We start from the raw sequence: 144,179 nt of genomic DNA, 5'->3' as shown, positions 1-144,179 counted from the left end.
GGTTTCCTACCACATTCCAAAGACATGCATGGTAGGTTAATAGAACACTCACTAAAATTGTGCCTTGGTATGATTGTGTGTGAATGGGTGTTTGTCTATGTGTGCTCTGCGATTGGCTGGCAACCAGTTAAGGGTGTAGCCCACCAACTGCCTGAAGACAGCTGGGTTAGGCTCCAGCATGCCTGCGACCCTCGTGAGGATAAGCGTTTTGGAGAATAGTGAAAAGGAGAAAAGTGCTGACAGCGGGGAGATCGAATCTGCAAAGTTGTTTTGAGTAACAGTATTGACTTTAATTTAATCCCACTTGAAACATGAATCATAAAGTGGACATTTATGGTGATAGTAGTAACTCAGCCACGGTTCAGATCGATTCAGTTTGACAGTTTTTTACATTTTTCACGGTTATTAACGTGACGTCGTCGTTACTAACGTCTCCATGAAATGAGATAGGAAAGCCTCGCCTCATAATTTCCCCCAAATACTGTATTTATTTCTACCTCCCACCAAATCTCTTCACTGTTTGTAAATAATAATAATAAATGCCCCGAAACGCTGGACCACATTTGTTCTGCCCACAGTAAATGTTTAAAGTGTGTTTCATAGAGGTTACAAAATTAAAAAAGCCATAGCCATAGTTATTTTATGCTAAAAAGGTCATTGTGTTTAAAATAATTTCTATCCAGTCAACATTAGTTTTAATTGTTTACTTGTATTTCATGAGAACGAAGTCAGTAGCCGCAATGTATTATGGGTAGAAGTTGCCATATTCAGTCAGAGAGACGTGCCGCAGAAAGCCTGCCCTAATCATCCTCGCAGCTCCTCCCGAGTTATATTTCTTTTTAATACACCTTCGAAAGCAATGGCTGTAAGTTTGATTGTGGTTAGAAGTGTTTAGAGATCTGTTTTGGAGATCGATTTTGCTAAATGCTCTCCCTGAAACTCGTTAGCTCAGTGCACTTTGCATTGGCATAGCAATGCTGTTAAGTTAGTGCTAATAATCTAATTAGCATATGAAAGGATCCCGAAAACAGCTCGTTTACCTCTGTAACAGCTCAGGCTTGCATTTATGGCTGTTTTTTGGCACTAGTCAATTTGTGGTGCATTTATTTGTTTAGCAAAGCTAACACATATTTTATTTGTATTCATTTTTGGTTTCACTCAACATTTTCATTGGGCTGATCTCACAGTTAGCCCAACAGTAAGCTGTCAAGACGATCATAATAAAAAGAGCAAGACGCTCAGTTTCCTGGCTCATGAATATTGAGTTTGGCTTGCTGGTGACCTGCGTTAACATACAGAGTGTATCCAACAGTAGTGATAACAGTATAACATTTACTCCTGTAACAATACGTCATGAGTGACGTCATATCTTCTTCAGCGCATGCGGGTCACTTTGGAGACACGTGTTCATACAGCAGACAAGGCAGAGGTCACATTTATAATGTAATATGAAAGCTTACACAAAAAAAATCTGATTTTTTTTTTTTTTCCAAAAATCTGAATTGAGCATTAAGACCTGCAGTGTAGCCTTAGATTCAATCACAAAAATGGAACTCGCAAGCTAGGATTTACTGTGGCAGAAAATGACGTGTGGCAAGCCAGACACTTCAAGTTGCAGACGGTGCCGAGTTGATCCGAGTGCAGGACTAGAAATTCAGCCCGGCTTCTGGCTGTGTTTGTTTTGTATTTTAATGTGCACAAAGAAAAAGTCACAATGTATCATTTGTTTTGTTTTTGTCCAAAACTTACTTTACGCTGCTGTAATTAGAAACTCCATAAGAGCTATCAGTGAAGTCCAGGGTAAGGTATTTGCAATGCTGACCAAGCTGCAGACAGCAGAGTAAAACGAGGCAAAATAAAAGCAAATACTCATATACAAACAACATTTTATACTCGCAAGATACATATTATGTACATATTAATTTCCATGACAGGCTACAAATAGGTTCAGCTATTATGTGTTTTAGGGGAAAAAAAACGTTTCATAAAAAATATTTATAAATCACTGCCTCAAAGATTGTTTGTAGCCTGTTTTCAACAACCTTATCGAGATAAAGGGTAAATAAAAAGATACGCAGAGCTGGGAATCGCCTAACCGTCACTGAGTTCCCGTCTGGATATTTAGCCGACCTACGTGGTCCCAGTACGTCCCTCGTTGGCGACAACCAATCGGCGTCGAGAACGTAAGCTTCACGTCACACGCAGGTGCCGCACGAGCAGACAGGCCGCCAAACAGAAAAAAATATCAAACAAAAACAACAGACAGACACACACGCACAGTGTGTTGATTGGCGAAATAAAAACAATTTGGAGCAAACGTCATTGCGACTGTGGGACCAAAAGGTACACAACACTGTTTTATTTTATTTTTTATGGCTGCATGTCAGGAGTGCGGCACCTGCGTGTGACGTCGTACAGGTTAAGTCCATTCTCCATGCCGTTTGGTTGACTCGGACCGACTGGGATCACTTGGGCCGGCTAAATATGCAGATGGGAACTCTGTGACAGTTAGGTGAAGCCCAGCTCTGGAGATAAGAATACAAAAGCATAAAGCAACAACACTTTCACTCTGATTTTCATGTTGACACCTTTGAATATTGATTGTATATTTTAAAGTTATCCAATAAGTCTTAAACTTTGAGCCACTCCTCGAGCTGCTCTCTGCAGCCAGGACAACTCGCAATTTACAATCATGTATGTATGGGGGGGTGGGGTTTACGTACTGTATGGGGGTCCTAGGTTAAGTGTCATGTGCGTATATTAATAGCATATTGTGGTTTAAAGAAAAAAAATCCTTTACTGCCCATTGAAAAACGCAGCTCCTTCCGTTCTTTTCATGAAAGGTCATGCTGTCTCATTCATCCCTTTTTCTTCTTCTAGCTGACATCTATGACAAAATCTTCTATGTTGTGTGCATTGTAGGTTGTTTTTTGGTTGTTTTTTTTTAAACTGCAGCCACTTAGTGTTGTGTTAAAGTGAATGTTTTTCTACCGTTGTGTTTTTTTTGTTTAACCCTAAACTGTAATTTTGTGTCAATTGGCACACTGTTATATTGTATGTCAGGTTTGACCTGCAACATATTTTTATTACATGAATTCAGATGATGAAAATGTTATTTGTTTGTCTGAGAAGTGCTGTTGGGTCCCGAAACCAGACCAGTTGAGAAACCAGAGCATTTATTTTTTGTAACTTTTTGTGCATAATAATTTTTAAGACAGAAGTTTAAGTCATTTTAAAGAAAACAAATTAAAATAAAAAATACTATTGTCATCAAAAGCTAATATTGTTGTTGTTGATTAAAAATGGCATGAATGGCAATCAACAAAAACAGATGCCTAATCATTAGGTTAACAGGTGGTGTTGAGCTACATTGTGGGTGATGGTGGCACTTGAGTGGGAGAAGATTAATCCGCACTGGAATCATGCTGACCCTTTGCATGTGGAACCACAAGTCGATTATGGGTGTTGTTTATTTCTGAGTGGCGCTAACAAACATAACAACCTGAGATTTTGAGCTGACCTGAACAAAAGCTGCCATGTCGGGATCCTCCATAGCACACACTGCTTTCTCCAAAAGTTTCCTGTTGGCCTCCACCCTGTCTCTATAGCACCGCGTCAGCAGCTGGGCACAACATGTCTTCTCCTCCGCCTCGTTGTTAATTCGCTCCGACATCGCCTTCATCATGAAAACACACACGCGCACACACACGCACACAAGCAAAGCTCACGTTATAGTTCTTGTTTGCTTGCCGGGAAGGGAGGAAACACTGGCGTGAAACTCACAACAAGTCTTTCATCCAGAATTGAGAACATTCGTCTGAACTTGTCGCATACATTTTGTTTGTGAGTCTTGCAGCTCTCCTGTGCAAAAAATAAACATTTGATTTATTTTGTAAACGAATAGAGCTCGTGCTCTGTCATCGAATAGCGTGTTCAGTCATCAAATACCAATGGAAGGTTTGGGAATTACTGTACTCATGATGCACTTATCTATGTATATATATATATATATATATATATATATATATATATATATATATATATATATATATATATATATATATATATACATATATATATATATATATATATATATATATATATATATATATATATATATATACACATATATATATATATATATATATATACACATATATATATATATATATATATATATATATATATATATATATATATATATATATATACACATATATACATATATACACATATACACATCAGTTTTATTTACTTCCTGGAGCAGCTGACCTCTGTTCACTTTGCAGCCAAATTTAGAGGAGCGTCACTGTCGCAAAAACAGAGTTTTACGTAGTTTTACTTTAAAAAGTTGCTTGATGGCTCATTGGAGGGATCCCAAATAATTTGCACACTTTCCAACAGCCAAATTCAAATACCATATTAGTTGTACGTCTTTGGTGTATCGTTCAACTGTTGTATTTTACAGGAAAAGAATCTTATTTAAGGATCAAAGAAAGCTATTAGAACAGTTTTTGAATTGAACTATACTTTTATTTTTTTCCCCCACATTAATTCCAAGATTTTACTCACGTAAATATTGGTTTCAAGCTGGGTAAAAAGTTGTAGTTGAAAAATGCGATTAATCACGATCAATTATGGAAAATTTTGCGATTAATTAGTTTTAAAATTTTAATTGTTTGTGACAGCACTAATATATATATATATATATATATACTGTATGTATATATATATATATATATATATATATATATATATATATATATATATATATATATATATATATATGTGTATATATTTTTTTAAAGCTTTTTTTATATTATATTTATTTATTTATTTGCAACTCGATGGTCCAGTGGTTAAGACCACTGACACGGGGGACTGGTAGAATCCAGCTGGGTCCTTAGGCAAGACCCTTCATGCTATGCGCCGATACCTCAGATGAGTGACACAAATAATGAAAGAATAATACCGGCTCAGATGCCGCCCGGGTAAACAAGGTCTGCGCCAGCTGTTGGGGAACCAGGACACGCTGGTGAGAAATGGGCTACTGGAACAAGAATGAGGCATTCATGGAACAAGGCGGAAAACGAGGTACTGATGGAGTGCTACTATGCTAGTAACTCCAGTGAGAGAGGATAGATGCAGAAAATGTGGGAGGCTTGGATTCTTCGGTACACCACATCTACAATGAGCAAGAAACAACTACGGGCTCAATGTTCAAACATCAGCAATAGGAAGCTGCCTTCACAGCTGGAGATGGATGAGGTACAATGTGCTTCATCTGCAGAACAAAGATAATATGAGCCAGGACAGAAGGTCATTAGAGGGGTGGTTTCACCGTCACCCCCAAACATCGAGAGTGGGTTCCTATCCCCACAAGCAGAACAGCTTAACACAAGAGCAACTGACCTGAGAAAGAAGATCATTAAGTCCTGGGGGAATTCAACTACCTCCTGCTTGCCAAAAGTACCATCAAAATCACTACTGAATGATGTCAACAGCACTGATAAGTATCCCCACTAAGAACATTATTGAGACCAATCGGCTGATCTATGCAGCAGTATCAGTTATCCCAGAGATACTTGGCTATGAGACAAACTGACCTGAGGGAGCATGGGACACCTCCATTGAAGAGAAAGTTGGAGGCTAAATTAAGGGCGACCCAGGGAGAAGTTAGCCTCCTAACAGGGCAAAACAAAGGTGTGAAGTTTAAGAAAGAACTGCCCAAGAAATACAGCAAGATGTCCACAGATGAGGCACTTGGGACTGCCAAGCAAAGACTCACAACCTTGGCTACTCCCCTGAAGAGGTACACGAGAGAGGTAGAGGCCAGGAGAATAATCACAATGTTCTCCAAAAACTCAGCTAAGTTCTATTCTCAGTGGCAAGGTAGCAAGACCGTAAAAGACCCACCCAAGGCTGAGACAGAGCAACACTGGAAGAGTATCTGGGGGAAGGATGCATCACACAATACCAATGCCCAAGAGCTGGCATACTACAAACAGAGCAGAGCAGCATCATAGAACAAGAACCAGTCATCATAACATTGGTAGATATCCAAGCAACAGTGTCAAAGATGAGGAGCTGGACAGCACCGGGACCCGACATGATTCATGCCTACTAGCTAAAGAAGCTAACTGTTCTCCATGAACATCTGGCAGCAGACTGACAAACTGGTGATAGCCAACCAGCCTGACGTAGTAGTGGTGGGTGAACATCAGAAGACAGCAGTCGTGATAGATGTCGCAATCCCAAATGATAGCAACATCCGGAAAATGGAACATTAAAAGCTGGAGAAATACCAAGAGCTGAAGGAAGAAAGAGAGAAAATGTGAAGGGTAAAGGTAACAGTGGTGCCACTAGTGATCGGGACACTTCCGGCAAAATAATCGCAACTAACGATTTTGATAATCAATTAACTTGTCAATTATTTTGTCGCTTAATCAATGAATTTGATCAATTTTTTTTTAAATTTCACATCTTTATTCAAAAACATGACATTATTTCAATTATTGACTTCGGAGGATCAACAAAATTACCCAAAACAAATCACGGAGTGCCCTTTGGACAATGAAGTTGGATGGATTCAAAACTTGATGCTATACTTGGTGAGTGCATTGTATGAGAGTTGTAAACGGCCCACAATGATTTCTGATACTATGTAGTGTACACTATCTCTCAAAGTGGCTCATTTTATCCAGTTCCCCTGTAGCATGTATTGCTTATTGCTCTAAAGTTAAATTCAGAACGGTATAGAAAACCCTTCATGTCTAGTTAATTGTGAGTGGTTTACCGAAAAATAACATTTGAGTAATGTTTTATTTCACGTGTTTTTTCTCACCCACAGCACATACTCAGGTGAAGTTCCCTGATCCACAATCCAAGATGTGAGGGAGATAATTAGAGAAAAAATGTAATATTAGTTATGTTAAACAAATAAATGGGGAAAATGGAAACAATTGAAATCCTGAACTACCTTTCTCAGTAAAGAAATATTTGATATCGTGACTTTTTTCTTTTCATTTTACTTTTATTTTATATTTGGGAATGCACAGTAAGCTATCTTAAAATGTGCTGTACAAGTAAAATGGTGCATCAATGAGTGTCCTTTTGTTATACTTAAAGTATAAACCCGCAAACTAAAGTGTTAACTAGAAGTATACAATTTGTATATAAATGAATGCACTTGCAGTACACTTCAAGTATAAACCTGTAAACTAAACTGTGGACTAGAAGTATATGACTTGTATACTAGTAGTATATAAATGAGTGTACTTGTAGTACACTTCATGAGCGTTTTGAAAACGCCGGATATAAGCCTGCGGTTAGCCCTATCATCCACATGTCCCTGGAGTTTTTTCAGTGAAACCGCGAAACTCCGGCCGCAGTGGAGATTTGCGGATATATCCCGATATTTCCTGATCCGCGTTTTCGTATGGACGGGTATAGATTTACATCGTCACTGTGCGACAACAATGCTTTGACGTCACTTGCGCGACTTGTGTTTTCATTAAAGTCAACATGGACTCTCGCGGTGCTGCGTTGGTTATAGCCATTCTTGATGCGCTTTTTGCTTACTTTGTCCGCAACCAACCACTGCTTCTCGGTGAAAGGTTTAAAAGCAATCTTGACCTTTTGTCGGTTCTCCCGAACGAGTTTGGTGCTGTGTTTTTGGTTTCGTAGAAGTGACGTCAAAGGACGGAAGTTCTTCCGAATGGACAGTATTTGGCTAACTACTGCCACCTAGAGGCTTGGCGTGCGTTTGAAAACGCACTTCTGCAGTTACGTGTGGATGCGTTTTTTTAATGTGTATTCCAACGCAGGCAGGGGGGGATATACGGTTGTTAAAAAACCCCGGCTACGTGTAGACAAGGCCTAAAAGGGTCAACTCATATTTGGGCCAATTCGTATCGGAAATTAAATAATTATCTTCTCTCGAATAACTGCTTCGGTAGCCCTTTGCCATTCCACCTGGCAGTTTTACCTGAACGAAAGGTGCATTAAAGTAAATTTGATGCTGTACTTGAACCATTTGGAGTATATACTGGCACTGAATTATGGAAGTTTGAATACATAGAAGGCCGTGGGTCGTCCGTGGGTCGGCCTTCTTTTATGTATTCAAACTTCCATAATTCAGTGCCAGTAGCACTTAAAAAGATTCTGACAGTTGAGGAGAAAAACTCAAAGTGTTATCTTCAAAAAGAGACTCAAACTATGCCAATACTCCAAATGGTTCAGGTACAGCATCAAATTTACTTTGGTGCACCTTTCGTTCAGGCAAAACTGCCAGGTGGAATGGCAAAGGGTTAATGACAAATTTAAAAATATGTAGAAGCTGGAGAAAGGCATGTGCTAAAAATGTATATGGAAGTAACTGGGAATTCTTGAAATTTGAAAATGTACAAATATCTTGCCGAATAGAACAGCAGTGTCTTAGTTTTTATATAACACGTTACTTTTTTTTGTAGCGACGTAGTTAGTGTGACACACACACACACCCACACAGACCCGTCTACTCTACTGCGCATAGCTCTCCTGCAGGCAGAGACAGAGTGGTGAGGGAGAGGCAAGCCGAAAGATGATCCTAGCCTGCCTTGCCTGATAAAATAGCTAAACGGCATCGTCAGAAAGTTGAGAAACCTTGAGAGCGATACGTACAGATTAACATTTGTGACACGTTCAAATGACATAACTTCAAATAGAAGTTTATTGAGTGTAAATTATTTGGTGACAAGTAAGCTTGTTCCCTACTGGTTGCATTTAATGAGGTCATAAATCAACAGAGCTGGTCATTTACAAAAAATGTGCGGTTCTTTTATCGCCTTCCGCCTACAGCCGGGGGTTCCCCTCCGCCGTCCATTTATCCACCATTTAGTCCGGCCGGAAAAAATTGTACCCGTTTACGGTCCGGTCCGCGTATAATTTTAAACATGTTTCCGTTAGCGTTTCCGACTACAAACTGCAACCAACTACCGCTAAATTTTGATCAGTCTATCCGTCTAATCCCCGCCCCCCTCCAAAAAACACATCATATTGAACAGATAGTGCATTTTCTATTTATTATTTTTTTATTTATCTATTTTATAAGGTGACTTGATTGTATTTTTCTTTTCTCTGAATCACAATTTTTTATAACTTTAATTATTTGGATATTTGGTGTATTGGTGTTTGTGTATTTACTCTAAGTCACGTTAATAAGGTGGTTTTCTAAATTGATAAATGGAGCAAATTTATTTTAAAAACAAATCGGATAAAATGAACCAGGGCCCCTTCTTTATGTTGCATTGGGATCAGATGGTCTACATATATGTAAGGTTGCATGCATTTTTTTCCAGAAATGCCATGTGATGTGATTGCTTCCAATGTGCACGGCACGACAAGTCGACAAGGTGGACCACTGGACCCACCTCGATTTTCCTGCACTCCTCCTCAAGCTCGGCCATCAATGCTCCAACTTTCTGGTTGATCTCCACCACGGAAGCTAAGCCTTCCCTCAGCTCCTCCTGCAAAATAGATTGTGAGTGATTTAAGTCAAGTCACATTTTCTTGTGTGAGTGATGAAAAATATTGACTGTCAAAACATGTCTGAAAGCATTATACCCAGTGGGGATTTTATTGAGAGGCAAGTCATGCAGTGGCCCGCCAGATCCAGTAGAAGAAGAAGTGGTTGAGCTCTATGAAGTCTATTTAGCAACAAGTGACCTTTTTAAATTGTTCTTTGCACACAAAACTAGGTTTTGATGGGCTTGCCCCTCCACATCAAACTCATCCAAGCATCCCTTAAGGCAGGGGTCCCCAACCACCGGGCCGCGGAACGGTACTGGGCCGCTTCGGACCGGGCTGCGGCGGGCCGCACAGATGAAAAAAAGAAAGAAAAAAAAAGTACAGTACTACCAGTTTATTTATTATCCGAGGCTGAAAAACATTTTATTTTGAAGTGACCGGATTCTCTCCGTTACATCCATCTATGACTGACTCTTAACGCATGTCAAGTTGTCACCGGCGCGTAACGCTAATATCAAATGCAAGCAAATGAGTAAAATAAACGGACGTATTTGGAAAGTTTTTCTCTACCCCCCGGACGGGGAATAGTTACAGAGCCACGAAGTGTATAGACTTGTATGAACCAGTCCGTGGCAGAAAAAAGGTTGGCGACCAGTTGGCGAGCTTGATTTGCATATTAGAAACATAAAAAGGAAGCTCCACCAAGTGTGAATGAACAGATGGACAAAAACTGATGAATGGTTAAGTGGATGAATGAAGGAAAAAATGAATGACTGGGTGAATAGATAATTGCATGAATGAATGAAATTATGAATGGATAAACAAATCAAAATATGTCCGAATTATGGATGAACTGATGAATCAATGAATGACGCAATGGGTGACCAAATTATCTGATGAATGAATGAATGTAGAAGTGAATGAACTAAGAGACCTTTTTGTGCTGCAGGGCGTCTGTCAGAGGTTGCACCTGGCAGGACTGATGTTTTCCAAAGACTTTGCAAAGGGAGCAAGTGGTCAGCTGGCAGGTGATGCAGTAGATGTTGACCTTCTCATCTGAGTGCTGGGAGCACGTCTCCTGAGCAGGAAGTGAAGGTGGGAGCGGGAGGGGCCTGGAGAGGAAAGTCAGGCCTCAAACAAAAACTCAGTTGTCATCTTCCGCATACGTGTTGTTTTTTTCCACCTGTCGTCGTTACTGCAGACTTCGTGTTTGTAGATGTCGATGATGTTCTCTACCAGAAGATTGCGCTGTAGGCTGAAGACGCCGTGCCTGTCCAGGATCACCTTATGTTGACATGATGGACAGCGGAAGTGTCCGCCGCTAATTGTCATGGTGATCTGAGCCTGAAACAAGGAGGGTAGGACACAATGTTGTCAGTGGAATGACGAATTATTAGCATCCATAGAATGTTCTAGAGTGGGCTAGTATGGCACGAAGGTGTACATGAGCACATTGCTGGGGGGAAGTGGAAACATTTCTCAAACCCGTGGCACAGCCGAGCCAAAATCACAACAGCCAGCAAAGGCAATGGGAGGAGTTCAGTGTTCAGACCATGGAGAAAGATTCCCCATTGGAGGAGATGTTGTGGGGCTGTCCTGGTTGACACGCCTGTGCAACTACGCGCGGACATTGGGGACAGTGCCTCTGGATTGGCAGACTGGGGTGCTTCAGAAAATTAGCGGATGTATAGTTTTAGCTATTTTATTAGTTTTCATTAACCACCTTGATACGCATACACATATCGTTGCACCCCCTGTGATCATATATTGAGGCACAGAAACAGCCGACTCCCTACGTAATAAGTTTCAATTTGTCACCAATACTACGGTTAGTGCACTTCCTTTTCTCACCTCTGTTACGTTTTGATGCCATAGCAGGGTTTTTCCTGGCTCAAATTGAGGCAGAGGTGGTACCATCCTGACCATGCGCCATGACATGCATGTATTCAGTCAATTCAACTGACTCGCTTTCTTTTAGAGGAAACTAATTCCAATAAGAATGACTATTATCACGTCAAAGCATTCATTTATTAAAACTAGAGCCACAATTGTTAAAATGTTCCTGCAAAGAGCCGCATTATACATGTGGGCGCACATAAACTGCCCCATCCCGTCCCCTCACTCCCAAGTTCTCTTGCATATTTTGACAAACTCCCCTTTTTTGTATGGCTTTTTAGCTTATGCAGTGTTCAAACTTCCAAGCAAGTTGAAACAAGTGTTTCATCAATGTTGGGAACAACTGTTGTCTACTTTTCTGCCTGACCTTTCAAAGAGAGCAACTTGCGTTTGTGAAGTTCAGTCCCTTTTGGAAAATTCCTAGTTGATGTTTGCAAGTAGGGAACTGAAGAACCGCTGAAGATGCGAAGCCTTGCTCAAAAGATGCCGAACATATGAGGCAGAATGACTCTGCAGATAACCTCCCAGCATAGACCAGCATATGAGCTCCCAAGATATGCTCGCTTTTCTGTGTATTTGTGCTGGTGTAGCTGTTTTGATTTTGTTGTTTGTTTTTATAGTGGGACTGCCATGACATTCAACCAAAAACTGTGTTAAAACGTCCTGTGTTGAACTTCATATTTTTGTTATGCTCTGATTTTTTTCCCCTCCAATTTTGAAAGTGAACTTGGTTGGCAACACTACTCAACGTTTTTTCCCACCATCTCATTTGCATCAAAGTGCATGCGTGAGATGCACGTAGCTGGCACCTCGCTTTCTGAATGTCATCTGTTCAATCGCTGCATTCAGACAAGGCCAGATGCGCACAGCATGCCCATATTTGGAAGTGCTGACGTAGCAGCTGACCAGGAAGTAAAAAGTGAGTCTTTTCCTACCGATTTACAAAATGTATCTTTCATTGTTACAAAAGAAAGCCAAGTCTTTGCTCGTTTTAAAAAGCCAAATCAAGAGGTGACAAGATGTATCTTTCAGTGATAATACAGTAAATGCACTTTATTTATCGAGGCTTCCTCCATTGTCCTCATGCTGTGACTTGTAAAAATCCTCCAAAATAGCAGTAAATCACTTGCCAGCCCGTCTCCTATTGGAAACGTTTTCTGACATCACGACGGCGCCGCCGTAAAGTAAGAGTATGTTTCGATCCGAGGGGATTTGCCGTCGTAGTACGGTGTTAGATCAGCGTAATTTGAAATTCCGCGTACAAAAATGTGTTTCATGTGTATGTAATGTGAAATACCACGTACAAACGTTTTTTGCGGGCATGTAATGTTAAATACTGCATACAAAAGCATGTTCTGTGAAAAGGCGTGTTCCACATGTACAAAACCGTCCACATGCACGCACAAGATTGTTTTTACGCTTGCGTCTTCGCTACGCGTACAATACGCATGCAATACAGGTGTGATAATTGTGCCACGATTCCTAACCAATCAGGAGTCAGACGGTAGGGCTCATTCTGATTGGCTTTTTACGGTCCAATCGAAACTAAGAGGTGAGAAGAAACCGGGAAAAAAAGTCAACTGCTGGTGTCTCAAGAGAAAATAACGTTAAACCAAATAAAGATACTTTGAAAAAATGGGGGCTGGGGGTGTGAGTGAAAGTTTAGCCAGACTCGTCCACGGATACAGCAGTTTAAAAGTAGAGGCGGTCCAGCATAGGGATGGGTACTATCTTTTTCTCCCTAGAAAGAAAGGCGAATGACGGACGACTACCCCACACTGCAGACGGATGACGGATAGCAGACGCTCACTTTTTTGTAAAATGCGCAACTCTGTTGATATTGAATTAGCGCCCAGTCCTAGTAGGGTATTAATAATTATTAGGGCCCCCCCCATGCATTTCATGTTGCCCCCCTTAAGGCTGGGCTCTGGTGACGGTTCCGCTTTCAGCAAATGCTCTTGCAGTTAGTTTTACAAGACGTTTTTCTTTGTCCATTTGGGTGTTCGATCAGGCCTTGTCCACATCCATAGAGTCACGAGTATACAGAATTCCTTTCTGTCCTTTAAAAAAAAAAAAAAAGTATATAGTTTTGAAATTAACGCTTGAACAACGCAAGAATCAGCATAAAGACGCCGGACCTCCTGTGTCTTACCACATCTCTGGTGGGTGTAGCAGGGAGATCAAACTCAAAGCTGACGCGACCAAGAGGTGCCGACTCCAGCCGGAATACACATGCATAGAACATATTCTTGAAATAAAAATTGGGTTGACTTCCTCTTTAAGGTATGGTATGTTGATTTGTCTTTTATTTGTGTGTGTGCGCGCGTGTGTGTGTGCGGGGAGGGGGGGTGCGTGTGTGTGTGTGTGGGGGGGGTGCGTGTGTGTACGTGTTGTTGCTAGTGTGATTTTACATGTTTTAAGACTGATAAGGGAATTTTTTTGTATGTCAATCATATTAATTACATTCGGTACAAACACACAACCTTACTCACTGTTACAGTCATTTTAATGCTCTTCTCAACTTCTCAACACTTTTGTGGTAGGATGAAAGTCATATGGATATGTAAGGATGGAAGCGCTTTAATAGGATGAGGACAGACGGGGTCTGTGGACGATTATTTTTATGAATAAGGACGGAAGGGTGCCCAGGTCGGTAAAGTGCCCATCTCTGCACTCAAGTCTTGCCTGTGGTAACACTTACTGGCATAGTTTTTTCCATATTTTTTTTTCTGTGACTACAGTAGTTCCAACACTTCGTAAATTCATGAATTCTTACTACAATTTTCTATTTTCTGTGCTCTATTTAGTCCATCCATCCATCCATCCATTATCTGTACCCGGAGAAAACCCACGCAGGCACGGGGAGAACATGCAAACTCCACACAGCGAGGCCGGAGCCGGGATCGAACCCACGACCTCTGAACTGTGAGGCGGATGTGCTAACCAGTCGACCACCGTGCCGCCCCTCTATTTAGTCCTCACTATGTATTTTGACAACTTGTGGAGTGTTTGTTCCTTCTCGGCTTTTAAATGATCTTTTCTATGCATGTTTTGTGTGCAGCATTCTCTAACTTTGAAATGAACTCAAAATGATTGACAACATCATTATCCTGTATCCTGTTCAGCAAGCATTCTGATGATATGCACCTTTTGAAAATAGGATAAAGCTGAAGAAAGTTATGAACGTTTTGGGGCCATCTCTTGTGTTTTATAAAGCTCCAGCATTGGCTGAGATGCCGCCAAACGGATGCCCATTTATGGGGAAATGGAGTTGGGGCTTCTGCAAACTCGAGCTGTCACTTAGAATGAATTCATTCATCAACATACGGTGTGAAGGAAATGGTCTGGTACGCATGTGCATGATCTCATGAATCTGACGGTGATCTTGCATATACACTCAACCTGTGTGCAGACTAGAGTGAGAACATTTGTACGAATTTATTAGTGAATGAGGCCCAATATATTCCCTCTTTTGTTCCCACCCACGTCCTCTCTCTGTCGAAAACTGCTTCCCTATATGACTTTTACACTATCTTTTTATGTTTTAATAAAAGTACAATATACTCTATATGCACGCTCAAAAGCTTATACAGGTTCACTGTTTAACTTCTCAAGGTGTCCAAAGATCAAATCGTTCAATGCGTGGGTGTGAGTCGCCAACTGTCAATTTTTTTATCATGGTCCAGTACAAGTCGGGTTAGGTCACGTCGCACGGTATGCGGCGGGCTTTCCTCTGCTGTCTGCAGTCTGGTCAGCGTTATGAAGTCAGAATCTGTTTTTAATTGCCTTAAATGGATAGATAAATGTTTGAAAAAATTTTAGGGCATTACACACCACAGGAGTAGTTTCCACCTTGCTCACATTTTATAAATGGGTACTGGTCCTCACTTTGGATGAAAATTGGTATGCGTGTACCCACTTAAGCAGGCAGTAGGTCACACTGACCCATTCATTTTCAGCGCACCAAAGAACTAAACATAGAATGAGGGTTAAACTGCAATCAAACTAACCCACAGTATAGAAGGGACATGTTTGTAAGTTTTAAGCTACCAGGAGGGTTTGAATAGTTTTTGCAAATAATAGGAAATGCCTGAAATAGCATCCATGTGTTTATGAAATATTGTAATTGAAAAAATATTTCTATAATAAAGAGAAGAAAACAACAAGGCCGTCCTAGTTTTAAACATTAAAATGAGTCAATCTACTGCTGCCGTCAGGTCTAGTGCCGGTGGTAGTCGGTATCAGTTGTGCACACCAGAGTAAAAACTGTCACTCTGGAAAAGGCGTGGTGTGAAAGGAATGACAAAAAAGTCCAAAGGGAACATTGACAGCCCTGAAATAGTTTGATGGGAGCCTCAGCTGCTGCTGGGTCTCCTGGATTTACAGCATGGATTAAAATCTTTTGACGGGAATGTTGTTGTCATGCTTGGTTGCTGGGCCAGCTGAAGGCCACCGCCATGCAATGTTCCCCCTAATTTTCCATGTCTCTGAGCATTCACACAAAACTCCCTGAGCAAACGAGACGTTGGGTGGAAACTTCACATTAATATTCCGTAGGCGCCATAATTGAGTTATGTAACGTGGTGTTTTGGTTGCTATGGTAACGGGTTGTTGGTTGGGTCACGTGGTGAATGCCGGGTAATTTTAAATAGGCGTGCTTACCAGCTGTACGGAAGAGAGAGTTGGGCTGGGTAGCCGTATTTTTTGTTGATCGCTAAACGCTGCGCTAAATGCTTCGCTTTGCTTTGCTACAAGCATATGCTTTGCTACGCTACGCCACTGTTATATTAAAACCATTCAAAGCGCAATCAAGGCTCAAGTGTTTCAACTGTCAAGCCACCGTAATAGCAGCGCGTCAGACAAGTACCCAACCCACCCACTATCTCTCAGAAGCGACAAGGCTGCTTGGAGTCGCTACATATTTCCTTCTGGTATGATAAAGTAGGGGTTCCCTTTGCAGACTGTGTTTTTGTTGTATGTTGGACACAAAACCATCGAGCCTCTTTGGAATGGATGAAAGGACGGCATTTTCAACCAACATAACATTCTGGTGCACTTCAAACCTGGTAACACCCTGCGACAAAGGCTGATACATCCCAAAGACCGGACACCCCATACTCAGAAAAGTAATCTAGTGTATGCAATCAAGTGCAGTGAGGAATGCACAGCCACAAGATTGGGGAAAACAAACACAGTGAGCAGTCGCATTCAAAACACAAACGGACTAAGTCTTCAGGTCAACAATCAGCTGTCTACCTGCACCTCAAAGACAAGTAACACTCTTTGGAAGACAAAAACATTTATATTCTTGACAGAGAAGACAGATGGTTTGAAAGAGGGGTGAGAGAAGCTTCTCGGATGAGAGGCGAAAACGCCTTCTAAGACAAACAGAGCAGTCCGGGTGTGATCCAATCAATGCCCTAAGAAAGAAATATCCACGCAGGCGGCACAGTGGACGACTGGTTAGCTAGTCCGCCTCACAGTTCAGAGGTCGTGGGTTCTCCCCGTGCCTGCGTGGGTTTACTCCGGGTACTCCGTTTTCCTCCCACATTCCAAAAACATGCTTGGTAGGTTGATTGGACCACTCTAAATTGCCTCTAGGTGTGATTGTGAGTGCGGTTTTTGTTTGTCTCTGTGTGCCCTGCGATTGGCTGGCAACCAATTCAGGGTGTCCCCCGCCTACTGCCCGAAGACAGCTGGAATAGGCTCCAGCACGCCCCGCGACCCTTGTGAGGATAAGCGGTATAGAGAATGGGTGGATGGATGGACATATAACACGCGTCAGTTTGACAATGCCACACAAAGAGGATTAATCAAAGATTTCACTTATTCACTTCATTGACTTTATATGTATATTTAATATTTTCAGCTCCATATAAGTCCATTGAAATACATGACGGCAATGTTCCCTCTATGCTGCGCATGTGAGCAATTGGGTGCTGCTCTCAGGCTCTCAATGCACACCAAATGCATACTGTGCATAAAAAAATTCCAACCTGAGCTGTGTTTGCATTTTGTATTTTCATATACTCCTCATAAACAAATTGAAAAGTTTATTTGGCATATGTGGTTGACAAAGCGGGGGAAAAAAAGCGGGTAGAAAAAATATGACCATTTCGTGTGTAATCATTGTCACACGAACGTCCGCCATAGCCACTCCTACGTTAATTTGAACTGGTCTCTGGTGCACAACTTTTTTACAAGGCTTCTGTTTCCTGTTCACCACGGCTGAGGTTTTTTGATAGCTGCGATTGGAAATTGGTCAAAGTTGGTAGACGGAAACGCGAACAAAAGCCTGTTTAAAATGATAGTTGGACCGGCCTAAAGGCGACTACTATTTGGTTCAGCCAGACAAAAAGGTGGATAGACTGATAGTGGAAGGGTGCCCATGCTGCAGGCAGAAATTGATAAATGGACCGCAATTTTTTTGTAAAATGCCCAGCTCTGGTGATATCAATGTACATTATCAACATAACGCTACCCTTGCATAGGGCTGGGTCTCTGACAGTGTAAGCTCTGCCTATGGAGCGCACTTCAAAGCGTGGCTCAACGTGGGTGCCCATCTAAATGTTTAACTCTGCCCAAACGGATTCTTGACCCCTAAGCGGCTTCTTTTTTCTTTTTTTTTTTTAACTACAGCATTTCCATCCATCCATCCATCCATTATCTGTACCGCTTATCCTCACAAGGGTCACGGGGCGTGCTGGAGCCTATCCCAGCTGTCTTTGGGCAGTAGGTGGGGGACACCCTGAATTGGTTGCCAGCCAATCGCAGGGCACACAGAGACAAACATCCGCACTCACAATCACACCTAGGGGCAATTTAGAGTATCCAATCAACTTACCATGCATGTTTTTGGAATGTGGGAGGAAACCGGAGTACCCGGAGGAAACCCACGCAGGCACGGGGAGAACATGCAAACTCCACACAGGGAGGCCGGAGCCGGGATCGAACCCACGACCTCTGAACTGTAAGGCGGACGTGCTAACCAGTCGACCACCGTGCCGCCCTACAGCATTTCCTTGGTGGGTTTAATGATGCAGCGTGTTATGATGTTACCCTTCTTTCTTGGTTTTTTAAAACTATATTGAACATTGATGATTACAAACCCTCAACCCAAAATGCCTTTCATCGTCACATCATAACCATGAGTAGAAAATGAATCGATCTGAACCATGGCTGAATTACTACTATCACCATAAATGTCCACTTTAAGCTTCATGTTTCAAGTGTGATTAAATTGAAATAAAATATAAAGTCAATACAGTGGTACCCCTACGTACAAAATTAATTGGTTCTGGAAGATATTTCTTAACTACAAAATTTGTAAGTAGAGACGTGTTTTCCATCTAAATTCCCTAATCCGTTCCAAGCACCCCAAAATTCAGACATAAATGTTTTATAAAGCATAAAAATGCATCAAAACGAATACATGTTACAATTAGATTATTGCATAATAAATGAGAGTTGAGCATGTAAAAAAAATAAGAATAGAGTAAAGAGTGTGAGTTATAGACACAACAAGGGCACCTGTCACTTGATAGCGCAGCTGGAGGTGATATTCTGTGAGGGCGGTCACGGAGGAGGAGTGGTCTCGTCAGAGCTTGGAGGTGTGGATGGTAACGATTGCACTTCTGCACTTTTTCCTTCGAGTCTTCCTCACCTGCGCATTGCGTTTTTACTTTTTTGGAGACTATTTTTATCATATTTTTAAATTTTTTTGGGGGGGGGAATCAGTTAATCGCTTGATCTCACGGACTAGCATACAGCTAGCTTACGACGGCTAGCTTGGGGCTATCTTGGTGCTCGTGTATTAAAATGCCTTCAGACGACAGCGCCGAACACAATAGCCTGCTGGAGAAGGCAAATAAAACAATCTTTGACCTAAGAAGGGATATTCGTGGTCTCTCAGAGGTCCATGAGAAAGTATCGGTCATCTCTTGCTTTGCGACCCGTTTCCCCGAACTCTCCGCGGTGGTCATGAGGAAGCACGCTCGTGAGATCCTGTCGGCAACAATGACGGCTGAGGCGGCTGGCTGGCCTCTCGGACACGGCGAGGTGGGATCCGATTGCCTGCCATCCTGCTCGAAACTGCTGCAAAGTGACACCTGGGTTGAGGTGGTGTCCCGGGCCGGGGAGCCACCCCACCACCCCCAACTGGTCCTGGGGAATCGGTTCGCTGCCCTGGCAAGTGAGTCTCCTGTTCCCATCACTGCACTACGGCAGTCGGAGACACCGACTGCTACGTCCGACGCTGGGGCTGTGCTCCCAGGGGCTCCCTCGGATTCCCCGCCACCTACGGCGACGACCTCGGCCGGGAACCCCATGTTGGGCGGGTCCGCCGGTGGCCCGGCCGTCCACTCACGCGCCGGGCTGCTCCGGGACGCGGTGTCCCGGTACACGAGTGGCCGACATCACCGGCATCATCAGCGACACTCACCGGTGTCATCCACCGTCATCACTCGGCCTCGGCGGAGCCATCCTGGACAGTGGGGTCGTGAATCTCCCGCCGGCGGTGAGTCCCTTGGCGTTCCCTCCTCACGTCACCCACCAACCACCGTTATAATTGGCGACAGCACCATTAGACGTACTCACTATCCCGGCTGCGTCACCCGCTGTTTTCCCGCAGCAAAAGTCATGGACATAGTTAACATCCTGCCGGGTGTTCTTGACTCTCTGCCATCATCCATAACCCGGCGCATCGTTCACGTGGGGACGAACGAGATCATTCCCTGACAGTCTGAGCAGACGAAGAGAGACTTTCACACCCTCTTTGCCTTGCTAAGGACCTGTGGTCTGTCGGTCTGGGTGAATGGCATTTTGCCGGCATTGTCTCGCGGAGTCGAGAGCTTCAGCCGCCTTTTAAGCTTGAACACGTGGCTCCTACGCACTTGTGGCCACCTTGACTTTGCTTTTATTGACAATTTTAACCTATTCTGGAATCGCCCGTCTTGTTACCAGCCGGATGGTGTTCATCCGAACTCTCTTGGTAGCAAGATTTTAGCCGCTAACATCCACCATGTCGTTACCAATTCCACTCCCAGCTGACTCTTGTTTACCAATCATATTTCTTATTCTACTCATAAACACTGCAATGACAATGTCACTACCATCACCTATAAGCCAATACAAGCTGCTCACAGTACCACCACCCTCACAAGCTCCCCCTGCAGGCCCCCATTATCATTACCACCATCGGACAGCTTTCCCATTGAAACCATCACCGGCAGACGCTTCCCTCGCACACACAAACAATGTGGTTTTAACAGTGGTAATCTAGTATATGTTAATACTGCTCATCCATACCACCATGAGCGCATGTCCAGCACAATAATTAATCTGGCCGTGCTGAACGTGCGCTCCCTTTTAAACAAAACTTTTATCATAAACGACCGGATTTTAGACAATAATTGACATGGTATACTTTTATCTGAGACATGGCTTGGTACAGATGCTCCAGTTGCTCTCACCGAGGCTTGCCCACCGAATTTTAACTTTTTATTTTCTACAAGGGATGGGAAAAGAGGAGGCGGGACTGCATCAATTTTTATTAATACTCTTTTATCAAAGGAGATCATTTTTAGTATCATTTGAACACCATGCCTTTGTTTTTAGCAGTCCCCCTATTCTCTGCATTACCTCCCCATCATTCCACTTCTTTTATGACAGAATTTTCATCTATTTTATATTCCAGTTATAACAGGATTTTAATAACTGGCGATTTTAATATACACATGGACAACATCTCGGACCCACTATCCAGAGATTTTTTAAACCTTTTATATTGCTTGGATTTTAAACAGCACGTCTTGCAGCCAACTCACAACGGAGGACACACCCTGGATTTGGTTATAACCTATGGCTTGTCTGCTGGTGTGTCCTCTGTTGTTGACTTGGCAGTGTCAGACCACTACTGTGTCTATTATAACATCGCCAGTTTTAACCATCTAGCAGTGAGAACAGTGAAGAAACGCTACCTATCTTCTGAGGTGGCTGCAAATTTTATCAAGATCTTAAAAAGCACTCCTGCTGACATTTTACCTGCACCCTGTGATCTTATTGTTGACAATTTTAACGTAAATCATAAATCATCATTAGATTCAGTAGCTCCACTTTTAATTAAAACAACAAAAACAAAGACTGTACCCCCGTGGAGAAACAATGCAATCAAAACATCAAAGAGAAAATGCAGGAGTGCAGAGAGGAGGTGGAGAAAAAGTAAACTTACAGTACACTATGAAATATTATGCGAACAACTGAAATCCTACGATAAAACAGTCAAACTGGCAAGATCTTCGTATTTCTAAAACCTCATTACATTCAATAAAAACAACCCCAGAGTTCTCTTCTCCACCTTTGAACTTTTAACTAGTTCTGATTTAAATAAGTCCCTCCGCCTGTCTAATCCGGGCTGGGGTCTCTATGGTGGTGGCGCCCCTGTGGCCGTGGGCTGTTATTCCCCTCGGCGCGGAGAGCTCCCCTTGGGTACCCTTTCCTCATATGGTTTCTCTGTGCCTTGTCATGTCGTTTTAACACATTTTATCAGGTTGTGCACTTTGTGTGGGTGTGTGTGAATGAGTGCTGATGTACTAATGGATATCTGTCTTGGGTTTGTTGGGAGGGAGGGCGTGAACGGATTTTTAATTTATTCATTTATTCTCTTATGTTTTGCTTTGGATGTTTTACAGCACTTTGAGCTGCATCTGTATGTATGAAAAGTGCTATATAAATAAAATGTGATTGACTGATTGTGATTGAAAGAATAAAAGTGATGGTCATTTACCTTTTAATTGCTGTCCTCATCGCTTTTTGCTCTCTTTGGTTCATGTTCTCTCTCAGAAGTGGTTTTTAAGAATAAGAATGCCTTTATTGATCCCACAGTGGGGAAATTTTCATTGTTACAGCAGCAAAGATATAGGTCACACAGGGACGGCGGGATAATGTGGCCATTAATGTATAACATTGACGGCAAACATTTAGGATCAAACCTATGTAAATATACGCAGTAACATGTGTATATACAAATGTATATACACACCAACCTACATCTACATAAAAAGTATGAGGAACACTCATTTCGGCCTGTACATAGTACAGAGGAAAAAATACTCTAAGTAAGTGACAGTGCTGCAGTGCTGTAGTGAAATGTAAGGGACAGCATTGGATAAAAATAAAACTAGACTAACAGTAGTGGGGAATGTTGAGTATTGCACGGTATTACAGTAGTGGGGAATATTGGGTATTGCACGATATGAGCTCAGGTGCAGGACTGCACAATTGCACTAATGTCCGCCAGTTTGTAGAGACGACACAATGTTCTTGTTAAAGAGTCTGACAGCAGCAGGCAAGAAGGAACGGCGGAATCTCTCCTTTGCACAGCGAGGGCTACCCTAATGAAGACTAGCGCTACAGAAAATCGACTAAATGAATTTCTTTTGCATTGTGCAGCAGCGATTTCTAAAGTGACGCCACCCACTAGTGGGTTGGCATGCTTGTTTTTTCTATCTTGCTGTTTGACAATAGTGTGGTGGTGTATGCGAGGAAAACATTTATGTGTTTCTGAGGTGGTTGGTTGTCATGGGAATGTACACAAGCTAAGGCTCCGCTAGTTGTCTTGCATTAGGAAGCATCAAGCAAACATTTTGGCTGCATCTACAGTACGAAAGCACTGACCTGGTACAGTTCATTAGCACAACTCCTGCACAGGTTGTGCTGGCACGGCAGGATGACGATGGGCTTGTGGAGGAGCTCCAGGCAGATGGGACACATCAGCTGCTTCTCCAGAGTGGCGAGGCCCAGCTCCCGCTCAGCACCGCCACAGCTTCCACCGCTGCCCCGCTGTAGCTGGCTCAGAGACATAACGTCTGCGCCGCACTTCCTGTTGATTGATGACCAATTGTATGATTTCATGTTGCTTTAAAACAGTTCACTTTTAATAATGGTGACAATTCCCACATAGCAAAACGCATTTGGGCCAGATCTGGCATGAAGGTGGCACAGGGGGTAGTCAGTCGGCACTGGCATACGGCATGTGAACCGAACATGGCCCAGGACCGGCAAAGGAGGCACTGTCTTGACTCTGGCAAACAAGATGTGGGCCAGTTCTTGAGTGAAGTATCTGGCCCAGAAATCAATTTAGGATTCTGGGCCATGTATGTATAGCCAGTCTTCTTCCACCCTTAAATGCAGTTTCATTGTTTCTTTCTACACAAAGTATTATTTTACATCACAGACGTAAGAATTGTATTACAGCGTCACACTCCCACACACGTGCACGCACACCATTACGACGCGCGCGTCGACTGACGTCTGCAGAAGAAGCCCAGCTAGCAAAATAAATAGCAAAACCCACCTGCACTTGGCCCACATACCTCAATGAATGACAGCCACATCTGGTTACCAAAAGTCAGCCATATAATGCCCATATCTCAGCCAAATCATATAACCATAGCTGGTCACACTCGGTTACCTAGCTAACTGTACAAGTATTTATTTTAAAAAAGGTATTTATTTATTTTATTTATCTAAAATGCTTTATTCAAGAGTCCGCTGATAGTGTAGTGGTACACACGCCTGAGTTGTGTGCGGGCAGCGTGGGATCGATTCCCGCTCAGTGACAGTGTCTATGTGTGCCCTGCGACTGGCTGGCGACCAGTTCGGGGTGTAGTCTGCCTTCGCCCATTGACGGCTGGGATAGGCTCCAGCAACTCCCCGCGACCCTGTATAGGATAAGCGCTTTGGAAGATGACATGACATGGCTTTATTCAAGAACACAGTTCAACACATCAAAATAACAGCCAAGCGGAGACAAACAAACAGGAAAATAAATATATTCTACAAAAATATAACGCTCTCATAAATACAGAATCTTGAGTGCATTCCTATTTGTGGAGTGTACAGTTGTTTTCATATATTGTCTGACTTCATTTTCAAACATGAAACAAATGCGGTCTTCTATGGCTCTGGTTGAGGTAGTGGTGCAGTCACCTGACTTCGGTGTGGTTTCACTTCCCACTTGATAGAGCACAAATGTGAGTGTAAATGATTGTGTTTGTGCCCAAAAATAAATAAAAGAAACGGAACAAGTATAGAAAACTTTATAAACGAATGAAAGACGAGTGTTGTGGTAGTGTTTAGTCTTAAAAATGTGCTGGGGACAGAATCGATTAAGTTTAAAGCTGAAGTCAACCCAACACATTTTTTTTTCTTCAAAATATGTTCCCAGCAGGCCCACTAGTTAAAACAAGGCATTCTGATAAATATTAGGTTTGTGGAATAAGAGTTAATGAACCCGTTTTTAGCCATCTCTGGGGGCAGCCATTTTGTCACTTCTGTCGACAGAAAATGACATCACAACTGCTCAGGGCTCAGGTAACGACCAATCATGGCTCAGTTTCAGAAGACAGGTCAATACTTCTAATTTCTGCACTTGTTGCATGAATGAAAACTCTAAAATCTTTTTTTAAGTAAAGAAGAGAAATAACATTAAATTCTTACAGTCAAAGTCCATCAAAATTGTTAGCTTCACACCATAGCAAGTAAACAACATGGCCAAGAAATAATTATCATAAAGAATGACAGATGCACGCACAGCCATTTTTCTGGCTATGCCCCTGCTCTACCCTAAACATGACTACAGGAGGAAAATTGATGACAAATTGTAAAAATAGATATATGAATCGCATCATCTGTCGTTGTTCCAGCCAAAGTGGACATCACTGGAGACGACCAAGCAGGACACCGCTGTAGAAAAGAAATCAAATAGAAATAAAAAGTAAAAAGAATCCACACTGTGTTTTGACAAGCCATACTGTATTGGTTGCGGGAGAATGTTCTATGGACAGATGAGGCATAAGTGGAATTTTTTGGCAAGGCACATCAGGTCTATGCTCACAGACGCAAAAAAATATGTTTCCAAGTAAAGAACACTGTCCCTACTGTGAAACATGGAGCAGGCTAGGCTATGTCCTGGTGCTGCTTTGCTACACCTAGCAAAGGGTGTCTTGAATCTGTGCAGGGTGCAATGAAAATCAAGACTATCAAGATGTTACAAGGAGAAATTAGCTGCCCAGTGTCATTAAGCTTGGTCTCAGTTGCAGTTCATCGGTCTTGCAATAGGATAATTACCCGACACACAGCTAAACACACCCAACAATGGCTAAGAGCAAAACATTGGACTATTCTAAAGCGCCTTCTTGATTTAAATGCTATTGAACATCCGTGGAGGTCACTGATAGTGTAGTGGTACACACGCCTGAGTTCTGTGCGGGCAGCGTGGGATCGATTCCCGCTCAGTGACAGTGTCTATGTGTGCCCTGCGACTGGCTGGCGACCAGTTCGGGGTGTAGTCTGCCTTCGCCCATTGACGGCTGGGATAGGCTCCAGCAACTACCCGCGACCCTGTATAGGATGAGCGGTTTGGAAGATGACATGACATGAACATCCGTGGTAGGAGCAGAAACTTGCTCTATGGAGGGTGCTTTACCATTCAAACCTGGCACAAGTGAAGCAGTTTACTCACGAAGAGTGCGGTCCACTCAAACACCAGCTGAGAGGGGCAGAAGTCTCATTGAAAGTAACAAAAATTGCAGTAATGACCTCAAAACAAATTATTAAGGGTACCATCATTTTTAGTCCGGCATGTTTCATGAGTTTGTATTTTAAAATAATTCTGGTGAGCCACAATTCAAAAGCAATGTCTGATTCTCATTGGTTAATTTTCATTAAAACAAGTGCACCTAAACCAACAATTTTGTCCAAGTTTGTAGGTCTCCCTCTACCTCCCTTGCTTGGAAGCCGTATCCATCCTCATCATCCTTCTGCCAATATATTATAATAAAAAGACCGGTCCAAGGTTCACACGCAACCCTGATGTGGACAAGCACTACCGAAAATGGATGAATAATAAAATAAACAAAAACAAGGCCATTGTTTTCAGAGTTATTGTAGGCTATGTTACATTTCCTTCCGGATTTTTACATCAATTTTGTTTAAGTCAATTTGACTCGCAACATAACAGAGGGGTTAAATATTGAAATATGTTTACACACAAGGAAAAACATGAACATGAAGTGTTGACGTACCTTTTCTTCTTTTGTGTTTCACAAGCTGATCCTTTTTTCTATTCCTGCCGTGTGTGTTTGTTTGCATTAAAGGGTTTCCAATTATGAGTGAAAAAAGTAATCAGCGGTCCGTCTCTTCGGAGCGACATTAGGATCTGCAGCTCCTGTGACAGAGAGCTAAATCTGACACACAGTCACACGTGCAAAAACCATATGAGGCAACGACAGATTAAGACCAAGCCGCACTCTGCAGTTGCACACACTCAATGGGCACAAACAGACACACTTGTGAACTCTCCATTTGGGTCACATCACCCTCATGCGCACACACACAAACATGCATTGCTACACACTGTTGTCATGACCAGGAGTGGACTTGCCATTAGGCACGCAGGACAAAGCCCAGTGGGGTTCTCTGGGGCAGATTTCGATGTTGTTGGTTTCCTCCCCCTAAGACCCCCCCCCCCCTTTTTTTTTTCTAAGAGAACAGGGGCCTCATGCACACAAAAACATTCCACTCTCACGTTCAGATGTATCAACTGTGGTGATATTATAATAATATACTGTTATGCTAAAACCAAAGGCGTTAGCAAAACAACATTCCTTACTGTCCATCCAGCCTGCGTCGATCTTCATGTCGCGGGGTTGCCTCCCAAGCAGTCGTGTGCGTTCGTTGTCCCGACACCACTTGCAGCCGCCAGCTTCGGCGAAGACCTCATCGAACATTGCACATTGAACGTGCGCATCCGACTCCACAGCCGAGTGTGGCCGCATTGGAATGCACCATTTCAGCTGTTACGTTCCAAATTGGACACCGTGTTGTAGGTTGAAAAAACTGGGGCCATTCCTCATCCAAATAAATGTGCACGTCTCCTCATTCCCACTTCAGTCTCTGTAAATATCCTGACTGGTGTTTAATGTGTAGTCGGGGGGTTTTGGGACTAAGGGGAACTCTCCAAGCGACGGGTAGCCCCCCCCCCCTCTTGCTCCACCTGGTAATTAGTGATTGGCCTCAGGTGTGCAAATACGCTGGCTATATATACAGCCAAACATGTTTTACAATTGCATCCACCTCGGGAACGGTAATTACTCCTTTTTACTATATGTACTGCTGAGCAAAGTCAATTTCTATTCATCACATCAACAATCTGGGTTTTTATTTTTAGCTCCAGGCATCTGCTAATCCTTCGAGGGCGAGGCACAAAATGCGAGTTAGTGATGGGTTGATGATACCTGATGGAGTGTATTGACACAGTACGTGAACTTTGTTGACACTATATTGATACTGTGTTGGTCAGTCAACACTGACCTCTGCTGTACATCAAAAATCATTGCAGGTCACATTATGTAAAAAAGGATAAACTTGCATGCTGACCCAACATTAGCTTGTGAAATAATATGAAATCTTTATTCAATTGCTAGTTTTGTACTTAAAATGTGATCTTTGTGTATTGTATTTGCTCCATTTGTTTGCTGAGTGAAGTTGTTGATGAGAAGACTCTCAGAAGAGTTCAAATTCTGCTTGTTTGTGTAAAGGCTCAAATGAGTAAGTAATATTATCAAATAAAATTTAGAGATAACGTGTAACTTATGTATGGGATTTTGTTAACCAAGGTGTTTAATCTCCATCCAACAAACCCACAACATGTCGATACAGTTTGTTTCCTTATAAACACAATTTGACACAGCACAGCCAAACGACACACCTCCTGCATTGGTCACATGATTTTTTGTTAAAGCGATACACGCACCAATACGGGGTTTCACACTTGAGATCTCGACACAGTGCTGATGGACCAGTGTTGCTCGTCCCATTACTACAAAATGCTAAATCATCATTAGCCTTATGAAGCAATGAAGCTTTGCAGCCAATTGGTTTGCACATGTAGCAAAGCTTCATGGTGCTTCATTTACTCTATGGCGCCATCAAGTGGTCTAGAAGCCCAAGAGGTCAACAGTGGTAAGAATTCAATGGCTATTTAAACGGTTTCTTTTTTGGGACAATATTTCAGCAGCTTTAGAAAATATTCTTTCACAAGGCGCAGATGATTAAAAGTGTGCGCCACACAAACTGTGCGTCGCATATCAAGCTCCCTCACACAGGTACCCAAATTTGCTGCACCATCTGTTACAAGGCAGGTAACTTTGTCAGTGATGCTCCAGTCAGACATGAGTGCAGTTTTTGCTCGGGCAAGATTTTCAGTCTCGGGGAAATGTTCTACTCCCAATACTGTGCAATGATGTTTGTTCGTCACTAAAATGTCAGGTCACAGCTAGATATGAGTCTGTGTTCATGGATGTCCACATATCTGCTGTAAGGCTAACTGCAGAAGCCTTTGACACCATTTCTTTGGCTTTTTCTTTGGCCAGTCGTCCACCATAGCTTTCAAAGCCTGAAAAGGAACAATATAAAACTATTGGAATTGCCACTATGGGGAAATGAGAAGAAATACTTCATGTGTTCACATGCATGCCTTCCTTGTGGGAAGAACATAGGTAGGGTTCAAAGCTGAACAAACTTTCTGAACCCTTCGTCCTCCACAATAGTGAAGGGCTGACGGTCCTCAATGATCTACATCTTTGCTCTCTTGCAATTAGAAATCAATTATAGGTTATGTTAGTAATGGAGTCTTTAAAGTGTATCTTACCATTGTCTATACACTGTTTAATTTTGCTGACCTAAGCTTGGCCTAGTTTCATGGCTCTCCTTGCTCTCATGCAAGGCTCTATAGTGCCTCAACATAGACGAGGTGTTATTGTTGTATACAGGTTCCCTTGCACACAACAGACACTTTACCTGTGATATAACAAAGGTTAGACACGAGAACAAACGAAAAGCTGCATTGTCACTGTATCGATATGCTGTGTATATGTGATATGCAATACAGTCACTGTGGTCACATTTATATTAATGTAGTTTTTCTCCCTTACCTTATTGGAAGCAATCAAATCAAAATGTTCCCATACAGGGGAGGATCGCCTTTTTCGCGCAGGTTACATCACAAGCAACAGACAAGGCTCGAAAAAAGATTGCACTAGTTTCACTGTAGCGCACAAGTGTAACAAGTACAGGAGCCCGAAATCCACAAAATGTGAGATAACAGGCGATCGCCATTGCGTTTTGCAACCAATTTATACCGTAGTCTGTACTGTGTTTGCAATGCGCCCCAAACGTCGGACCACTCTCGATCTGTATGGGGTTCCATTTGTGCCAAAAATATGTTATGTGTCATGAAACGTGTCTATGTTATATGTTATGTGTCGATGTATGTGTCTATGTAGACGTCTATGATAGTGTCTATGTTATGTCGATGATACGTGTCTATGTTATGTCCCGATGTACATGTCTATGTAGACGTCTATGTTGGTGGGGATGATAAGTGTTTGTTAGACGTCCATGTTAAGTGTTTGTTAGATGTCCATGTTAAGTGTTTGTTAGACGTCCATGTTAATTGTTTGTTAGACGTCCATGTTTAATGTTTGTTAGACGTCCATGTTAATTGTTTGTTAGACGTCCATGTTAAGTGTTTGTTAGACGTCCATGTTAATTGTTTGTTATGACGTCCATGTTAAGTGTTTGTTAAATGTCCATGTTAAATGTTTGTTAGACATCCATGATGTGTCTATGTAATGCGTCGATGATAAGTGTGTTAGACGTCCATTTTTTTAATTTCACGTTAGACAGCGCAATCTGTCTGCACCCTCACTGCACAATACACTAATAACAACGAACCTATATTTTCTTCTAAATGTGCAGTATTTGATGTAATGAATCTTAATGTCAGGGGTGTGCGTGATAGAACAAAGCGAAAAGCTGTTTTTCTTTTTTGTAGACGATGTAATGCAGATATAATTTTCCTACAAGGAATATGATAATGTAGCTGTAAGAATAATAATGTATTTTATTATTCATGTATTGGATTTTTCATAATTAAGCTTGTTAGCTTTGTAGGTTTAGCTTTATATTATATAAAAACAGGGGGGAATGTAAGAATAATAATGTATTTTATTATTCATTTGTTAGATTCTTGTGGACAAGGCCTGTTTGCTTTATTAACTTGTGGGTTTAGCTTTAGCCTTTTCCAAATCCATGCCCAACTTGCTTGATGTGCTTTGCTTCCACATATGTATGCTAATGGCTCACAAACACACAAACACACATAGACAAAACAAGTTCATAGTGTTCCAGCTGCTTTCGCTCCCCTTTCCCTTAGAGCTGTAACACCTTTGTAATCAGGGACTCCGAAGAAAATAAAAAGAGAGGAGGCGCGGGAGCCGGACAGAGGGTTTGAGGAACTGTAATCGTACACTTCCCTGCGCTCTCCTTGCAAGTAAAAAGACTATTGTTGTAGAGTGTCTTCTCTCCTCATTGTGTACATTGTTTACTAATGTCTCACTTGGTGTGAACCTGACAGTAGCGATGATGATGATGACACAATGATGATATGTGATTTCTGGAAATCACAAATTATTTTTTTCTCACGGCTCAAACCACTCAGCTGGAGTTGCGGTTTTATTGAACAAGTTTAATGGTGACGTGTTGGAATGTTGTGTCGCTGGGGAAGGAAGATGGATCATTTTAGTTGTGAAAGTGGATAATATGACATTTATTATTTGCAATGTTTATGGACCAAATAGAACTGGACAGGCAAAAGAGCTTTCTTTTAAGCTGGCTGACCTAAAGGAAAAATACAAGAAGTTCATTTTAGTCATCGGTGGAGACTACAATGATGCTCCAGATGAAGAAATGGGCCGAATGCCTCCAAGAACAATTTCAAACTCTCGATTTAAACCCCCTTTATTTTTATGTGACAGTCATACGCTTTCAGATGCTTGGAGATTTATGAAGCATGATGTCAAAGACTACACATGGACCAATTCTAGTCGATCCTTACAGTCAAGAATGGATCTTTGGTTGTTATCTTCGAATGGGTTACAATATATATATGATGTTTTTCATGCTCATGCTCTGCTGTCTGACCACAAAGTAATACATTTAAGATTGAAAGGTTCTAAAGAAAAAAACAAATATTTGATGGTATTGAAGTTAAACAATAATGTTTTGAAAGACAAACAATTTAAGGAAATTGTAGAATTGCTTGCCAAATATATTTTCAATGCGAAAGAAATGGAATATGTATATTAATTTAGCTAAAGGTACTTTTACCAGGTCCAGAGCTAAGTGGTTAGAAGAGCGTGAAAGAAATTCTAGTTGCTTCTTTGGTCTGGACCAAACGCAAGTGAGCGTTTGGTTAATAAATCGGGCAAATATAGATCTGTAGTGTAGTGTGTGCCCCGTATTTACAATACAACCCGTGAGCAAGTAACTCAACGTCTGAAAGTCATCCCTTTTTTTTTTTCCTCTACAACGGACCTCTGGTCCAGTCGGACTATGCATCCGTACTTAAGCTTGACAGTGCATTGTATTATAGAGTGACAGTTTTGCACAAATCATTGATTTATGTTTAAGTAAGACCAGGGAGAAAGGTGAAAGGCTAGTCACTAGCTGGTTGGCAAAATGACTTGCTGACAGACTGTTTGGTTTACAGACTTGACTGTCTACCTTCTCTCATGTTGATGACTTCGTTTCAGATGATATATGCACTTTCTTCTTTCATTATTGGTTAAATTAAGAACAGATCTGAAATCTATTGTGTAAGTAAAATGCTGTTAATCCCAATGGATTGTTCTGTGTGTATTAAGTTAAATTGAGTGGCATTTTGAGATCAAAGAAAGAAAAATTAAGTTTAAATAAAAGACATTCAAAATACTTCATTTTTCATTATTTTTTATTTTGCAAAGAAATCGTAATCGTAAAATCGGGTTTGAGAGAAAATAATCGTGATTTTCTTGTTAGGCAAAATCTAACAGCCCTACTCTATAGTTATGAGAACTTTATGAAAACCAAAATGTTTCCAATCCCGTTTAAAGAATTTTCTTCTGTTACAAAAGCACTGCCCACCGGCATAATAGTATTAATGAAATCTTGCTTAAGCTATCAGAAAGTTGTCACTTTAATGCCTGACCTTAAAATTGGCGGAATTGCCTTAACAGACAAGAAATGTACCAACAAACATATACGAGGTGTGCTTCAAAGTAAAAGTAGGATCTTACCTAGAGGAAAATTTTGGGGGGATTCACAATTTGAAGATATCAACTGGAGTAGAGCATGGTTATGCCCCTTTAAATTCTGTATCTCGAATAAGTGTAAAGAAATTCATTTCAAAATTTTAGACAATATTTATCAAAGTAATGTCATTATTTCCAATTTTGTTGATATGGACGACAATTGAGGCGGCACGGTGGACGACTGGTTAGCACGTCCGCCTCACAGTTCAGAGGTCGTGGGTTCGATCCCGGCTCCGGCCTCCCTGTGTGGAGTTTGCATGTTCTCCCCGTGCCTGCGTGGGTTTTCTCCGGGCACTCCGGTTTCCTCCCACATTCCAAAAACATGCATGATAAGTTGATTGGATACTCTAAAATTGCCCCTAGGTGTGATTGTGAGTGCGGTTGTTTGTCTCTGTGTGCCCTGCGATTGGCTGGCAACCAGTTCAGGGTGTCCCCCGCCTACTGCCCAAAGACAGCTGGGATAGGCTCCAGCACGCCCCGCGACCCTTGTGAGGAGAAGCGGTACAGATAATGGATGGATGGATGGATGGACGACAATTGGACATGACAATAATTGGACGTGATATGTTTTTTTTTTTTCAAATTGGATCCTGAAACCACAATTCATTTATTTTGTCGCTGTCCAGTTACATCTAAATTATGGAGTAACGTAAGACTTTATGTACAGTGAAATTGGCAAATGTATAGAGATTAAACCCAAGGATATTATATCTGGTTTTGAATATGAAAATGTGTCAATTAGTTATGTGATAGATATTTTACTTTTAGGGAAATTCCACATTCATAAGGCAAAATGTAATAATTCTTCTCCACTTCTTACTGTTTTTCTGTTCGAGCTAATTCATATGTTCATCTACTGTCCCTCGATCGTGATGAACAAGAAAAGTCTACATACGTTGTCACACTTTTCTGAAACCTTTGCTTACCCCTGAACAAATTGAGAACGTGTTTAAGAGTTGACTCTTTTGTGAAGTTAAAGAAAAAAAAACTTTTATGGAACCGCCATAGTTTGCTTTGAACTGCATTGACAGTGTTCTAGTTGAAAGTTGTATTTAACTATGTCTGTATGTTATGTACATTATGTATATTATGTATTTGTATAATATACAAAAAAAAACAGAGCCTCAAAGAAAAGGGGTTGTGGTAGAGTGACCAGATCCAAACTCAGCAGATGTGGGACAGGGAGTATGCCTGTGGGGGACAATGTGGGACACAGCTGACGCTCGTGACGGACATCAAAAATGCATATTACACATCTTGTCACCTGTTCACTAACATATAATATAATAAACTGAAACAAAATAACAATTATAGATATACAAATAAAAACACAGAACACAGAATTGCAGTTGAAATTATCTGCAGTTACAAAAATACAACACAAACTGCTAGTAAAAAGGTATATCTCTGAGACATTAATATCAATAGGACAGGGGCGGAGCCAGAACATGGCTAATGGGTGGGCCTGGAAAAATCAGCGTGTGCCTGAATATTTCTCTCACTGAGCACAATCCTCCTATCCCGACACATCGTATATTCAAATAAAATGACAAATAATATGAAGTTCAGATCCTCCTTAGACTACCACAATTATTTCATTCTTAATATTCAATACAATAATAAAAAAAAACACAATGAAACACAAATTCAAAAATAATTTCATAATACTTTACAAAAAAATTTAAAATTTATATATATATATTTTTTCATGAATCTCACAGGGTGGCAGTCTGTCAATCTGGATGGGCCTGTGCACACCCAGGCCCACCCATAGCTCCGCCCTTAAAGTAGTAAATATTTACTACAGTAACAAAGACAATCCAAACAAAGACAGGATACTACAACTACTGCAATTCAAATTATTTTCAAATTAAACAGCCACAGCATAAAACGAAAATAAAACAAGAAGTATGCCAAAAATAGTCAGGAGATAATAATACTGTAACTACAATAAATTCAGTTGTAAACAAACATGTCCACCATAGCAGCACTATGCACTTCTAGAAGTAAGGAAAGCACTGATGAAACACTTTTGGTTATGTCCATCTTTCAGTTTTCTCCATAACAGCAACAGCGGCCACAAAGTTCACAGAAAGCTTTATCTGACTCGTCTTTCACTGGCTTCACCCACGGACAATGGGTTCCCAGACCTTGTAACTTATGGAGTCAGATGGCTGTCAAAAAGGCATATCCGTGATTAAAGATTTGTATCCGTAATAGTAAAGATTTGTGAGTGCAAATCAAAATTGTGAGGGTTTCACTTCTTTTCTTGTGAGTATGAATAAAAACTGTGAGTGCCATTGTTTTGTGAATACAACTCTTACTTCTACGACCACGAATCTTCACTACGCACAAATTGCCAATTTACGACGAATCACTTTTTTGAGGATGAATCTGCACATGCAAATTGGATGACGTCACGAAGAACACAGGCAGGTCCGAAGGGGAGCTAATCGATCCGCGAATCCTTTCCCCGCGCATGAAGAAAACAAAGATGGCGAACGCGAGCGGATCAGACGGCGCTTGCAGTGGCTCAAGGAGACGCATCTTCACAGCAGGTAAAGTCAGCAACGTGTATATCCAATCTATTAATATGTATTTCATCTGAATCAAGTGACTGCTGATGGAGGCTTTTAGTACCATGATGCTTGCCGTTGGAATGTCTGGCTTGATTGCGATGGCTATGCTGAGTGGAATTCCTCAGGGCAGACATTCATGATACCTTCTTTTGCTAGGGGGAAAAAAACAGCTGAAGTAAACACGACAAAAGAGAAGTCAAAGGTTTTATTGTTCTCATGAAACATTAAAAGAGTCAATGTTACGCACTAACATGTGGGTCTGACCTGAAACCAAACTTAAAACTTCTATGACGACACAGAGTCGACACGTGAAAAATTTAAGAAATGTATTAAATATAACAATATAATCTGCTCACTATCATCACATTCAAAACAGAACATAAGGTCTAAACATTTTGATTTGTCTTTCACTCTTGACAGTTTGAAGGGGGAGGAAATGAAGGAAAGTGGAGGACCCAGCTGAATGTTAAATTGTTATCATTCCCACATTCTGTGTTGCCTTGCAGGAAGTCACGTGACCATACAGCATGATTCTTTAATGAAAGGACCTGTGTTGTGTGTGTGTATAAGTACGGAGAAATTACAAGGTTTCAGTAGTTTGGATCAACAATCTTGTTTACTCAATTTCCTCAAATAGACACCTTCACTATTAATCTTTTCCCTCTGCCTCCTCTCAAATAGACTCCCGACAGTCCCTTTAGTGGAGTCGACAATTGAACGTCGATATTTCTCACAAAGCTCTCGACAACAAAAACAAAACTATACACAAAACAAAAGATGTCTGCAAATGTAAAGTAGGTGATTAGTGATGACACTGTGGATGCTTCAAATCATTTCGCAACATAATTGTCATGGATGATCCATGGAGGAAGGACATGTGAAAGTTTAGTCAGACTCACGATGGACGCCCATTTAAAAATAGAGCCGGACCGGCCAATAGATGGGTACTATTTTTCCGCCTGAAAAAAAAAAAGGCGGATGACGGATGACGGAAGGGTACGCACGCTGCAGACGGCTGACGAATAACGGATACTCAATTTTTAATAAAATGTCCATGCTTTCTGTGTGTATGTGTATATGCGAATATATATATATACACACACACACATATATACACACATATATATACACACACATACATATATACACACACACATATATATATATATACACACACATATATATATATATATATACACACATATATATATATATATATATATATATATATATATATACACACACATATATATATATATATATATATATATATACACACATATATATATATACACACACATATATATATATACACACACATATATATATATACACACACACACATATATATATACACACACATATATATATATATACACATATATATACATACACATATATATACATACACATATATATACATACATATATATATACATACACATATATATACATACACATATATATACATACACATATATATACATACACATATATATACATACACATTTATATACATACATATATATATACATATATATATATATATATATATATATATATAAACACACACACACATTAGTGGCAGCTCGCAATATCACATTATAAAATAATAATGTGCAAAGAATGCTACAAAACTGTGTGGAATTAAAGGAGACAGAGGCATTTCACATATTTGAGGATGAATACCATTATTACTAAAGCAAAGTTGTAACAGCAAGTTACCTTTAGCTTCCAATACAACACCTCTACAACTCCAAATTACCTCTACACGACAATAAACCAGTTCACAATCAATATTGATAGTTTAGAATATAAATATAAAGATAGATAGCTAATATTTATCTTTAATATAAAACTTGAAATAAATCACATCATACTCAGAAGAGATACAGATGCAGCAGACCTTGTTCACTTGCTACTGCCTATGTAAGCTAGCTGTCCCACACCTAGTGCCCAAAAAAAAAAAAAGAAAAGAAATCCAGTTTGAAACAAGCCAGTCGGCAATAGTATTGGTTGACCTGCATCATAAAGTCCCGTTTGTCTTGGCAAGTGAGCATTGAGAATTAATTTTGAACGCTCCGACATTGTCCTCCGCCATAAATCAATACATGGTTTAGAAACTGAATTTTTTCGATATTTTGATCACAAATGCAGTTGCAAATTTATGTCTCCCTCGATTACCGGTAATTGATTGTTTGGAGATTAAAGTCATCTTGGTGTGGTGGGGCTGGTTGGTAGGTACTTAGTATTTTTTAGAAAGCTATTATTTTCATTACAGTATGTTTTCAAACACGTCTTAGATGCTGCCCCCGGAACAATAAATGGCAACTTGATGCTCAACTTGAACCTCACCCAACTTCCCGTTCACCCCCACTAAAAACAACATGACATGATTAGTAACGTTTCCCCTCCTCCCAACATGTCTTCTTAATATACCACCACATTGTCTCCAACTTCTTGAAGTGCAAACATTATCGACAGATGATGAGTGAGGAGAAAAGAGATACAGAACGGCTAAAAAGGAATGAGCGAGAAAGTCAAGAAATGCAGAGCAGCAAAGGAGAACACAGAGCATGACGAAAACACGAACAGCAGCCACCAACCAAGAACAGAGAAAAAATAGGCTGCCCAAAAATGCAGTCAGAGAAAGAAGGAACATACAACAAAAGAGAAAATACAACTTAAGAAACTGTTCAACTTTTGAGTCAACCAAACAATCAGCATTTCCAGGAGATAAAAGAATGCAGCAAACATGTTGAATCTCAAAGTTGGAGAAATGCCAGAACAACTGCACAAAGAAAAGTTGTCCAAAGAGCCACCTCAACTCATCTCTACAGATGTTCGTGCGCCAACTGACAGTGACGCTGATGACAGTAACCATGGTGATGATCCTGACACCACAAGTGAATTCAATGCACCAGCCAATTCTGCTGCCATAGTTAGCTATGATAACAACAATACTCATGTCATTATTGATAAAGATATTTTACACAGGGCATACCTTCAGCACTCTTAACATATTATAACGTCATAATCAAAGGTACAGTAAAATACTAAATCAGACAAAATTTAAGCCAAAGAAAAACAAATACAAAAGTATTTACAGAGAAAGTCAACCCTAACATATTTTTTTTCAAGAATATGTTCTTTGCAGGGCCACTAGTTCAAACTAGGCATTCTGATAAATATTGTGTTTGTGGAATAAGAGTTAATCCACCCGATTTAAGCCATCTCCGGGGGCGGCCATTTTGTCACTTCTGCCGACTGAAAATTACATCACAGTTGCTCAGGGCTCAGGTAACGACCAGTCACAGCTGACCTGTTTTCTGAAGCTAAGCCGTGATTGGTCGTTACCTGAGCCCTGAGCAGTTATGATGTTATTTTGAGTCGACAGAAGTGACAGAATGGGCGCCCCCTGAGATAGCTAAAAAGGGGTGAATTTTGCTGCTTAACTCATATTCCACAAACGCAATATTAATCAGAATGCCGTGTTTTAACTAGTGGGCCTGCATAGAACATATTCTTGAAAGAAATATGTTTGGGTTGACTTCCGCTTCAAGCATGCAATTTTGTCTAAAATTGTTGCTGCATTTAATTCCAAATATAATGAATAAATGATGATAAATGATCTTAAATTAGAGCTCAGTAATCTGTATACTGCAGGGGTCCCCAACCAGTACCGGTCCGCGCCACAGGCCACTTTGGACCGGGCTGCACTGATGAACTAAAGGAGAAAAAAAAAAAGTACAAAATGACCCTTTATGATGAGAAAAATTAACGGACCACGTTTTCCCTCGCCCGGACGCGGGTCACCGGGGCCCCCATCTGGAGCCAGGCCTGGAGGTGGGGCTCGACGGCGAGCGCCTGGTGACCGGGCCTGCACCCATGGGGCCCGGCCGGGCTCAGCCCGAAAAGGATACGTGGGTCCCCCTTCCCATGGGCTCACCACTGGTGGGAGGGGCCAAAGGGGTCGGGTGCCGTGTGAGCTGGGCGGCGGCGGAAGACGGGGACCTTGGCGGTCCGATCCCCGGCAGCAAAAACTAGCTCTTGGGACATGGAATGTCACCTCTCTGGCAGGGAAGGAGCCTGAGCTGGTGTGTGAGGCTGAGAGGTTCCGATTAGATATAGTCGGGCTCACCTCCACGCACAGCTTGGGTTCTGGTCCCAGTCCTCTCGAGAGGGGTTGGACACTCTTCCACTCTGGAGTTGCCCAGGGTGAGAGGCGCCGAGCAGGTGTGGGCATACTTATTGCCCCCCGGCTTGGCGCCTGTACATTGGGGTTTACCCCGGTGGACGAGAGGGTAGCCTCCCTCCGCCTGAGGGTGGGGGGACGGGTCCTGACTGTTGTTTGTGCTTATGCACCAAACGGCAGCGCAGAGTACCCACCCTTTTTGGAGTCCTTGGAGGGTGTGCTGGAGGGCGCTCCACCTGGGGACTCCATCGTTCTGCTGGGGGACTTCAATGCTCACGTGGGCAATGACAGTGAGACCTGGAGAGGTGTGATTGGGAGGAACGGCCCCCCCGATCTGAACCCGAGCGGTGTTCGGTTACTGGACTTCTGTGTTCATCACGGATTGTCCATAACAAACACCATGTTCAAGCATAAGGGTGTCCATATGTGCACTTGGCACCAGGATACCCTAGGCCGCAGTTCGATGATCGACTTTGTAGTCGTATCATCGGACTTGCGGCCGCATGTTTTGGACACTCGGGTGAAGAGAGGGGCGGAGCTGTCAACTGATCACCATCTGGTGGTGAGTTGGCTCCGATGGTGGGGGAAGATGCCGGTCCGACCTGGCAGACCCAAACGTATTGTGAGGGTTTGCTGGGAACGTCTGGCAGAATCCCCTGTCAGAAGGAGTTTCAACTCCCACCTCCGGCAGAACTTTTCCCAGGTCCCGGGGGAGGCGGGGGACATCGAGTCCGAGTGGACCATGTTTCGTGCCTCCATTGTTGAGGCGGCCGATCGGAGCTGTGGCCGCAAGGTGGTCGGTGCCTGTCGTGGCGGCAATCCCCGAACCCGCTGGTGGACACCAGCGGTAAGGGATGCTGTCCAGCTGAAGAAGGAGTCCTATCGGGCCTTTTTGGCCTGCGGGACCCCGGAGGCAGCTGACGGGTACCGGCTGGCCAAGCGGAATGCAGCCCTGGCGGTTGCTGAGGCAAAAACCCGGGTGTGGGAGGAGTTTGGGGAGGCCATGGAAAATGACTTCCGGACGGCTTCGAGGAAATTCTGGTCCACCATCCGGCGTCTCAGGAGGGGGAAGCAGTGCACCATTAACACTGTTTATAGTGGAGATGGGGTGCTGCTGACCTCAACTCGGGACGTTGTGGATCGGTGGGGAGAGTACTTCGAAGACCTCCTCAATTCCACCGACACGCCTTCCGCTGAGGAAGCAGAGCCTGGAGACTCTGAGGTGGGCTCTCCTATCTCTGGGGTTGAAGTCACCGAGGTAGTCAAAAAGCTCCTCGGTGGCAAAGCCCCGGGGGTGGATGAGATCCGCCCGGAGTTCATAAAGGCTCTGGATGTTGAGGGGCTGTCATGGTTGACACGTCTCTTCAGCATCGCGTGGACATCGGGGACAGTGCCTCTGGATTGGCAGACCGGGGTGGTGGTCCCCCTTTTCAAGAAGGGGGACCGGAGGGTGTGCTCCAATTACAGAGGGATCACACTCCTCAGCCTCCCCGGCAAGGTCTATTCAGGGGTGCTGGAGAGGAGGGTCCGTCGGAAGGTCGAATCCCGGATTCAGGAGGAGCAATGTGGTTTTCGTCCTGGCCGTGGAACAGTGGACCAGCTCTACACCCTCAGCAGGGTCCTCGAGGGTGCATGGGAGTTTGCCCAACCGGTCTACATGTGTTTTGTGGACTTGGAGAAGGCGTTCGACCGTGTCCCTCAGGGAGTTCTGTGGGGGGTGCTTCGGGAGTACGGGGTACCGAGCCCCCTGATAAGGGCTGTCCGGTCCCTGTACCACCGATGCCAGAGTTTGGTCCGAATTGCCGGCAGTAAGTCGGATTCGTTTCCTGTGGGGGTTGGACTCCGCCAAGGCTGCCCTTTGTCACCGATTCTGTTCATAACCTTTATGGACAGAATTTCTAGGCGCAGCCGAGGTGTCGAGGGGGTCCGGTTTGGTGGCCTCAGTATTGCATCTCTGCTTTTTGCAGATGATGTGGTACTGTTGGCTTCTTCAAGCCGCGATCTCCAACTCTCGCTGGAGCGGTTCGCAGCCGAGTGTGAAACGGTCGGAATGAAGATCAGCACCTCCAAATCTGAGACCATGGTCCTCAGTCGGAAAAGGGTGGCGTGCCCTCTCCGGGTCGGGGATGAGATTCTGCCCCAAGTGGAGGAGTTCAAGTATCTTGGGGTCTTGTTCACGAGTGAGGGTAAGATGGAACGGGAGATCGACAGGCGGATCGGTGCAGCGTCTGCTGTGATGCGGACCCTGTATCGGTCTGTCGTGGTGAAGAAGGAGCTTAGCCGAAAGGCGAAGCTCTCAATTTACCGGTCGATCTACGTTCCTACTCTCACCTATGGTCATGAGCTGTGGGTCATGACCGAAAGAACAAGATCTCGGATACAAGCGGCCGAAATGGGTTTCCTTCGCAGGGTGTCCGGGCTCTCCCTTAGAGATAGGGTGAGAAGTTCGGCCATCCGGGAGGGACTCAGAGTCGAGCCGCTGCTCCTCCGCATCGAGAGGAGCCAGTTGAGGTGGCTCGGGCATCTGATTAGGATGCCTCCTGGACGCCTCCCTGGTGAGGTGTTCCGGGCATGTCCCACCGGCAGGAGACCCCGAGGACGACCCAGAACACGCTGGAGAGACTATGTCTCCCGGCTTGCCTGGGAACGCCTTGGGATCCTTCCGGAAGAGCTGGAGGATGTTGCTGGGGAGAGGGAAGTCTGGGCTTCCCTGCTGAAGCTGCTGCCTCCGCGACCCGACTTCGGATAAGCGGGAGATAATGGATGGATGGAAAAAAAAGTACAGTAATTCCGGTTTACTTATTATCCGAGGCTGAAAAACATTTTATTTTGAAAAGTGACCGGATTCTCTCCGTTGCCTCCATCTATGACTGACTATTAATGCATGTCAAGTTGTCTCCATCACGTAATGGTAATATTAAATGCACAAGATAGCAAATGAGTAAAATAAACAGACGTATTTGGAAAGTTTCAGAGACGCGAAGGGTATACAGACTTGTATGAACCGGTCCGTGGCAGAAAAAAGGTTGGCAACCACTAGTATACTGTACTATTAAAGTAATTTTTATGTTCACAATTTGTTAATTATCAGAGCTGGGCATTTAACAAAATGTTTGCAGTCCGTTTATCGCCTTCCGCCTACAGCCGTGGTACCCTTCTGCTGGCCGTCTATCTGCCATTTTGTCCGGCCTGACAAAATAGTAATCGCCTAACAGCCGGTCCTACTGTCATTTTAAACGGGCTTCCGTTAGCGTTTCCGACTAAAAATTTCAACAAACTAAAATAAATTGACTCGCTAAAAAAAAGAAAAAAGGTAAAAAAGCCAACAGATGTGGAAGAACATTTTTCGGCCAGATGAAACCATTTAATGTCTGCATCAGGCTCACAAATAAACTTAGATGCAATGATCACATTTGATTAATGAAACTGTCAAATATAAAGCGACATGCAACATCTACATTGAATTACCCGGGGGGTATTATTATTATTTTCTGGGACAGCAGGAAGGAGGTCTGTGCACAGCAACTCCGTGTATGTACAGAGAGGGTGAGAAACGACTGTGCATTCATGCTCAGTATGACTCATGAACTTTTCAGATGAAGCTCAAATAATCAAACAAATAAAAGACATGCCTCTGTCAGAAAGAACTGTTCACGATTGTACCATCACGATGGCAAATCAAGTGGAGAGGAGTTATTCAAGTCGTTCATTGAGTTCGTTAAAGGAAAAAAAATCTACAGATGAAAAACTCATTTCAGTGAGTACTTATGGTGCTTCGTGTATGGTGGGGAAAAACTGAGGATTTGTAGCGCTTCTTTGTGCACAAGAAAATAGACCAATCCTAAATTTTCATTGAAGTCTTCTTCAAATGTATTCCTGCCTCAGCTCTAAATCATCGCCAGTTGTAAACACCGCTGGATGAAGTTGCAAATAATTATCCAAGGCTGCTTTTGCACACAAATGTGCGTTGGTTGTTAAGAGGGAATGTGATCAGCCGTTTTGCGGCTTGCCTGAGCAAAATCCGGACTGTTCCTGAAATGAAAAACCTCGAGCATCCAGAACTGGTTAACATAGAATGGCTACTGATGTTTTACCATCTCATTGACATGGCTGAGCATCTGAACAAGCTCAATTTGAAAATGCAAGGCACTGGAATCCCAGTCTTCTTATCCCATCAACAAGCCTCGTTTGCATTTGAAAACACACTGTGACTCCATCACAGATATTGAAATAGGTAATTTTCTAGACTTTGCAAAGCTGAGAGAATTTAAAGATGCGTGCACAGCAAGTAACCCTGTTCAACATTTTGGTCTCCAAGTGCCATCTATCTTAATCTAATCTAATCTCCTTCAGTCATTCAAAGCACGCTTTGCAAAATTTCGTGAGGCCACATCCTTTTAAGTTCATCACTCATCCACGAGTCTACTGTGGCCAAAGCTGACCTGAGTTACATCCCTGGTGTCTCCAGAGATTTTGACATAGACGTTTTGCTGACCTGAAGGCCTCAGACGTGAGTAAGCAAATTCAAGTCACAGAATGAAGATTTGGAAATACGTACTTGCATGACATCAAGCAGAGCTGGTGAGTAAACACAGCAGACAGAAATAAAAATAAAAAAACTCAACCAGCCTCAACCTCGACCAGCTGATTGTCAAAACTTGTGCGTTGCTGCATTGAGCATGTTTTTAACTTTAAGTAAGCATCCCATCTAAAAAACATCATGACCAACCTACGACCATGTTAAAGCCGGGTTTACACGGAGCCATCTATTCTGATTAGAAAGGATCCGAAAGACCAATCAGAATGAAAATGCTCCATATAAACATCCCAATCGGAATAAAAAGGCAGAATCCAAATGGGGTTTCATTTGGATACACAGGGGTGGTATATTCCTTTTGCCAATCCAAACGAGCATCATGTAAACGGTTCAATCGGAATAGCCAGGCTGTGTCCGCTCTGCGCATGTTCTGTCTTGATGTAATTGTGTAGTGACGTCGTTGTACACACACTTTAAAATGGCAGCGTCTTACAAGAGCTCATCTGCGACGCGAGAACTTGTTTTAGAGTACTGGTAACTTGTTTTTATCAAGATGCTGCTTTAATAAAAGTGTTAAAACCATCATGAATACTGTGCTAAATAGATGGATGAAATCCATCTTGATAGATCGCGTGATGTGGTAAGACACTGCCATTTTAAACTGCATATACAACGACATCACTACGCAGTTACATCAAGACACAGCATGCGCAGACCGAACGCCTGGCCATTCCGATTGAACTGTTTACAAGACGCTTGTTCGGATTGGTACAAGGAATATACCACCCTGCGAATCTGAATTAAATTCCATTCGGATTCTGCCTTTTTAGTCGGATTGGGGTGTTTATATGGAGCATTTTCATTCCGATTGGTCATTCGGATCTTTTCTAATTGGAATACATGGCTCCATGTAAACGTGGCAAAAACCCCCCCCAAAAAAACGGTTGACAGATGGAAACCTCACCGCCTGCATGAAGCTTAACCCTCACAATTTATCAACCAGACTACAAAAACAACAGCAAAGCCATGTAGCAATACAAGTAATGTAAAAGGTAAGGAGTATTTGATTTATTATTGATTAGCTTCAGTATAACAACGTTATTAACAAGAATACTTTCAGAGACTTATTATACTCCAAATGTTTTGGTCTTGCTTAAAAATGCATGTGTTACTTGTATACAGTGTTAAAAAACATGATACGGCTCTCACAGCAATACATTTTTAAGTGTGTCTATTATGGCCCTCTTTGCCCTAAAAGCTTCCTGACCTCTGATCAAAAAAGAAAAGAATATGGAGAAGGCCTGTTAAATCTCATAATCCAAAGCCTCGAAAACATGGCGGAGGCAGTGTGATGGCTGCCTGTGGCACTGGGCCACTTGTGTTCATTGATCATGTGACACACAGCAAAAGCAGCTGGATCAACTCTGAGTTGTTCAAAGACACAGTAGTGTTGGCTCTAATCCATCCAATCATTCATCTCCTTCGGTATGACCCAGGTCCCAAACTTCCTTTCCCCAGTCCAGTACCCAATAGGTACCCAAGGCCACTGGGAGACATTCTCTCCAGTGTGTCCACGTTCTTCCCTGTGGACTCCCCCCCATGGGACGTGCCTGGAAAGCCACAACAGGGAGGCGTCCAGGAGGCCCCCTAAACAGAGCCTGAGCTACTTCATCGCTCCTCTCCATGCGGAGGACGAGTGGCTCTACTCTTATCCCCTCTTGGGTGGTCATAATCCTCATCCTATCCCTAAGGCCAGGTACACTCAAAGACAATGAGGCTGTTTCCGTCCCTATTTTGCCTCTTCCCAACAAAGACCGCCAAATACTCAACCATATTATGTCTTCTAAAGATTGTACTATAAGATTAACCCTTCAAGCGTGGATGTGTCCTGATAATTCGATCCAAAACAGGTCAGGGTCAACAATCTTAAATACTAAATGTGTTCAATATTTATGACCAAAAATCTTCAGGTGTGTGGGGAAAGCAAACTACTCTCGAGTCATTTCAGTTGACAGCAGGAATTATTTTCCATAGCAAGAATTTCTTGCCGACATCGCCATCTTAACGCTCCCGCCTCCAGTTTTCTTCGGAGACACTCGGCAACCATCGTACGTGCGTACCCGGAAGCGTCTGCTCGTCTTTGTTAGTGAGCTCAAGTGTGATCATGCAGGAGCCCTGCCTCAAAAGACCGCAGAACAAAACCTTGGAAGTGTGTGGTGTTCTGTGCTGAGATTATTGGAGCGGACCACACACAATACAACCCAAGCAGTTCAATCCCTGATTTTCTATCTTTATGTGAGCGGTCTGAAAAAAACATCTTTAAAGATTTTGAAAACCCTTGCGTGTGTACCAAGCCTATGGGGGAGGCCGGACAGACTGCGTGTAGGAAGGCCATTTTGGCTCATGTCTCACAGTTCATGACCATCACATGACCTAAATAATCATAACCAAGGGCCACACCCCCCAATTGACAGACTATAAACACAGTTCCTTCGGGTCACTGTGCAATGGTTGAAAGAAGAATTAAAATATCAGTGTAGTGATTTGTTGATTACTTCCTCCTGCCCTGTCTATTGCCACCATACCGGGGCCAAAACCAAGACATACAGTTTGCAGTTCCTGGCGTATCATTGCACAAAGGTGGAAAGAAGAATACAAATGACGGTGTACAAGTAATTTGCACAAATTCCACTGGTCCATATGTGGTGTTCCATTTGGACGTGAACAAATTGAAAACAATGCTATCAGACAGAAAAACTTGCTCCTATTTTGTTCTTCAGAACAATATGTAATTAAATAATGGCTGATGGATCCTGTAATGGATCATGGTCATGGTCTGGATTAATTGCGGCAGATTACAAAATAACGTATCTTCATTGATGCTTATTACCAAACTTTTGGGTTTCAGAAACCCAACCAATTAAATACTCTATTAAAATCAGTCTGCCCTATGGCAATTTTTCATTTGTCTCTTAGACTAAAAATCAAATAAAATTGTTTAATAAAATTTGCAACTGAAAATGGAACAAATGAATGACAAACCGATTATGGAACATGAAGAACCCATGGAGGTAGAAGTGCGCGCGTGTGTGTGTGTGGGTGTGCATATGCGTGTGTATGTCTTTCTAATATGTGTCAGTCCGGTAGCTTTGGTGGGTCTCAGCGGTGAGCTGCGTGGTTTCTGAGGCAGAGGACGGCTGCATCATGATGGGCTCGTTGCTTCCATCTGCAGGAGACAGTGCACACACTGTGTTATGATGCAGAGCGAAGGTCCTCTCTTCTTCATCCAAGCGTTGTAGGCATTGCTCACCTCTCTCGTCGGCCGTCATCTGGGCCTCCAGGTCCTCAGGGGACACATAGAAATCGGGCTCCTGGTCCATGGGTGGCCGAGGTTTGCATTTTCCGCAGCAGCAGTTGCAGCAGCAGCAAAGGCAGCAGCAGAAGTAACAACCGGTGGACAAGCAGCAGAAGACAAACAATGCCTGTGGGGGACACACGATACAAGACACTGAAGACCAATGTACATCTCTCAAACGGATGCCTCAACAGCAGTCCTTCTCAATTAGTGGGTGGGGCGAGTGTGACCTTGGAGAATATGCTTTTTTTTTTCTGTCGTCCTAGGTAAGTGTAATTGTACTACTAGACAGTAGACGGCAGCGGAACTCTCACTGGCAGCATGTGTGCAGGGAGCTCCGCACGTCATCTGACTGATTGCTGCACCGATTTGCTTACACAACCATGGTGGCAGGTGAAGGATTTACAATGCAGAGCAGTGAGAAAATTATTATTCATCAGACGACATTCCGTCCAGGTGAATTCAAGTGTGTTTTTGATGAAAAGGACATGTATCAAATAATGAGATACATGTGCAAGCTGGACAGGTTGGACATCACAGATCCGATCAAGTGTCAGGAGTGCTTTTTACAACTATCGCAACGACTACCTCATTTTGAATAGCTGTGCACGGCAAAACGTGCTCATTGTTGCCATTAATCCAGACTTCCTCATTTTGATTAAAAAAAAAAAAAAAAAAAAGTAAACATATTGTTTTATTCGTTTTTGTTTTGGAGGTTAAAGTGTTTTAAATATTGTATTCCTGATTTAATGTTGCTGATAATGTATTTATTGGAGGGATGTCACAAACAAATCTTTTTGGACTCAATTCTCCTCTCGATTATTCCATTGATTATTTGGGGAATCCCACTTTAGCCTTCCCAGTGAAGTGGTGGCCGGACTGACCTATTCGTAGTCACGCGTGTACATTCCCGTGTTCCCGTGAGCCCCGTCTCCGAGCGACACCAGCTTTGCTTTGCAGTAATGACAAAACTTTGACTTTGAATATTGAAAGAATAAAATTAATTTGGTATAATTCCTGGATTTATAATTTGTTGCTAGAAGTCATCAGCCGCAACAAATGTCCATGCGGAAACACAGAACATTGGTTTGGAGTTCGCAAAACAAAAAATAAAAAATAAAAAGTTCAGAGTTGCAGATTCACACGGCAGGCTGACCTGCTATGCACAGAAGTACTTTGCCACACCTGCAACATTCATTCCCTCTGAAAGATTATTTTCTCTTGCTGGTCATATTCTGCACAAGAGGAGAGCTTCTTTATCACCTGAAAATGTTCATAATCTTGTATGTCTGAGCAACTGGCTTAGTAAAAAGGAATAAAATGTATGGTTGCAGGACCAACTGGTTATGTTGCATGTTGAAAAAAAAAAAAGTTTCTGCTGTTATGAGCAGCATATGTTCTTCATACGAATACAATCAAAACATGTGATGTTTGCAGAGACCAATCTCATATGTTGACAGTTGACCAGAGATCTTCAATTGAAATGATTTAAATCACAATGACAAAAAAAAGGCTGAAAGTAAACCCGGCCACTAAAAAAATCTGGACCAAGCATTTTTTTTTTAACCAACGCATTACTGTGCGCATGTCCGAATTTGAATTCATAACTTGAATGTTTATAAGTAAGATAGCGTCTGTAATTTAAAGTGGATCGCGACAGTATGCCTGTGACATTGTTGCACTAGCCACAAAAAGTCACATCCAGCAAGGCTTTACCTTGGCCCACCAGCTGGACAGAACAAAGTAGGTGTTGACGTTCTCCTCTCCAAACTGCTCGGCCACATAGAGGCCCAGGGAGCCATATTTGTCATAGATGTTCTTCTTGGTGCTATCGCTCAAGATGGAATGAGCGTTGTTTATCTCTTTGAATTTCTCGGCTGCGTCTGGATTGTCGGGATTCTTATCTGGATGAAATTTTAATGCCAGTTTCCTGCAAACAAAAATGAAAGACAATTCAAATAATAAAAGCCAACACAATACTTTGCTTTCTTTGACCCCATAGTGGTTCACATAGCAGACCTTCTTGCAACTGCCAATGAATGAATTCCTCCTCAAACCCAAATCACGACCATTCTGTGATGGACAGGCGAGCAACCAGGGTTTAACCCTTTCCCCATAAAAGAAGGCCGACCCACGGACGACCCACGGCCTATGTATTCAAGCTTCCATAATTCAGTGCCAGTAGCACTTCTGTTCAGTTGAGGAGAAAAATTTAAAGTGTTATCTTCAAAAAGAGACCAAAACCTTGCCGATACTCCAAATGGTTCAAGTACAGCATCAAATTTAGTTTGGTGCACCTTTCGTTCAGGTAAAACTGCCAGGTGGAATTTCAAAGGGCTACGACAGTGGCGCTATAGGTTCTGGACAAAGCTATGCGGTTGTATGTAGTGATTTGAATTAGGGCCTACAATACATCTACCAGTTGTGGTTTCAAGTCCGTCAAATATTAAAGTCAAGGAGCCCTTGCAGCCCTGGCCACGTTGGGGAACTGGAATGAGGGGAACGGACACATTGGAAATTGATTTCGTTTTTTAAACACCACAATAAACCTCAAACATAGGGACTTTTTCCAGGCCTGATGTGTGTGCACATATTAATAAAGTAGCACAAGCGTTTATACCAGGGGTGCCCATTACATCTCTTTTGGATGAGATCACCGAGTATCAAAGCAATGCGGAAGCTCGTGAACAGAGCAGATCTTTGGAAATTTGACCGTTACAAGCAGCTTACAATTGATCAAAGTGTTGGCATGTTAAATTTACTGCAAAGAGTGTCACAAAAGAGAGAAAATACAAAATGTAGAAGTTTGTGAACTGTAAAATTGTTAACACTGGTGTTTACTTGTTAAATACATTAGTTTGCCATCAAAAGCACGTTTTCATTGTTTGTGTATTTTATAAGGGAATATTGTTCAGAGGTTTGAGGCATCACTAAAGCAAAAATTACTAGCATCAAAGTCACCGTGGTGCACAAAATATATTTTATCACAAAAGATTGTTATTTGTGGTTTTTTTGGTCCAAAATAGGTGATTTGGGTAAAAACAAACCATGTTCTGTAACAGGTAGAAACAAACTTTTTTTTGTGAAAAAAGAAGAGAATCTTTCATTTGGTAATTTCTGTGTGACATCGTCATAAAAAAAAACAATATTCTGCGAGTCTTGAAAGATCAGTCAGAATTGGCTGGCAATCTATAGTTTCTTCTTTTTTTTAAAACGGCTGGCATTGAAAGAGTTTAAAAACAAGATAGAACTGGGGCCTGAATGTCAATGACAACACAGAATCAATAGCTCTCTCTTGTATTGGAAACAGACAGATCACCTGTAACATTTCTTGATTTCCTCTGTAGTAGCATTCTTATCCACTCCCAGCACAGCGTACAGTGATTCTCCTGATGTGGATAGAGCTCTCTGTCGCTGCTGCTCCATCGCCTTCACCTAGCAACCAAAAATAAGTTCAATGAAACTTCAAGATAACACCCCTAGCCTGTGGATGTCAACAAATCACATTTATTTTCACAGATCCCCTGCTATATGATGGCATTTACAAAGCCCACAGCATTTCCTGGTCAAAATATGATATACAACTTCTTTTCAAGGAATACAGTGAGGTGCAAAAAATTAAATTGAATACAGCATTGCTTCAAGTAACATTTAGGAATACCTAACTTTTAACCAAAGTTTTGGCAACAAGTTTGTCATCCTTGCTCTTTAGTTACCGTTTAATTCAACTGTGGTATCGCAATCAGAACACTGGGTGGCACTCATGTAATGACGTATATGACTTAGAGGGAAGTCAACCCAAACATATTTTTTTCAAGAACATGTTCTACGCAGGCTCACTAGTTGAAACAAGGCATTCTGGTTTTGTGAAATATGAGTTAAGCAGCAAAATCCACCTGTTCTTAGCCATCTCAGGGGGCAGCCATGTTGTCACTTCTGTCGAATGAAAATGACATCGCAGTTGCTCAGGGCTCAGACAACAACCAATCATGGCTCAGCTTCAGAAAACAGGTGAGCTGTGATTGTTCGTTACCTGAGCCCTGAGCAACTGGGATATCATTTAGTTGCTCCTGATGCTGCGCCATCAGTAGGTGAACGTGAACTCAGTGCGAAGGCTTTGAGTGCCTTTATAGGTGGAAAAGCGCTATGCAAGTGAAAGACCATTTCAGTCGACAGAAGTGACAAAATGTCCGCCCCCATCAATGGCTAAAACGGGTGGATTAACTCTTATTCCACAAACACAATATTTATCAGAATGTTTCAACTATTGGGTCCGTCAAGAAGATATTCTTCAAAAAAATATGTTTGGGTTGACTTTCTCTTTAAAAGGAAGAAGAAGAAAACTCACAAAGAACAAATCATGACATCATGTCGAATACCACAGTTGAATATTGTAGCGCTGAGTGCTAAGCCGTAAGTCATTAAAAAAAGAAATACAAGACTGACTGTTGATAACACCGACCAAAACCGAATGTCCGGTACAGGCCCAGACAGCGACCGTTGGCCACTCGTCATGGCAATCGATTGCTTTTACTTGCGCTGACCGACAGCACAACAAAGCTAAATGCTAATGCTAATGTGAACGCTAGTGAACCACTTTGTCTCACTTCAGTGATCAGCAAGCAATTATCTTGATACAAAAGGAACAAGTGCTGCAACTGTAGTGATAAGTAGGAGCCCAGCTCACAGGCATGGTGCTGGCCATCAAAGGCAATGCGTGTGCATTGAAAATAAGTCATAACTTGTTTATTTCACAACCGATTTTCGTGAAGCTTACTTTTTTGTCATCGCCTAAGCGAGTGCTATCAATACAGAAAATGCATCCTGGATTTTTTTTTTTTTTTTTTTGTGACAGCCACAAACATGAAAAACACTTTGCCCATAGAAGCGTAATGTCGTCGTAGGCAAGGGCTAGTCATTATCTTTGCATACCGTATCTATGGCTCCAATAACAGCTACATTAGAAGGGCACAAGGCTGCAAGTGCGGGTATTGGGATTGGGCCAAACAGTGGCTTTACTATATCGGAAGTCGCACACCTATTTCACGTAGCGAGAAAAAGTTGGCTTGACGTTTGACATTCATGAGTTAGAGACCGTCCACAAATTTCATTTTCGAGGGTGTCATAATTTGACAAAAATGTTTACCAAAAGTCAGTTAATTAACATTTTGTCATTTTGATTGCTGTAGTAGGTGGCAAAGGGAGGCATCTAACTACTACACCTCAAATTTCCGTTATATAGGTTACTTTCGAGAAGTTGGAAACCAATTCAAGGACCAATATCAACCTGTATTGGCAAAAATATTCACAAAAAACCAAGTAAAACACTTATCCTCAATCTGATGCCTGTCGTAGATGGCAAAGGAAGACCTCTAACTAGTACGCCTCAAGTTTTCGTCATATAGGTAATTTTAAAGAAGTTAAAAGAAGAGCCAATTCAAGGACCAATATCAAAATGTATTGGCAAAAATATTCACCAAAAATCAAGTCAAACACTTTTTTCTCATTCTGATTACTGTAGTAGATGGCAAAGTGAGGCCTCAAACAACTTCTCCAAAATGAACTGTATGACGAAAATTTGAGGTGTAGTAGTTAGAGGCCCCCCTTTGCCATCTACTACAGCAATCAGAATGAGAAAAGGTGTTTTACTTGAATTTGAATTTAGAACTGATATTGGTCCTTGAATTGGCTCCAACTTCTCTAAAACGACCTATAAAACAAAGCATTTGCGGTATAGTAGTTAGATGCCTCCCTTTGCCATCTACTGCAGGAATCAGAATGACAAAATGTTAATTAACTGATTATTGATTTTTTTTTTGGTCAATTTATGACACCCAAATTTTTTATGACAAATTTGTGGACGGTCCCTAACTCGTGAATAGTGAACGTCATGGATAAGAATAATCGTAATAATAATAATGTCCAACTGTGAACAAAATTAAGGTGGATACCCTGTCCACCCTTCCTAAAACTATTGTACACACTAAGAAAACATAGCATTTGGTTACTCAAATTAATAATTGATGCAGGGATGAAACATTAATAATAGAATATAACACACTTTGCAAACAAACGTTGACAACAGCTGATTGGTGACATCACTTGCAACACTTCTTGGTCTACAGAGTTTCAGATAGATTAAGAGTGCAACTAAGAATAGAAGCAGGTATGTGTGATCCACTTGGAAGGCTTATCATTAAATGCTAGCATTGCACACACACAAACCCAGATATCACAGTTCAAATAGACCCGTCACAGCAGACACAAGCGCAACGAGTTTCAATTCTAGTTTCTCCATCGAACAAAATCGAATAAATGTACCGAGCTGAGAAGCACTTTACTGACATTTGAAGCATCTGAATGTCTCTCACACAGGCGCTTGGTGAGAGGCAAGACAGTGTACTCTACTCTTTAGACCGGATAATCTCCAGCGACTTTATCCGCGTTCTGGTTAGCAGCTAGCATGAGCTAGCTCCCTAATCCCAAAACAGAAAACACCAGCAGTGTTAGCTAACACGCTAACGTAGAGTATAACTGCTCACTCACCGATTTATCACGCGCAACCGTACAACGCCGTGTTCCTTCCTCCTTATTCCCCGCGTCCGAATCCTAGCGGATGTTCAAATATCTCTCCTCATCACAAATGACATTTTCCCAAACCCGAGCAGCTAACGTTTACACCGGCGTCGTGGCCGCGAGCAGCTTTCAATTACTCCCACCCAGCTGGTGCGAGTACGAACCGACCTGTTCTTTTTTCCCTACAATAGTCGGGTTGCACCCATGCAATGTCAGACCCTCATGCACTACTAGCTCCACATGCAGTCAAGCAGGAAGTGCTGGGTTGCATTTCAAAATAAAATCAAATGCTCTCTCAGACTCAGAAATACGTGGGATCAATTTAAAAATAAAAGTGAACGCACTCTTGTAATGTTTCACCGACATCTGGACACAGGGGCGTAGATGGGATTTTGGAACATGTGGGGGGGGGGGGGGGGTTAATTTAATGTTTGCACATAGACTAATGCCTAAATAATTCTGGGGCTGGGTGGCACGGTCGTCTACTGGTTAGCACGTCTGCCTCACAGTTCAGAGGGCGTGGGTTCGATCGGCCTCCCTGTGTGGAGTTTGCATTTTCTCCCCGCGCCTGCGTGGGTTTTCTCCGGGTACTCCCATATTCCAAAAACATGCATGGTAAGTTGATTTGACTCTCTAAATTGCCCCTAGGTGTGATTATGAGTGCGGATGTTTGTCTTTGTGTGCCCTGCGATAGGCTGGCAACCAACTCAGGGTGTCCCCCGCCTACTGCCCGAAGACAGCTGGGATAGGCTCCAGCACGCCCGCGACCCTTGTGAGGATAAGCGGTATCGATAATGGATGGATGAATTTTAGGGCTGCATCATCCTGCCTCTCTTCCCATGTCCTTGGCCAATCACAACACTTATTAGAATCGGAAACCCCTATCTACCTAAGTCATCTCTAGGACTGAGGCAGTTTTGATGATACAAACCAAATGGCAGAAAGCTTGAGAAAGAGGCTTTGGCTGTCCATAAGTGAAGCATTTGCATTTTGGCTGGATTCGTTTGGATAATGGATGGATGGATGGAAGAGTTCTTGTTTCTTACATTTTCCAGACACTAAATAAAATTTCAATCAATTAAATGGATTTAAACTTTAAACCATATTTTTTGCTAGCAGTAGCAAATACTAGCAAACACTGTTGATGTTTCATTAAGAGATCATTCGGCTGGGATGGCCCATTTTTCATTCAAAACCCCTCTTTATGTATTTTTTGATCAGGAAAATGATATTAGCTTGCATTTTAAATTTTATCAAATTGTTTTGGAGAAGGCGACACGGTGGTCGACTGGTTAGCACGTCCGCCTCACAGTTCAGAAGTCGTGGGTTCGATCCCGGCTCCGGCCTCCCTGTGTGGAGTTTGCATGTTCTCCCCGTGCCTGCGTGGGTTTTCTCCGGGCACTCCGGTTTCCTCCCACATTCCAAAAACATGCATGGTAAGTTGATTGGATACTCTAAATTGCCCCTAGGTGTGATTGTGAGTGCGGATGTTTGTCTCTGTGTGCCCTGCGATTGGCTGGCAACCAGTTCAGGGTGTCCCCCGCCTACTGCCCAAAGACAGCTGGGATAGGCTCCAGCACACCCCGCGACCCTTGTGAGGAGAAGCGGTACAGATAATGGATGGATGGATGGATGTTTTGGAGAAAATAGTAAATACCTAACTACTCTCAAAACGCACCTTTCTAGTCAGCTATATAGCCATGCCCCCCTCCCTCTTCCCAGGTCTTGGTGGGAGTCACCAGAGGACCCGGACACTATTTGTCCATTCAATATCATTGTCCAAAAACGGCGATCAATCAGCACCAAAATATATGTGGACATCTCTACTTATGCCCGCTTGCACCTCTGAAAATATCACGATTAGCCTCTCCATGGATCACTTATGAGAGAATGAGGAAATTAGCAGCTTACATGCAGTTTCTCTCATGCCATATTTGCAGTTTTGATCAGTCTCCAGCATGCAATGTGCTACGCCGGGACTAGCCCCGTCAGAAATCTGTCAAGATCCCGTTCAGCTCTTTTAGCACATTAATTAATTTGTTTATTTGTGCATTCATTCATTCACCCGTCTATAAACGTTTTATAACAAAAATGTGCCTTTCTGTTCTAATAGAAAACAGTCATTTTGACTGTGGTTGGCTGACAAGTGTTGCAGGGTTCTCCTTAACGTGTAATTTATTGTGCAAACCTTCCAAAGTGCAACACAGTGAATATTTACAAAAAAAGGGGGAAAAAAATACTGAAAAATGTCAAAAATAGTGTGACTGAGCGCAGCAAGGCCCACCCTCTTTTTTAGGTGATACAGGTAGGTCTGCATTTTATGCAAGCAAATATAACAATGTTGAAAATAAGTAGAAGCAAGCAACTTTACACTGGTGAGACGGGTGACTCAATACAAGCCATCGTAGGGTCGATTTTTTTGCTTTGCCGTGCAGCTGTTTGGCAAATAGTGAACAATTGTTCAAAAAGAGGCTCAAAAAGAGTCTTTTTTGAACAATTGCCACTCCCAGTTGAAGTTTATTGTCAAACTAAATATTAAAACAACCACATTGAAAACAACCACGCAAAAAAGCATCTGTGTAGCTAGCAGCACTATAACCATTTAATTAGAACGCCCAGGATTTTTTACAACTTTTTTTACAAAAACTATTGAACAACAAATCTGGGTGATATTTGACAAACAACTCTGCTGGCTACAAGTAGATTACTTTAATTTGTAAATAAGCCATTACCTGCCAAAGCAGCAGGGGGTATGGCGGGGTGACATAGTCAAATGCAAAGCAGAAATAGTCAAATGACAGGCTTCTGGGCGTTCTAGTGTTGGATGAACAATGGCTTGAACTCAAAACAGTGTAGCAAAACACAGGGAGATAATATAAAAGTACACCTAGTCATATATTCTTTATTCTCTTCAAAGAAGCATTAATGTTATTACCGTACTGATGAACTGAGAGGAGTTGAGACAAACAAAAAGTATATTGGTGAGTCTGACTTACACTAGGACAAGGCAGGTACACCACAAAGTGCAACACAGTGGCACATTTAATTGACTCATTGTGACAAAAACTGTTTACTTGAATAAATGTGTTGTTTTGGGGAGCAAGCTGTAATCAATTAGTGGCATTTCCCTTTATTTCAATGGAAAAAGATGATTTGAGATAATGTTTGAAGTTATGAGCATGTTCACTGAACAAATTAAACTTGTATCTCAAGGAACACTGTTTTACAATAAATAGCAAACACATTCAACAAATCTTAACAACAACCTAACAACTGGACTTATGGAGTTTTAATTGTGGGTAAGGTGAAGGTGACCGGTGAGCTCCAGATACTCCACTGGCCCAGACCCAGCAGGTCCATAGCGCACACTTGAAACACGTACTTCCTTCCTGGGTTTAGACCCTTCAGCTCCAAGCTGGTGCTCTCCAACGGACCCAGCTGCAGGAACCAGAAGGTCACAATCAGCAAGGGTACAAAAACAGTGGCGGTTTATTATTGGGCTTGCAATAGTTTTTTAAAAAATTAAACCATAGTCATTAAAGACATATTGGTATCCCATTATAGGCTAACTTAAAATTCTATCCATCTATCTATCTATCCATCCATCCATTATCTGTACCGCTTCTCCTCACAAGGGTCGCGGGGCGTGCTGGAGCCTATCCCAGCTGTCTTTGGGCAGTAGGCGGGGGACACCCTGAACTGGTTGCCAGCCAATCGCAGGGCACACAGAGACAAACATCCGCACTCACAATCACACCTATGGGCAATTTAGAGTATCCAATCAACTTACCATGCATGTTTTTGGAATGTGGGAGGAAACCAGAGTGCCCGGAGAAAACCCACGCAGGCACGGGGAGAACATGCAAACTCCACACAGGGAGGCCGGAGCTGGGATCGAACCCACGACCTCTGAACTGTGAGGCAGACGTGCTAACCAGTCGACCACCGTGCCGCCGCTCTATCTATCTATCTATCTATCTATCTATCTATACTGTATGGATCAAGAAAATATATCTACAGTATTATCTATCTACAGTACAGTATAGATACAAATTATTAATATTTATATATTATGTATTACAATAATTAATACAAATAAAAATGATCTGAATGGAACTGTGGGCTTAGAACATACACTGACAGACTTGGCTTGGCCTTTGTGGTCCCACTGGTACATGATCTGGTACTTGAGGGGTGCCATGTCCAGGTGAGTCCATGTCAGAGGGGCAGACCACTCTATGAACACGTTGCTGGTGTGGCGGGGCGACACCTTGACATCCACTGGGGGGTCGGGTTTCACTGCAAATAAAAGACACCGTTGCAAAATATCAGTGGTGAGCAGGTGACCTACATTTACAACAGTAGTGCCCATTTAAAATGAATGAAAATGCCATTAATCTGTTCCAGCTCCCAAGAAACACATCCATCCATTATCTGTACCGCTTCTCCTCACAAGGGTCGCGGGGCGTGCTGGAGCCTATCCCAGCTGTCTTTGGGCAGTAGGCGGGGGACACCCTGAACTGGTTGCCAGCCAATCGCAGGGCACACAGAGACAAACATCCGCACTCACAATCACACCTAGGGGCAATTTAGAGTATCCAATCAACTTACCATGCATGTTTTTGGAATGTGGGAGGAAACCGGAGTGCCCGGAGAAAACCCACGCAGGCACGGGGAGAACATGCAAACTCCACACAGGGAGGCCGGAGCCGGGATCGAACCCACGACCTCTGAACTGTGAGGCGGACGTGCTAACCAGTCGACCACCGTGCCGCCCCCCCCCCCCCCCCAAGAAACACAAATAACAAAATTGTAGTGTTTTTTAATAGAGTTTAAAAAACACTCAACACTCTTTTACTTTATGAAAATATACAGTGATTCAAACTGACCGCAAAAAATAGCCAGTAAATAAACATAAATATAAACATGAATCATGCATTAATTCAGTGGGCATTCTGTGTCTGGTGTGCATGCCTTGGCCACCAGGGGGCATTACCATACATACAGACAGTATGTACCGGTAAGTACATGCACTATATACTGTATGTAGATTTGATGATGAAACACAGAAGACCATTTCAACTAATGTAAGCGGTAATGTTAGTCGTTCTTCACAAAGGATAAATAGAATATGCCTGTGAGTATTATATTGTCTGTTTGCATGTGTTGCACTTGTTTTCAAATGTAAATTGTTTAAAGCGGAAGTCAACCCAAACATATTTTATGTTCCCAGCAGGCCCACTAGTTGAATTTTGCGTTTGTGGAATATAAGTTAAGCAGCAAAATTCACTTGTTTTTAGCCATTTCTAGGAGGGCGGCCATTTTGTCTTCTGTTGATTGAAAGTGACATCACAACTGCTTACAACGACCAATCACGGCTGACCTGTTTTCTGAATCTGAGCCGTGATTGGTCGTTGTGAGCAGCTGTGATGTCATTTTCAGTCGACAGAAGACAAAATGGCCGCCCCCAGAGATGGCTAAAGTACCTGCATCAATGCTAGTTTAATTAGCCAATCTATGACATATTTCAATGTGCAGGTATGTTAGCATTAAACTACAAGTAAACTTCAATTTTGCCAAGCAGATTTCATGACTCAGACTCGTAACTTCAACTATATTAGCCACGACTGTTGCTTTAACCAATCAGATTTCAAATTCATCCTCACAGGGCCAGAGTGCTGGCCCCTGTTGAAGTCAGCATCTGATTGTTTGGTCAGAGCAGAACGTGTTACAACTCATGTTTAATCTAAATAAAGCACAAATTAAGATTTCTTTAATATTTTCTCTAATTTCTGCATGTCTTGACCGATTCAAACCATTGCAACTTCAAGCTTTTCATTTTAATCCTGTTTCAATTGTCCCCCCCCCCCAACCCCCCCCCCCCCCACCCAAAGAAATAAATAAATAAATCCCCCAAATTAAAATTTTAGGGGGATTGGCCTCTAATTTCCACATTTCTTGACCAATTCAAACCTTAAACTTTCAATTGTTTACCTCCTGTTCCAAAACTTCACATTTTCTAAATAAAAGCAAAGTGTTCCAATTTTTCAACACATTCTATACTTTTTTCAATCCATTGAAAATATTCACAATAAATGTTCGAATAATTCTATAGGGAAAGTCCACCTCGCCACAAAGCCTTTGCAATTGTGGCTTTTGGACTTGCGAGTGTCAGCAGTCCCGTTTAAATGATCCGCAAAAATTTCCTAGTGGTATAATGTGATCATTATGGTTATCTTACCAACGTCCTCCAGCATGAAGCTGCTGAGATGAAAATTGCTGCTTCCAGTAGAAGACAGTGTGGTCACGTTGATGACGTAATTGGTCAGCAGCTTCAAGTCGGGCAGGTGGCAGTGCCACAGCTGCAAAAAATGGGAGAAAAAATATTTCAATACGTAACTTTATTCCTTCATCCAGCTTCGCTTTCATATAAACGGAAGTTCATTTACTTCATTGCGTCAATGGGGTTTTTTATTTTACATCTTATTATTTCTTTTTTTTTCTGTTTCTCTCAAAATATATCTATTAAGTAATATTAAAAAGAACTGCTACATTTGTAGATTGTCATGCTAAATGATTGAGTAAGGGATTTTAAAAATAAGAATTTTTGCAATTTTTCATTGCTCTTCTGTTTAACAATGTTTTAAAAATGATTTTATAATTACTCATGTATATTAAACCTTAATGTTTCCATTTTCCAAATTATATGTGTCTTTATCTATACATATGTTTATATATACAATTCGATACATATCTCGATACATGGGATCCAATACGATTTTGATTTGATTTTGATTTTAAAGTGGAATGATTCGATTTTGTTTGATTAAGTGGCATTTCCATTCAGTGGTGTTACCAGGATGCCAGGTGTGGTTGGGCATTAGTCTTACCGGGGGTGCTCAAGTAGGTCGAAATCCAGTGTAGGGCACCTTAAAACGTGTTATGTTTTCTCCTTAATTGAGATAACTGTTGTTGTGATTTGGGCTAAACAAATAAAAGTTGATTTGATTTTGATTTTGATTTTTCTGGTAACGCCCCTGTTTCCATTCGATTATATATCATACGCCCTTTTTTCCCTTCTTCCCGAAAAAGGCGAATGACAGACGACGGAAGGGAACCCACGCAGCAGACGGATGACGAATAACGGATGATCAATTTGTAGTCAAATGCCCAGCTCTGTATAATGGTGCTATACAAAGTTAGTTGAAATATTGTGAAAGTCCAATCAAATGAGGCGCTGCAGGAAGAAATCTTCGGACAGACATACATATCGCGCTATATTTTAGAATGGAAAAATTCGATCCATTTTGATTCCTTGCGGATAGAGTATCTGCAGAACACAAACCAATGCCCCGTTCAAAGGAGGTAACCTGATTGCGTTTATATGACCAAATATTCAGGTTAGAAAAGGGGAAACCCAGGAGTCTTATTCAGGTTTTAAAAAATCCAAATAAGAGCATATTTGGATTTTTGAGCTTGTTTACGTGTCCTTTCAAATCGCCAATACTGCCAATATTCTAACTGCCAATACAGTACTTTCTGTTTGGAGGCAGACGCTTCTGCTTCTGCTCGTCTCATGCATCGTCTCGTCTTAACTATTAGCCCAGCCTCCTGCTGCATTTCTTCAGAAAATCTAACCATGGATTTGATCAGATGATCCCTGAACGGGGCGGTGGCTGACAATGTTTATGAATATGGCCGGGGGGTCGCGGCCGGAAGGGTACCCAGGTCAAGGGTGGAGGGTCGCGGCCGGACGGGCAAAAAAGTGCCCAGCTCTGGAGATGATATATTTTAAGGTGGTGGCAGGGACATCGACACATACTTTACGCTTAAACAACTCACTACTACTACTCCGCACAACACATGCACATCACTGACACTTCACTGCCTTCGTTGGCTTTCCCACACACCTCCCCGTGATGGCCCCGGGTGCACTACCAATGCTCCAGCCTGAAGCGGCTTGGCTGCTAGACAGGCCACCTGGGGGGTCACGCTTTTTTACCCTTCTTCCACATGTGCATGTCTTGGAGTTCTGTTGTAAGGTCTTATTACATGTATGCGCTGAGGTTTTTTTTTCTTCCAGGCTGAAGCCATGCTCCCCTTCAAGGAGAATGGTTAGAGTCTGTCTTTTTTTCCACTCCCCTCCTCTATCGTTTCCTTCCAAGATTTCATGGCGCTAAACAGTGAACCGCCAGCCTTCCCGTTCTGTCTCCCTCTGTTGGTCACTATTTGTTTCTTTGGACATGTCGTAACTAGAAAGACAAATTCTTTGTGTTTTTTTACGTACTTTTACATTTACTTACCAATAAATGTGATTCTGATTTTCATTTCGGGGGGATTGATAGATTTTTTGCGTGATTGAGGAAAGTGAATGAAAGTTGGTACCCGCTCGGAAGAATAAGATGATGACGATGATGATGGTGGTGATGATGATGAAGATGATGAAGAAAAGGAGGAGGCGGGAGGAGTCAAATGACAGGGCTTGCTGATTGATGGCTGGCGTCCCTCACTGAAATGCGCACACACAAAAAAACTTGAACGCATGAAGACTGACTCACTGGACACTTGTTTCGGTACACTGCAAACCACAAAATTGAACTGTTGTTGTTGCAGTATTGACACAATTGTACCTGTAGGAGGCGATGTAGCGCAGGGGCTCGGAGTGTGGGGGCTCCGCCCAAGAGCAGAAGGTGACGTTGGGATAATTTGCACACCAGCAATGCACGCTGAGTTGGAAGGGAGGATCTGACAAAAGAAATGTAATATATCTGCAGCCAAATATAGTATCTTTTACATTAGAATGATTTTTTTTGAGGGCGGCACGGTGGGCGACTGGTTAGCACGTCCGCCTCACAGTTCAGAGGTCGTGGGTTCAATCCTGGCTCAAGCCTCCCTTGTGAGTGTGGATGTTTGTTTGTCTCTGTGTGCCCTGTGATTGGCTAGCAACCAATTCAGGGTGTCCCCCGCCTACTGCCCAAAGACAGCTGGGATAAGGTCCAGCATGCCTGCGACCGTTGTGTGGAGAAGCGGTATAGATAATGGATGGATGAATTTTTTGAGCAACGTGGTATGCAAATGGTTGGCACATCTACCTCACAGCTCTGAAGTTCAATGTTTAAATCTAATCCAGTCTAAAGCTCTTTTCAAGTCAGATATAATGATTGTTTTTACTTTGACCCTATTACAATTACTATATCGACTAGATGAGTGAAAATTTGACATGTATTTGGGGACTTGAAAAATTGGTCAAAGTTTTCTGACATTAAGCCTTCAAGTTCCCCCGTGAACTTGAAGAGACTGGCGATCAACCCCACGTACCCATTCCAGGTCCCGATAGCTATTGACAGAGAGAACAGTGTGGCGAGGCGAGTCTGTATCTTTCGACTACAAGATCTGTGGTGCATTGTGATCTTGCCATGGAGAGATTGCGCATAAATAATCTTTTGTGACTAAATTGGGACACTCAGTGTTTTTCAAACTGTGTGCCACACCAGTGTGCCGCGAGATATTGTCAGGTGTGCCGTGGGAAATTATCTAATTTGTACGCCTGTGCGGTCTAGCACCTGGCAGCGTAATCATGTCTTTGCTACATTGTAGTACTCTTCCATACCAGCAGGTAGCAGCAGCAGCAGAAGCTGGTAGCTACTTGTCTTTGTTTAGAGACAAGCAAATTAGTGACGCATGTTTATCCAAACAGGCCCATGTTTCACACCAAGTATCAATATGAAACATTCATTCATTCATTCATTATCCATACCGCTTATCCTCATAAGGGTCGCGGGCGTGCTGGAGCCTATCCCAGCTGTCTTTGGGCAGTAGGCGGGGGACACCCTGAATTGGTTGCCAGCCAATCGCAGGGCACACAATATGAAACATTATAAAATATTTTTCTTTGTGTTTATTTAATTCCTATTCAAGACGTTATAATATAACGTCATTCTTCAATGTTAAAAAATGCTTATATAAACATTATAACACTTAAATTGTTAAAATAAGCTTTTTTTAAGCACAATTTCAGCTGGTGGTGTGCCGCGGGATTTTTTCACGAAAGAAATGTGCCTTGACTCAAAAAAGTTTGAAATGCACTGACTTAGAATACTTAGTGTGTAAAATCTGGGCTTGTCTAATTGAAAACAAAACTGATCTAATACGTATTTGCCGGGAGCAATGACTTCTTCTAAGATGATTGTACCTTTTGCTACGGAAGAGCATTCGATTTTTCTGCCTGTCACGATACAGTGCTAACATATATAAAAATAGATATATTTCTGATTAACATTTGTCATGTGTCATCTTCCAAACCGCTTATCCTATACAGGGGATTAACATTTGTTTTAAAAATAATAATACACAGTCAACAGCAATAATAATGACAATAATAACACTGTGAACACATTTCCTGTGATCATTCTTCTACTTTGAACCTATAGTAACTGTAGACTCTTAAAAAAAAGCAATCCCCAAACAGCCATTCCAGCCTTGTGCAACAAGGTGAAAAAGAACATTGTGAAGGAGATAAAAGGCATCTCATTTTACTCTGGCACTGCACGGATCTGTTTCACAAAGCAGGTTCAACAAACTCTGAGTTAAATCCTGAACTCTGAGTTGATCTACTCTGAGACCGGAAACTGAGTTTCTGGTTCCAGAACAGCTGATTTGAATCAGTTTACTCAGTTCACATGGAGTTAAGCGCGTGCGCCACAACAATGAAAAGACAGCATCAATGGAGCCCTGATTCTACGAGTCACCATGGCAACAGAGAAGAGGAGGGCTGCGTTTTTCACCCCACTCACAATAATATAACAGATGAAAACTGTTCAAGCTGTTGTTCAAAAAGTTAAGACCTCTGCATAATCTCATCGGGGTAACTCATTTTGATCACGCTTAACATTGTAATGTAAAAATGAAGTGGCTGTTTAGCAGTGCAATTTTTATTATCTCCAACATAATGCTGTTTTCACACACATACTGTAAATGAGTTCCCACCTATATCATCCATCCATCCATTATCTGTACTGCTTCTCCTCACAAGGGTCGCGGGGCGTGCTGGAGCCTATCCCAGCTGTCTTTGGGCAGTAGGCTGGGGACACCCTGAACTGGTTGCCAGCCAATCGCAGGGCACACAGAGACAAACATCCGCACTCACAATCACACCTAGGGCCAATTTAGAGTATCCAATCAACTTACCATGCATGTTTTTGGAATGTGGGAGGAGACCGGAGTGCCCGGAGAAAACCCACGCAGGCACGGGGAGAACATGCAAACTCCACACAGGGAGGCCGGAGCCGGGATCGAACCCACGACCTCTGAACTGTGAGGCGGACGTGCTAACCAGTCGACCACCGTGCCGCCCACCTATATCATGTTCTGTTAAATAATTAAGCCTTTTTAAACTAAGCCGTTTCAGGGTGAGGGACAATTTTCTGACCGCCCTATTGCCTTACTTAAGTGCTCAGCATCTCCTACATTGTACTTCCATTTGTGAGGAAACGCAGCACAGCACACAATCTACTGGGATGTGAGAGCATGACCACGATTGGTAATGTTGCAAATGTACGGACAGATTAGGTTGTGTATATGTAGATGATGGACTGTGACGTAAAATGGCACCGCTCAAAAAGATATTTTTCTGGAAATGAATCTCTACGCAGCTGATTTGCCGACGCATATTTAATTCTCTCCGCAGCAATGCTGCACCTTCGGGATGATTATCAAAAGGACATGATAAATTTGTCTCCACGTACACTGAAAAAAAACTGAAAAAAATCCAACAACAAACATTTAATTCTCGTAATGCTGCACCTTCATCCACTGAATCATTATCAATAGGATGTCACATTTGTCTCCACCTACTGTGCCTGCACAGACACTTCTCATAGGCCATACTGACTCTGATTTTTAAAATGACAGACGTCAGAACTATGCAACAACAAAACTCGCCTGCGCGATCTGAAGGAATGAGGAAATGAAAAGGAGTGTGGGCTCTGAAGCAGGGACAGAGAGAAACTCAAGATTCATTGAGATAAACCTGGTCCCAACTTAGGCTCATTGAATCTGTTACTTTGGTATACTGACCGATAGCTTGAATTACCTCTCTCTCTCTTTAACCAGCTAGAGTTACACCTCTTTCTTTGGTTTGAGTTACCTCCATGTTTTAACTTGAAACTAAAGCTTTTCCATCCTTTCAGGGTTAGCAGACTCTGAGATTTCACTAAACCTGCTTTGTGAAACAGACCCAAGATGTGCTTTATGTGGTTGTATATGTTGTGTTAATAGTTGTTGAATGTATTTTTTTGGGGAGCGAGGGCATAATTCAGTTTTTAATCGTTTCTTTACAGCCAGAGAACAAAAACACCCCCCACCCCCCGGGCTCGGGTAACGACCAATCACGGCTGAGCATCAGAAAACGGGTCAGCCTCTTATTCCACAAACGCAATATTTATCAGAATGCCTTGTTTCAACTAGTGGGCCTGCATAAAATATATTCTTCAAAAAAATATGTTTGGGTTGACTTCCCCGTTAACAATATTGTTGTTCTTAAAAAACGTTTTGCTTATAAAAAAAAACAATTTATATTTTTGCTTTCCTTTCAAGAATGTAGTTTTTGTTGTTAAAAAATTAAAACTATTGCCTTTCTTTGTTTTCTTGATCGTATATTTTATTTAAAAACAACAAATACATTTTTGTTTTTCTGATGAAAATTATGTTAGTTTTTGTGTAAAACAAAGCAAACATTATTTTTCACATTTTTATTTATCATCATTTTTTCTCCTCACAATTAAAAAAAAAAAAACATTGATTTTGGTTCAAAAATTTCCCCAATTTTTTTGGTTTGTTTTTTGGGGTTTGGCAAACACCAAATTAATGTTCTTTACTTATCAACAATATTTTGGCTTGAAAACAACAATGAAAAGCTTTCTGTTTTCTTTCTTTTTTAATAAGTTAAGATAATGACTTTTCTTTTGTTCCTTCCTCCCCCCCAAAACATTTATTTGAATTTGTTCTGGGCAGTATTTTATTATTTTTTCCCATTCAATTCATTTCCATCGTCGGAAGATACAAACACAAAATGTACCGGTATTTGCTTTATATAGTTAGTTCAAAAAGCCACCAAACAAACAAGAAGTAGACGGTGTGCTACTCACCAGCACCGTCTGGCATCAGGTGCACGGCTTCAATGGCGACTACCAATGCTAGGAGAGTCCAGTATCGCGCGTTCATCATCATGTTGCGAGTACACACCTCGGATGAACATACGCAGGGCTTTAAAGGAGGTGGCCGGCGGCGAAAGTGAAAGAGGAACCGGTGACGCCTCACAGGAAATCCTTCATCGAGAAACAACCACCGCTTTCCCACCATCATCGGGGATGTTTGACAAGTCATGTTGGTTTTGTGAAAAATACTTTAGATACAAATATGACATCATCATGTACAACAAACACACATTCCAAGTACAGCGGACCATTGGAAAAGGAAGCGCGTATTTCAAATGTTTACCAATTTAAAAAAAATAAAGAACACCACAAAACATGGTTTCCAATAATTATTTTCTTCCGTTTGGAAAAAAAATTCAAAACTAATTTTCCTTGTTAGTAAGTTAAGACAAGTCAAATGTATTTATACAGCCCTTAATCACAAGAAAGTCTCAAAGGGCTTCACATGCCCACAGTTGACAAATATTAACGCCATCCTCTGATCTGAAACCCCCAAGAGGGCAAGGAAAAACTCCAAAAAGCCAATCTGGAGAAAAATGAGGAAGCTTGAGAAGGGACCACAGATGGGGGAATCCCCCTTCCACGATGACACATATTATGATGCTATACAAAATGTTAGTTGAAACAGTGTGAAAGTCAATCAAATGATGCGCTGCGGGAAAACGACTTTGGGGAAGTGGGTCCCGGCCCAGTTGGTCAATGCAGAAATCTCCATAGCAGCGCCTCCGATGATGTGGTCAACCTCCGATCTTGTACCGGTCAGTTGCTGTGGAATACAAACAGCGACTTCGGCCGTCATCACCTAATTCCCAAGAATTGGAGGGGGCAGAAAAGAGAATAGAAGCAGCAGCGAACAGGCCAACAAATAGTTCAACTCAACGCAAGAGTAAACAAATAAGTCTTTAGTCATGTTTTGATCATTTCTACTGAGGTAGCGCTTCTAATATCCATGGGTAGGGCATTCGAGAGCAGTGGTGTCCCAATAGAAAATACCCTAGAATCTGCAGACTTGTTTTTGGCTCTCAGGATCACTAAAAGACCAGTGTTTTGTGAACGAAGGTTTCGGGACGGAACATGCGGTACCACGAAGTCCACGAGGTAGGAGGATGCTAAGCTGTGTAATATTTTATAAGTAAGTAACAAAACCTTGAAATTGAATCTCAAGTGGATTGGGAGCCAATGTAAGTTGGCTAGTATCGGGGTAATATGATTGAACTTTCTTATCCTTGTCAGGAGTCTATATAGCTGCAGCATTTTGTACTATCGCTGCAGACCTTTAATACCAGACATGGGAAGACCAGAGAGCAAAACGTGACAAGAATCGAGGCGAGACGTAACAAATGCATGGATTATGATTTCTGCGTCACTAGCAGATAGAATTGGACAGACTTTATTGGACAATATTGTGGAGGTGAAAAAAGGCAGTTCCAGTAATATTCTTAATGTGCATTTAAAAAGACGGAGTTTAGTCAAATATAACACCAAGATTTTCGATCGAATCACTTTGGGTAATAGTACATTTATCAAGACTCAGAGTGGTGTCATTAAATAGCCCTTAGCAAAAAGTAGTTTATCGAGGTATACTATAAGTAAACTTTTTCTATACTAAAATGGAGGCAGTATACTTGAAGTGTACTTTTTAAATACTTCATTTTCTAATACTTGTATACTTGGCTTGTACTGAAAAGTATACACCAAAGTCTAAGATAACCTTATATGGAAGCTTCACGTATACACGTCCCTTCTGTAAAGTATACAGAAAAATGAAAAGTGTTACATTGATTTGTGAGTTTTTAAATACTGGCTTATCTGATTTAGTAAAAGCCTTGACTAAAACACAACATAGTTTGGCACATGAACAAAATGCAGAAAATTGATTTGAACATGTTTATTTAAAAACAAGCAAGTTTGATTAAACAACATGTACCATCTTTCAAGCACATGGCACTATTGTACTTCTTCAGTGGGGATTGAGTTCATACGGATTTACTCTTATTCTTACTCAGGGGCGGCATGGCTCAGTGGTAGAGTGGTCGTTTCCCAACCTGGAGGTTGTGGGATCGATCCCCGGCCATTGTGACCATGTCGAAGTATCCTTGAGCAAGATAATTAACCCCCAGTTGCTCCTGATGCTGCGTCATCAGTAGGTAGATGAGGTACAATGTAAAGCGCTTTGAGTACCCAAGTTAGAAAAGCGCTATATAAGTGACAGCCCATTTACCATCTTGCAAGCAAAAATCACAGTCTTTATAACCATTGAAATGTTTAGAGTTACGAAGCAAGGGACATGCTACCGAATCACAACTACAGATCAACACAAACACTTTGAACACAAACACTTTGGAAACATGCCTGTGTCCATGTCTGTCTTGCCAGTCAAAACTGAGTCTCTGACAACAATGGTCACAAGGTGGGACCACAAAGGGTGGTCCATCGGCTCGAGGGCGCCTGCTGATGACATCAGGCTCTTGTTTTTAGCTTGGATATATTTCTTTCCTGCTATTTTTGTCGCCCCTTCTTGTGTAATACTTTTTCGTAAGGCAGGTGCCGATGACGAGCAGGGCCAATGATCAACATCTCGGTTTTATCGGAGTTAAGAAGCAAAAAATTGAAAGACATTGTTTAACCATTTGTATTTTTGTTACTCAGTCAGTGTTGATGGGTCTGGTGGACCCGCTAAAGCAAGGGTCCCCAAACAGTTTTCCTGTGAGGGCCACATGGCTATTCCATTCTCTGATGGGGGGATGGGGTCGGGGGCCGATAATTTTTATGAATAAGGACGGAGGGATGGAGCCAGAAGGGTACCCAGAGGGACAGAGGATGGATGACGGACTGGCAAAAAAGGGTCAAGTGCTCAGCTCTGGTAAATACAGTAAATGCACTTTATTTATCAAGGCTTCCTCCATTGTCCTCATGCTGTGTCTTGAAAATAAGTCCACCAAAATAGCAGTAAATCAATTGCTAGCCTCTCTCCTATTGGAAACGCTTTCTGAAGTCAGGACGACGCTGCTGTAAATTAGAACAGTGCTTTTCAAACTTTTTAAGGCACATTTCTTTCATTGAAAAAAATCCCCCGCAGCACACCACCAGCTGAAATTGTGAAAAAAAAGCTTATTTTAACAATATAAGTGTTATGTTGTTTGTATAAGCATTTTTTAACATTGAAGAATTACATTGTACTACAACGTCTCAAATAGGAATTAAATAAACACAAAGAAAAAAGTATTTTATAATGTTTCATATTGATACTTACTCAGTGTGAAACATGGGCCTGTTTGGATAAACATGCGTCACTAATTCGCTTGTCTCTAAACAAAGACAATTGGCTACCTGCAGCTGCTGCTACCTGCTGGTATGGAAGAGTACTACAATTTAGTAACTACATGATTACGCTGACAGGCGCTAGACCGCACAGGCACACAAATTAGATAATTTCCCACTACACACCTGACAATATCTCAAACACTCAATTAGAATGTTTCAATTCTAGGGGATTTGCCGTCACTGACGACGGCGTCGTGGCAGACGGCAAAGTACGCGCAGCGCTGCCCAGCAACGTTCCATTCTGTGGTGCTCACCTCACCACATACACATGAATGGGGTTGACAATGGCACGTTGCAAGTTCAGAGTCAAAAGAGCCACTTGAAACCTGCCAAAGAGCCTCATGTTACTTGCGACACGCGGATTGGCCAGGCCTCCATAGTGGCGAATGCTGCAACATGCAGTTAAAATACGTTGCTGCAGCAGAAGGAAATCGCGTTGAGCAATATCAATCGTTCTGGCTGGAGGCGCGTAGAAAAATAACTGGAAGTGGCTGCCTCTCAATTTTGAATGTAGGAAAAACCCTGGACAAAGAGCAATAGCAATCGATAAGACAAAAATATTGTACAAACCAGTGTATGCATTTACAGTAAAGAAATCCACACTAAAAAAACCGTATCATCTCACAATACAAATTATGTCAAAATGTCAAAACCTATAGCCATCGCTGTCTGTAGCCTTAAAAAGCAGGATCAAAGAGCATAGCATTCAGTTGTTTTCAACAAAAAATAGGCTTTGCTGAAATATACTGCAAGATTTGTCCAAATTCGTAGGCTGCGTCCTCCAAAGGCTGAATTAGTCAGCCACATGACGTAACTTCCAGTGTGACTCAGCCACATGTCCAAATTCACCTGGCATTCGAATTCAGCCTTCAAATCTGGCCTTCGTTTCCATGGAGACAGGCCCTGGGCGAAGGTTGCTTCGGAGCACATTTTTATAGCCTACATTGCTCCGCTCTTCTTCTATGATTAAAACATGGAGGCACCCGAGGGCACCCAGTGTTCGGACTAGGTAGAGTTTACTTTCAAATTTTGTATTTAATCTTTAGCATTATTCATAACATAAGCCACATGAATCCTGTCCAAATTTGCCATGGTTTATGCCCACCACAGGCTCGCAGCGCCTCCTTCGCCCTGGGCGGGCAAGCAGGGGATGCTGACGCGGGGCATCTTGGCCTGTGAAGAACTCTCTGAAGAACAGTTGCACTGGATGAGGCGCTCGCTCACGGCAACCCCGGCACTGGAGAGCTACCTGCGGGTCCGAGGACTCGCCCGTCTGAACGCCGGCGGTAATTGGTTCTACTTTTGGTAGGTAGCCTGTAGAATGCTTGCCTCTTCTTTCCTCCCTGACTACCATTATCAAAGTGTGACGTTTGCTCAAATGAGCGTCCCTGCCAAAATGTCCTTGTTTGCATTTGGCGCAGGGCATTCAGCAGGGATGCATGACGCCAATGTCCGGAGCTCTATTGTTTTGTGCGTTTTTGTACTTTATTACTTTTACATACTATTATCTGAACGAGTATTGTAGGCGCAAGAATATGTGGAAATTTTGTCAAGTGTTGTTGTTTATTATATCAAGTGCAACACTATCAAAATATATTTTTTATTCCTAGAAGTGATTGGAAAAATGCAATATTGGTTTTGTTAAGTGTTGTTGTTTATTATATCAAGTGCAACACTACTAAAATATATTTTTTATTCCTATAAGTGATTGGAAAAAATGCATTATTGGTTTATAAAAAGGAGGTGTGGGAACCTTTTGATTTGATGACTATATATTTGTTAAAATGTATTAAATGCATACATATGCTTGGTGACCTGTTTGTCAGTGTTAAAAAAATGAATTGAGCATCTCATGTTAGGGTTGGGGAGAGGCCCTGCTTGTCACTCAGTCAACGTCACTGCGTCGTAAACTGTCGATCATTCAATCACTTTATTGAGTAGGCTCTTTTGCGCCACTCATACTTTAAAATGTCATCCTTTTGTACTTAAAAAGCAACGCAAAATGCGTCACAAAAAAACAAACAAAAAAAAACACAAACGCCTCTCCCCGCCATCGGTCGAATGCTTATGCAAAGGAGCGCCCGTACGTGCAAGTAAGTAGGGATTCAGAATATCGCCCCGTCTGGGTATCAGCGGCCGCATCCTTCGCTTGGAAAATGCCTGCTTCGAGTCCAAATCAGAACGTGAGTTATGCGACCATTGTGCACATCTTTGTCAAGTAAATCTCAACTGTTTTAATGCTAATCGTTCAAAAAAGAGAGCCAAAGTGCTAGCCAAATTCTGGCTGATAATAATATGATATTGTTAACAGAGACAAACAAATTGAAAGATTGGGCTCTTCTTTCATCACACAGAAAATGTTTCTGCCTTATTCCGTTAAGGTAGTAATCCGCAGTAGGGTTGTTCATCCGATTCACCTATTTTTGACTAAAAACACAGAAAACCAGCGTTTTGTGAAACGATTTCATCCATAACGGTGACTTTGATCGAGTCACCATATATGTAACATTTTTTACATTTGAAAAACAACTTTTACAGCGTACGTGTGTTCTGGTACATTTTCAGATTTTTTAAATTATGATTGATTTTTTTTTTTTTTTTTTTTGCTGACCATTTTCTGCTCCACACTTCAACCCATCAGTAATACAACAATCATTAAAACAATGAAAATGAATGGACGTGAGTATTTACTTTGCAAGTCCATTTACAGTGTGTGCCCCTAAATTTCATATTGATCAACTTTTTTCTCATATTTGACATTTATCGTGACAAACACTTGAATAATCAGAAGAGCTGTATAACAGTCGAATTTCCAAAGAGCAGCCATGTTCACATGCGTCCAAGTTCCACATTACTTTGATACACGTACATGATGTTATCTAAAGAGACCCAATGCTGTCATCTAGTGGCCATGGGTTTTTTTTTTTTTTTTTTTACCTTACCCCAATGACAGCAGACTTGCCCATTCGCTACCTGACCATTCCAAGTCTAAAGGATCTTAGTTGACGACAGTTGTCGTCACCGGCGCTTTTCAGTGGACGACATTTTGTCATGTCAACACATCCATACATTCTCTGTGCTGATTTCAAAAGCTTTGACTGCAATTAACTGACCCATAGATGTCAAAAACACCTTTCTGACCAGTTGCAATTACATTTGGAATAGCTGGAATTTTCATTTAAGTGTGACGAGTCCAATCAACACAGTCTGTTCTTCAGTAGTTATTACAAAATTACAAAATGACACACATTTTTGCCATTCATGTGTATGGGTTTTAGGCGGCACAGTGGTCGACTGGTTAGCACGTCCGCCTCACAGTTCAGAGGTCGTGGATTCGATCCCGGCTCCGGCCTCCCTGTGTGGAGTTTGCATGTTCTCCCCGTGCCTGCGTGAGTTTTCTCCGGGTACTCCGGTTTCCTCCCACATTCCAAAAATATGCATGGTAGGTTGACTGGACGCTCTAAATTGCCCCTAGGTGTGATTGTGAGTGCGGATGTTTGTCTCTGTGTGCCCTGTGATTGGCTGGCAACCACTTCAGGGTGTCCCCCGCCTACTGCCCGAAGACAGCTGGGATAGGCTCCAGCACGCCTCGCGACCCTTGTGAGGATAAGCGGTATCGATAATAGATGGATGGATGGATGGGTTTTCTCTAGTCTATCCTATCCTATGCACCAATATTCACGTGTGAATTACGTATACCTGTAATTACATTGTAATCTATAATTTGATTATGACTTGTCATAATTCCAATTAACATTCAACTTCACTTAGTTAAATGTGATTTGTGATATCTGAAAAAGGACAGGCATTTTGAATTCAGGTGAATTAAAGCATCCATCCTTCCACTGTGTCACTTCTCCTCACTAGAGTTGCAGGTGTGCTGGAGCCTATATCCCAGCTGACTTTGGTTGAGAGGTGATGTACACACTGAAATGGTCACCAGCCAATCACAAGCCACATATAGTCAAACAACCATTTATACCGAGTTTAACCTATCAAAGAATGTTTTTGGAATGAGGGAGGAAACGGTGAGAGAATGCAGACTCCACACCGGAAGGCCGCAGCCGGAATTTGAACCCATAACCACTGAACTGTGAGGCAAATGGACTAACCAATCGTCCACCGTGCTGCCATGTTTTGAGCAGAATCATTCAAAAGAAGTGTCTTTCAGCCCTTGTAATCTTAGGTGATCCAAAACCCTGTCTGCCACAGTTGAGTATTGTTCTCATCACCATCTAAAAGGAGTCAAGTTGAGTCTATGTATTGCACTTAAAAGTGAAATACGTGTGTAACAAATATACTGGACTGAATAAAAGTTGAAACCACTGAAATAATTGTATTGCACTTATAAGTTAAATACAACTGAACTGTACGTAACAAATATAATGGATTGAATAAAAGTTTAAACCACTGAAATTATTGTTGACGTAGTGGTACTATTTCCAGGTACCACACTTTTGAGAATCACTGGCTAAGCGGGAATGTGTTGATTACAATTTAATTCCACTTGAAAAGCATGATGTGGACACTTGCTTTGATTATATTTATGATACCACTTTTTGTTTTTGTCTGCTCAGGCGACATTGCAGACCCGGCATGGGGCTCTCCTGATAGCTATCCTGGTGGCGATCCTGGTAGCCATCTTGGTCTTGTTGCCGCTTTTCATCTTAAAAAGCCAAAACAGTGGCAGTGTGACCGCTGAAAACACGCCCAAGCAAAACGACGACGGTGACAAGGTAAGCTCCCAGTGTTACTAGCAGTGGTAGGATGGAACCAAGTGGCCTCCGTTAACTTTTGTGGATGACCATGATCAGAATGACGATGATGTGTGTGACAAAATCAAGGTGTGTGAGAATTCCAGGTGTCCGCATACCTGCAGGTGCGATAGGCAAAGACTCGTGACTGTAAAACTTAACGTGGAAATAATTGTGTTAGTTAGGGTGCCTGTACTGGAGGCGTCATGCAAGAACAACATACGCTGATGCGGGATCACCCCGCTCAATTTAATTCCCCCCAGCACCATATGACAGGATACAACATAAACCTTTTTAAATAAGCTTCTTTGGGGAGATGCATGCACAAACATTAGTAAACCGAATGGAAAATGAAGCCACAAACCATTATTCATCTCCAGACACAGTATGTATTTTATAAATAAGTTCAAGTATTATCGTATTGATTCTCTTTTCAGCACAAGTCATTCAATAAGCTGTGAACATTTTTTCAGTGTATGCTCTGCTAACTAATAATGCAACAAATAGTCCTTTTCATTGAAGGGGGAAGTCAACGCAAAAATATTTTTTCAATATGTTCTATGCAAGCCCACTAGTTGAAACAGGGCATTCTGATAAATATTGCGTTTGTGAAATAAGTGTTAATCCACTCGTTTTTAGCCATCTGTGGGGGCAGCCATTTTGTCTTCTGTCGACTGAAAATGACATCACAACTGCTCACAACGACCAATCACGGCTCAGATTCAGAAAACAGGTCAGCCGTGATTGGTCATTGTGAACAGTGTGCACACCCAGGCCCACCCATGGCTCCGCCCCTGGTTCACACACTTAATTTTTGTAAAACAATAGTGCATGTTTTCAGTCACTTCCTTACTTTTTATAAAACAATAGTGCATTTTTCCAGTCACTTCTATGAATAAAAATGTATTTTAATAGTGTTCTCTGATATAATAAACAACTACTTTTAACCAAGTGCACTCTTGCGCCGACAATACTGCTAGATCAAAATAGTATGTAAAAATCAATAAAGTATAAAACAAGATAGAGCTCCTGACGTTTGGGTAATGTGTTCCACAATGCCCTGCGCCAAATACAAGGTGATTTTGGCAGGGTAGAAAACTCAATTGAGGAAACGCCACACTTTTACAATGATACACTAGACAGGAAGCCAAATAAGGGGCGAGCATTCTACAGGCTACCAAAATAAGCACCAATTAAGTCGTAGCACAGATGTTTCGGCGGACAGCACCTCTGGCCTTTGGGTCGCTCTGCAGCGCCGGTGTTGCCGTGAGCGAGCGTCCCATTCTGAGGCGCCCGTTCTACAGCTAGGCCGAGATGCCCTGCAACGGCATACCCTCCTCGCCCGCCCACGGCGATTGAGGCGGGATGCCCTTCGAGCCGGTGGCAGGCATTCCAGCGAGTGCCGGGTTTCTGACGCCCTCCGAGCAAAGCTGACCAGCCCCAGAGCTGAATTTCGATGCCTAATTCGCAAGCGGAAGAAGCATGAACGAAGGAGGACCTAAATGTGTGAAATGTGTGTGCAAGATAAGCAGCCCCTCCCAGCCACCAAAACCATGGCGCGGACGCACAGCAGCTCGGCCCATCCCAGCTGGCACTCCTCTTCCCGGTCGGCTCCTCCACCCGCTCCCCAACGAGCTCTTGCGGGCCGCGGTAGCACCTTTGGACGTGTGTCGCTCCCTTCCCGCAGAGCTCCTCAGCTGCAGTGCCTGCAAAGACCCCGCAGTGATCGTGGTCACTTTTCAGTGACGGCCATCTTGTCCCAGCCGGCCTGACGGGCCGCCTCGACCGACACCAAGCAGCTGACGTAGAACTGGTGCGAATTCGGACCCGAAGTCAGAATCGGCTAAGTACATCTTAACGCCAGCGAGTTATACTAAAACAGTGAGTCAACATGCAAAGGTCGAGCTACACAGCACATACATACATGCATACATACATACATACATACATACAGCCCTGCGATTGGCTGGCAACCAAATTTGGATGTTCCCCGCCTACTGCCCGAAGACAGCTGGGATAGGCTCCAGCACGCCCGTGACTCTTGTGAGGATAAGCGGTATGGATAATGGATGGATGGTTCTGGCTTGACCTCAGTGCAGCCTTTGACAACGTTAACCACCACGTCCCTGTTGATTGGCTGAGGGATTGGGTAGGCATTTCAAGGTCTGCCCTTGAGTGGTTTAAATCGTACCTGTCTAATAGATGTTTCTCTGTGGCTGTTGGCCCTCACAAGTCAGTCTTTCCCCCCTTTGTGAGGAGTGCCCCAAGGTTCATTTGAGGGCCGATCCTTTTTACACCATACATGCTTCTGTCTTGGAGATGTCATCAGCAATCTTGAAGGTGTTTCAGCTGCCTGCCTGCCTGCCTATGAAGATATAACAAAATTTTAGCGTTGCTAAACATGTGAAAACTACGAGCAATCACCACCAACATTCATATCCACAGTCCTACTATTGTCTATCTCAACCTGTCAAAATTAGAAACAAAAAAGCTATCAGATGTCAAAATTAGAAACAAAACACTCTCAGCACAATATTTTTGATTTTTGTGGAGGTGGTAGTGGCTTTTCCTCATTGGGGCTCAAATTTCATGTCAATAAAACCAAAATACTGTGAAGCTTATTTTTATATTTTCACAAATTCAATGAGTAGGAATGTACATATGAACTTTGGTGGCAATTAATCACTGTTTCAGACACTGATAACAGAATGTGACAAACCACACTGCAAAAATCAGCTATTTAACCTACTGGTGTACCAATATCAACACACTTCATTCCCACTTTTTGTTGTGACGTGCTTCCTGGCGGCATGATAGTTGACTGGTTAGCGCAGCTCCCTCACAGTGCAGAGGTTGTGGGTTTGAATCTGGCTCCGACCTTTCTGTGATGAGTTTGCATGTTCTCCCTGTGCCTGCGAGTTTTTTTTTCCGGGTACTCTACTTCCCCCACATTCCAAAAACATGCATGGTAGGTTAGTTTCAACTTTATTTGACCTAATATAGTGCTTGAAATTAGTTCTGCCAGACATTTTCAGACCCTCTTTTACCCAAATGTTTGAAAAAATTTGAAAAAAATGTAAATAAGTTCCTGGGATTGAATGGCTGGACTGTGAAAAGACAAGTAAATTGAATGAATAGTGAATGAGTTTTAAGGTATTTCTCTTTTCAAAAGATAATTTTTCTTATTTCAAGAAATCTTACCAAGTGTTATTATCTTAATTTCACTTGTTTTTAGTCTGAATCCACTTAAATATAGACAGTTCATTTTTGCAGTGTGGCTGTTAGCTCTCGCTAGCTCCCGTGGCTTGTTGAAGCAGAATTAGTCATATTCCTCTTTAAAAATAAAAATAAAAATAGGCGTTATTCAAGGCATCAAGGCAAAATGATCAAATTTAAAATGCAATCTAATAACAATTTCCTGATTAAAAAAAATACATAAATTGGGTTTGTTGTTGATGATTCCTTTAATGTCGGCAAGGAGACATGTTATTGTAAACATGTTATTTTTAATGTTTGTCAATGTTTTTTTTATTATTTTCGTGGTTTAAATTATTTTTTTGCATTTTCGCTATTGCAGGGGTCGACAATCTGATCAAATCGCTAATGACCCCCAAAACCCTGATCGCGTAAAATCTAGTATACATATACATATTTTAAATAAATGTGGAAAAAATATTTGATCAAATATACCAAAATAAATCAAACGTGCACATATTTTGTGTGTCACATCGATTCAGCTGACATCTTTGTAAGCCATGCTTTTTGTACAGTAACCTTTAATTCCACATACAGTTCACCTCTCTGTGTCAGCTCTTCATAGCATTCAAACTTTTTTTTTCTTCGTACATTGCATTCTCTTTGCAGATTGGTCCAAGCAGGGAGCTGATTGGAGGTGTCAATGTGGGCACCATAATCACCATTAAAGGGCGAGTCAATTGGAACCCAAAAAGGTACTAGGCCGCATCCCCCGCAAATAAGGCTGTGCCCCTGATAACATGTTTGCGCTTTTGTATTGCAGTTTTTCCATCCAGCTGCGTGACGGCAATAGTGTCGCACTGCAACTGAGTGTTCGCTTCAATTGGAAAGGTGATGTGAACGTGTTTGCACGCAATTCCTTCCTGTCTGGATCCTGGGGTGTGGAGGAGCGCCAGATAGAATCCTTCCCCTTTGCATCGGGGCTCAATTTTGAGGTTACACCAGTCACTGTCATTCTACACACACCTGGATTACAGTATCATAAATGATCGTTAGTCCTTGCTACGGAGAATTCTGCTTCGACTAACTTCATTACAGCATCACATTATGGTGCCCATAATTGGCAGCTTGGTCATCTTGGAAGGGGGATTACCATCTGTGGTCCATTCTGAAGGTTTCCTTTTTCCCCCCCATATGGGGTTTTGAGTATTCCCTTTGCCCTCTTGTGGGTTTAGATCAGGGAATGTCTTTGATATTTGTCAACTGTGGGCCTGTGAAGCCCTTTGAGACTCTTTTGGGATTAACCCATTAAGGGCTAAAGTGCCTGGCTCAACAGCTAAAAAATAAAAAAAAAAACAGTAAGAAAAAATTGTGTAAGCGTTAATATTACATTATTTTATACAAGCGATGTTGGTCTCTTTGTGCGTTCCGAAAGTGACCCACTTGCGCAGAAGACGACGAAGACTCACTCACGACGTTGTGTGTGCGGATGTAAATGTGGTGCAGCGTGTCGGGGCATTTCCACAGTGAAGCGATTCGGTAGGAGGTAGAAATACAGTATTTGGGGCAGGGGCGGAGCCAGAACGTGGCTAATGGGCCTGGAAAAATCAGGGTGGGCCTAAATATTCCTCTCACTGATCACAATCCTCGTGTCCCGACACATCGTATTTTCACATAAAATGACAAACCGAATAATATGAAGTTCAGATCTTCCTTAGACAACCACAATTATGCCATTCTTAATATTCAACAAAATTTTAAAAAAAACACAACGAAACACAAATTCAAAACTAATTTAATAATAATTTACAAACATTTTTAAAAAGTATGTATATTTTTCATGAATTTCACTGGGTGGGCAGTCTGTCAATCTGGGTGGCTCCCATGGCTCCGCCCCAAATTTTGGGGCCTTTTCGATCTCATTTCATGGAGACATCAGTAAAGACTACGTCACATCATAACCGGGCGTTAAAACAGAGTTGATCTGAGCCATGGCTGAATTACTATCATCATAAATGTCCAATTTATGCTTCATGCTGGCCCGGTTCAGGCTGCGGTCACACTGTAAAAAAATCAGATCGGTATCCGACCTACCACATATGAAAGTGGCCAAAAAAATGTGACTTAAGAAGACATGATACACATCATTTTTGAGACAAATTATCCCCAAGCCACACAGAGTCGCGACATAAGGATGAAAGAGCTGTGGGTTGCTGATCCCTGGGCTAGACAAAAACATTGACTTGATTTTGGAATGAATGGGCAGCACGGAGAACAAGTAGACCCTTTTTTGCCGGTCCGTCCTCCGTCCACGACCTGGGTACCCTTCCAGCCTCGCCCCTCCGTCCTTATACATAAAAAGTATCGCCCACAATTATGACCACGTCACACGAGCGAGGGCCGATTAGTGGACCGGGCTGGAATCCACATCCACCCTTGCTTAGTTTTTTTAAAACTTGTCGCCCTCCGTCCCAAAAATGGGCGTCCGTCCAGGACAGACGGACTTCCCAGCTCTGGTAGTGACCATGTCGGGCCTCACAGGTTCGAATCTTGGCTATGACCTTCCTGTGTGAAGTTGGCATGTTCCTCCCACATTCCAAATGATCTTAGCTTCAGTGAAGACCAACAAATTGTCAGTATGTCCCCTGAACAGGGTGTAACAATTAAAAATGTATGTTTACTGCTTAAAGAGCTTTGAACCACCATGTTGCTCACCACTGCTCTCTTGTCATTCAGATGGTCATCTTCTGTGGCGCTGATGATTTCCATGTGACCGTCAACGACGGTGACAAAGTGAAGTATGAATACAGAGTCGGCCTAGAAAAGATCACGCATGTGAGAGTGAAAGGTGACGTGACGTTGTTGGACGTCAGTAAGATGTAAGATCATCATGTCAATATAGGAAGCGACACTCCCTGTCTGGATCTGCATTTATATCATACCATCTGTAAATATTAAGGATTATATGACCTCATACTTTCATTTTATTCACCAATGAACACTGATGACTGCTGCTACCTACTATACTAACTGAATGATGCAAAATAGCAGTTGTAGGTTTCAAACGGCAGCTTGGGAAAATGTCTTGAATGAACAAGAATGAAGCTCCATACTCCTTTTGGAGATTGATGTAGATCTTTTGATCAAATTTTCTTCCTCAAGTTTTATGGCTTTACACTTCTCCATTTTAGTCCAATAAAGAGCATTGCAAATGTGTGTCTTTGGATGGGTGAGTACCGATACCAGCCTTAATTTTAAGTACCCCGTATGCGTGACTGCAGCCGATTCCAATTGCGACCGATAGTAATACAACCAAATTTTGAGCATGTTCAAAATTTCGCGCAACAATGAAATCTATTTGCAACCGTTAAAACTGTTGGCGAATGTCTTTGCAACCGTTTAGAGCAGATTTGTCCAGAGTCCGTCGGCCCCCGGTCAAATTTTAACCGGCCCGCAGCCTGTCATTAAATTAATAACATCTGGCCCGTAACCTCCTTGACAAGCATAAAATACTCTAAATGCAATTTAACATGTACACACAAGAGGGCAGCAGCAAATGTCCAACTCCATTACCCTGTTTGACCCTTCTTGGACAGTTTCTAAAATGGCGACAATGAATAAAAAAATGAAAGTTCACCGCGAGGGCCGACAATTCAAGAAAAGGTGGAAATTTGTCTATTTTTTTCACTGAAGTATGCAACAAATGTGTCTGCCTCATTTGCAAGGAGAGTGCGACTTATTTCCCAGTTTTTAAATCTAAAAGTTCAATGAACTTTTTTTTTTTTACAATATGCCATGTTTCAATTATTTGCCAGTGATATATCATGTTTCACTTGCGACCTTCACTGGCAACCAAATCAGGCACCCGTCTACTGCCCGAAGACAGCTGGGATAGGCTCCAGCACGCCCGCAACCCTTGTGAGGATAAGTGATATAGATAATGGATGGATGTCATGTTTCAAATGGACCGGAAGACTTGTTTAAGAATCTTGAAATTTAAATTAAGTCAAAACGAAAGGCAAACTAGTTTGCTAAAATGTACTTGGATTTATTGGTGTTCCATGTAAAAAAAAAAGGTCAGGCTAAATGGGTCGGCCCCCCACATTTTCACCTCACCAAATATGGCCCTCTTTGCAAAACGTTTGGACATGCCTGGTTTAGAGGTACCGATTGGAATCGGTATTTGTGAGTACTGGAGTTGAGTTCTCATACTGGTACCAGTCTGAAAAAAAGTCAAAATATCACTAGTTGTGTTACATTTAGTTATCCTGTAATAAACAATTACTTAAAAATTGTCATTTGTAAGCTACAATCAATTCACCTGTTGGCAATAACTGCTGATGTGCATGTTACATAGTTGGGAAGTGATGCAGATCTGTTTTATTGGCTTGATTACTCCCAAGACCATCATAGCTGGCTATGGTAAAGCCCCTCCTTTTCCATCAGCACTTAGAAACCGAAAACATACATTCCTTCGTTATATCTCGGCTAGATTACTGCAATGCACTTTATTTTGGAGTCAGCCAGTCCTCAAACGTCTCCACTTGGTCCAAAATGCTGCTGCCCGCCTACTAACTGGAGCTTGGAAGATCGGGCACATAACCCCAATTCTTCCCTTCCTTCACTGGTTCCCGGTGCATTTTAGGGTTCAATTTAAGATTCTATTTGTCTATAAATCATTAAATGGCCTCGCCCCGCCGTACCTCTCTGAGCTCCTTCACTCCTACGCATCTTCCTGCAGCCTCAGGTCTGCGGACCAGGCGCTGCTCGAGGTGCCTAGGACCAAGCGGAGCCTGAGGGGATCGAGCCTTTTCTGTCGCTGGTCCTTCCCTCTGGAATGACCTCCTATTTGTTGTTAGGCAAGCCCCCTCGCTGTCCATTTTTAAAACCCAGTTGAAGTCACATTTCTTTTCTCTGGCTTTTGATCAGACCTGAATTTTTCGGCTCTTTTCTGGTGTCACATATATAGTGTTTTATGTCAATTTATTGGCTTTATATTTTATATATCATGTCTATATTAATACATGTACCACAGCCTTTTATTGTTTGTTTTATTTATTGTATTGTAAAGTGCTTTGTTACAGCCCTAGCTGTTATGAAATGCACTATATAAATATAATTGTTTTGTATAATTGTATTGCCGCTCATACACTGCGGCACATTGAGGCGTGGCGTGGATGAACGATTTCAGCTGTACATGATGGCCACGAGTGTGGCTAAGAACATACACATAAATCCAAATCCAAGTCACACCTGTCATTCACGCATGCAGACATGTACCACTCTCAAGTTATGGACTCCCTGAAGAAGTCAAATCATGGACTTGCAAGATGGGTGTGATAATTACTGTCAACCAGCCCACGGATTGGGTGAACAGTCTTGTCGCTACACAGAAAAAGGTCAAAAAGCTGATGACCCAAAGATCAAAGCTATTGTTGACAAGTCCACCCCAGAGGACAAGCAGAGTCTCCAACGCTAACTGGACATGACAAAGTTCTTAGCGCAATACATACCAATGAGACCACAAGAAGCCATTAACACTACAGGCCGACTTATCGAAAGATGGACTGGGAGCGTGTTTGCTACAGGATGCTCGTCCTGTGTGCTATGCTTCCTGTGCACTCACAGACACTGAAAAAAGGTACGCACACAGAGAAAGAGTTAGTAGCCATTGTTGTTTGCCACCAAAAGATTCCACCAGTCCGTTTATGGAAGGCCAGTCACAGTCCAGTCTGATCACAAGACTCTTGAGGTGATCATGCGTAAACCGCTCTGTAAAGCACCAGCAAGACTTCAAGAGATGCTCCTGCAGCTACAGAAGTATGATCTCACCGTCACATACACTGATGGTAGTCAAATGTACATCGCTGACGCATTTTCTCAAGCCACAACTACTAGTCAAGAGGACAATGCTCACGAGACTCCGAATGATGAGACGGTTGTGTACGCTTTAGGGCCTTCGAGGGCTGAAATTGCCCACCCCTGCTTTAGAGGCTATAGACGCCTTGAGTGAAGACTCATGCCGTCAACTCAAAGCAGCAACCATTTGTTACGCAAGTTGTACGTAACAAATGCATGAATGTTTGGCCTAACACAAGGAAAGGTCTGGACAAAGCCCTGCACAGCTACTGGCCAATTCAACATAACATCAGCATTCAAAAGGACATTATTATGGTCGGGGACAAGATCGTGATACCACATGATTTTCTAAAGGTAATTTTGGAAAAGTTACATCTTGCTCATCAGGGTGTACAGCGCACAAAAGCCAAAGCACGAGAGGTAATGTACTGTCCCAGAATGGCACATGACATAGAAGCATTGATTGAGAAATTTGCACAGTGCCAACAGATGCAACCGAGGCACCAGGCAGAGCTACTCGTCCCACATACAATCGGAGGCATGTGAGGAAAATACTGTACACCCCAGTCTGTTCAGAGACACTTCAGATGATGGACAGTCTGACTCAGAGGCAGAAGTGGAACCGCCACCTGATGCTCGTCCTCCTCCTATGGATAACACACACACGCAGTGGCTGTGTAGTTGGAAACACGGTTTTCTTTTGATGAAACATTGACTTACAAGTACAGTAGTTGAATGGGACGTGATGCCCTGAGGGGGTCTGTATCACTTTTACTGTCACAAAGCAACTTTGAGGAGGATGGGATCAACCCTGGCTCACAAAAAAATACAAATGTCCTGAATTGCTTTACGGCATACTCACTTCCCCCTCTCGCTATAAGGACGGCTCAGGATTTCACGAAACTACGCGCTGGCACGTATTGGAAATGTGGTTGATTTTTGTCAAAACTACCGTTTTTGTCCACACGGCGGCGCCATTATCAACAAAAACTGACATACAGTATGACAGTGTTGCTTTAAGTGTATTTCATACAATAAGAGTTTAAAAGAATACTTGTGCGTTTGAATATGAGGTTAAAAGGCACTTTTTTTTTTGAGAAGAGGGATGTGGTGTATTGTTACTACTGAGACTGCTGAGCAGAGCTGGGCATTTTACTAAAAACTGAGCGTCCGTTATTTGTCATCCGTCTGCAGCGTGGGTACCCTTCCATCGTCTGTCATTCGCCTTTTTTTCCACGGGTAAAAAAAAAAAAATAGTACCCGTCCATAGGTCGGTCTGCCTCTAATTTTAAACGGCCGTCCATCGGCGAGTTTGACTAAACTTTCATTCGAAATGTGATGTTTTTCTTTGATGACACCATCCCAGCATTCACACTTAGAACTTGAAATTGTGATTAGGTTTATTGAATTTGAAGATTTAAAAAAAAAAAAAAAGGAATATAAAATCAAGTTCAATCAGATCAGAGGTTCTGAGATCTTCTCCTTAGGCTGTAACGTGGTTGGACCTGGTCAACCTGCTTGTTTTCCACAAGGATGCTGTGGACCAGAGGGGAGGAGGAAGAGAAGGCAGAGCGCCGGCGGGAATGGCGGCCTGGAGTCACTGAGGCATCATGGGTAATAGCCGGCGGCACTGAGGTGTCTGTCACCGTTGTGACTGGTGTACCACCGTGATGACAATCAGAGCTCCAACCTGCATACTCACACAAGATGCTAATTGTGGCCCCGCACACTGCCAAAAGTGGAGTTTTTTTTTTTCAACTGACCAATGATTGACAAGCGTGAGAGGTCAGAGGCTTCTGTGCTTGGAGACACCGTGTGTCTCTCTTTATCATGTCTGTCTTTCTTCTTCGATGTCTCTTTTTGTCTTCCCTGGGATAAAGAGCCATGTTTCACTTTTATTTTTTGGGTTCTTTTTCTGAAACACACTTTTAAACTGAACTCTTCTCACCTGCACGTTTAGTTGAGGGTCTTCAGCATTCTTCCATTGCCCAAAACCTTCTGTTGACACAAGTACGTCACTTTATGGATGTGGGGCTCACAAAAGAACTTCCATGTGACCCGTTTGTGTACACTAGCATGCTTACAAACATTAGGCAAAAAATATGCTACAGAACTCGAGCAGGCACAGCACAACACCAGGGCTAGGGGGCGCTATAGCCCCATCAGAAATCTGTGCAGCCCCAGCACAGACCCTCGAGCATGATATTTTACATTTCACAAGTAGCCATTCTGTTCCAGTGTTTGTGCTGCCCCGTGTGTGTTCTGGAGAGGAGGAGAAGGGTGAGGGTGGGGTCTGTTGTTTGTGCATTTGGTAAAAAATTTGGCCATTTGATTTTTGTGCATTTGGTCAAAAATTTGGCAATTGGATTTTTTTTTTTGTTGAATGTGCTTGGGCCAAATTCAGTCAAAAGTACTTTTATATTGAGCATGCTTGTGCTGATTACCATCGTTCCTTTCTTTGCAAAAACTGTTTATTGAAAAAATGAGAACCTCTGAATAAAGTGGTGTGATGAAAATCAATTAGCAACTTGGCCCTGGGAGATAAAAAATCTGGGCGCCGTGCCTGATCCTGCAAGAAGGATTATTTGTCGGACTGGTAAATACCAGGTAGGTTGCCCAGTTTTAATGAATGATATTTTTTGTAAGTAAAATAATACTGTCAACAATATTGTATTGCATGTCCTGTCACAATGTCACCCCGACACTTTAAAGCCTTTTTGTAGTAGTTTAAAAAGTGATATAGTGTGCTTCCAAGTACAAATTGAACACAGCGTTAAACAGAATGCCGGGGAATGTCTCATTCGTATGGAAAAATTGTTCACAACATCATCGAAGTAGATCAATTTTGTAATAGTATGTGCTTATGTTTAGTGCGATCGCCTCCTTTAGTACTGGGCCCCTTGTCATAATGTGAAATAAATCATGCTGCTCATGTCTGTTTCTAAGCGGGAGTTTTCACTCGCCTGTCACTCAGGCATGGAACATTTGATGCCCGTGTGTGTTGCTCGCTGACAGACGTTGCAAACCCGAAATGATTGTAAATAACTGACAAAACTCTCGGAAATTAGCTCCTCAAAATTAACTAGCTCATCAACAAACACAAAAATAACAAAATTACAAAGGAGCAATTTTCTTTGTACTATATCCAATTTTTGGGGTAAAATGCATTTATTTTGGAGCGGTCTGGAGCCCTGTTAAGTCAAAATGTTACGTGAAAATTATGAAATTGCATGTGAATTAAGTTATAACAAATATATGAAAAATGTGTGAGGTTGTAGGAAGAACAACACCAAAAGGCTTGCAGGATTAACATTAAAATAATTTGGGGCGAGGAAAAAAAAAAAAAAAAAAAGACTAAGGATTAAAATACTACAAGAACATTTCAACAGAAAAAAAAAGCAATGAAGTAGTTTTATTACATAAAAAACAACCATTTTTTATTTATGGGGATAAAAACAAAGTAAGAAAAACTTGTTAAAAAGGGGTCATCCAGCCGGGATGGTCCATTTTCCAATAACAAGCGTAATTGTTTTTTTTTTAAACCAGCAAAATGATATTAGTTTGCATTTCCAATTTTATCAATTTATTTTGGAGAAATCAATGAGCAATTTGGCCATGCCCCCTCCACATCTTGGTGTGAGACACCAGGGACTGATCACAATTTGTCCATTCACAGTCATGTAAATACGTCGCTAATAGTAATGGGTGTTATTGATTTTATTTATTTATTTTATTTGGATAAACCCCTTGAGATGAGCCATCTCATTTTAGAGGGGGTACAACATACAAAATCAAACCTAACAACAACACAACACATAGAACACATCTCTGCCCACAGTTACCCACTCCACCTCCACCAATCACATACAAGCATAAAACTACATACTATATGTCAATCCAAACAAAACTGAGCTGTAAGCCAGCATAAGTATGAATAATAGTATGAAATCATACAGCAACCAAACAGAATAGAACAGGAATACCTAAATACATATACACCAATCATAACAAGCAATAAAAAAGGCCATATAATCAAATAAAAAAATGTGTTTAAATAGAGCCCTTTTGTTGGCTTAGAGACATAGTCGTAAGGGTGCTCGGTTCTCTCTTGAGAGACAGGAACAGACGCAAAGTACAATGTTATAGGTTGAAATGTATGATTTACATAAACGAATAGAGTTGGTGGATCTAATATATTCAGGCAAACTACTCCAATCAAATGGGGCTTTATATCTAAAGGCACGTCATCCAGTTTCCTTCCTTGGTGTAGGGGCATGAAAAAACGGATTCAGTTTTTAAGTTATAGTTTGTATTGTGAGGATGCAAGTATTGTTTTAAATAATAAGGAAAATTGAAGAAATAGTATTTAAAGATAAACTGCAGCCAATGATAATACCTTATATATTTTGGTGTAAACCATTCAAGCGATTCATACATAATACAGTGATGTGTTGTATAGGGACACCATAGGACAAATCGAGCAAGACTATTATAAACAATATTAAGAGGATAAAGATTTGAATCTGAGGTGTTTTGATACACTATGTCTGCATAATCTAAAATTGGAAATAATGATCGTGAAACTATTCTTTTCCTCACCTGAAAGCTAAAAGAATTAATTGAACGATAGAGAATTCTCAGGCAGCAGTTTAACTTCTGTACAACTGAATCAACATGAGGTTTAAAAGAAAGCTGAGGGTCAAGCAATACGCCCAAATATTTATATTCTTCAATTTTCTCAAGGAGAGAGCCATCAAGAAATGTAATTGACAGTGGAAGGGAGTTTGCTCTTAAAGAAAATAGCATACAGTAAGATTTCTTCTTATTGAGAACCAGCTTGTTTTTGGTGGAACCATTAAAGTCTACCTGTAATATGCACTGGATTTGTGAAACATGTGGTTTGGAACAGTAAATAACGGTATCATCTGCATATAACAGGGTATGACAGTCCAAGCAAATTTCAGGCAAATCATTAATAGAAATAGAGAACAGGAGCGGCCCCAAACAAGAACCCTGAGGTACACCTCTCTCAATAGTTATAGAAACAATAATACCTCCATTTTTCGTATTTTCCGGACTATAAGTCACGTTTTTTTCATAGTTTGGCCGGGGGTAAGACTTATACTCCGGAGCGACTTATGTGTGAAATTATTAACACATTATATCTATCCCTTTCCTTTTCAAGGTCAGCAAACAATACACCAAACAACCACAGGAGGGCGGTCTAAGGCTGCATATAAACCTGCATTACATATTGACTTTACAACGGGCAGAATAACATGTAGTGCAAGCTGGGCAGACCTGTATATCATTTCACATAAAGAACAAAGATAAATCTTTAACGCTATTAAAATGCATGGATAATCTAAACAGTTAAATTCCAATAATTTGTTAAATAAGTGCCGTGCCTGTGGTACACGCGTACGGTGCGGAGACAACAAAGAGATAATTACGACGAATACATAAATACTTTTGGAGACTTGGAAACATTCTACATGGTCGGCGATAAATAAAAAACTTCGATCTACGACCGTTTTCGGTGAGTTTAAAGTTATCTTACCTTGTAGTGTTGTAGACACGGAAGAAACGCACCAAGGCGGAACTAAACTTTGGTTCCCCCCAGTCTTTCTGACATACCTGTTGTAAAGTCCTCATTAGTGCTTCGTTTATACAGGCACTGGTTTACTGTTTAACTTGTGTGTTTTACACCAGACATGTTTTCGGGCAGCCAATGGGTCCTTTCTTTACGTTGATTTATGTTGGGCATATTGTTGGACAGCTAAGGGGTCCTAACGAGAAAAGTTTGGAGTCTGTTAGCCGTTAGCGGCTAGCGGCAGATGTGCGCCGTCTTCATGGTCGTGTACGAGCCGGGATTGAGCGAGTTGTTGAGCTCTGTGGAATGGATTGGAGTGCTACTGAAGCCACGTTGTTCCCGATCACTGTGTCTGGTCACGCTCTTTGATTCGAGTGACTGTTTGGATGAGGCGCTCCGGTGAATCACCCCGGGGCAGCTAATGGGTCCTTTCTTTACGTTGATTTATGTCGGGCATATTGTTAGACACTATGGGGTCCTAACGAGAGACGTTTGGAGTCAGTTAGCCGTTAGCGGCTAGCGGTAGATGCGCGCCGCCTTCGTGGTTGTGTACGCGCCGGGATTGAGTGAGTTGTTGAGCTCTGTGGATTGGATTGGAGTGCTACTAAGCCACGTTGTTCCCTATCACTGTGTCCGGTCACGCTCTTTGATTTGAGTGACTGTTTGGATGAGGCGCTCTGGGGAATCCCTCCAAATTCACATACAGTTCTAATTTTAAAGTAACTTTCATGTAATTCTACATGTGTGAATGTAAGCTAAATGAGCATCGTAGCTCAGTGGAAATCATGTGTACTAAGCACAATATTATTACTTTCATTTATATGGACACATTTATCACAGTTACGCGACGGAGGGAACTTGGTTTGTGGGTGGAGGGGGGGGGTGTAATGTAATGTAAGCATACCTTTCAGCCTGTTGTTGCCTCTATTCTATTTTTATTTTAAATTGTTCGTTATTTAAATTTTAAATGACATGTCTTGGTGTTGGATCTTATCAAATAAATGTCCTTAAAAATGCGACTTATACTCCAGTGCGATTTATATGTTTTTTTCCTACTTTATTATGCATTTTATGGCTGTTGCGACTTGTACTCCGGAGCGACGTATAGTCCGGAAAATACGGTACATACATTTGGAACCCGTCTTCCTACATTAAATGCTCTTCCGCCATTTTCTTCCGCTTGGGCCGAAATTTCTACATGTATGCAGTGCGGAAAGTTTGGCCAATGCGGACACCGAACGGAGGGGCGTGGTTGTTGAAATGCCATTATATGACCGTGCAGACCTCGCGGATGCGTCTTGCATAAACCAAGCTTAAATAAGGCTGCGTCCTGCGCATTTTTCGGCCGCATGACGTCACTCTGGCGCGATATGACCGCACGTGGTTTCCAGATACTAAAAAAATAATTTGCGGGCTGGGTCCTTTGACGGCTTCAAAGGCTGCTTCTCATGTAGCCAGCATGGACCAAACCGTGACGTGGCGAATTTGGACAGGTTTAATGTCAATTTGGATGCCACGTTCGGTCAAGTTGCGCCGGACGTGACGGCGTGCGGCCAAAATGGGGTCTTCGGAGGACCCAGCCTGTGAATTTGGACACAACCTAAGAAAAACTGATCTTGGGTCCGCAACCCTAAAACTAACCCAAAGCAATGGTTAGAGAAATGTCCTCCACTTCTGCATTAGAAAATGAATAACCATATATGGGGCTAAGTATTGTGTTATGTATTATCCTATATATTTTTTTTAATTCTGTATATGGATATACATGTGAATACATACAGTATGTGCGCATATTTTATATTTATGAATACACATTTGTGTAGTAGTATTTATGTTAATATACATAGCTATATGGTTGGCAATATATCTTTGTGCGGCTGAGAGTTTTGGAATGGGTTGGATTTTTGCTATTTTTGGTTGTAGTTCGTTTTAACTTTGGAAAAACCAATAAAAAGACTGACAAAAAAAACGGCAACAAATGAAAGGGAGTTTGCTAACGGCAGAGGTTTCATAATTCATGAACATTATTTAAAGATCATTAGCTGGCTAATTTCCAATTCACATCCACTTAGCAGCTGGGAGTATCGTCAGTGGATTGAATGGTTTATAACTGTGTCATCCAAGAGAGCATTTAGCTGCCAACACAACCACAGTTGGTCAACAGACTACGGAGCCCACCAGGAGATATCACGAGATTATTTACGATTGCATTATAATTCAATGTTATTGTAAAACTTTTGCATTATAATGCAATGTTTTCATTTTTTATTGCGTTATTTCGCAATAAAAATAATTATTACAAAATAATGCAATGTTATTTTAGGAGGAGAACGAAAGACTTCCACTTCCCAGCCGTAGCTTTACGTGTATGGCGACGCTGGTATGAGTCTGAGTGACGCGACGCTGGTATGAGTCTGAGTGACGGTTTGGAGAGATTTTTACATTCGAGACGTCCCAGACAAGGACATACTTCGCATGCAAAGGGCTAAGGTATGTACTAAATATTATCACAACAAATTTGCCATCCACCTTTTTCCTAAACTGCATACATTATCCCGGATGGCACACGCAAAACGGGATGGGCGTGTTCTGTCAATAATCAGTGAAATGGTGTCCTGTGGCGTAATTCATGGTAATCCATGTGTTGAACCACGAGTGGGCAGACTATGCCTGTGAGTACAATGTTAACGCAGGGAACGCACATGAAAAAGAAAAAAAGGACTCTGGTGTTGTGCAGGCAGTTAATAAAGGCGGCTCCGTGGTGTCGCAGAGAAGAACAGTGGTCTCTCTTTTTGAAAGAACCCTACACAACACGTCAACCCTACACAACACGTCAATCGGTACTTGAGCTGGTTAGGGCCAATTACAGGACGAAAACCCACTTCCATCTTTGTTTAGCCCGCCCTTTTTAAAAAAGGTCTCGTCCTCCGTTCTCAAAATGGGCGTCCGTCTGCCCATCTCTGATAAACTACATTCTGTAGCCAAAAGGCGTAAGACTGACCTGCTCGCTGTAGCACCTCCTGCAGGCGACATTGTGTATCTTGGAGCTGCCGCAAGACGAGAAGACTCTGCTGGCTGGGGTCTGTGTAAGACGCACACAGCCAGAGCAGAAGAAACACTGCGACGAACATCATGCACCTCCTCAACATGGCAACATAATCACTGACTATCTCCTGCACACACAAATTGCTTGTTACACAAACACACACACACCCACCCACATCCGGAGACGCACTCACCATGTGCTTGTGTTCAGGATGATCAGAAGTCACATATTGGTAGATCTTCCTCTCCAAATAGAAGTTTATACACACCAGACCCATCAATGGCAACCTGCAATCGTGTAAAACAGCATACGCATGCAAGCCGGTAGTTGCTGATACGACCAAAAAGAAAAACTCCTGCTGCTGAAGGGGGCGGGAGCTACCTGGCCCTGGAGGAGCGCTGGGTGGAGGTCAGAAGGAAAGAAGCACACAGGGCAGCAGCACTGTACAGACAAGTAGTGACACTGTGCGCCTCCATCAGCAGGAAATTCTGCATGAAGGAAACTCTGTTGAACAGTTCAGAGAGTGCCACCTGCTGCTCCTTTGAGACACTGCTCAGCTCGGAGAACATTGAGCGAAGACCTGTAACAATGAGCAGTGATATATACTTGGAAGTAGCCTGTAGAGGTCAGAAGACTGAGTACAAAAGAGTCCTTTGAAGTTCAACATTTCCCATTGAGAACAAGTCGATTTATAATTAATTCCAGTTGGAAATGTCGCATCACAATACCTGTAACTGGACAATGTTTTGTTGATGTTGTTTTAATTACCGATTGTCATCAAAATATAAAAAGATGTTATCCAGTCTGTATCTCACCCCAACAATCATTAAAAACAATAAAACATGTGCTTTAATGACAAATGAAGAGGGCCAATTAACCGCACACACACATTTTTTTCCATGAGCAGTCACATTAGTATGAAATGAAATTAACCACTCATGTCATGCAAAACATGGCGAGCTATGTGTCACCATCTGCAAGCTACATGTCAAATGCACCACAACAGTCACACAAAACCCAAATCAAAGTCCTTTGTTCACAAAACACTGCTTGAGAGTCCTATAAAGCCAAAGCAACGAACCAATATAAAAGTAACTGGGGTAGACATGGAAGGCAGCCCTATGGGGCCCAAGCCAGTGCAAACCGCCTCAATAAGCCATAAATGCTGAGGCTTTGGCATGCTCAGGAAGGGAATCCAGCAAAAAACACTGCCAAACAATCATGAGTCGTTATTCTAAGAATTTCATACCAGACGGCATGGTCGCGGCCTAGGTTACCAATGACCACTATTTCAGCTAGTGCGGGTTGCAGAAGCAAAGGACAAAAATGTGTCCAAAGATAGAAAGCGAAGACGAAAACAAGGCTACACCTGAAAGTAGGGACTTCGAATGTTGGGACTAGAATCAGGAAAAGTTAAGGAGTTGGTTGACATGGAGATTGAGAGAAAGGTGCATTGACAAGAGCAGGTCAGGATGGAATCTTGGGTTCAAATTATTTTACAATGACGGAGATAGGAAGAGAACTTAAGTCAGGGGTTATCCTAAAGAGTTTGTTAGGAATGTCTTGGAGGTGAAAAGAGTGTCAGATTCAGTGATGAGGCTGAAGCTTGAAATGTAATGGACGTGCTTCATGTTATGATGGATTACACCCCACAGGATGTGAACTAGAATACATTCTGAAAGAAGCTAGACAACGTAGGTCGGAGGATCCCAGAGATTAAAGCAGATTTGAATGTAAATGTTGAAGAAGGTAACAAAGAGTGGTACACTTTGTCAAAAGATGGAGATGGCTGTGAGAAACATTTTATTCTAGAAGAGCGGAGTTCGGCGCGCAGGTGGATTGCATTTTGAGCAGACGATGTCATCTGAAGATTACTGTCCCTAAAGGTAGTGGTATGGGAGAGTGTAGCTAGATGGCACATAATGGTGATTTGTAAAATGACTCTGGTGGTAGTGAGGAGGATAAGAAGCCAAAGGCTGATTGGAGATACCATGTAGTGGTATTTTAGAAAGGAAGAGTATTATGCGGTTTTCAGAGGAGAGGTGAACGAGACTCTTGGTTGGTAAAATGATCTTCCAGAAGATGGACCACGATGGCCAAATGTAAATGATACCATTTTGGCAGGATAGAAAATGTTTTCCCATTTGAATCAAAACGGTCCAAGCATATTGTTGTCAGAGATGAATGCTTGGCTGACTATGTCTGACGTATGGAGTGAAAGCCATTTGTACGCGCTACATTCGAGCGGACGTTGGTCACCAACGGCGGGCTAGCAACAAACGAAAGGGAGTTTGCAAACTTACGGCAGATCTTAGCGACAAACCAGTTTAGCGCTAGGCTAGAAAGCGGTTAGTACAACAATATAGTAAATGAGACCAAAGCAAAAAAACATCCAGTCTGCTGTGGGCCAGGGTACAGCGCGGGATCGTGGAGGTTGAACTAAGTCATTTTAAACTGAAAAGAAAAACAAGACCACTAGACATGTCTTGAGAGATGCAGTACATGACTACACTCAAACAGTCTGGACAAAAGGTACCGCTGGAGTCTTTTCTGCATAGAACCTGAGGATGTTTACTTCACATTAACATCCTGTGGACTCTCTTCCCATCATTGATCCCTTAAAGAGGAAGGCAACCCAAAAATGTCCTTTACAACAATGTTCTATGCTCCTTTGCCACTCTAAACATGGCATTCTGTTTAACCCATTAAGGCCAGTAGCGCATAGAGTTTCTACCACTAGAGGCTGTTGCGTCTTTCTACCCTTTAAAGTCAGGAGAGCGTATACGTCATTTTCTTTTTTTGATCCAATTCTCGGTCTCTTATCCAATGAAATGCATCAGAACAGACACATGACGGTGTTGTGACCCCACGCAGGATGTTACGGAATTCTTTAGAGTCATAACGGCGGACGTAACAACCAATCATGGCTCACCTGTTTTATGAAGGTGAGCCCTGATTGGTCGTTATCTGAATAACTGTGATGTCATTTTCAATTAACAGCAAGTGACAAAATGGCCATCCCCTGAGATGGTCAAAAACGGTTGGATTTTACTACGCAACTCATATTCCACAAACAATTATCAATCAGAATGCCATGTTTTGACTAGTGGAGCTGCATAAAACATATTATTGTAAAGACATTTTGGGGGTTGACTTCCCTTTAAAAAAAAGCAAAAGACCCACTAAGAGTCGATCCTTTTATTCTGTCTGAAATGAGCTCTACTGTGACATGCTGACAACTCGCTCGCTTTGATCACTATAGGGTGTTTTTTTTGGAGGGAAATTCTTAATCAACTCTCAAATTGCGTGAGTTTTGGGCTATTCCATTTTCAAGACACCGTTAAATAATGTTGATGCATGTATGATGTTCTGTCCTCAACAACATGCTGGAAATTGCAGTGTGACAGAACAACCAGGTGTGCATGTATTTGGTCTTGCCCTGGGTAGAGTCTCTCAGCGTGACTCTAAGCTCCTCCCCGCTGTCCAGCATCTCCTGCTGCGCCTGCAAGGCAACACCCTGGGCCTCCATCAGCTCCTCAGCCATCTGCTTGGTGGACTCAAGCTGCTCGACAACACCTGCGGAACTCTCCGTCAGCCTTATACATACACACGCACGCACGCATACACACAAGCACACACACACACTTCAGTGTCTCAACAGACCCTGTGAGTCACTTCAGGGCCTCAACGGACCCTGTGAGTCACTTCAGGGCCCTTGATGAAGGTTTCCATTAAATTGTTAAAAAAAAAAAAAAATTCTCAAGTCTTCAATGTACATTGTGCACACAACTAACCATGATCCACTTTATAAACTGCAACCTTATCTACAACACATGGCATTTGATTGGTGGCTAAACTCACTTCATCCCACAGCAAATTTAAATGAGTTTATATGTGTCCACTCTTTGTTCGATATTTATTGTAGTGTCCATTTCATTAAGGCAGGGGGCACAAACAAGGACCTCATTTTACACTACACTGACTTAGAAGCCCTTACTGTTGAAGTCAGTTATGTAGAAACACTTGAATCGGGGCCTACAGAATGTCTACTGGTTGTGTTCAGTCCAATAAATATTACCGTTCTACTCTATGAAACAAACAGAACCCAAAAAAAAAAAGAATTCTATGACATACTTGAAGGTTCTTAAAGTAACTCAATTACTTTCCCTGGTATTTAATTACATTCATGAAGAATTAATTCAGTTAATAATGCCATTACTTTTTGGGGGAGTAATTTGTAACTATAACAAATTACTTATTAAAGGTTATTTGCCCAACACTGCCCAATCGAGGGCGGCACGGTGATCGACTGGTTAGCACGTCCGCCTCACAGTTCAGAGGTCGTGGGTTCGATGCCGGCTCCGGCCTCCCTGTGTGGGGTTTGCATGTTCTCCCCGTGCCTGCGTGGGTTTTCTCCAGGTACTCCGGTTTCCTACCACTTTCTAAAAACATGCATGGTAAGTTGATTGGACACTCTAAATTGCCCCTAGGTGTGATTGTGAGTGCGGATGTTTGTTTCTGTGTGCCCTGTGATTGGCTGGCAACCAATTCTGGGTGTCCCCCGCCTACTGCCCAAACACAGCTGGGATAGGCTCCAGCACGCCCCGCGACCCTTGTGAGGATAAGCGGTATCGATAATGGATGGATGCCCAATCGAATCACGAAACAAAACGTGCTTAATAAATTACTTGCTGGATTTCCGCTGAGGCCTTGACACAATATGTCCTATTACTATACACTACCGGTCAGTCATGGGTCCAATCGTTTACCCCGCCCCTGCCCTTACCTGTGCATGGTGTTCTCAGCTCGGTTGTGCCAGGCTTCAGACTGGAGGAAGTGGCAAATGGCGTGAGCGTGCGTGAAGAACTCTGTATAAGTATTGAAGGCCACAGTATCCATTGATGCTGTGCACCTGCTGACCCGTGAGTCCTCGGGACATGCTGGGAAATTCCTGCCTGAGCTGAGAGGCACACAGTAAACAACTGACTGATGTCACGCCCTCTTTGATCACTATCAAAGACACATGATGAACGTGTTTGGAAATGGATTCATCATTTCAGCGCATTAAAAGTTGATGGGAGCAGAGAAGACCATTGAGATGTATATGTAGATTTTGTGTTTGAATACATTAAATATCCCTGCCATTGGGCCAAAACCTCAAATGACATTTTGGTGAATTTAATATTTTTTAAAAAATCTATACTAATGGTCAGTCTGCACGTGTTGGTGTTATTCTTACACATTATTGACCAATGTGTTGAAATTGGCTTGCCCTCTTTCACGATGCAATGCTAATGATTGAAACACTTACCCTTCTTGGGGTCTCCTGAAAAGTGACTATTTTTGAGGTATAAGGTTTTGGCCCGACGCCAGCGATATGTTTCAAGATAAGTGCTAAAAACATGCAGAGTGAGAACAACTTAGTACTCAATTGTTGAGCAATAGCAGGCCTCACCAACCCACAGCTCTCGAGCCACATGCGGCTCTTTGTCCGGTTTCATGCGGCTCCTGAAGCCCTTTTCGAAAATGAGCTTAGCTGGGCGCAGTGCGCCGTGAACCCCATTATTGTGTATGTGGTGAGGGGCGGGGAGCACGGAATGGCGCACTAGAAGTTCCTTGCTATCGTTCTGGTCTTGTTTCGCTGCAAAATAATGAGCTGTTTTTCTTGAAATTCCAGTGTAGCATTTCAGCACCTTACTTCTGGGTTCATGTTACGCAGCCAATCGGGTGTCTGTATTCGCAATACAAGCACCCGATTGGCTGCGTAACCCACGTGATAATTTGACAATCTGAAGAAGTGCTCTGATGGTTGGCTGACTGCCGCATGTGACAATTCTCCCGCAGAGCTATGTAAGCAAAAGTCAGACGTTATGTACTGTAGCTCAGAGCTACAGTACTGTACATTATCTTCCGATTTAAAAAAAAAAAAAAATAGATATGTCACCACGACGTACAATCGTCTGGTGGGGAGCATTCTGTGACATCCAGGCTTTGATATCCTCTAGACAGGACAAAAGTGGTCTCAAGGAGAGAGCATCTTTTTTTGCTCAGTGGGACATAGATTTGACAGTCATCCGTGTAGCAGTGGTAGGAAATATGTTTTTGAAGGATGGAACCCAGGAGCAGTAAATACAATGAGAACAGCAAGGGCCCCAAAATAGAACCCTGTAGAACACCATATGAGAGAGGGGCAGAGCGGGACTCACAGAAACCTAGGCTAACATAAAAAGTCCTGCCAGCCAAATAGGATCTCCCGTGCTGTTTTTAACTGGTTTTATTCCTCTCTCACAGATTGATGTTTCTCTGTAAGTATGGATACTTGTTCCTCCAAAACCCATGAAATTAAATGTGGGGTTCCCCAAGGTTCGATTTTAGGCCCCCTACTTTTTAATCTTTATATGCTTCCCCTGGGGATGTCATCAGGGGACATGGCATCAGCTTTCACAGCTATGCTGATGACACACAGCTGTAAATTTCCGCGTCTACTGATGACACAAGACCCATTGATACCCTTTTAAATTGCATTTTAGATATCAAGTCATGGATGGCAGATAATTTCCTACAGCTCAATCAGGACAAAACTGAGGTTTTAGTTATTGGTCCTGAAGGTCAGAGAGAGAAACTTTTACCAAAACTACAAGTTTTTAATCCCTCACATTGTGTGAAGAACCTTGGCATCATTTCTGACTCTGAGCTCAGTTTTATTCCTGCTGATGCATGCTTTTATTTCCTGTCGTTTAGATTACCGTAATGCCCTGCTCTCTGGCCTCCCGAAAAAGAGCATTTCACCATTGCAACTACTGCAGAATTCAGCTGCTCGGGTGCTGACGAGAACCAGAGGGCGGGAGCACATTACGCCAGTTTTGAAATTGCTGCATTGGCTCCCCGTGTGTTTCAGGATCAATTTTAAGGTACTTTTATTAGTTTATAAATGTGTTAATGGTCTTGGGCCATCTTATTTATCTGATTTGCTTTGATCATACCAACCCTCGCGAATCCTGAGGTCCTCTGGCGCAGGCCTTTTAATTATTCCAAGGGTGAGGACCAAAATGCATGGCGAGGCTGCATTCAGCCATTTTGGTCCTCACCTTTGGAATAGCCTGCCAGAGGACGTCAGGTCTGCAGAGACTGTTGATATTTTTAAGAGGAAGCTCAAGACACACCTTTCTAGTTTGGCTTTTAACAACTTTTAAATAATTTATCTTTTCTTTTGATTGAAGATTATTTTTATTTTATCTTACTGATTTTAGATCTTAGACTATACTACTGTTCTGTCTTTTAGTTTTGTTGCTCTCTGCTGTTGTCAGTTTTTAGCTCCAGTGTTTCCTCATGGGGGGGCCTCCGCGTTGAGGGAGGGGTGGCTGCCCTTCCCACGGGGGCTGTCATCGCAGGGACTCCTTGGGTCCAGGTGGCCGGCGGCCTCTACACTTCGTATGGGGTCCGCCTGTCTAATCCGGGCTGGGGGTCTCTGTGGTGGTGGCGCCCCTGTGGCCGTGGGCTGTCATTCCCTTCAGCACGGATGAGCTCCCCTTGGGTACCCTTTCCTCATATGGTTTCTCTGTGCCTTGTCATGTCTTTTTAAAACATTTTATCTGGTTGTGCACTTTGTGTGGGTGTGTGTGAGTGAGTGCTGATGTACTAGTGGATATCTGTTTTGGGTTTGTTGGGAGGGAGGGCGTGAACGGATCTTTTTATGTTTTGCTTTGGATGTTTTACAGCACTTTGAGTTACATTTTTATGTATGAAAAGTGCTATATAAATAAAATATGATTGATTGATTGATTGATTAAACCACTCAAGAGCATTACCACTAATGCCCACTTGGTGCTGTAAACGAGCCAGAAGAAAACTGTGGACCACTGTATCAAACGCTGCAGTTAAATCCAACAAAACAAGACACACAGTCATTTGCCAGGAGGATATTGTTAAAAACACGTAACAGGGCTGACTCTGTGCTATACATCATCTTGAAACCTGACTGGAAAACCGCCATGACATTATGCTCATCCAAGCATAATTTTAACTACGAGTGAACCACTTTTTCCAGAATTTTAGAAATGAAAGGCTGCTTGGAAATGGGCCTAAATGAGACAGCACACCTTGATCAAGGTCAGGTTTCTTAAGCGGGGTTTCACCACAGCATATTTAAATTTTTCTACACTAGAAAACAGACTGCTGTTGATAATGGCCAAAACTGATTCACAAATACTCGGGAGAACCTCCTTCAAGAAGTGAAGAGGAACGGAGTCATAAGGGGAGCCAGATGGCTTAATATGGCAAACCACTTCCTCCCAAAAAAAGTCAAAGAAACCACCTCAAGTGAATCGAACACTGCGGAACAAGGAACGTGGACAGAGGGGTCAGATGTGGTGTTCAAAACGAGAGCCCTAGTCTTAACAACCTTGTCGATGAAAAACTGCAAAAATATATGGCCCAGTTCAGGTGACGAGTCTGTCTAAATCGGCTGACGGGGTTTAAGTGCAGAATCAATAGTTTTAAATAGTTGGGCAAATCGTCATGATCCATGTATTCTAAGACTCGACAAGTCCTTTTGGACTCTTTCACCTTTCATGGATAACAACGCCAGCAGTCTTTTAGCATTTGATAAGAGACCTGCAGCCTGTCTGTTTTCCACCTGCGTTCAGCTTTGCGACATTGTCTAGTTGCAGGAATTCTCAAATTATACCATGGCTCAGGTCTAACTAGGCAGCATATTTTTTTTAATAGAGCCACAGAGTCCAATATATTACGGAAAGATGAGTGGAACCAAGTGCTGAGGTCCTCTGTGTTTGAAAAGAGAACACAGAGCTGATCGAAGGCATCAGAAAACCGACTAGCATGCTCAGTTTCAAAAGTGACTTGAAGCAAATGAATGGCGATTGTTTTGTATCCTCTTTTTTACCTTTCACTTGTTATAACAAACACAGATCATGGGGAAGGGTTTGAAAAATCTAATCCTGGGGTCTCGAACCCCGTTCCTCGAGGGCCGTTTTTCCTCCATGTTTGAGAGGTTTCTTCCTGAAAAACACCTCACTCAAATGATCGGGATCATCAGGTCCCTGCAGAACTTGCTGATGAGCTGATAATTTCAATCAAGTGTGTTGCAGGTGGGAAATTTCTAAAACATGCATTAAAGGAACACTTGGGTGAGCTTAACATTGTCACTTACATAATAAGTTTGCATGTAAAAACGACATTAGTACTAAAATGCCCACCTCAAAAGACTGTAGTTTTTTAAGGTCATTTTTTGTGATTAGGTTTACGACAAATTTCCACGCCCTAAAAAGGAGCATGACCTATGTAATGTTTTCGGTCTCAGCAGTCTACGTCACGCGACGAAGGCATGCGTGGTAATATTGCTCGCTTTGTCAGTTCTGTTGCCTAAAACGATGACCGATCGCCACCAAAATGCAGATGCACATACTACTCTTGTCCACTTCAACCTGTGAAAGTATATAGAAAGTTATATTTCGGACATTTAGCGACACTAAACTCATGCCTCAGGAGGGAGAGGGACGGCGGCTTGCAGCAGCAGCAGGCAGATTGGAGCTTTACGTCCCCTTCTTCCCTCCCCGGCTAAAGGTAGGATAATGGGACGGCTAATAGCAACAACTAGCTTCAGGTCGTTAAAACTAAAGTCGTAAGCACAAGAACATTAGCTCCTCACTGTCCGCCCAGTGTGTAGAGGTGAAGATGATCCTCTGTCTTAATGTCGCCTCGCAAGCAGTCCCTGCTTTTTGCTTGCAGCCACCAACTTCTGCCTGATTGAAGCGGCGTGAGAGTGACAAAAGCCCTCATCGAACAGCGAACAAAAAGTTCCAGTGAGGCTGACTGCACAGCCGAGCGTGGCCGCATTGGAACGTGCCATTTCGGCTGCTACCTTCCAAACTGGACGGCACGTTGTAAGTCGAAAAACTGGGACCATTCCTCATCCAAATATATCTGCACGTCTACTCATTCCCAGTTCAGTCTCTGTAAATATCCTGACTGGTATTTAATGCCTCGCCCGTCCTAACCGTGATCAGCAAAGAAGCAGTTTATTTATTTATTTATTTTTTAAAGCAAAGAAGCAGTGTGCGCTTGTCCCAGCCTAAATCTACGTAGCTCTGCTGACTTCCACATTTCCTCATTCTCATATAAATCAGCCATGGAGAGGTTAATCCTTTTGATATGTTGAAGTGGGCGTTAGTAGAGATGTCCACATAAATTTTGGTGCCAATTGATCGCCGTTTTTGGACATCATAAAGCAGGGGTGTCAAAGTCAAATGGACGGAGGGCCAAATAAAAAATTTTGCAACAAGCCAAGGGCCGGACTGATAGAATGTTCATTGAAATGTTTTAAAATGTTCAAATTGGATTGGGTCTGGGCGGCACGGTGGTCGACTGGTTAGCACGTCCGCCTCACAGTTCAGAGGTTGTGGGTTCGATCCCGGCTCCGGCCTCCCTGTGTGGAGTTTGCATGTTCTCCCCGTGCCTGCGTGGGTTTTCTCCGGGCACTCCGGTTTCCTCCCACATTCCAAAAACATGCATGGTAAGTTGATTGGATACTCTAAATTGCCCCTAGGTATGATTGTGAGTGCGGATGTTTGTCTCTGTGTGCCCTGCGATTGGCTGGCAACCAGTTCAGGGTGTCCCCCGCCTACTGCCCAAAGACGGCTGGGATAGGCTCCAGCACGCCCCGCGACCCTTGTGAGGATAAGCGGTACAGATAATGGATGGATGAATGGATTGGGTCCTTCGCGCCTGCTGATGATGTCACGCTTTATGTTTCTGTAATATATTTCTTTGATGCTATGTTTGTCACCCACCCCTGGCTGTGTTTTTATCTTCTGAGTTAAATAAAAAATAAAATAAAGTACATTACAGCTACTTTTGCGAGGTAGCTCGTACGTCACTTCTGTTTGCGTTTCTCCTGCCAAACTGGAAACAATTTTCTGCTTGACTCGGGCTGCAAGATTGTATGAACTGTACATAATGTGAAGTAAAACGGCTTGGTAAGATGTCTCCAGCTGACTCTATTTTCGAGTGGCGAGGTATGGATGTGACTGCTCCTGTCAGAGAACACAGGCTCGTATTCCACTTGACACGTCTATTTATTGTGGTCTGCAACAACACAGACAAAGAATAACCTAGCAACATCATCCAATGCATATCCAGTAGTTAAAAATATGCCTAAACATTACAATTCACTGTATTAAGCAATTAAACAGCCAAACAATACATACAATACACATTCACGTTTCATTACAAGAATAGTTAGCATACTAGCCGAAATAATTAACTAGTGTTCATCAACGTGACATCACTCATGAGAACATATCTAGGCTATTCTGTACAACAGTTACCTGACACGAACCCAAATTATTAAACTCACCTTTTAACATTTACACACAACAACAAACGTGGTGAAACACAGGAAATCTGCAACTACTGAGTTTGCTGGCATGAACAAACTACTAGCTAGCTTTGTCGAAGGAGGAAAATAAAAGAAACCACGTCTCTCGCGATCAACACTAGCGCTCGAGGAGCGTTCAAGGCCTGCTCACAGTGTGGGACATCTCAGTACTACATCAAAACTCAATGAATTCATCAAATGCCAACAATTACTAATAATAAAACAACGTGAGATTTCTAACATGAAGTATTTCTTAATAAAGTGCGTTTTACTCCAAATAACATTTCACCACAATCCAATTCTGAAAGCCACGAAAAGTGACGTGAATTCTTCAGTCGGCACGTAGACGACCAAAGGACGTTCTTCGCCAAAGTAGCGGTAATGTTCGTTATAACAACACCAGGGGTGGCAAACATAGATGCAAAGAAATATATTACAGAAATAGTGTAACAAATTGGGTTGTCTGTGTTGTGGTCGAATTTGTGTCTTGCCAAGTTGTTTTGTTTCCGAGGGTAATGAATGCATCGTGCGGCTGGATAAGAGGGCATGCGAGCGGAGGACGAAGAGACGAAGCTCTTTTTTTGACTGAACGGTTGTCGTACTGTATTGGTGTCGGCTGCGACCCACAGCAGCCGGTTGGACTAATAAAAATGTGATACTTAAACTACGTCTGTGTTCTTGGAAGACGCTACGATATATTTTAAAGCGTGACGTCATCAGCCGATGCGAAGGATCCGATCACCTCTGCTACCCACACCGGATTGCTACGGGCCGGATCTGCCGGATCTAATAATAAAGCAATATCATCCCAGGGGCCGTCAAAAACCTTCTCACGTCCGGCCCGCGGGCCTTGACTTTGACATGTGTGTTATAAGCAATAAAAGTACAATGATTTCCAATGGAGAGTTTGGAATCGGTTCCTCGCGTGACTCCGACTGAAGAAGGATAGAACGGTAGGGGGCGCGGCCATTGTTCTTATTACCAAGGGGCGTTATTCATGGCTTCACTTATTTCCTAATTTCTCCAAAATGAATGGATAAAATAGAAAATGGCAACTCTTTTCATTTTCCTGATCAAAAAATAAATAAAATGAACTTGTTAGTGAAAACATGGCCATCCCGGCCCCACCGTCCCTTTAAAGCAGCCCTTGAGGAATGGGTCTTGAGACCCCTAAACTAATCTAATATAATCTATCTAAATCCTCTACACAACAATCCGACGTGGCCGTCGTGGCCAACTGTCGCGGCGGCCTAGAAGTCGGCACGTCCGACCAGAAAATGACCGAAGAACACACTACAAAAGCCGACGGAGACGGCAACGACTCCGGAATTTTTACGCATGCATGAGAAGTAGTATACCCCTCCATGGAGTTAATAAATTTACCAAACAATTACGAACGGTTTCTGCATGAAAATAAACTCAAGTATAAAAATAAATCCTACCTGGTATAACCAGCTGTGTCTCAATAGCTTCCGATAACTTGCCTTTCATTACTCGATCGGCATTGCCTTTCACGGTAATCTGTTTGTTTTTGGCGCTCTTCTGTCCAGCCAGCCATTATGTCCAGAGGGGAGATGTGAAAAATGAGCGAAGTTGATTTAGTTCTCGAGGAAAAGCTTCGATTTTCACCGTTTGTCCGCATTCGTCACTTTCCGTTGTGGTCCAGTGCCCTGATTCGCTAACTAGCAGACAATCACAGAGATCATTTGTCCCGACAGCCCGACCCTATTCTACATGTTGAATTGGCCAAACACACCCCGGACGCCCTGCCAACGGCTCAGACCTTACGATGTTGCGGGACACACCAAACAGACAGCTTTACAGACTTTCCGACGGCGGATTGGTGTGTCGAGGCCTTTAACGCTGCAGCATGGTGCAGAAATGGTAAGCATGTCTGCCCCACAGTTCTTGTGCTCTGGATTTGAATTGCAGGTGCTCAGGCTTCATCCCGTATTCCAAAACTATACACTTTAGACATTCATAAAAATCAGACAAAGATCATACTGATTGAGTGTGTCTTTTTTAACACATTTGGTATTGGGCTTACCTAAAAGTAATTAAAAGTAATCAAGTTACATTACTTTATTATGGTACTTTTATTACATTACTAATAGGTGTGGGAATCTATGGGTACCTCACGATTCGATTCCGATTCAGAGGCATCACTACAATGGCTTACATTTTATAGTTAATCTAAAACACTGGTAACTTTTTTTTAAAAACAATTGCATAACTCAAGGAAGAGTAAGGATTTACAGTTCACTCTTTGACTTTTAAAGTAGCAAGGCAACCTTGTTTAAGTGTGTCAACACAAATTTCAAAAAGTGCCAAAGGCAGCATTTGTTGTAACAAATGTCTGTAACTTCTCCTATAACAAAAAAAATATCAAAACATATTTAACCTTAATCTGATTTAGCGTAACCTGTATTTTAATACTTTTATTGCAAAATGCATCATCTGATTGACATTACTGTCTAACTTAGCAATGAACGCTGCTTTTATTTAACTTAATGTAGCACCTGGTGTAGTATATTTTCTTTTAAATGATATTGCAATTTGCCCTGCGATTGGCTGGCAACCAGTTGAGGGTGTACCCTGCCTACTGCCCGAAGACAGCACCGTTGCGAGCTTCGTGAGGATAAAGCGGTTTAGATAATGGATGGATGGATGATATTTCAATTGGTGACCTTTATTTCACATGTAGTTTATGTTGGACGTGATATTGTGCATTACAGCAGAGGGTAGTGTTGAACATTGGGTGAAAAATGACTGTTTGCGAAGTGAACCAGAGAGCAAGAATGTCCCTGGGCGACCAAAACAAAAGAGGACGAGACTGAAGAAAGAAAAAGGTGCGCGGTGCTGTAGCGATATGGCTGGTAGAAGTACTGTACAGTGCATTTCCTCTGTTAAGAGCAATAAAAGTTCGAGCTCGTTCCACAGCTTACTGTGAGTGGTGTAATTAACACTAACATTAAGCCCTGAGAAATTGCCATCAAACAGAACAGCTTTATCATTCGAAATATAAAGCAGCATATTTTGTAACAATAAATAACAGACTAAACTGTTCATCTTGGAGAAGGTGTGCATATTCAAGGTTTTTGTGTGAGGAAAGTCATCATCTTATATGGTCTGTGGGAATTTTATATACAGCGTCACTGTGCAACAGGGCTGCGAAAGCCCCTTCCTTCCACAACCGATTCGGGCGCAAATCTGATGAAAGGTACTCTGCAATGGATTTGGTAATTTTTCTTACTCTTTGGGATTTGGTTGGAGAGTTGCGAGAGCATCTGACAGAGTAAGTCGGCTGTTATCACCTCCGACGGGTCGCAGCACTCAACTCTGGGTGGTAACGTGTCATCTTTGTTAGGTTCCCAAAATATTTCTTATCAACACCTCACACTTAATAGAGATACGAAATGTCTCCAAACCGATGCTTTTAACGAGGACTGCGCCGCTCGTGTGAGGTTTTGTTTGTCCCGTCATCTTGTCACGTAAGCCTGGGCACAGATGTTTGACGTACAAACGCATGTACGTCGCTTGCACATTTTTTTTTTTTTTTTTTTTTAATTTTATGCTTTAAACATCAATTATTAATAACTCTGAATCGATGCGGAATCTTTTTAATGAAACGAACGATGCATCGAAAAAACGATTATCGTTCCCACCGCTAGTTACTAACTACAATTTTTGTAAACAGGTAACAAGTAACTGCCGCGGAGCAAACGCTATTGACAATTCTCAACATCCGGGCATTTCACAATGTAACGTGCCTTACTAAGTGAAAACAACCCGCCACATATTATTTTGCTTTTGCCGATGACTAGCATATAAAGCTCACAGAAAATCATGCCTAAATGATGTTGTGCGGTTGGACAGTCCAACCTAGGGGTGGCCAAGTCCGGTCCTCAAGAGCCACTATCCGGCCTGTTTTAGGTTTATCCCTAATGGCGACACACCTGATTCAAATCATCAGGCTCATTATCAGGATTTTGCAAATCTTGCTAATGAGCTGATCATTTGAATCAGGTGTGTTGCCGTAGGGATAACCCTAAACCAGGCTGGATAGGGGCTCTTGAGGACCGGACTTGGCCACCATTGGTCCAACCAAAACGTGATGGAAACTAAATTATCATTCCTTATTACTGTGTGGACCCTGAACATCAGAGAAAGTGGGTAAACTGAGTGAAGAGAGTGGAGGGTTCGGAATGGAAGCTAATCAAGACCGCAGTGCTGCGCTTCTTAAGTGGTAGGCTAAGAATCGTTCTCCAGTGTGATAGCCCAGAATTGTCAATAACCAAGAGCTGCAGCTCATTTTATCTAATCAGATGCCCGATTAAAACACACAATAACAACAACGGTGAATGGAGGAAGAGAAGAATGAAACGTGTGGACTGGCGGAGTGGTGAAGTTAAGTTATTTCACACTTGAAAGGAAAGTTAACGACTCGGAGCGTTCTCACCTGCTCAGGTGACAGTGTGTGAATTTGAGCGCCAGGAGGCCTTGCGACTCAGACGTCATCTCAGTGCAGTGTGAGTCGAGCTGCTCCAGCGCACGTGCCCAACACTCGCCAGAGTTGGAATTTGTTGCGAGGCTGCGGATGCGCCGCAGCTCCATGTGACCCCGCTGTATGCCCAGTGTAGATCCGCCAAGTCGGGGACGAAGCAGCAGCAGCAGCAGCGACAAGACCAGCAGTAACACTACCACCGTAAAAGCCATTCGTGGCACCAGCTTCCTGTCATAAATGCTCAGCCAATCACATAGCGCCTTTTGAACCCTGCCAAATGCCACACAGTTTTTGTAAACATGCTCCCCATTGATTTTGAAATTGCTTTAATTTGGTCTAGGAAGAAAATCTGTGTTGATAACTTTTTGTACTGCACGTATCATTATTATTATATGTGATTAAAACACAAACCTCTAATGACCATCGTGTCAAAAAACTTCCAGCCAACAGGTGGCATCAGTGCAACTTTTATCCCCTCTGCTTCTTCACAACAAATAACTTTAATAATTGGCTTCTTGGCCTCTACTCTGTGGTAACCCAATTTGCAACAGAGATTCAAAAAGGAGTGGGACAAATATAGGTATGTGCCACCAGAAAGTGAATGTGAATAATTTAGACTTGAATTGAATTTGAATTGCTAAACTTGAATAAGTGCATTGAAAATCTGAAAATGACTTGCATAAATTAAATTTGCATTGTTTAATTTGAATCTTTACTTTGAAAAACTGAATCTAAATTGTCCAAATTGAATTTGTATTCCTCACTGGAAATTAAATACTGTATATTGTTTCACATTCAATTTTACAAATACAAATTCAAATCTTTTCCACACAGATTCAGTTTGCTTGACTTTCACATTCAGTTTTACAAGTAAAAATTCGAATCTCAATTAAAATTCAGTTCGTGTGACAAACATCCGGGTACTTGAGGAAGACCGATCCATTGCGGAACACAGATCTCCTCTTTGTCCATCAATCACCAGTATTCTCAGATGAGTCATGACTGGTTCTTACCTGAGCCCTGAGCAACTGTGATGTCACGCTGATTGAATGCCCAGCCGTCCTCAATTTGGATGCCCGAGGCTCCCACCCCCTTAGAGACCGCTGTACGCCACTGCCACTAGCCACAATTTTGTATAGTACCGGTATATTATATTCTACATCTCCATTTGACCTAAGCTTTCTGATGGCTTGATTTACTGATGCATATTACATGTGTCACGTGAGAATTGATTAACCTGGTGCCGCTCATCTCCGTGGTGTCGTCAGTGACTTCTGCATTGGCACAAACGTGTTAGTTGCTAACAGTGGTGGAGACAGAGGAGGCCCGGGGGGCAGTGCCACCCGTGGAATCTGCTTGGAACCCCTGGGTGCCACTGTGACATGTCACAGAAATGCGGAACACGCCTTTCAAGCTGTTATTTGGCGCATATACAGTATATGCAGTATGGAGTTATATGTCTGTTAACATGCTCTAGTGGTAAAAAAGTTCATACAACAGCTTAGAGAAAATTACTTCCACAGCGTGCCCTCCAGCTGAAAAGAATAATAACGAAACATCAACAGCGGTTTATTATCACTGACATTTTTTCAGGCTGGAAATTGAGATTTGATAACATTGCATGACTGGAAGTAACGTCAGCCTAGTAGTTCAAATTGAAAAATCAAAAAGGGGAGGGACAAGATGAGTGGTTTCTGAAGTGAAACAACATAAATTACAACTTAATGTATTAAACTATTTCGTTTATATTACAGCAAACAAAACCTGTTTATAACTGAAAAGTGTTTTTTTAATGTATTTTTTAACTGATTTTGCCAACATTGAGGTTTACTGCTATGTAAATGAACCATTTAATTTACAAATTTGTCAAAGAAAGTAAAGCCTAATGACATTATTAAGACTTGAAAAAAATATGGCAATAATCAAGTTTAAATCTGCACTTGTACAGTCTTTTAATATGACATTTGTCAATATTTGTTATTCACTTTTTTTACATAACTTTCAATGTAATTGCCATTGAGTCTCCAAATTTGAAATATCCATCCATCCATTATCATCCATACCGCTTATCCTCACAAGGGTCGTAGGCGTGCTGGAGCCCATGCCAACTGGCGGGGAACACCCTAAATTGGTTGCCAGCCAATCGCAGGGCACACAGAGACAAACAAACAACCACACTCACAATCACACCTAGGGGCAATTTAGACAGTCCAATCAACCTACCATGCATGTTTTTGGTATGTGGGAGGAAACCGGACTACCCGGAGAAAATCCACGCAGGCACGGGGAGAACATGCAAAGTCCACACAGGGAGGCCGGGGCCGGGATCGAAAACCACGACCTCTGAACTGTGAGGCGGATGTGCTAACCAGTCGATCACCGTGCTGCCAATTTGAAATATCACATCCTTAAAATGTTTACCAATAATTGTTACAAAAAAAACATTCAAATAAACCGGACGACTATGATGCCAGAGCACAAATTTACCGTAAAGTAACACCAGTGACTTAAAGAGACACTTAGATGAGCTTAACATTGGCACTTATATAATAAGTTTGCATGTAAAAACGACATTAGTACTAAAATGTCCACCTCAAAAGACTCTGTAGTGATTTAAGGTATTTTTTTGTGAGTAGATTTACGACAAATTTCCACGCCCCAAAAGGGGGCGTGGCTTATGTTATGTTTTCGGTCTCAGCGGTCTACGTCACGCGAGGAAGGCATGCTTGGTAATATTGCTCGCTTTGTAAAGAGCTGTTCAAGATGGCGGCTAGTAAGGTGTGTTGGTGAGGAGCTCCGAAACTATAAAATGTTCCACAACAACAAAGGCAATTAAAACTGACAATTACCACCACTGCGAACCGCGGCCGTTTGAACAGCATGGTATAAAAAGACTTTGTGAGTAAAGCAACTTATAAAGTCGATGAGCTTGTAAGCTAAAGAGGGCTGGCTAAACTAAGGCTAAAAAAGCTAACGTTACCGCGAACTCCGTATTTGTAGCACGAAACTAAGGACACAATGGCGAAAAGAACGAAAGACAGTGCTTCTCTATTGCTCAGCAATTTGAAGCTCTACTCTCATTGCTCCCTATTACGCCCACTAAATGTCCAGAACCCAAAAAGCAGCGTCTGAAGGACGATTCATCCAGAAGTGCCTCAAATGATGACATCCTAAAAGCTGTATTGGAGCTAACAATGCGCTTCACAACCCTGAAAGAGAAATTCTGTTCTTTGAATGTAAGAGGTGTACGTGATATTACTAAAAGAAAAGCCATATTTTTATTTGTTAGGAACTACAACAAGGACATAATACTCCTACAAGAAACTCACTCAAGTAAGGAAGATGAATGGTTTTGGAAATCACAATGGGGAGATACACTTTTTTTTTCTCACGGCTCAAATCATTCTCCTGGTGTTGCAATATTGTTTAACAGATTCGAAGGGAATATTTTGGAATTTATAATCTCAGAGGACGGACGTTGGATTCCTTTGGTTTTAAAAGTGGACAATTCGATCTTTATAATTGGTAATGTTTATGGTACAAATAATATTGCCAATGCAAAGGACACTTTCTTCAAGCTCTCTGTAACCCTGGACTCTTTAAGGACTAAATATAATGACTCTCTCATCGCTATAGGAGGTGACTATAATGATGCTTCTGATGATTAAAAAAGGACAGACACCCTCCAAGATTCTCATCACTATCAGCTTTCAAAACCATAATGTTTATCAGTAATAATTTTCATCAGACTGATGTATGGCGATTTATGAACCCAGACGGTATAGAGTATACATGGTCAAACTCCAAGAGGTCTTTACAGTCCCATATAGATATTTGGTTGATGTCATCACAAGGTTTACAATTTGTGACAGATGTTTTTCATTCTCATGCCCCACTGTCTGACCATAAATTAATAACCCTATAATTGAATGAACAAAGGAGCAAAAAAAAATCAAGCTTGAGAGGTTACTGGAAATTAAATAACAAATTGTTAGAAGATAAACATTTTCAGGAAAATATAGCTCTACTTGTAAAAAAAAATATTTGATGATAAAGAAATGGATTCAATCCCAAAATGGGAATTCTTCAATTTAAAGTTAGACAAGTAGCAATAAATAGAAGTAAAGAAATAAAAAAACAAAATTCCAACAACTTGAACTGTTTAATGGATGCCTTACAGCCATTGATTTTGAAGCGTGATTTGTCATAAGAGGAATTAAAAACATTTAACAATAGATAACTTGGATAAATTTTATGCAAATTTAGCAAAAGGAGCATTCATCACGTCAAGGGCGAAATGGTTGGAAAATGGAGGAAAGAAATTCCAGTTCCTTTTTTGCGTTAGAGAAAAGAAATAGAAAGCGTAATAATATTACCTCTATTAATATTAATGGCGTCGTAAACTCCAACTGTAACATTATTTTAGATTATATTACCTCAGTTTATAGCAATCTATATTCGTCCAAGTTTAAGCAGGCTAAGTGTGAATCATTTATAAACCGCATTAAAGGGTTCACACCTAAGATTACTCAAAATTTTAAGGATGCTTGTGATGCTGAGCTCTCATATCTCGAATTATCTGAAGCTATACATTCAATGGGCTTGAAGAAATCCCCTGGAAATTATGGTTCAACAGTGGAGTTTTATCTTTGCTTCTGGGACCTGATTAAGGATCATCTCTTACTTATGTTTAAAGATTGTATTACAAGACAAGAGATGACAGCAACAATGAAACAAGGTTTATTAACCTTGATTCCCAAGCCTGGTATTCATTGAAAATTGGAGACCCAGTTCTCTTTTAAATGTAGATTATAAAATTATTGCACAGGTTTATGCTAAACGGCTGAAAGAGAATTTGGAAGAAATAGTAAGTGAATGTCAAAATGGCTTTATGGCTAATCGTCATATTAGTTCTAATATTAGATTAGTGTTGGATCTAATTGATTATTAGATTTTATAAACACAAATGCATTATTGCTTTTTCTCGATTTTTACAAAGCGTTTGATTCAATAGAACATCCCTTTATCATAAAAACCTTGCAAATTTTAGGTTTTGGAAATAGTTTCATCAACGTTATTGCCATGTTTTATAAAGACATAACCAGTTCCGTAATGTTATACCCTACAATGTCTCAAAGATTTTCTGTATCAAGAGGTGTACGCCAAGGCTGTCCTATTTCATGTTTTCTATTCATTATTGTTGCTGAACTCTTATCCTTAAGCATTTCACAAAATTCCAATATTCATGGTTTAACTGTCATTGACCGTGAATTAAAAATTTCTCAACTAGCGGATAATACAGTTTTATTCTCAAGGATAAATCTCAAATTAAATCTGCGCTCCAAACTACTCAAGATTTTTCTGATGCTTCTGGTCTGAAACTTAATATAAACAAATCTGAAATATTATGTCTTTATAACACCGATGAGCAATTTATGTTTTATATTCCAGTTAAGCAAACTGTTAAATATTTAGGAATTCATTTTTCTTCTACAATACCATCCATTCATCCATTATCGATACCGCTTATCCTCACAAGGGTCGCGGGGCGTGCCGGAGCCTATCCCTGCTGTCTTCGGGCAGTAGGCGGGGAACACCCAGATTTGGTTGCCAGCCAATGGCAGGGCACACAGAACTTCTAGAATCCAAAAAGCACAATTAATTTTTAATATGTGGCTACAGAGAGACCTTTCAATATTTGGGAGAGTGTTACTCTCAAAAGCTGAAGGCGTGTCGAGATTCATTTATCCAGCTCTTTCGCTTTTTATAAATGATTCACTTTGTAAAGTCATTCTTTCTTTCTCAAAAAAGAAATTCTTAGATTACAGAGAGCAGAAGGAGGGCTGGAAGTCCTAGATTTTTTTCATTTGAATTCTACCTTCAAAATCAATTGGTTTAAGAAATCCATGGAACAACCAACGTCACTCTGGAACTTTATTCCTCATAACATATTTAAAGCAGTTGGTGGTTTACAATTCTTATTGACTTGCAATTTTTCTATTACAAAATGACCACTTAAACTTTCAAAATTTCATCAACAGGCTTTATTCGCGTGGAAATTATGCCATGTGCATAATTTTTCTCCTCATAAAGAAATCATTTGGAACAATTGTAATATTACCATAAAACATAAAACTTTATATAATAAAGCCTGGATTGAAAATTGTATAATTTATGTTTCAGATCTGTTTGAATGTAATGGCAATATTTACACTTGTGAAATTTTTTTGAAAACAAAATCCTTCCCAGTCAAATTTAAAGTTTAAGTCGATTGTAAATGCTCTTCCTCAGAGTATTCTTCAATTGATGAAATGTCATCTGATATATCGACATGTAAAAACTCAAACACCTTCCCTCACAATTAGAGGAATTGATATATTTAGTAAGAATTGCACTAATAAACATATTAGGAATACGCTTTGTAGCTATAATAAAATATCTCCACGAGGTAAATTCTACTGGAATACAGAATTAAATAACATTAATTGGCGTAGAACATGGTTATGCCCCCTTCAATTTTGCATCTCAAACAAAATAAGAGAGCTTCAATTTAAAATACTGCATGACATTTATCCTTGCAATAATTCTCTTTCCAAATTTACTAAAGTAGATGATAAATGTACCTTCTGTGGAAATGAGTCAGAAACTTTTGTATTTTGTAATTGCCCTATATCATCAAAATTTTGGAGAGATTTTGAAAGATATATATATGAAAAAACTGGTCATACTATTGCAATTGCTGTAAAAGATATTGTTGCAAGTTTTGTGCATAATGACAGATCTTTATCCTTTGTGATTAATCTTATGTTGCTACTTGGCAAGTTTTATTTACACAAGATGTCCAAATCCCATCCAAATGATCAAGTATTCCTTACTGAGTTTCAACGATATGTAGACACCTTAAAATTAACGAAAAATAAGAAAAGTGTTTGTACATTACAGTTTCTTTGTGAATTATCGCTGATTGATCTCGAATGAATGTTTATTGTGCCTTATATATAATCATTTTACTTTTTATTTTATTTTTTCATGTTGGTTATGTATGTATGTAGTATCATATTGATATTTTCACTTATAATATTTGTGAATGTTTGAAAGCATCAATTAGAATAAAAAATATATATATGTATATTGCTCGCTTTGTCAATTCTGTTGTCTAAAACGGTGACCGATCGCCACCAAAACTTGTTTTATTAAAACATAGGCTGGGCCGAAGATTTTTACCAGAAGGTGATTTCTAAAATTCATGGTTTTGATAACAACATGGAAACATAAAATTCATTTATTCATGATGATTGAAGGAACCCTGGTACAAGTATGAAAGAGATCAGGGTTCCCCCTCTTTTCTTGAAATTATATTCCAGGACTTTTTAAACAATTGTTTGTGCAAGGATCATAGAAAAAGAATACAAAAGAGAAACCCCCCCACAATATTAAACATTACATTAAAACTAAAAGGAACAGCAAGGCGAATTCAATGACATTTAAACCCCTTTACAAGCAGTATTTCTTAATATATTACAATAAACATAAACAACTTGAGACATCTTCACATATATTCTGAATGTCCATATTTGAGTCTCTTAGGAGTGACAAGGAAGCAAAATGTGATTGTAACTCAATTTTAAACAAATTCAGGGACGAATTTCTATTTTGACATTTGCACTTACGTAAGTGGTATTTACCCATATTATAACTATATGACAAAGTTCAAGTATTTTTATTGGTAATTTAATATTACCATGAAGAATTTGGTCCAAATTTAATTGTGGAACTCTATCCATTTGAATTGGCATCCAGCTATAACTTCCTTCCAAAAATAATTGGTTTTAAGACAGGAGAAGAATAGATGTTCAATCGTTTCCTCCTCTTGAGAACAAAAGCCACAAGGCTCCACCTCAAACCCAAATCGTTTTTCAGCATTACTGCTACTGGGTAGTAACCATGTAGGATTTTGAATTGCATTTCTTTTACTTTAGGAGGTATTGGCTATTTCAAAAGCACATATGTTCTTTTGTAATTTTACCTTCATCATTCTTAATTTTAGCACTTCTTTCAAAATCATGAAATAGTTTATTGTTAAATATTTGATTAACATTTGTATTATTACATTTTGTGTCATTAAGGGAAATATAGTTTAGCTGAATATTTGGTAACAAGATCTGTCTTTTGGAGTAAATTAAATCATTTTGAATCATGTTTAATAGGGCCATGGGAACAGCTTTACAAACTCTTTATAATCTCTTTTCGAACTTTTAAGGCTGATTTTTTTCTCAAAATCTCCCATACTCAGGAATTGACCATATTTGTCTAATATATCTGTAATAAGGATGACATTTTTTTCATACCATTTTTGAATAAACAAAGTTTTCTTGTTCGACGTTATTACTCTGTTGTTCCATAAGGTAGAGCCATGCGGTGTAAAATTATGGGTGAGTACCATCTTCCAAAAGTGTAACACCTGTTTGTGATATTCAGATCATTTCACTGGCAACTTAGATATTTCAAAATCACACTTTAAAAGAAACTCAAAACCTCCAACTCGTTTAAAAATATTATGTGGATAGTGAAACTATAAAGAATCCGGTTTCTTAAGAAAAGCTTTTATCCAATTAATTTTAAAAACTCCAGTCATAGATTCAAAGTATATTGTTTTTAAACCGCCATTTTTATAATCTTTTACTAGTTGTGATTGTGTATGTAAGCATTAAATAATAATTGCTTTAAGTTATGCCAAAAAAACTTGTAGAACTCATTGGTAATTCCATCGATGCCTGGAGATTTATTAGATTGCATCTGTTTTAGTGCAATTTTCAAACTCTGTTATTGTTAGGTCCTTTTCAAGTGATATTCTGTCCTCATTTGTCAGTTTGGTTACATTACTTCTAATCATGTCCATAAAGGCATCCGCTTTATCTTTTTCAATTTTTTCTTTTAAGAGATTGCTGTGAAATAATCGTATTTCTTCTTGTATTTGAGATAGATCATGTATTACAGTACCATTTTTGGTTAGTTTATTTATGCTATTCCTTGATTGCCTTCTTTTTTCTAAATTGAAAAAATATGAAGAATTATTTTCCCCTTGCTCGATCCATTTATCTTTGGATCTTACAAAGGCTCCCTTTGCCTTTTCTAAATAAATTTGGTCCAATTGATTTTGAAAAGGCGGCACGGTGGTCGACTGGTTAGCACGTCCGCCTCACAGTTCAGAGGTCGTGGGTTCGATCCTGGCTCCGGCCTCCCTGTGTGGAGTTTGCATGTTCTCCCCGTGCCTGTGTGGGTTTCCTCCGGGTACTCCGGTTTCCTCCCACATTCCAAAAACATGCATGGTAAGTTGATTGGACTGTCTAAATTGCCCCTAGGTGTGATTGTGAGTGCGGATGTTTGTCTCTGTGTGCCCTGCGATTGGCTGGCAACCAATTCAGGGTGTCCCCTGCCTACTGCCCAAAGACAGCTGGGATAGGCTCCAGCACGCCCGCGACCCTTGTGAGGATAAGCGGTATGGATAATGAATGAATGAATGAATGATTTTGAAAAGAATTTAACAATTCCGAGTCGTCTTCATTTAGATTTGGTTTTCCGTAAAGTAAGCTTATTGTTTTTACTAAATCTTTTTGTTTTTGTGTTCAGCATTTTTCTTCCCCATTTCAATAGCTAATTGCTTTACTTGCAATTTGAACCATTCCCATTTGCCTATGTTCGACATATCCAATTTGTTTATATCTGTCAAGGTAGTTTTCACCTGACAACAAAAGCTGCTGTTGACCAAAAGTGAATTATTGAATTTCCATATATTTTTAGACTTTGATTTTTGAGTGTCGAAATTTAGTGATAAATTAATAATGCAATGGTCAGTAAGTGGTGTTATCTGAATATCACATTTTGCCACAATATCAGTAAGAGTTTGAGACACCAGCCAATAATCCAACCTTGAGCATACGTTTGCGTCCGCAAAACTAATCCATGTATAACTTTCAGTGTAAGGGTTGGACATTCTCCAATAGTCAACCAGGTATAATTCTGCACAAAAGGAATTAATAATGCTACTATAGTCTGGATGTGTTCCTCTGGAAGGCCTTCTATCGAGCCAAGAATGAGGGGCAATGTTAAAGTCACCCCCTGTTATTATATTGTCCGTACCGTAAGTAATTTTCCATGCACTGATTGATTGCGTTAATTATAAAATGGTCTTTTTGTTTAGAGATCTGTTATTGTATCCATAAAAGTTAATTAGGATATATTTCGTGTCTGATATATCTAGCACAACCATTAACCAATCATCATCACTCTTGTGCTCAATTATCGATCCTATACATTTGTAGAATAATATCATCACTCCTGCTGAATGAGAAGTGCCATGTGAATATAATGCAATGTCACCCCATTGTTGCTTCCAAAATTTTTCATCCTCCTTACATGAATGCGTCTACTATAGAAAAATAATATTGGCTTTTGTTTCCTTACAAAATAAAAACATGGCCTTGCGTTTAACGTTGTTCTTAATACCTTTAACATTCAAAGAACTTAAATGAACAGACATAACTAGATTAAAGTAGAGTACGCTTTGAGCGCGTTGGAGAAAAAGATCCGAATACGCAGGAATCGACCTATTGTCCTTGAACCTTTGTTTTTTTTTAACCTTTCAACCCTTTGAAGCCTGAGTGTTCTCAACCAATAATATACACGTCTACGTCCAAAATCGCATACATACACACACACATATATATATAAATATGTATATACATACATAACTACAAACACACATATACACCAATACATACACATACACACACTTATGCATAAAACTATATATATGTACATCTGTATTCAAGCAATACATCGTAAGGTTCTTTTCTTCTTCAAGTTGAACTCCTAATTAACTAAAGTGTTGAACCCTAAGTGCTATTCAAGTGTAAAGAACAATACATGTACATATATAATATCCATACATATATAATATCCATATATATATATATATATATATATATACACAGTGGGTTGCAAAAGTATTCATACCCATGAGCTCTATTTCTCGGCATAGAACAAAGCAAAAGTGTTTCATCTATTTGCGTGAAAGAAAATAGCACAAACACAAGAATCCATCACTGTTTTTGTTCATAAGCACTCTTTGCTTTAGATAGATTGCAAAGGTCTGTATTTCATTGTTGCAAAAGTATTCACACCATTGCATCAAATGTGTTATTTTGAGTCAAAAATGATTGCATATCATAAACTATTGCATCACAGTGTCACAAGCCAGCATTTAGTCACCCGTGACTCGATTAGGCTTGATTACTACCTACAAATTGTAACCAATAATCACCTGCCCACAGTCATCCCGGGCTTTTCACCAAACATCAGTCATGAAAGGCAAGAAGCTGTCGGAAGACCCAGAAAGAAAGTTCTAGAGGGGCGTAGAGATGGACATAGCTATGCAGCCATTGCAGGTTCACTCAATGTGCCAAAAAAGTACTGTTGCAGCACTGGTCCAAAAGTGGAAGTGCCATGGTACCACTGTGAACCTCGGAAGAACAGGACGTCCCTCCAAGATCACAGCAAAAGGCAAGAGGAAACTGCTCAGGGAAGAGCAAACCCCTACGTAACTCTTCAAGACCTGAAGAAGTCTCGCCAGGTTGCTGGGAGTAATGTACACAAGTCCACAATATCCCGCACGTTACACAAGGAAGGTCTCTATGGCCGTGTTGCAATGAAGAAGCCATACCCGAAGAAACGACATCTCAAGGCTTGTTTGCAATATGCTACTACACAACTGAAAGAAAGTCCAGTGTGGGAAAGAGTGATGTGATCAGATGAAATGAAAATGGAACTTTTTGGCCTGAACACCAGGAAGTATGTTTGGTGCAAAGCCAACACAGCTGATGATCCGGCTCATACCATCCCTAATCGGAAACACGGAGGTGGGAATATAATGCTAATAATATGGGGTTGTTTCTCTTCCTCCGGTCCGGGTGAGCTTGTCCGTGTACAAAGGACTATGGATAGTGTTAAATACGTTGACATCCTGGGGAAGAACCTCTTCAAGTCTGCAAAAATCCTGAACCTTAGGAGGACGTTCACCTTTCAGCAGGATAATGATCCAAAACATACAGCTTGAGTGACACGAGAATGGCTCAGGAAGAAGAAAGTGAAGGTTCCAAGTCAAAGCCTGGGTCTTAACCCAATAGAAAACGTGTGGCAGGATCTGAAGATTGCTGTCCACAGGAGATCACCAAGGAACCTGGCTCAGGTAGAGCGGTAATTGCATAGAGTGGGCGAAATTGTCCAAACAACATTGCACAAAACTCATTGCTGGCTATCCAAAGCTATTGGAAGCTGTTTTTGATGCCAAAGGAGCTGCAACCAACTACTGAATATAATTTGATGACTTGGTGTGAATACTTTTGCAACAATGGAATACAGACTTTTGCAATCTATCAATAGTAAAAAGTGCTTATGAGCAAAAACAGTGATGGATTGTTGTGATTTTTCTATTTTCTTTCATGCAAATACGTGAAACACACGTTTCCTTTGTTCTGTGATGAGAAATATAGTGTTACTCATGCGTATGAATACTTTTGCAACCAACTGTATAGTCGCAAATATATATATATATATATATATATATTTACATATACACATACACATATATACATACATATTCATTCACATACCTATAAACCCATATGCACACATACATACATACATACACATGCAAATAAACATCACATATAGGTACATAAACATGTGCACACATATATCTGCATACGTACACGTATACACAATCACTCATATTCTCACACACATACACACACACACGCGCATGTCCTCCCACAACCCCCCCCACACACACACACACACACTTACCCGCTCACACATCTATACGTACACACTTTTGATACCAATTCTTTCCTTAGATTTTAAGGTTCCACTTTTTTGTCGTCAATGATTGCATACCCCTCTTTCAGGAAAGCTCTTCGTCCACGGTGACGTGCTTCTTCAACTGTAGGCCCGCGCCTCTCGATCTTCCTTCGAAAAATCCTCTTTGAACCTGATGTTGATTTCTCCGCACACGGTGGCCTCCTTCGCTCTTCTCCATATCTCGTCCCTCGTTGTCCTCATACTGAACTGGATGATGATCGGACGTGGTGACTTGCTTGTAGCTGCATCCTTCTTCTGCCCAAGACGGTGCACCGTGTCCACTGTTTCTCGTAGTTTGTCCATCGATATCGGAATCACGCGTGTGAGAATGCCTATCACAGTTTCTCTTGTAGTTTCATTTTCTTTCTCTTGCAACACGGTAAGCTTGAGGTTCCAACGCCTCCAGTATCGGTCGCTCTCCAGGCATCTCTCCCGTAATTCTCGTAAGTCTGTATTTTGAGTCGGTTGAACTCGTCCTTGTTTTCTTTGATAACTTCTTCGTTCGCTTGCATGCGCAGCTTAATATTCTTAAACTTGTTTTGAAGCGTATCCAATTTATCTTCCATCCGTTTGGACAAATCTTGAATCGCTTCGAGGACGGTTAAAATGTTGACATTTTCTTCATTTCTCTTTTTTTGCTTTTTTGGATGAGGGCTTGGCAGTGGAGTGTGGTCATTCTTGTTTTTAATCGCAGTGAGCTCCATTTCCAAGTCTTCCTCCTCGCAAGCTCCCCGTAACGCCACCGGGTTGTAATCATGGTCGGGGATGCTAACCGCTGGCTTCGAGTTCGCCATTTCGCCATTTTTCAAGTTCAATGTAACAACTTTTGCTATCAGGTTGGACTTAATAATTCAGTATTATGATTCAGCTTCTTGTGTATCCTCGCCAGAAGGGGTTGACAATTCAGGATGTAAAGTTCTGGACATTAAAATCACTCCAACTGTCGGACCTGCAAATTTCCCAAATGCTCACAGCGCCATCTTGTTCTCCCCCTTCCTAATACTTTGTGCCAAAATAAATATTGCCTTTTTTGGATTACTGCTCCCTGCCTCCTGGGTCCTGACCTTTTAATTGCCTTACGGCACACAACACTGTTACATACTACTGCTCTATACCAGTGTTTTTCAAACTTTTTGAGTCAAGGCACATTTTTTTCATTGAAAAAATCCCGCGGCACACCACAAGCTGAAATTGTGAAAAAAAAAAAGCTCATTTTAACAATATAAGTGTTATATTGTTTATATAAGCATTTTTTTTTAACATTGACGTTATATTATAACGTCATGAATAGAAATTACAGAAACACAAAGAAAAAAGTAGGATGTTTGATATTGATACTTAGTGTGAAACATGGGCATGTTTGGATACATGTGTCACTAATTTGCTTGTCTCTAAACAAAGACAATTAGCTACCTGCTGCTGCTGCTACCCACTGGTATGGAAGAGTACTACAATGTACACTGTAAAAACAAAAATTCAAATTAATAGAAAATTATTAGAGAACCTAACTCAAAAATCATTAACTTGTTATGAACACTCATTTTAAATAAGTAAGTAGAACTTTTGGGTTGGGGAACATGTTTAACTTAATTTAACAGAGGGTTAAATTAAATAAAGAACAAATTATTGTCCCAGGGTCCTTTGCGGGTTCTACCAGACATGCGCAGACCTGCACCATTTTGTATGGACGTACACGCGCCTCTCTCAACTCATTGGAAAATCTACGGTGGAATTTAATGGAACCTGTACACTGGAAGCGGACCCTTTTGTCTGAACCAGTGTCACTTGGTAAGTAAACTATTTTATGAACCGCCAAGGTGTTGCTGTTGCTCTTGTTGTTGTGGTTTCACGTTAGTACTTGTCACCGCCAAGGGCTTAAGTGGCATAAATACGTGATGTACTCAGCAATAATGGCGCCGGACTCCACAAAAGTCACTTTGTTGCATACACTGTATGGACAGGCACACAAAAGCCACCGTTAATATTTTCTCATTGTGAAAATAATTGCGAAATTCCAATTAACCGTTGGAGTATTCATTTCACTTGATAGCTTGGCTTCTCCGAACTAAGACTGCTCAATGCTTGTCCATCCTGTTAATCGCCAAAAGTCGCACTATTTTGCGACGAGTACGTCGCTGAATTAAACGCTGTTTTAAATATTTTTGCTTTTCCCTTATTAGAGCAGCGTCGGTTACTCTGATTGGTTTTGTGCGGGAGATGGGACAGATTGAAACTGATGCTTAAACTTGTTGGCTATTAACAGGCGCCTAACATTGTCTGAGCTCGCTGATTTCCTGTATTTCTTGCACAGTAGGCTGAATTGTGGAGCCTTGTCACAAATCAACCGAAGGTGCCCACAAGATCTTAGAAAGTGATCAATCAATATCCATCTCCAGATTTATGGAATAGTTTTATCTGTCACCACGATAAATTGAGTACTGCAAACTAAAAATATATTAGTTAACTCAACTTAAGTTAACTTAATTTATTTAAGTCCTGCTTACTCACAACGAATAAGTTGGTGAAATCTAATTTATCTAAGTTCAAGTGAATTACTTTTTTTGAGGCAACGACTTTGCTTTTTTTTTTTTAGTAAAGTCAACGTATTATATTTTACGGTGTAGTAACTACATGATTATGCTGCTAGGCGCTAGACCGCACAGGCACATGAATTAGATAATTTCCCACGACACACCTGACAATATCTCGCAGCACACCATTGTGCCACGGCACAGTGTTTGAAAAACACTGCTCTATACCAGTATTTTTCTATTTTTTTTGAGTCAAGGCATTGACTGATTTTATCGAAAAAATCCTGCGGCACACCAAGCATCTAAAATTGTGGAAAAAAAGCTTATTTTAACAACATAAGTGTTGCATTGTTTATATAAGCATTTTTTTAACATTGAAGAATGACGTTATATTATGTCTTGAATAGGAATTAAATAAACACAAAGAATAAAGTATTTTATAATGTTTCATATTGATACTTACTCAGAGTGAAACATGGGCATGTTTGGATAAACATGCGTCACTAATTCGCTTGTCTCTAAACAAAGACAATTGGCTACCTGCTGCCACCTGCTGGTATGGAAGAGTACTACAATGTAGTAAAGACATTACGCTGCCAGGCGCTAGACCGCACAGGCACACATATAAGATAATTTCCCACAGCACACAATATCTCACACAACGACACACAGTTTGAAAAAACTGCTCTATACAATACTTTTAAATTACAGGAGGCCATATATAAACTGTATTACACTATAATAAACAATAATGTTTGAAGCAATTGGAAACAAAAATCATCACCAAAATTTGACTTCATATTATAGACCACACAAGAAATTTAACTTATTTATTTATTGTTGTGCTAGTAAAAGTAGTGTATATTTGCACACTAACATAAGATATGTTATTTAAAATAAATCCCACATGCCGATGGCCAAGTGAAGTCGGTGCCCGAAACATTTGGAAGCCTTGTCCGGGCAATAGATTCTGTTATCTTTTTGTGTCTCTCCGATGTTGATGGGTGGGGGTTGCTACATACTGTGTTTCAACGATCTGAGAATTGCGTCGCAAACAACGCCATAATCTGATTCAATGTTTTCTTGCTTTGGTTTATTATAACATCATCGGAAACCAAATGATGATTCGTCGTGTTGCCGGTGGGTGCAGAGACAACTGCGACACACTTCTTGCACTTTATACGTCTTTGCTCGCCGTCTTCCACGGCAAACCCAAAATGTAACCAAATAAGCGATTTCGACTTGCCTTGCTTGTTTACAAATCATTCCTGTGCAATACACCAGTCCAGTGCCATTTTAGCTTGCCATTACTCTGCTAAAACTTGAGTAGAAGGGTGTGCAGTGTGGCTTGTGGGGTGCGGGCCTTGGCGAGGGCGGAGTAACTCGTGTGCGCATGCATCAAAACAACTCAAAATTAGTATTAATAATCGTTTTTTTACGATTATGCCGATTTGGTAATCGTGGAGTGTAATAATCAAAATCGCAATTGAATATCGATTAATTGCACAGCCCTAATGGAGACCCACATTGTCCCATTCGGGCTGACCCCGATCAGGCGGCATGGGTGCAGGCTATCAACAACAAGCCCCACCACCAGGTCTGGCTCCAGAGAGGTCCCCAAGGGAATATGAGATCTAATATTTATTCATCATAGGCTTCTTCTTAGCCGTGTCTGGTCCCTCACCTAAGACCTGTTTGCCATGGGTGACGCTGCCAGGGGCATAAAGCCTCAGACAATTTGGCTCCTAAGATCATTGGGCACACAAACCCCTCCACTATAGAAAGGTGACGACACACAGACGGAATTCTAAGGGGATATGCAATTCATTTGGTTGGTGGCATCAAGTGGGGCGCTGTGCCGGCTAGTAGGAAAGATGAAGCAGAAAAGCGCTACACCTGAATGTTACCCATTGAATTAAGCTGAAAACAGACCTATATGTCACTTTACCGGTTTGTTTTCACCCACAAGGCAGAGAGAAGCAGAGGGAGGAGCAATGATTTTCCAGGACATTTTAATTTTGTTCTCATTTTCCATGTGATGTTGTGTATATGATCTGGTGAATATGTGAAGCCCTTCGAGACTTTCCTGTGATTAAGGGCTATATAAATAAATTTGACTTGACATGTGTTTTCCATGACATGTGGGAACCCTGAGAGATGTCTGAAATTCCATCCATCCATACAATATCTGAACTTAACTGCTTATCCTCATGAGGGCCGCGGGCGTGCTGGAGCCTATCTCAGCTGACTTCAGGCAGTTGGGGGGGTACACCCTGAGCTGGGTGGCAGCCCATTGCATATAGACGACACATAGACAATTATGCACACTCAATTTAGAGTGTCCAGTAAACCTACCATGCATGTTTTTGGAACGTGGGAGGGGAAAACCCACGCAGGCACAGGGAGAACATGCAAACTCCACACAGGAAGACCGGAGGCCGGATTCAAACCCACAACCACTGCACTGTGAGACGGATCCACCGTGCAGCCTGACTGACTGAACAAGTCATTCCCCCCAAAAAAGAGAAAAACATTTATTCATTTATTTATATGTTGAAGAGTGTGAGTAACTTATACAGTAACTGTGTGTGCACATTTTATTCAATATAAAAATGGATGTTGATGATAACGTGTTTCCAAGTTTTTGTTTTGCGGACACCCTGAGAGCCTTGGGCACGCCGTGGCCACCCCAAGGATAAAAGTCTAGCTCCACCACTGGTTGTTAACTTTTGACAACGAATGTCAAAGAATGGAGATATATTACGATATGTATATAACTTGTATTTCCCAAGTTGTCTCGAGGATTTTGTGAGGGGAGCGCAGTGTTCTAATGTCATTGAGGCCGCTCACATACGGTCTTTTAGAGAGGGCGTGAGTCGGGAAACAACTTCTTGCTCCCGGCAAGGGCTTTTCTTGGGTGTCTTGCGTTTAGGGTGCACCCATATAGGAGGCCTCCATTGAGGTGTCAGCGATACGGCCATGTTGCTGCAGTGTGTCGCGGGGTTCGTCGATGTGGAAAGTGTGGGGGTAATCATGATTGTGCCACTTTTATTTTGAAAGGTGTTCAGTATCGTGAAGCTCAGATTTTTTCAGAAATGAAATGTGTTGTGGTTGATTTATGGAGCGGAGGGAGTCTAACTTTGTGTGGTTAATTTTTATAACCCGTGCCTGTTTTTAGATGCTGGTAAATTAGATAGGGTCATGGAAAAATTGACACTAATTAATTAATTAATTTACTGCTCACAACCCTTTGTGGGGCAGTGTTACGAGAGATAAAAATGGGGAAGTGCTGGAAGACTTTCTTGACAAATATGGATTAGTGATACTGAATGATGGGAGGCCTACTAGGTTTGATATGAGTACCAGGCGGTTGTCGTGTATTGATCTGACGTTTGAGTCAGCTGCGTTAGCCGGCATTGGTGTATGGAATGTGTTAGGTCAACAAACTAATACTTTAGATTTTATTTTGTAGTAACAATAGTAGATTTTATTTAGGAAATGTATAAGTGTGAAAGTTGCCAGAAATATAAATAATGAGGTAAAGTGAAAATTGTTGTGCAAATTTGTACTCTGTTACAATATTGTGTGTGAGTGTAGATGAGACAAGGACACTGTAGGGGGACAACAAACGCTTTTAATAAGAAAAAGAACTAATAACCCGGTAAAAACTAGTGAGTCTACAGTGACAGTGTATTGAGTTGAAAGCAGAGTATTATTATTCAGCAGCTATGAGGTCACCACACATCACTACTAAGTCTAGGAACAACATGGCTGCTGGCTGACATGGTGGTTTCCGGCAATGCGCGCAAGGTTATAGGCACTAGACTCTGGAACATGCAATATGGCGGCTGCTTACTGTGGTCCCATTCGGTCACACAACGGCCAGCTAAGGGGCTTGCAGCAACCAAATGCCACAAACGCAGAGGTGAGCTTGGGTCAACGTGAGGTGACCCACAAACCAGCAAGAAGATTCCCCAGTGAGGTGCACTTTTCCAATGTCACCACCTCCTAGCTGTCAGGAGATCCGAATGCCAAGATGGAAATGTAAAAATACTGCATGAGTGTATCCGTGTCAATTGGGAGGTTGGAAACGTGTTTGAATGTCTGGCTTGACTGACATCGTTCATGAGCAATTAAGATGCCATTTCTTTCACTTGTGGTACCATCAGGCCATACAGAAACAAATTGGGGAAAATCTGAGATCGGCCACCGATGGCACTCCCGAACATTTACTTGTCGTGTGGAAGGCTTCACTTCATGTGTCACATCAGTCCATTACATGCATGGCAATAGTATCCACAAATTTCCCCATTGTGGCACTATCAAAGGTGATCTTATTTTATCAGCCATCTCCCAGATTTTCTCAAATATTCCAATTCAGAGGTAGGGAAACAGACTAACTTGTCAAAACTGAAGAAAGACACAGGCTACCATTTTTTTGACTACTGTACTGTTTCTGTTTATAATAACTGTCTCCTGTGCTGTGACCAAATACAACACATCCTGATGGGATATAAGTACTAGAATGTGAGTGAAAACCGACAGGAAAGTCTTTATCTTCACAAGATGCCAGGAAGACAAAATATTACAAAACAACAGTGGCCACTTTTACCACGTGAATGATCTGAGTCCTCCTAAATTCTGGTTAGTCACCAACCGTTCCCAACTACAAGCAAAAGATGTGCACATTTTAAGGAATCAGTAGATGTCCCGTTTCAAACATCCAAATGGGTTCAGAATGGTGAAGTTGTCGAATTCCCACACACATATATTGGTGAATGTAGTTTGGTGCTGCTGCCACCCGACAACAGGAGATGGCCTCATTTGGCAAAACAGTAAGATGGACCTCTACTCCCAAATCTTCCAGCAGCTGTTCCACAACATTCAAGACAAAGAGGAGTCCAACAGTAATCAGAACCAAGGTGACGAAGAAGCTACACTCTAAGTGGGTTTGATTTGACAAAACATGTGCTTCCTCTGGAAACACAACCAAGATGGAAGAATGACTCGTGTAAATCAAATATGGGACAAATATGGGAGTTTGAATATCATTAAGGAAGATTCCAGTACTCGTCAGTGCAAATCTTCAAGTGTTTGAAATCAAGTGTTTGGACTAAGTGTAGAAGTGTTGGCTACTAATATGGGGCACTGGAAGAGGTGGGAAATTAAGTAAGTTTGGGGTTTTTGAAGGAGCCATTCAACTGAAATAGGGTGTGTCAGTCAGCAGTACAGTCACGTGCTAGGGAGCGTCAGTCAATTACATTGAACTTTAAAGCTGTAGAGACGAAACAAAATTTCAAAATACAAAATAAAATAAACAGGTTATATTCCGGAAGCAACATTTTGTTGGAGACAATGTGTACTTAGCCGTTTGTTTTCAGTTCCAAACTGCCCCCCACTTCATCCACTCAAATGAGCGGGACACAACAGCTGCCTTTTGATTATCTACACACAGACACGCGAACGCACGCATACACACACACTTTAAATCTATATTTTCCTTTTTTTTTCTAAAAAAATGACACCATCCATCCTTCTCCTCAGTCGGTCAGTGCTAGCTTAGCGCTCATTTCCTTGACAAAAAGTGAAAGGGTCGTTCCGTGGAACAACAGTGCACAAAGATGGAGGAAGAGCCCTCACTGGTACCACCTCAGTCTGCAACAACGGCGCAAGCCACTTCCTATCGCGCCCACTGATCAGCTGACTCTTTCGCTGACTGCAGTCCGAGACTCAACCGTTTCCTCTCGGCTGGGACAGGGAACGGCAGATGGGGGGACCATGTCTCTGAGCTCCCTGCCCTCGCCCGCCGCCTCCGAATCCACCCGTAGCCGAGCCCTGCCTTCTGGCCCGGACACGAGACCGACACCGTCTTCTGTCCCTGCTCTTCCAGGAGGATCGGGGCGCAGTGAGCTGAGAGGCCTCGCAGTGCTGTTTGACCCCCCAGTTGTTTCTCTGCTTTCTGAGACGTGTCCTGCTTCCATTCGTATTTCTGTTCTGGGTCCTGCCTCCACGCTGCGAGTGGCGGGTGTGGTGCTCAGGTCTTGAGGCTGCTCACTCTGTTGAGCATAGACCAGGTTGGTTCTAACGCGGAGAGACGGTTGTTGGAGTGGGAGTTGTTGCGGGTGGGGCCTGGGCATCTGTGGTTGAATCTGCTGAACATGGAGTGGCGCTCGGGCCTGTGGGGGCCTGGACTGTGAGAGAGATTGTCTGGTTTGTGGTCTGCTTTGAATGTGAATTTGGTGTTGCAAAGGGACCTGTGTTGGGGGCTGGGTCTGTGTGGGTGGGCTGTACAAGAATTGGGTTTGGGCAGGGGTCCTGGACTGGTGTTGTAGATGGCCGTGGGCTGTGGTTCTGGGCTGTATTTGCGGCTCAGCTGCGTGGTGGGTCCTGGTCTGAGTTTGGAGTTGAGTAAGTGGTTGAGTCTCAAAGAGGGGCCTGGATTGGGTTTGAGGTTGGAGTGTTACTGGGGACTGGGCTGGTGGATGAGGATTCCTTGTCTGGGGGGACTGAACCTGCGAGACTGACGGAGAATGCTGAACTGCAAGCTGAGTTTTGTGTTGTACTGAAGGTGGTGGTTTTGGGGGGCGTGGGTGAGGAGGGGAATGCCTGATGGGGGAGGATGGAGTAATTGTAACTTGAGACAGGGCCTGGCTCTGACCTGGATATGAGGTCTGGAGGGCCTGCAGGGGGCAGGGTTGAGGCGAGGGGTGCGACAGAGGAGGTGGTTTGGGGTCGGTGGTCTGTGATTCAGTGTGCAGCTCAGTTTTGGCCCGGGACTGGCAGGAGGGTCCGGATGCTGAATGAAGATGATCCAAAGGGGAGCTCTGTGGGTGGCGATGATGATGACGATGATGGTGATGGTGATGATGGTGATGTTTGTGTGGTGAGCGCTCCTTCCTTTTGTGGCTTTTGGACGGACTCGTGCTACTGCTGCTGCTGCTACTCATTCCTCCTTTGCCTCCCTTGTCATCATCGTCTTTGCTCACTTCCTCCTCTCGACTTTCTGCTGTTACACTCTTCTCCTTGTGCTTCCTCCCTTTGTGAGGTTTATGTCCATGTGAGTGACTTTCTTGGGAAGCAGAAGGCTGTCTCTGGGATTGGGACTGGCTCTCCTCCAAAGAGCCAAGGTGAAGCTGGGAAGTTTGTGTTGGTTCCTTAGGACCACCAGACTCCCCTTCGGAGGGCGCCTTACTTTCAGGTTCGGTGGTGCTAGATCCTGGAGTCGGAATTTTCTCCTTCTCTTCAATCGTCTCTCTCGTTTTGCGTTTTTTGATTGGCAGGGCTGTTTCCTGAACGACAGGTTTGCTGGAAGACTCCTTGGTGGCTCTGCGCTTGGCCTCAGCGGCCATGATGGCGGCAGCGGCGTAGCCCCCTACTGCCGACGTACCGGAGGTTGCTGCTGACAAGGAAGATACCGTGGCAGCAGTTGCTGCAGCTGAAGCCGAGGCCGGTTTCCTGCCACGTTTTTTGGGTGTGGTCTGCAGGGGAGCAGGAAGATCCTGTTCTGATTTCCTCTTTCTGCCTGGACGGGACTTGACTGACGGCAGGGCAGAAGATGACACCTGAAAGGGAGTCACCACGCCCACAGGTAACACTATTTCTTTTAAATATCACATTCCAACACTACATGTTATAAATATCCTCATATCATACATAGCATTCCTGAAAACGCCACACCATCGCACCTTTGAAGTCGTGGATGTGGTCTCGCTGGTGGACTCCACCTTACTGTACGGCATTTTGACCAACAGTTTTCCGGGAGATTTCTCAACCACGCGCTTCATAGCCACACCCTCCGTAACCTGACGCACCTTCCCACTGCCTAAACATAAAGCACACACATGCCGTCACCAGCTTTGTGTTCGCTCCATACGTACCTTTCAACATCGCATACCGCCACCATTTTGTACCTTTGGGCCTTCCACGGCCTCTACCAGACGGTTTGACCACTTTTGGTGTCTTGGGAGGTTTCTTCTCCCGGCGGGAAGGGCTTCCGCGTCCAGTCACGGTGAAGTCAAAATCGTTGGGGTCAGTCGTGGTGTCGCCGACCTTCTGGAAGTAAGCGATGAGCTCCACCTTGGAGCGGAAGGCCTTTCCCTCAGAGCTTTGCCGCAAAAGAAAAGCTCATGGCTCTTGTGCGCAATGACAGGATGGGCGCACCATGTTTACAGTGCACCTTACTTGATCAGGTAGACGTCAAACTTCCCCGCGGAGCGTCCGGACTTCCTCTGCTTGAGCTTGCGGGTCCAGCCTACAGGCAGCGAGGGATCGTTGTACAGCGGCCCGCGATCTCGGATGATGGAGCGCCGCTGCCTGGGAGAACCTGCAGACTCGCTACCAGTTGCCGCTTGCGAGGGCCCCGCCACCGGCTCCGATGGCTACCAGAGAGACAACGACAATAAACGTACTTCACAACCACGTTTCATGATCAAATGTATGACACCGTTGGCTCTGATTTTAATTACCGATGTCTGTGACTCCACCCCTGACGGGGGCAAGGGGTCCTGAGATATGGCCACTTGTTCAACATGACGCCCTTCCTTGCGAGGCTTCTTCGTCTTACTGTGGGGCCGTTCTCTCTCCTCCTGGCCCTCCTCTCTGTGAAAAACAGAAGACATCACTATTGACATTGCACATGCCTCTAATAGACGAGTTGGTGAATTCTACTTGAAGATATGATGCGACGTAAACAATGACAAGATTTGCTTGATGATCTTCAGTCACTAATCTAATCTACGCCCCGTTTCATTCTCTGAAGTCACGTTTCAAGTGCATCTTCAAGATATCAAAAACGTGATAAATAAATACATACATTTCAACCCCCCTGGGCTTGTACCATTCAGCTTCCCGGCAGCTTGTTCGGGAAAAGACTAAAGACCAAAACATTGTCATGCACATGAGACATCAGCATACCTCCAGAGATCTCATTCCAACCACCTTTTTGTTTTTGTGGTGACACGATTTCGAAAAGGAGCACCCTAAAGCCTGGCGCACAAGAGGCGCCAATGCCGCTCGTCGCCATCCACGCCTCGAGTGCGTGGGCCGTTTTTGTATTTATGTGGGGTCCCAGAATTTAAGGACAAGCACAAACGGGACAAAGCGATGAAAGAGAACACTTTTAGCATCCCTCAACAAGGTATGGAAATCAGTTGCCATCTTGAATGATCACATAATCCCAAACACGCGATCACACATCAACCTCTGAAAACATCACAAAACGATTAGCCTTTCCATGTCTGACCAAACAAAGCAAGAAATGAGCAGCCTACATGCAGCTGAGGTGCACTTGTCACGTACAGTATGTCGTTTCATGTCATAAGGCACCAAGATACTCAAACACATTGTGTTCCGAGAAGCTTTTTCGGTAGCTGAATTGTTCATAGGTTGTTACAGATTACATTTAAAGTGTTAGCTTGACTTTTTCTCCGAGGTCCACCCCTGCGCCGCCTATCTGAAAATGAGGTGCATTAAATGGTCATACTCGGCTGAAGGGACGGCCTTTGCTGGAAGTCCGGTGCTCTTAAATCTTTCCGAGTCCAACTTTGACATTTTGATAAGCCAACCTCCGGGGCTTATATTTATTCGAAATTGTCGCCCGCCCCTTTTTGGAGCTCGACTTGTTATTTTTTCTGTCTCAGCGGTCTACGTCACGGGAGGGAGGCAAGCGTGGTAATATTGCTCGCTTTGTCAGTTCTGTTGTCTAAAGCGGCGACCGATTTTCACCAAAATGCAAATGCACATTACTACTCTTGTCCACTTCAACCTGTGAAACGATAAAAGTATTTATTCTGCACAATAGTTTGGATTTATTGACATAAAATGTGATCTCATCTTGATCACCTCCACAAAATCAAAAATACTGTGGCGATCGCTTCTCCACTTACACAGGCTGAAGCGGACAAGAGCATGAATGCGCACACGGACATTTTTCGGACATTTAGCGAACACTAAACTCGTGTCAACTCTCAGGAGGCAGGCAGCGACTGGCAGCGGGCAAGCAATCAGGCAAGCATGGATCTTTTCATTTTCCTGATCAAAATATATAGAAAAATGAACTTGTTCGTGAAAACATGGCCATCCCGACCCAACCATCCTTTTAATTTCAAACATTACCTTTCATTTAAAATGTATTTTTTGGGGTATTGCTGTACATCTGTACAGAAGGAAAAATTGTAGTTTAAAGGAACACAAAGGTTAAAATTCATTTTCCAGCATTCAATTAGTCAGTCTGTATAAGGAATAAAAGTGCAAACATCAGTGGCATCTGATTTCCTGAAAAAAGGTTTAAGACGATTAGAGCTCTCCCGACTAGTCGGAATAGCCGACATGGCCGATGACGTAAATAAGTCGGGACAACATACCGTCGACGTCAAGCGTCAATGATGTAAAATACGTCGGCACGTACGTACGCTCGAGTGTCGATGACGTAAATGCGTCAACACGTGCATTCCGTCAGTTGTAAACAAAGCGTGCACAGTAGAAATGGCGGAGGCGCCGTGTACCGCTAAAAAAGCGGACAAAAACGTCCAAAGTATGGACGTACTTCAAAGAAAGGTCGAGCGAGTTGGTCGTCTGCACACTCTGTAAAGCTGAGTTGGCGTACCACAGCAGCACATCAGCCATGAACGAACATTAAGCGGCGTCACTCAGGAGTACTACTGGAAGACGACAGAAAGCAGAAAGCTGTAGTATCCTAAGTCCAGCTAACTAACTAAACTCCCCCGGTTTTACTGAAGTTGCTGTTGTGTCCGACGTATTAACGTGCATCGTTAAGTTTGATTTCTCGAAGCAACGGGTGGCAGTCAAAGTTACGCCGTGTTGTGTTTCAACTTTGTGCATTATGTAGCTAACGTTCGCGGAGCTATTTCACTGCAGTCAAATTGTGTTGGTGCTGGTAGGTAATGTTATATTGGTTCCACTGCTCTATGTACCTATAAACTGTAACACGCGACATCAGTTATCTGCTCCGGAATGCTCTGTGCACTGGGCGCAGCACAGCATGCAGATCGTTTAGGATGATGTGCTGCTCCCACTGCTAAAAAAAAAAACCTAGAGGAAACACTGGCCTGCTAACCATAGTCGGTGACTGTACTAATATATAATGTGTGCTTTTTCATTGTTATAATACTTAAGTATGCACTGCTTTATTTGTTTTAGGTTTAAGCAAACTGATGTTATTTATTTTTTTTTTTTGTTAGTTCTTTTACTTGGGCTGTTCACACATGCACGCACACATTGTTTTATCGTTATGTATAGATAAATACCTCATTCATGTTCACACATCATGATGCCTTCCTAAAACAGATGTCACTGTTCATTCAATATCAAAAGGTTTTTTTTTTACTTTAATAAACAAAGAATTTAAAGAAACTTTCCGAAGTGTTTTTTGGAATTAATAATCGTAAAGTCAAAAATAATCGCTAGATTAGTAGAAAAATTAATTGTTAGACTAATCAACTAATCGTAAAAATAGTCGATAGATTAATCGGGAGAAAAATAATCGTTTGGGACTGCCCTAAAGACGATTAAGTATCAAAACAATGACATACCCTGTACGCAGCCATATTGGACAATCTTGACCACTTCACGTAATCCCTGTGACGTATGAAAATGTATGTGGACATGTATAAAAATATGATCACCCTAGTCTGAAAATATTAGAACGAAACTCACAATGTTTTGGAAGATAGTCACGTCAGAAGTGTTAAAATGCATATATCACATATGTCAAAGTCAAGGCCGCGGGCCACATCCGGCCCGCGAGAAGGTTTTCTACAGGCCCTGGGATGATATTGCTTTATTATTAGGTCCGGCCCGCAGCCCGCAGCAAGCCGGTGTGGGTAGCAGAAGTGATCGGGTCCTTCGCTTCTGCCAATAACGTCACGCTTTAAAATATATTGTAGCGTCTCCCAAGAACACAGACGTAGTCTAATTATCACGTTTTTATTGGTCCAACCGGCTACTGTGGGCCAACGCCAATACAGTACGACAACCGTCAAAAAAGAGCAACGGATCTCCTGTTCGTCTTCCGCTACTCTCGCTCATATGCCCTCCCATCCAGCCGCACGATGCATTCATTAACCTCGGAAACAAAACAACTTGGCAAGACACAAATTTGACCACAGCACAGATAACCCAATTCGTTCCACTATTTCTGTAATATATTTCTTTGCATCTATGTTTGCCATCCCCTGGCTGTTGTTATAACAAACATTACCACTACTTCGGTCGTCTACGTGCCGACGGAAGACTTCATGTCACTTTTCGTGGCTTTCAGAATCGGATCTTGGTGAAAAGTTATTTGGAGTAAAACACACCTTATTAAGAAATACTTCATGTTAGAAATCTCATGTTGTTTTATTATTAGTAATTGTTGGCATTAGATAAATTCATTGAGTTTCGATGTAGTACTGAGATGTCCCACACTGTGAGCAGGCATTGAACGCTCCTCGAGCGCTAAGTGTTGATAGCGAGAGACATGGTTTCTTTTCTTTTTCCTTCTTTGACACATAGCTAGTAATTTGTTAGTGCCAGCAAACTCAGTAGTTGCAGATTTCCTGTGTTTCACAACATTTTTTGTGTGTAAATGTTAAAATGTGAGTTTAATCATTTTGGTTCGTGTCAGGTAACTGCTGTACATAATAGCCTAGATATGTTCTCGTGAGTGATGTCACGTTGATGAACACAAGTTAGTTATTTCGGCTAGTATGCTTACTATTCTAGTGATGAAACGTGTGAATATGTAATGTATATATTGTTTGGTTGTTTCATTTCTTAATACAGTGAATTTAAGCATATTGCTAACTAATGGATATGCATTGGATGATGTTCCTAGGTTATTCTTTGTCGGTGTTGTTGCAGACCCCAATAAATAGACGTGTCAAGTGTAATACGGGCCTGTGTTTTCTGACAGGAGCACCCACATTCATACCATGCCACTCTAAAATAGTCAGATGGAGACATCATACCAATCATATGATCCTCTGCGTTTTACTTCACATTAGTGCAGTACATACAATCTTGCAGCCCGGGTCAACCAGAAAATTGTTTCCAGTTTGGCAGGAGAAGCGCAAACGGAAGTGATGTACGAGCTGCCTCGCAAAAATAGCAGTAATGTACTTTATCTTATTTTTTATTTAGTAACTACGAAGATAAAAAATCAACAGCCAGGGGGGTGACAAACATAGAGGCAAAGAAATATATTACAGAAATATAAAGCGTGACATCATCAGCAGGCGCGAAGGACCCAATTCAATCTGGACATTTTAGAAAATTTCAATGAGCATTCTATCAGTCCGGCCCTCGGCTTGTCGCAATTTTTTTATTTGCCCCTCCGTCCATTTGACTTTGACACCCCTGGCATATATACTGTGTATTAATGAGGCAATGCTTCCAACCTGACTATTATCCAAAATGTTGTGAGTTTCGTTCTAATATTTTCAGAGAATGATTATCACATGCCTTTACTTGCGCATAAATGTTGGTGATAGTTGGTTATGTTTTATGGACGTAGAGTTGTTATAGAAGTCACATTGGAGGGTTAGAGTTAGACCACTAAAACAAGTCCGATATGAACAGTCCTAAGCACGTCATATGTCACAGAGATTACATGAAGCCGTCCAAATATGTCATTGTTTTGATACTTAATCGGCTGAAATCTTTTTTCAGGAAATCAGATGCCATTAATGTTTGCACTTTTATTCCTTTGAAAATCAATTTTGACCGGTCTGTTCCTTTAATTTACTTTATTACACAACACCTAGTGTGCTTTTTTTTTTTAACTTGCACTCGACAAATATTCCATATATTAAAAGGAAAATAAAACTCAAAAACAAAAGTAAATCAAAGCTTTTCTAACTAATGAAAACAAACCTGCTCTAAAAAGTAAGTAAGTAAAACTAAGTGAAGTAAATAGTAAGTAAAGTAAGTAAAACTAAGTGAATTAAAAAAGAAAAAGTCAAAATGAAATAAAAACTAACTATAATGAATAATCCCACACTATTATAACCCTGCTTGGCAGCACATGACACAAACAATTAAACAGATTCACTTGGTTCCAATGTGACAAGAAATGGAGATTTGGTCAATGTAAAGCACTAGTTGCCTTGCTCCTTGCATCAGACCGTCTGGAGAGAGTTGTCCCTTGAATACAGAAGCACAAAGTTTTAAAGTCAATCGAGACATCTGAATGTTGATTGACAGTCTTTCAGCTTCTACTGATAAATGAATCAGTGGTCTGACAGGAAGTGACACAATGACATCACATGCAGCTGCTGACTGCCATGCAACTTCTTACACAAGCACTCTCATGCTTCCGCTCTTTAAGGAGGTCAGAGCCTGCGTATTACAGGAAGTCATCTTCTACACATGCATACCTGTGTGGAACTTCAAATTGTCAAACTTCCAAAACATTTTTGACTAGAAGTGAAATGAAGAATTAAATGTACTTGTCTCTGATGGCCTCCCTGTCTTTATAATATTCGGTTTAGGCGTCTGACAATCCCTAAATTCAAAATCACTATCTGTTTCAGGATGCTGTTCCAACTTTGGAAACCATCTTCCAAACAGGAGAAATAGAAATGATCGGTTCCTGGGCAAATTAGATTTAGTTATTCAGTTTTAATTACTCATTTACTTAAAAAAAAAAAAAAAAAAAAAAAAAGAATTGTCAAAGAAATCTGATTTTTGGGGGTTTCACAGGCCAGTTGCATAGAGTAGAACAGCATCAAAGAGTATTTCATTCAACATAATATTTAGTGTAGAGGTGTCAAAATTAACTGATTACCGTATTTTCCGTACTATAAGACGCACCTTTAAATCTGCCTCTATTCTCTATTCTTAGATAACATAATGAAAAAACATATAAGCCATGCGGCTTTATATAAGCTGCACCTATCTATGTTGAAAATTTCGATATTTATTGCATTTACATAACGATTTTGAACTGTAAATGTAGAATGTATAGATTATTTTCTAACAGTGCCTTTGAATTGGGGATAGACCGATTATCGTCCGGGCCGATTATTGGCACCGATATTTGGCTTTTTGACGAATATTTGCATCTGCCTTTTTTAAAACTCTGCTGGCCGATAATAAATGAATTTAAAACTGTGGAAATCAAAACAAAGATACGTGAAAGTTTAACATTTCTGTCATTGTGAAATTTTCATTTACTGTAGAAAACTACATGGAGCTATTGTTTAAGTTTTCATTTATCATTTTTAAGACATGCTGACAACCCCGGGTGCTCCCCGAACTTTTTGTTAGAATTTTATTACAGAGATGTGTATTGTCAAAAATTTCTTGAAATAATAATTCAAAAAATAAATAAAAAATCAACATTATGCAGACCTGAAACATTGTTCAATAAACATGCTTAAAGACATTGCAACAAAGTTAAGAGTAAATTTTCTTTAGAATTTTTCTTTAGAACCAATCACGGCTCAGATTCAGAAAACAGGTGAGCCGTGATTGGTCGTTGTGAGCAGTTGTGATGTCATTTTCAGTCGACAGAAGACTAAATGCCCGCCCCCAGAGATGGCTAAAAACAAGCGCTTTTGCTGCTTAATTTATATTCCACAAACGCAAAATTAATCAGAATGCCGTGTTTCAACTAGTGGGCTTGCTGGGAACATATTCTTGAAAAAAATATGTTTGGGTTGACTTCCCCTTTAACAAAACGCCTTCTTTCTGCTTTAAAGCTATGAGTGATGCAGTAAATAAAACCATGATCCAACTAGTGGTGGGCGATATGGCAAAAATATCATATCACAATTTTTAAAAAATAAAATCACAATCATGTTTTAATCATAATTCTTTTTTTACCTCATTTTTTTAGACTAATTTGCACTTTTTTTTTTACCATTTTCCTCCTGATAAACATATAAAAGACATTTAAAATATATATAAAACCCTGAAAGAAAAAAAATTACGTTTTTAGCCAGCTAAGCCTTCTGAACAGGTTTTAATTTGAATAGTGCCAATTTTTATCAAAATGTGCAGTGAATGTAAACATAAATGGTAACATAACATAAAAACATAGCTCGTAACGCGGGTCTAGTACTTTGAAGAGTCTTTTAAATCCCCCGTTTTCCACTGTTTTAATGGGAATCATGTCAGCAAGGTAATAAGTCACTGCCTCATTTACTTTACATTGCTTGCTTGTTTTTTAATATGGAGTGCCCTTGTTAAATGACTGTTTTCCCGTGGGTTATGTTAACTTGGAGCTAGCGGCTGCCTCTGGCTACCATGTGTCTGATCTCCGTTTGCTTTGGCTGTCGGCGTAGTTTCTTGGGTGCTGTCTCTGTCTCCGCAAGTGATTAAACAGGTTTGTCGTGTTGCCATCTGACGTCCGAACAGTCTCTGCAAACTTTGCAGATAACTGGTTTGTGCTTTCTCCTCCGAGGAAAAGCCAAACCAAATCGACACTGTGGATGTGGATTCTTTTCGGGACCAACTCGGCTTTGTGGTGACTTTCCACTATAGCTTCCCGTTATACAAACAAACAGGGAGGCGGGGAGTGTCACGTACGGTGCACTGTGCGTACTGTGATTGGCTGTCGGGTATGCGTCAGCGGCTTTGAGCCGCCATAGAGCTAAACTGTATAGAATGTGCCCTGTAGACGATCAAACAATCTTTCGGCTTTATGAGATTGTCAACACGTTAAGGTCCTTAACGATCTAATATCGTCCTATCACCCACACCTAACCAACTAACCGTGTCTAAAGTGCATATTAAAATGAAACGGAGACTTACCTCACGACACAAAGACACAAAAAGAGTGGGTCTTTTTGCAATGAAGCATCTCATCGATCCATAATAAAAAAAAAGCCAACGAAATCCAGCGAACCTTACTATTTTCACTTGTTATTGCCCCCCAAAAAAAAAAAAAGGCCACATTCATCAGACGGAGGACACGGCATTGTGTTGCACACACCTCCGGCCGTGAAATTGTGTTTTTTTTGGAGTATTCGCTATTTTCACCGCTTTAAAATTGGCTAGAATTGCACAAAAATTACAGACGAAGTAGAGACGGACCATTAGAATTTATCAGAGCTGGGCAGTCCATCCCTGGGCCGGACCGGTCGGACCCTCCGGCCCGGCCGAATGCCCATTTTTGGGGTGGGGGGAGGTTCGTGGAGTGATAAATTTTTAAAAATGTCTGGACTAAGCATGGCTGGAAGTGGATTTTAGTCCGGCCCTCTAATCGGCCCTCATGCGTTTGACGTGGTCGCGAGGCGGCTAAATTTCATCTCAGCCTACTCAGTGAAAGGCTTATTTTTAGGCTTCTTTCTACTCCCGGGTCGGCGCGAGCAACAACTGCCGCATTGATTCACGTGACCGATGCATTGTGCTGTTGGCGACAGGTCTGCAACACATGCCACGCACAATCAGGAATTGTTGCTGCTCTGATCGGTCCTATTATGTCACATGTTGCGATGAGATGACATACAGTTTCCCATGCGGAGAGGAGAGAGAGGATGAAGCACACAGCTCGTTGCTGCAGCAAAAGCAAACTAGTGTGGCAATACAATTAAATGCATAGTCTAGTCATCTCAGTCCCTTTATGGTTGTAGCAGGTACGATATCCATTGTTGTCGCTGTCTTTTTGAAGCAACGCCCCCCCGACTTGGAACTTAACTATTTCAAAACAACTTGCGTCCGGGTGTATATTAAGCTGCGCACAGCACTCAAGTATGACGATGCCACATCAAGGTGGAGTTCATGCACTTCTTCTGGCGTCTTCTACTTTCGCCGAAATACGCCGTAGCAAACCTGCTGTGTATAGTGGTTTGCTGGTATGCTTTTATTTTGAAGGCCATGAACGAAGGGAAGTGTGGAAAATAAATAACTTGTTGAACGCGACTTCTGGCCGTCTGTTGGACCCAAATAATGATACAATACGACAAAACCAACCCCGGGGCTTGCAATGGAAGTAAGCATGCGCAGTTGGGTAAGTAGTAAAGTACTAGTGGCGCATTTTGAAGCGTGTCCACAGCGGGTTCGAATAGTAAATTAGCCAGCTAATGATCCTTAAAAAGCTTCTGCCGTTAGCATCTCTCTCGCAGCAGCGTCAATCACGGACACTTTTATTTGGGGGGGGCCGGAGGGCGGAACGGGGCGGGGGCCGACAATGTTTATGAATAAGGGTGGGGGGTCGCGGCCGGAAGGGTACCAAGGTCAAGGGTGGAGGGTCGCAGCCAGATCCGGCAAAAAAGGGTCAAGTGCCCAGCTCTGGAATTTATATTATGATAAAAATGAATTTGACCATATTTGGACTCCCAAGATTGTCAGCCGACAGTTTTATTTTAATATTTCGAGGTCACAATAATCTTAAAATTTACAACTACAATTAAACACAAATAAAATACTTTGTTCAGATATTGTGCCGTTTTAGTGTCGCTGGGCTTTCTGAGCACGCCAGCTCTCTGCTGTCATGTCGTCAAGTTCTGTCAAACGTCTCTGAAGAAGGTGAATGCTGATCACTGAAATTGCACAAGGTCTGAAGAAAGAAGTCAAAAACTTTGACTTAATACGAAGAAATGACACACATTTTTGAGTCAAATAACATGCTGTAACAAATTGGGTTATCTGTGTTGTGGTGACAGTTGTGTTTTTCTAAGTTGTGTTGTTTCCGAGGTTCCTGAATGCATCACGCGACTGGATTGGAGGGGTGTGCAAGTGAGAGAGGAATGAGCGGACGGCAAGACGGACCAGAGATCCGTGTGATGGAACTGTTGTTGCACTGTAGTTGGTGTCGACTACAGCCCACAGTAGCCGTGTTGGAATAATAAAAGGGGCAATAACTAAGCTACGTCTGACGTTGTGTCTTTGGAAGACGTTACAATATACTTCAATCGGACACTTGGAATTCATTTTCCCAAGATCGGGATGGAGATATTTTAATTTTTTTGTTTTGAAGTTTGACCTATAAAAGCTTACGCAACATGGATTTTACCATGTGTTGTCATTTATAGCTGTTTCAAAATAATTCAACCTGTTTCTGAATATATAATATTAATAATTAATATTTATTAAGGATCCCAATAATTAATAAGTGTATATGACATTATTATTATTGCCATTATATTATTAGTAATATAATAATTATGAAAACCTGAGGTGCTAGAGAAAAAAAACAAGGGCAGATACGGAATCAGCACAAAAAAATCATCGACAAAAATTTACTTGTATCTCTGATGAAAACATATGTAGTAAGAATTTGTTGACCAGTGTTATCAAGTAATCATTTAAAGACATTGTTTAACTTAAAATTGCCCGAGTCCTCTGATTCCAGCCTCTCAACAGTAATATTCTCTGATTACTGTAGTCCTTCATAAAGGCAGACAGGTAGTCTTTTGATAATCTTTTGTGTTTAATCAAAATTAGACATTATCTGCTTTTACTTTGGAAAACAACGAGCGATTACTTTGGAAAACAACGAGCGAAGCAGTAACTGAATCAGTTTCAAAACCTTGATCAGTCCCTCTTGAGCAATATTGCTTAATTGTTGTTTAATCGTCTTTATCATTAAACAATATCAAATAAACAACAATAATTGGTTCATCAACAGTTTTCGAGGAAAAAATGGTTTTGTAAAACACTTTAAAAATGAAATTCTGTCAGATTATGGAATAATCGATTCCAACAATATTCGATAGCCATCCATCCATGATCCAAACCGCTTATCCTCACAAAGGTCGCGGGCGTGCTGGAGCCTATCCCAGCTGTCTATGGGCAATGGGCGGGGTACACCCTGAACTGGTTGCCAGCCAATCGCAGGTCACACAAAGACAAACAACCATTCACACTCACAATCATACCTAGGGACAATTTAGAGTGTCCAATTAAACTATCATGCATGTTTTTGGAATATGGGAAGAAACCGAAGTATCTGGAGAAAACCCACGCAGGCACGGGGAGAACATGCAAACACTACACAGGAAGGCCGGATTCAAACCCACGACCTCTGCACTGTGTGGCGGACTTGCTAACCAGTCGACCACCGTG

At 41.8% G+C, this 144,179-nt stretch overlaps 6 protein-coding genes across 9 annotated transcripts in view; 1 reads left to right on the top strand and 5 right to left on the bottom strand.

The window, feature by feature from the left end:
- Window positions 1-26,616, bottom strand: part of LOC147152454 (tripartite motif-containing protein 54-like) — a 43,543-nt gene extending 16,927 nt beyond the window's left edge. The window contains exons 1-7 of one of the 2 annotated variants that reach the window (XM_086042494.1): window positions 26,487-26,616; window positions 23,077-23,281; window positions 10,691-10,851; window positions 10,442-10,619; window positions 9,411-9,506; window positions 3,784-3,861; window positions 3,521-3,676 (exon numbers count right to left, since the gene is read on the bottom strand). In XM_086042494.1, the coding sequence (XP_085898620.1) occupies window positions 3,521-3,676; window positions 3,784-3,861; window positions 9,411-9,506; window positions 10,442-10,619; window positions 10,691-10,851; window positions 23,077-23,262 (855 nt within the window). In that variant the 5' untranslated portion in view covers window positions 23,263-23,281; window positions 26,487-26,616. The remainder of the gene's footprint in view (window positions 1-3,520; window positions 3,677-3,783; window positions 3,862-9,410; window positions 9,507-10,441; window positions 10,620-10,690; window positions 10,852-23,076; window positions 23,282-26,486) is intronic. The other variant, XM_086042505.1, reaches the window with a different exon arrangement.
- Window positions 26,617-44,951: 18,335 nt separating this feature from the next.
- LOC147152453 (dnaJ homolog subfamily C member 5-like) lies at window positions 44,952-54,098 on the bottom strand. Of its 3 annotated transcripts, none has more exons than XM_086046401.1 (5): window positions 54,005-54,098; window positions 50,580-50,695; window positions 48,977-49,190; window positions 47,216-47,387; window positions 44,952-47,131 (listed from the first exon to the last, which is right to left on the bottom strand). In XM_086046401.1, exons 2-5 carry the CDS (start codon window positions 50,684-50,686, stop codon window positions 47,031-47,033), a joined length of 594 nt encoding a protein of 197 aa, XP_085902527.1. In that variant the 5' UTR covers window positions 50,687-50,695; window positions 54,005-54,098; the 3' UTR covers window positions 44,952-47,030. The 3 variants fall into 3 exon arrangements, with proteins under 3 accessions (XP_085902527.1, XP_085902517.1, XP_085902537.1); XM_086046391.1 differs by having other exon boundaries at window positions 53,807-54,088; XM_086046411.1 differs by lacking the exon at window positions 54,005-54,098 and adding an exon at window positions 53,606-53,741.
- A 2,614-nt stretch (window positions 54,099-56,712) lies between these two features.
- On the bottom strand, window positions 56,713-67,063 carry LOC147152452 (interleukin-27 subunit beta-like). The gene is made up of 6 exons (XM_086044070.1): window positions 66,982-67,063; window positions 62,467-62,581; window positions 62,222-62,345; window positions 60,078-60,198; window positions 57,972-58,135; window positions 56,713-57,274 (listed from the first exon to the last, which is right to left on the bottom strand). The coding sequence occupies exons 1-6, from the start codon at window positions 67,061-67,063 to the stop codon at window positions 57,116-57,118; spliced, it is 765 nt and encodes a 254-aa protein (XP_085900196.1). The 3' UTR covers window positions 56,713-57,115.
- Window positions 67,064-72,390: 5,327 nt separating this feature from the next.
- On the top strand, window positions 72,391-81,539 carry LOC147152451 (galectin-8-like). The gene is made up of 5 exons (XM_086046375.1): window positions 72,391-72,557; window positions 74,952-75,110; window positions 78,993-79,078; window positions 79,147-79,318; window positions 81,060-81,539. The coding sequence occupies exons 1-5, from the start codon at window positions 72,531-72,533 to the stop codon at window positions 81,204-81,206; spliced, it is 591 nt and encodes a 196-aa protein (XP_085902501.1). The 5' UTR covers window positions 72,391-72,530; the 3' UTR covers window positions 81,207-81,539.
- A 4,025-nt stretch (window positions 81,540-85,564) lies between these two features.
- LOC147152450 (uncharacterized) lies at window positions 85,565-108,946 on the bottom strand. Its single transcript, XM_086042789.1, has 9 exons — window positions 108,676-108,946; window positions 97,608-97,781; window positions 96,260-96,417; window positions 93,203-93,401; window positions 93,015-93,108; window positions 92,777-92,948; window positions 86,131-86,180; window positions 85,946-86,051; window positions 85,565-85,872 (listed from the first exon to the last, which is right to left on the bottom strand). The coding sequence occupies exons 1-9, from the start codon at window positions 108,930-108,932 to the stop codon at window positions 85,643-85,645; spliced, it is 1,440 nt and encodes a 479-aa protein (XP_085898915.1). The 5' UTR covers window positions 108,933-108,946; the 3' UTR covers window positions 85,565-85,642.
- An 18,839-nt stretch (window positions 108,947-127,785) lies between these two features.
- mecp2 (methyl CpG binding protein 2) overlaps window positions 127,786-144,179 on the bottom strand; it is a 22,468-nt gene continuing 6,074 nt past the window's right edge. Inside the window, exons 2-6 of the mRNA XM_086046362.1 lie at window positions 132,635-132,767; window positions 132,351-132,547; window positions 132,080-132,273; window positions 131,855-131,991; window positions 127,786-131,731 (exon numbers count right to left, since the gene is read on the bottom strand). Of these exons, the coding sequence (XP_085902488.1) occupies window positions 129,866-131,731; window positions 131,855-131,991; window positions 132,080-132,273; window positions 132,351-132,547; window positions 132,635-132,767 (2,527 nt within the window). The 3' untranslated portion in view covers window positions 127,786-129,865. The remainder of the gene's footprint in view (window positions 131,732-131,854; window positions 131,992-132,079; window positions 132,274-132,350; window positions 132,548-132,634; window positions 132,768-144,179) is intronic.

Source organism: Filicampus tigris, chromosome 1 (assembly GCF_054856515.1).
Source record: "Filicampus tigris isolate MCC_2025a chromosome 1, RoL_Ftig_1.0, whole genome shotgun sequence".
Taxonomy (NCBI): domain Eukaryota; kingdom Metazoa; phylum Chordata; class Actinopteri; order Syngnathiformes; family Syngnathidae; genus Filicampus; species Filicampus tigris.
The sequence above is the reverse complement of the archived record's forward strand: the minus strand, read 5'-3'. Positions and strand labels throughout refer to the sequence as shown.

What these genes read in the sequence shown, in the direction of transcription:
- LOC147152453 (XM_086046401.1), bottom strand. Translation starts at nt 50,686, where the DNA reads ATGGAGCAGCAGCGACAGAGAGCTCTATCCACATCAGGAGAATCACTG. An exon ending in GAAATCAAGAAATGTTACAG is followed by an intron (nt 49,191 to 50,579) that starts GTGATCTGTCTG and finishes TTTTGTTTGCAG; the next exon opens with GAAACTGGCATTAAAATTTC. An exon ending in GATGACGGCCGACGAGAGAG is followed by an intron (nt 47,132 to 47,215) that starts GTGAGCAATGCC and finishes TGTCTCCTGCAG; the next exon opens with ATGGAAGCAACGAGCCCATC.
- LOC147152452 (XM_086044070.1), bottom strand. Translation starts at nt 67,063, where the DNA reads ATGATGATGAACGCGCGATACTGGACTCTCCTAGCATTGGTAGTCGCC. An exon ending in CCTGATGCCAGACGGTGCTG is followed by an intron (nt 62,582 to 66,981) that starts GTGAGTAGCACA and finishes TTCTTTTGTCAG; the next exon opens with ATCCTCCCTTCCAACTCAGC. An exon ending in CGCTACATCGCCTCCTACAG is followed by an intron (nt 62,346 to 62,466) that starts GTACAATTGTGT and finishes TGCGCATTTCAG; the next exon opens with TGAGGGACGCCAGCCATCAA.
- LOC147152451 (XM_086046375.1), top strand. Translation starts at nt 72,531, where the DNA reads ATGCCTGCTTCGAGTCCAAATCAGAAC. An exon ending in CTTCGAGTCCAAATCAGAAC is followed by an intron (nt 72,558 to 74,951) that starts GTGAGTTATGCG and finishes TTGTCTGCTCAG; the next exon opens with GCGACATTGCAGACCCGGCA. An exon ending in GTCAATTGGAACCCAAAAAG is followed by an intron (nt 79,079 to 79,146) that starts GTACTAGGCCGC and finishes TTTGTATTGCAG; the next exon opens with TTTTTCCATCCAGCTGCGTG.
- LOC147152450 (XM_086042789.1), bottom strand. Translation starts at nt 108,932, where the DNA reads ATGGCTTTTACGGTGGTAGTGTTACTGCTGGTCTTGTCGCTGCTGCTG. An exon ending in ACACACTGTCACCTGAGCAG is followed by an intron (nt 97,782 to 108,675) that starts GTGAGAACGCTC and finishes TGTGCCTCTCAG; the next exon opens with CTCAGGCAGGAATTTCCCAG. An exon ending in GCTGAGAACACCATGCACAG is followed by an intron (nt 96,418 to 97,607) that starts GTAAGGGCAGGG and finishes TGTATGTATAAG; the next exon opens with GCTGACGGAGAGTTCCGCAG.